At 43.8% G+C, this 143877-nt stretch overlaps 3 protein-coding genes and 1 pseudogene across 45 annotated transcripts in view; 2 read left to right on the forward strand and 2 right to left on the reverse strand.

Moving 5' to 3' along the window:
• Positions 1–2827: 2827 nt before the first annotated feature.
• CENPI (centromere protein I) lies at positions 2828–72082 on the reverse strand. 7 transcript variants are annotated; one of them, XR_007912123.2, is made up of 22 exons: positions 71680–72037; positions 69829–70101; positions 68568–68705; positions 62720–62838; positions 62333–62440; positions 57565–57613; positions 57225–57271; positions 54619–54708; positions 54160–54288; positions 53764–53931; positions 53488–53608; positions 51850–51941; positions 49971–50088; positions 49817–49881; positions 42798–42892; positions 35238–35373; positions 34242–34366; positions 31619–31667; positions 30934–31152; positions 14177–14305; positions 4765–4806; positions 3582–3735 (listed from the first exon to the last, which is right to left on the reverse strand). XR_007912123.2 is itself a non-coding variant. In XM_008273131.4 (21 exons), the coding sequence occupies exons 2-21, from the start codon at positions 70043–70045 to the stop codon at positions 3634–3636; spliced, it is 2229 nt and encodes a 742-aa protein (XP_008271353.3). In that variant the 5' UTR covers position 70046; positions 71970–72082; the 3' UTR covers positions 2828–3633. The 7 variants fall into 7 exon arrangements, 6 of the variants coding, with proteins under 6 accessions (XP_008271353.3, XP_008271350.3, XP_008271351.3 ...); XM_008273131.4 differs by lacking the exon at positions 14177–14305 and having other exon boundaries at positions 2828–3735; positions 69829–70046; positions 71970–72082; XM_008273128.4 differs by lacking the exon at positions 14177–14305 and having other exon boundaries at positions 2828–3735; positions 71970–72071.
• Positions 11229–11780, forward strand: LOC127484940 (large ribosomal subunit protein uL18 pseudogene; annotated as a pseudogene).
• Positions 72083–73836: 1754 nt separating the features above from the next.
• On the reverse strand, positions 73837–88128 carry TMEM35A (transmembrane protein 35A). Its single transcript, XM_002720372.5, has 2 exons — positions 87872–88128; positions 73837–75607 (listed from the first exon to the last, which is right to left on the reverse strand). Exons 1-2 carry the CDS (start codon positions 87989–87991, stop codon positions 75224–75226), a joined length of 504 nt encoding a protein of 167 aa, XP_002720418.1. The 5' UTR covers positions 87992–88128; the 3' UTR covers positions 73837–75223.
• A 24805-nt stretch (positions 88129–112933) lies between these two features.
• The window catches only part of TRMT2B (tRNA methyltransferase 2 homolog B), a 111645-nt gene continuing 80701 nt past the window's right edge, over positions 112934–143877 (forward strand). For 10 of the 37 annotated variants that reach the window (XR_011385531.1, XR_011385527.1, XR_011385528.1 and 7 more), the window contains exons 1-13: positions 112934–113088; positions 115597–115748; positions 118895–119164; positions 119827–119881; positions 121172–121303; positions 121939–122038; positions 123074–123144; positions 136255–136401; positions 138195–138289; positions 138653–138867; positions 139054–139281; positions 139832–139951; positions 140143–140242. Coding sequence is in view for 9 of the 37 variants with exons in the window: in XM_017349887.3 (XP_017205376.3) it covers positions 118899–119164; positions 119827–119881; positions 121172–121303; positions 121939–122038; positions 123074–123144; positions 136255–136401; positions 138195–138289; positions 138653–138867; positions 139054–139281; positions 139832–139951; positions 140143–140242 (1529 nt within the window). In the remaining 28 variants the exon portion in view is untranslated. Of the gene's footprint in view, positions 113089–115596; positions 115749–118620; positions 118744–118894; positions 119165–119826; positions 119882–121171; positions 121304–121938; positions 122039–123073; positions 123145–136254; positions 136402–138194; positions 138290–138652; positions 138868–139053; positions 139952–140142; positions 140243–143877 lie in introns of those variants that run through there. The other 27 variants (XR_011385543.1, XR_011385545.1, XR_011385544.1 and 24 more) reach the window with 17 other exon arrangements.

Genomic DNA, 143877 nt, shown 5'->3' on the forward strand with positions numbered 1-143877 from the left:
ATGTATGAGTATTTTAAGTTCTCCATTTCCCTGCCAACCCTTGTTACTGTCTTTTGTTTATTATACCATCCCAATGAGTGTGAAGTTGTGGCTTTTTTTAAAAAAAATTATTTCAGAGGCAGAAAGAGACAGAGAGTACTCCCTACTGGCTCACTTCCCAAATGGCTGCAATGACCTGGAACACAATCCAGCTATCCCACGTGGGTTGCAGGAACCCAATTATTTGAGCCATTACTGCTGCCTCCCACAATCTGCATTACCAAGAAACTGAAGTCAGGAGCGAGAGGTAGGTATCAAACTCAGGTACTCTGCCCATATCAGATACTGGTGACTTAAACCAGTCTTAACACTTAGCTAAATGCTGCTTTTGTGGTTTTCATTAGAATTTACATAATCATGACTGGTGTTTAGCATCTTCTCATGTTGTTATTAACCATTCACCTATCTTTCTGGGGAGAAATGTCTTTTTGGATCCTTGGCCCATTTACATTTTTTTTATTATTGAGCTGTAAGAGTTCTTATATATTCTGGATAAAAAATGATTATCAGATATATGATTCACATTTTCTCTCCTTCTGTGTTTTCACTGTCTCAATGGTCTTGTTTGAAAACAGAATTAAAAAAATGTGGGGGAGCAGTGCTGTGACATAGCAGGTAAAGCTGCCACCTGCAGTGCCGGCATCCTATATGGGCGCTGGTTCAAGTCCTGGCTGCTCCATTTCCAATCCAGCTCTCTGCTATGGCCTGGGAAAGCAGTAGAAAATGGCCCAAGTCCTTGGACCCCTGTACCCATGTGGGAGACCCAGAAGAAACTCCTGGCTTCAAATCAGCGCAGCTCTGGCCATTGCAGTCATTTAGGGAGTGAACCTGCACAATGGAAGACCTCTCTCTCTCTGCCTCTCTGTAAATCTGCCTTTCAAATAAATAAATAAATCTTTAAAGAAAAAAAGCTTTTTCATAAAGTTCATTTTCTCTTTTATTGTGTATGCCTTTGAGGCCATGGCTAAGAAATCAGTGTCTAATCCAAGACCATGAAAATTTACTCCTATGTTTACAAACAGTGATTTTATCCAATGTCATGGTTTTCCCTGATGACTCCCAATTTTTTTCCAGTCTCAAATTGTATCCTGAAATCCAGACTCAAATATTGCCTCCTCAGCATCTCCAACCTAATATGCACAAAACTCCAATTCCATACTCATCTGTGTTAGATTTCTGTTACAATGAAATATCAAAGAAGGTTTATTTCAGCTCCTGGTTTTGGAAGTTCACAAACCAAGACTGCGAGGCCCCACTGATTTGACATCTGATGTGGGCAGAGGAAGGCTCACATGGCAAATCAGGAAGCAGAGGGAGCAGCCAGGGCTAAGGCTTTTATTATCAACCTTCTCACGAGACCTTCTGAGGGTACACCCCCAATGACCTAAGGACCTCTAACTAGGCCCGCTTCCTGATCACCATAATAGGATTAAATTTTTACCCACTTGAGTACCATTAATTTATGAATTTGGGAATTAAACATCTGAGTAAGCTTGGAAGCCAAATCCTGTTCAAACCATAGCATCCTCCATTCCTATTCTTCCTCCTGTTTACCTCATCTAGGCATCTAAGAACTTAGCTTTTTAGGTAAAAAACATCTAGTAGTCATCCTTTATGCCTCTTTCCTATTCCTCACATTCAAGCTACCAGCAGATCCTAGCTTTTCTACCTTCAAAGCAGAGCCTGAATCCAATATCTAACCACCCCTCCTCATCTATCACACTACTGGCATGCTATAATAACCTAACTGGTCTCTGTGCTTGCCCCCTTAACTCTCTTCAGTTGAACCCTCACAGTGCAGTTAAGTCAAAGCATGTTGTCCCTCTTCTCCCTCTCTCTAATGGCTTTCCATTTACTTGTCCATGCCAGGCTACAAGGACTTTTCACAAATTAATTTCTGGCTTTCTCCCCTATTTCATTTCTCATAATTCTTCTCTATATTGAAACCTTACGAGCCCCTCTGCACTTTCTCAAACATGCCAAGCAAGTTAACATTTTAGGGCCTTTTCATTTGTCTTTACCTCTTCCTAGAATACTCTGCTGAAACAGTTACAAGGTTCCTATGCTTACTGCATTAGGGTCTCTGTCTACGTCACCTCCCCAAACAGGCCCTCCTTCACCACTCTAAAATATCTCTTTTCACATTCTGTCCCTATTCCTTGTTGAAATTATATATTTCCTGATATTATATTATATATGTCCTTATAATGTTATTGTCTATTTTTTCCACTGGGATTTAAACTCCATAAAAGTACTTTATATTGGTCATAACTGTACAACCAACCCACTGTGGAATACCTGCCACATAGAAGCAACTTAGTAAATATTTATCAAATCAATAAATGAATGAAGGATGAATGAGATTTTCTTGTTGGAATACTACCTAGTTAATAATTTTAGATTTTACTGGCGAAACAAAGAATCACAAGATGTGTGCTTAAAAGAAATTAAGCCTGGGGCCCGCGCCATGGCGCAGCAGGTTAATCCTCTGCCTGTGGCACCAGCATCCCATATGGGTGCCGGTTCTAGTCCCAGCTGCTCCTCTTCCAATCCAGCTCTCTGCTATGGCCTGGGAAAGCAGTAGAAGATGGCCCAAGTTCTTGCGCCCCTGCACCCGCCTGGGAGACCCGGAAGAAGCTCCTGGCTTCAGATCAGCGCGGCTCCAGCCATTGAGGCCATTTGGGGAGTGAACCAGCGGAAGGAAGATCTTTCTCTGTCTCCCCCTCTCACTGTCTGTAACTCTACCTGTCAAATAAATAAATTAAAAAAAAAAAGAAATTAAGCCTGATTTCTTTTAAATGATATGAACTTTATTAAAAGGGGGAGTTATTCAGTAGCACTGAAGCAGAATTTTATAGTTTCAGCAAGACTTCAGCTATTATGAAGCTTTTAAAAGGCTTCAGAATTACATCTGAAAGCAAAGTTGCAATTAATTTATTTAGGCCTGAACACTTGACGACTGCATATATATATATACACACACATATACACACAAAGTGGTGCAGTTTCATAAAATCAAATTGGTATAAACAGAAACGTCTTCCCTAGCCCACAGTCCTTCAGTCTTTCTTTTCTTACTAAATCACTACCAGTGAAGGCTCAGGAAGTCACCAACTACTAGGGCTCTTAGTAATACATGTTGTGCCCTGTTAACTTGGTCCTAGTGCTGTTGTTCACAACAAGAAAAATGGTGATAGCCCAGAGGTTTCAGAGAGGCAGCTGAGTATTTTGCATGTACATGTCTGTGGATTAACGGCCACTGTACATTACCCCTCTCTTCCATCAGTGGAGCTTATAGTACACAAAGATATGAAAAACCCGACTACCAAAGAGGTGTGTGTCTTTATGTATAATGTGATGGAAGGTGGAGCCTAAAAAGCTAAGTGCTGAAAAATAAGTTAGTGATACGAAGGCTCTCCTCCACAGAAAGAAGGCCAGTCCAGGTACTCGTGGATGATGGCAGTGTTAGTGAAGTGAATCTGGAAACTCAAGCTGAGCTACTTGGTCTCTCTAGCACTGAAGAAGTAATGTAGTTTGGCATGTTGTTTACATCAGCATCATTTAATATTGATCATTGTGGTTTGTGCTCTCCGATCAGGAGACAGAAGAACGACGAATACAACTTTCTATGAAAAGTTTCAAGCCTTGTAACTCCTCTGAAAATAAATAGTCCAAATACAAGTTCCATTTCTTTCCCTGCAAGCACAGAGAAAGGAAAATTATTTATCCAATAGTTGACCATACTTATTCTTTATAGTCTTTTTGTTCCTTAGGAAAAGTTCACAGCATCCTGGATGCACAGTTGCAAGAGTTAGTTCAGAAGGGTCAAGTTTATATTTGGAGTTCAGTCACCAAGTAATATTCAAACTACTAAGTACTCAATATCCCAGGACTAAATATTCCTTTTAATATACTGGCAAAAAAATTTCGCTGTTCAGGGGCCGGTGCTGTGGTGCAGTGGGTTAATCCTACACCTGTGGCGCCGGCATTCCATATGGGTGCTGGTTCTAGTCCTGGCTGTTCCACTTCCAATCTAGCTCTCTGCTATGGTCTGGAGAAGCAGTGGAAAATGGCCCAAGTCCTTGGGTCCCTGCACCTGTGTTGGAGACCCAGAAGAAGCTCCTGGCTTCCAGTCAGCTCAGTTCTGGCCGCTGCAATCATTTGGGGAGTGAACCAGCGGATGGATGAGCTTTCTCTCTGTCTCTCCCTCTCACTGTCTGTAACTTTACCTCTCAAATAAATATATAAAATCTTAAGAAAAAATTTAGCTGTTCAATTGAACAACATACTGTGAAATGGAAATGTGCTATCATTCCCACACTCCAACAATATCAATATCTAAAATATATAACAAAGGAGAAGAAATTATTATATTATCACTTATAATATGTGCATAGTAGGAGGTTGTATAATAATGAGACAATTGTGCGTGATTTCTTAAATTGGTCTCATTACTTCATATTCATGCTACTATAAAATCAGACAATGAATGGTCACAACAGCAAGAGTCAAACTATGAAGAGTTATATCCTAGAAAAGAAAGACGAGGGCATACGGCAATAAATTCACATAAAAGTCACTGGAATGAATTCAGGAGACAAACATCTCACTTTGACTTTGTGGAGGCAGCAGACTTCAGATTTGGGGAAAAGAAAACATATCAATTCTCTTGAACAAAATAAGCTATTTGAAATGCTTGATCATGAAGAAAGTAAATTTATTTACCTGAATAGAGCTCAAGTTTATGGTCTTTTCTTCTGGGGTTTCCTTTAAAAAAGAAGTACGGAGACATAGGTCACACATTTGGCTAGCGAAAATCCCCAGAAAATTAAGATGGTTCTTCAAAGTCTGATTCGTCTGCTAAGTTCTGCTCCTACCATCACTCTTAGATGCCTACTGCATAAACACCCATCATTACCCTCTACCTTTCTTTCCCCCTAGAAGCACAAATAGAGAGGAAATAAAATCACAGTGGATAAAAGCAGCAAGGCGCATTTAGCTAATCCATAGCCTTCTTTTTCTTCTTCTGTGCCTAGCCTCTGTAGGAGAGCTGGAGGATGTCAGAGAAGGCTTTTGCAGAGGACTCTGATCCTTGGATTGAGTCTTGAAGGATGAGGATGAAGTCTGGTGAGGCACACTGCATGCATGTATTAGATTTTATGAAACTCCAATTCTTTACTCACCTATTTCCTGGTTTATATCACCTGCAATGTTTCACTGAATCTAAAATCTTTCAATTCTATGAAACACCACTTTTCTAATATCATTAAAAGAAAATTCTGCCTATTAAACCATGTACAATGCGATGCCTTTTTAAAACTTAGAATTTATATTTTTAACAGTGCTAAGTTATGATTAGATAGGAGAAAGAAGCCTTGGTGTAGTACTGCACAACGGGTGACTACAGATAATAATGTACTGTATATTTCTCTTAAAAAAAAAAGCTAAAGGGTATTTTTGAATGTTTTTACCTCCAAGAAATGATAAATGTTTGAAGAGATAACTATGTTTACTTTGATCTGAACATTACACAGTATATGTATGTATCAAAACATCCCATGGCATTCCATAAATATGTACAATTCTACCCATCAGTTAAAAGAAAAAAATTTTTTAAAGATATGTTTATTTGAAAGTCAAAGTTACATAGAAAGAGAAGGGGAGAGGAGGAGAGGGGGAGAGAATGTCTTCCATGTGCTGGTTCACTGCCCAACTGGCCACAATGGCTAGAGTTGCACCAATCCAAAGCCAAAAGCCAGGAACTACTTCTTGGCTTGGGCCATCTTCTACTGCTTTCCCAGGCCACAGCAGAGAGCTGGATTGGAAGTGGAGCAGCTGGGACCCGAACTGGTACCCACATGGGATGCCAGCCCTACAGGCGGTGTCTTTACCTGCTACGCCACAGCACTGGCCCCAAAAGAAAATTTTTAAAAACAATTTTATAATGATTGAAAGAGTTGTTTTAGATAGAGTTTTAAAAAATTATTTATTTTCACTTTATTTGAAAGGCAGATAGACAGAGATCTCTCATCTGCTAGTTCACTCCCCAAATGCCTGCAACATCAGTCTAGGAGAGGCTGAAGCCAGGAGACCAAAACTCAATCCAGGTCTCCCATGTGGGTGGCAAGAACCCAAGTACTTGACCATCACCTGCTGCCTCCTAGAGTGTCTATCAGAAGAAAGCTGGAATAAGAGGCAAATCATGGGACTCAAATCCAGGCACCCTAATATGGGATACAGGCATCGAATGCCCACTCCGAGGTTTTAATCATGTCATTTTTATAAACTTAATAAAACAAAATAAATTGATGAAAGTATCTCTACAACTTCAAGTCTTCTGAATCATTTTTCTTTCCTTTTTAACATTTATTCATTTATTTGAAAGGCAGAGTCACAGAGAGGCAGAGGCAGAGAGAGTCTTCCATCTGCTGGTTCGCTCTCCAAATGCCCACAACAGCCAGAGCTGGGCTGACCCAAAGGCAGGAGCCAGGAGCCTCCTCCAGGTCTCCCACATGGGTACAGGGGCCCAAGGACTTGGGCCATCTTCCACGGCCTTTCCAGGCCATGGCAGAGAGCTGGATCGGAAGTGGAGCAGCCAGGTCTTGAACTGGTGCCCATATGGGATGCCAGTACTTCAGGCTGTGGCTTTACCTGCTATGCCACTGCACTGGCCCCTTCTTTTTTTGAGAGAGAGAGACAGATAGATCTCCCATCCACTGTTCCCTAAATGCCTTCAACAGACAAAGCTGTACCAGGCTGAAGCCATGAGCCAGGAATTCCATCCAAGTCTCTCATGTGGGTAGCAAAGGGCCCAAGGTAGGCCATCATCTGCTGCTTTCCCAGGTGCATTAGCAGGGAGCTGGATTGGAAGCAAAGCAGCCAGGACTTGAACCTGTACTCTGATATGGGATGCTTGGGTCTCAAGTGGCAGATTAACCTGTTACACCACAATACTATCCCCTAAATTATTTTTCTACTCAAGAGGGGATGTCTATGTTTATTCATGCCATATCATCTTCTGTATTTTAGAATTCTTGTGATGTAGCATTTCTTAATGAAAAGCTATGTCCCAAACTCACAAAGTTAACTACAGATGACCCTCCGTATCCGCAGGTTTCACACCCAGAGAATTAACCAACCATAGCTCACATACATATGAGAAAAAAAAATCCAAAAAGCAGAGGCAAAGGCAGGCATCTGGCCCAGCAGTTCAGCAGCCATTTGGGATTTGGAATGCCTTTATTGCAAATCAGGATGCCTGAGTTTCAGTCCCAGCTCTGTTCTCCACTCCAGATTCCTGCTAATTTATACCCTGGAGAGTAGAAGGTGATGACTCAAGTAGGTCTGGGCTACCCAGATGGGAGACGCCTGCATTGAGTTCCTGGCTCCAGGCTGGTCCAGCCTTAGCTCTTACTATTATTCCCTAAACAATACAGTATAAAAATTGTTTACATAACACAGATTACATTAGGTATTATAAATTATTTGGAGATGATTTGAAGTAGTCCCAATTCATGATGGTTCAATTTGTTTTTGTTTTTTACTTTACAATGAGTTTAATCAGGAAATTACTCTATCATAAGTCAAGGAACATCTATACAAGGGTCCTTCAAAAAGTTTGGGGGAATAAAAGGAATTAAATTAAATAAAGGAATTTATTTTGGTGCAGAAAATTTTTGAAATCTATTCATAGTTTTGTCACAGTATGCATTGTCCATGAGCTTTTTAAAGATCTCTTGTGTACACTGGGGAGTGAACCATAGGATGGAAGACCCCACCGCCTCTCCTCTCTCTGTGTAACTCTTTCAAATAAATAAATAATCTTTAAAAAAAGATCTCTTGTGTATAAGATATCCTATGCCATTTTATATTCATTATTTATCATCATTTTATTTGAAAAATAAAGAGCCAGACAAAGATATTCTATCCACTGTTCACTGTGCAATTGCTCACAACAGCTAGGGCAGGGCCAGGCCAATGCTAGGAGTCTAGAACTCATCTGGGTCTCCCACATGAGTGGCAGGAAACCAAGCAAGTACTTGAGCCATCATCTGCAGGAAGCTGGAACTGGAAGCAGAGCTACTACTCAAACCTACATACTCTGATATGAAATGCAGCACCTCAACCATTATACTGTGTCCACTGAGACCAGGAAACTTTTATGTAAGGATATTGAGAACCTGCAGATTTTGGTATGGGGTGGAGTAGGACATGGAACCAATCTCCTGTGAATACCAAAGGACAATTGTACTTTTGGCTCTGGTTTCAGGAAATGTCCACAATGTGTATGGTTCAATGCTTCTCTCCTCCCTTCTCCCAAATCATTTGTTTTTTGAGGGTTAAAAAAGTGCTCCAACAGTGTTGCTGGATTTTCCCCCCAAGCTGCTGACATTCATTTTGCAAAGTTTGGTTCCCAGCAATCTGCCTGTGAATGTTCAAACAGCAAATGAATTATATTATGATTACTACCTGGCTGACAATGATCAGAAAATACATCCTCAAGCAAGTAATACACTGCATGTTGATGAATTCCATGTTATATTTATTTCTCTAGCTCTAACCCCTCTCCTGAGCTTCAAGCCCCTAATTTCAAACTGTCTGTTTACAATTCTTCTTGCATGTCTAACAACTATCTCAAATTTAAGTGGGTCTAAACATAACTTGGTTCTCAATTTCTCCTCCCCGCCCCCCAAAACAAAATAACCTCTGGGGGGGGGAGTTTTCCTCACATTCCCATATTCCCATTTCGTTTTTTTTTTTTTTAAGATTTTATTTATTTATTTGAAAGTTAGAGTTACAGACAGTGAGAAGGAGAGACAGAGAGAAAGGTCTTCCATTCGCTGGTTCACTCCCCAATGGCCGCAACGGCCAGAGCTGTGCCGATCCGAAGCCAGGAGCCAGGAGCTTCTTCTGGTCTCCCACACGAGTGCAGTGGCCCAAGGACTTGGGTCATCTTCCACTGCTTTCCCAGGCCATAGCAGAGAGCTGGATCGGAAGAGGAGCAGCCGAGACTAGAACCGGTGCCCATATGGGATGCCAGCACTTTAGGTGGAGGATTAACCTTCTGTGCCACAGCGCCAACAACCCCCCCCCTTTATTTTTTTAAAGATTCTATTTATTTATTTGAAAGTTAGAGTTCCAGACAGTGAGGAGGAGAGACAGAGAAAGGAGCCCCACATTCCCATCTCCAGTCATCCTCAGTAAGTCCTGGCTATCCTACTTTTGCAGTATACCTCAACTCAGTTCTTTCCATCTATCTCCACCGCCTCCATCTATATACAAATCACTATCAACATTCCTTGCCTAGACTCCAACCATAGCCTCCTAATTGCAGTTCCTGTTTCCAGGCAGGTCTCTCCGTATAACCACATCCTCCACAAAGAAGCCAAAGTGATCTCTATTAAACATCAACTCAGACTATAATACAATCCTACTTAAAGTTCTCCAACTGCTTCCCACTGCACTCATTTTATTTTAAGATTTATTTATTTATTTATTTGAAACTTAGAGAGAGATCTTCTATCCACTGGTCCACTCCCTAGATGGCCACAATGGCTGGGGGAGGGCCAGGCTGAAGCCGGGAGCCAGGAACAACTTCTGGGTCTCCCACGTGGGTGGCAGAGGCCCAAGCACTTGGGCCATGCTCCACTGCTCTTCCCAGGCCATTAGTAGGGAGCCAGATCAAAAGTGGAGCAGCCAGGACTCAAACCACTGCCTATGTAAGGTTGATGGCTTTGCAGGTGGGGGCTTTACCCGCTATGCCACATGTTGCATCCTCTCCTACCCCACCACACTATACTCTTGAACAGACCTGTTGGATGGATTTCATTCCATTCATTTCATTCCATTCTCCTCCTTGTTCCTTAAGCACTAAGCCACCTTGTCTCGTTGTACTGTTGTGTTCTCCCTCCACCTGTTTCCAAACTGGTTCATTCTCACCTTTTAGATTTAGAAGAAATCTCAGATTTAATGTCACTTCTTCAAAGATGGCTACTTTCTCTACCCAGTAGTGACAACTACCTACTCTCACCCCACCCTGTTTACTATGTAGTATTTACAAAAATTTAAAATTATAATGTTTGTTTATTTATTTATTTTTGACAGGCAGAGTGGACAGTGAGAGAGAGAGACAGAGAGAAAGGTCTTCCTTTGCCGTTGGTTCACCCTCCAATGGCTGCCGTGGCTGCCGCACAGCACTGATCCGAAGCCAGAAGCCAGGTGCTTCTTCTGGTCTCCCATGGGGTGCAGGGCCCAAGCACCTGGGCCATCCTCCACTGTACTCCCTGGCCACAGCAGAGAGCTGGCCTGGAAGAGGGGCAACTGGGACAGAATCTGGTGCCCCGACCGGGACTAGAACCCGGGGTGCCAGCGCCACAAGGCGGAGGATTAGCCTATTGAGCCGCGGCACCGGCCTATAATGTTTATTTTATTAGGTATTCATTGTTTGCCCTCATTAGAATGTAAACTCTATTTGGGCAGAGATGGTATCTGTGCTCTTCAGCACTGTATTCTTAGTGCTGGGAGCATAAAGGGCACCAAATAAATATTTGTTGAATGAATAACCAAAGAAACAACTAGTGAATCAAAGGCAACATATGATAAGAAAACGTAAGATCAGCTTTCCCCCTGTAGTGCTGCTAGGCCTGCAGGTCTGTGTGGGGCCTGCAGGTCTGTGTGGCACCAGACGCCGATCTGTGTTCCACAGGATGGGGTTTGTTAAAGTTGTCAAGAACAAGGCCTCCTTTAAGAGATACCAAGTGAGCTTTAGAAGCTGACAAGAGGGTAAAACTGATTACTATGTTCAAAAATGCTTGGTGACTCAGGATAAAAATAAGTACCCAGGGGCCACTGCTGTGCTGCAGTGGGTTAACGCCCTGGCCTGAAGCGCCACCATCCCATATGGGTGCCAGTTCAAGTCCCAGCTGCTCCTCTTCCAATCCAGCTCTCTGCTGTGGCCTGGGAAAGCAGTAGAAGAAGGCCCAAGTCCTTGGGCCCCTGTACCCACGTGGGAGACCCGGAAGAATCTCTGGCTCCTGGCTTCAGATCAGCGCAGCTCCAGCTGTTGCAACCATTTAGGGAGTGAACCAGTGGATGGAAGACCTCTCTCTCTCTCTACCTCTCTCTGTGTAACTCTGTCTTTCAAATAAATAAAATAAATCTTTAAAAAAAAAAAAGTACCCAAATCCAGGATGATAGTTGCTATAATTCATAGGTGTCATTTGTCAGATCACTTATCCCCGTATAGAAAGGGATATAATAGTCTGCCCAGCTTATGCAAAAGAACTACCAAAACAAGGTATGAAAGTTGGCCTAACCAATTATGCTGCAGCATATTGCATTGGTCTGCTGCTGGCTCGCAGGCTTCTCAATAGGTTTGGCATAGACAAGCTCTATGAAGGCCAAGTGGAGGTGACTGGAGAGGAATACAATACGGAAAGCATGATGGTCAACCTGGTGCCTTCACCTGCTATTTCAATGTAGGCCTTGCCAAGACTACTACTGGCAATCAAGTGTTTGGAGTCCTGAGGAAGCTGTGGATGGAGGCCTGTCCATCCCTCATATACCAAATGATTCCTGGTCATGATTCTGAAAGAAAGGAGTTTAACGCAGTAGTACATCGGAAGCACTCCATGAGTCAGAACATTGCAGATTATATGAACTATCTAATGGAAGACGATGAAGCTGCCTACAAGAAACAATTCTCTTAATACATAAAGAATGGGGCTGGTGCTATGGCATAGCAAAGCCGCTGCCTGCAGTGTCGGCCTCCCATATGGGCACCTGTTCGAGTCCCGGCTGTTCCACTTCCAATCCAGCTCTCTGCTACACCTAGGAAAGCAATGGAAGATGCCCCAAGTCCTTGGGCCCCTGCACCCATGTGGGAGACCTGGAGGAAGTTCCTGGCTCCTGCCTTTGGATAGGCTCAACCCCGGCCATTGCAGCCAACTGGGGAGTGAACCAGCGGATGGAAAACCTCTCTCTCTCTGTCTCTCCTTCTCTCTATATATAACTCTTTCAAATAAATAAATAAATTTTAAGAACAATGTGACTCCAGACATGATGTGTAGGAAAGCTCATGCTGCTACACGAGAGAATCCAGCATCTGAGAAGCCTAAGACAAGAGTTAAAAAGAAGAAGTGGAACCGTCCGCAAATATCCCTTGCCCAGGAGAAAGATCAGGCAGCTCAAAAGAAAGCGAGGTTCCTTAGAGCTCAGAGGCAGGCTACTGAGAGCCAAACCAAACAATTTTCTATGAAGATTTTTCCAATAAAGACAATAATCTTATAGACCAAGCAGGTAAAAGAAGAAAACATGAGATCGACTGTCGCTCCCCCATTCGCGGAGGAACGACACAGGACCCTGCGCTGTTCTTTTGTCTGCTTGGCCCTTCCCGGGTTTGCTGCTGGTCCTTCCCGGGTTGGCTGTCGACCCCTCCACCTCCGTGGAGGGGCGGTACCCCCTGCCACTTTCCCCACTTCCGCGGAGGAGCGGCACACCACCGGCCAGCTCTCTCAGGGGCTGCTCAGGTGTTCCTTCAGATGTTCCTGGTGAATGTTGTCTCTCTCCTCCTTTATAGTCCTCTTCCACCAATCCCAACTCTGCTACCCACACGCCGAGCACGCGGCTCTCCTCCAATCAGGAGCAGGATCAGCTCCTGCAGCTTATCAGTCAAATTGGCGAGAGGCAGCTGTGTAGAAGTTTTACTCCTCCCTAGCACCATATTGTGGGAGAGCAGATGCATAGAATAAGTTTTAATTCCAGTAACTTAGTCTAGTCTCAGTTGCTCCCCACAATCGACCAAGTGGGATTTATCTCCGGGTTACAGGAATGGTTCAACATGTAAATCAATAAATGTAACACAACACATCAACAGAATGAGATAAAAATCATAGGGTCATCTCACCACATGTAGTAAAAGCAGTTGATAAAATACTAATATCCACACATGATAAAAATTATGAACAGCGGCCAGTACTGTGGCATAGTAGGTTAAGCCTCTGCCTATGGCACCAGAATCCCATATGGATGCCAGTTTGAGTCCCAGCTGCTCCACTTCCAATCAAGCTCCCTGCTAATGGCCTAGGAAAGCAGTAGAAAATGGCCCAAGTGCTTGGGCCCTTACACCCATGTGGGAAACCCAGAAGAAGCTCCTGGCTCCAGATCAGCCCAGCTCCAGCCGTTGTGGCCATTTGGGAAGTGAGCCAGCAGATGAAAGACCTATTTCTCTCTCTGTAACTCTGCCTCTCTCAAATAAATAAATCTTTAAAAAAAAAAAAAGTTGAACAGACTAAATAGAGAAGGAACATAGGAACATATCTCAACACAATAAAGGCTATATATGACAACCCCACAGTTAACATCAGATTGAACAGGGAAAAAATAAAACATTTCCACCAACATTTGGCACCAGACAAGCATATGTACTGCCACGACCCTTATTCAATATAGTTCTGGAATTTTTAGCCAATCATTAGGCAAGAGAAAGAAATCAAAAGCATACAAGTGGGAAACGAGGAAGTGAAATCATTCTGTTTGCAAATGACATATTCTACATACAGGAGTACCAAAAAAACTCCACAAAGAGACTATTAGAACTAATAAACAAGTTCAGCAAACTTGCAGGATACAAGATCAACACATAAAAATCATTAGAATTCTTACATACCAATAATGAATTTGTCGAGAAAGAAATTTTAAGCACAACTGCATTCACAATAGCTACAAAAAAATCAAATGCTTTGGGATAAATTCAACAAAGGATGTGAAAGACTTCTACAATGAAAAATTATAAAACACTAGGCAGAATTTCACCTTTGTAGACGCTGAGTAATTTTGCCGCGGCAATGCCAAGTGGAAGCCACAGCCATACCTCCAGCATGGCCCCTCCAGCCAGCCGGGCTCCTTAGAGGAAAGCTGCATCAAGGCCAGTGCCAGCAGCTCAGCCCCCAGCAGCCCCACCATCTGCAGTCGCTCGCCTGCTGCTGTACCCCGACAGCCAGGCCTGATGGCCCAGATGGCAGCCACTGCAGCTGGCGTGGCTGTGGGCTCTGCTGTTGGGCACACGCTGGGCCATGCCACCACTGGGGGTTTCAGTGGAGGGAGCAATGCTGAGCCCTCAAGGCCTGACATCACTTACCAGGAGCCCCAGAGAGCCCAGTTAGCACAGCAGCAGGAGTGTGGCCCTTTCTCCTATGAGATAAAGCAGTTTCTGGAGTGTGCCCAGAACCAGAATGATGTTAAGCTCTGTGAGGGTTTCAATGAAGTCCTGAGAGCAGAATTGCAAATGGGTTAGTTTAATCAAGAAGCTCAGGATGAAGCAGAAAATTGAATCGCATGACAAAGTTATTTTAGCATACACATGTAATCAGTAGTGACAGTATAAAGTGTAAAGCCACCAGGTTAACCTGTCATCAGCTTTGAAAAGCTTCCGTGGTCTAGCATTGCAATGGAAAAGGGCATCCTAACCGTGTGGAAATTCATTGAGATGGTATAGAATTTGGGGCTGGACAGATGTTTGGTCTCCTTGAACAAGCTGTTGTAATGTTATTGTTTATGAGTAGAATAAAGTTGGCAGGTGCCGCGGCTCATTAGGCTAATCCTCCACCTAGCGGCGCCGGCACACCGGGTTCTAGTCCCAGTCGGGGCGCCAGATTCTGTCCCGGTTGCCCCTCTTCCAGGCCAGCTCTCTGCTGTGGCCAGGGAGTGCAGTGGAGGATGGCCCAAGTGCTTGGGCCCTGCACCCCATGGGAGACCAGGAAAAGCACCTGGCTCCTGCCTTCGGATCAGCGCGGTGTGCCGGCCACAGCGTGCCAGCCGTGGCGCCACTGGAGGGTGAACCAACGGCAAAAGGAAGACCTTTCTCTCTGTCTCTCTCTCTCACTATCCACTCTGCCTGGTTAAAAAAAATGAGTAGAATAAAGTGATTTTCTTCCAAGAACAAAAAAAATACTAAGAAATGAACTGAAGACACACAAAAAATGTTAAGACCTCCAATATTAACAGATAAGAAAAACTAATACTGTCAAAGTGTCCACACTACTCAAAGCAATTTATAGATTCAATGCAATCCCTTATCAAAATACCAATGACATTGTTCACAGAACCAGAAAAAATAATACTAAAATTCACATGGAAACACCAAAGACCCCAAATAACAAAAGCAATCTTGAACAATAAGAACAAAGCTGGAGGCATCACTATACCAGATTTCAAGACACACTACAGGGCAATTGTAACCACAGAAATGGGCAAAGGATCTGAATAGACATTTTTCAAAAGAAGAAATACAAATGGCCAACACATGAAAAAATGTTCAGTATCATTAGCCATCAGTGAAATGCAAAAAAAAAATCACAATAAGGTATATCATCTTGCTTCACTTAGAATAGCTATTATCAAAAAGATAAAAAAATAACAAATGCTGGTAAGGTTGTGGAGAAAAGGGGACCCTAATACACTTTTGGTAGGATGCAAATTAGTACAGCCATTTTAGAAAACAGCATGGAGATTCCTCAAAAAACTAAAAATAGATATACATGACTCAGCCATCCCACTTCTGGGAATATATATAAAGGAATTAAATTAGCATAAAAAAGAGATACCAGCATACCCATACTCACTGCAGCACTATTCACAATAGCCAAGATGAGGGATCAAAATAGATGACAAATTAAAAAAGAAAAAGTGGCATGTATGTACAATTTTTAACAACGTATCTAAAAAATGAAATTCTGACATCTGCAACAAAATGGATAAAATTGAAGATAATTATGTTAAGTGAAATCAGCGAGACACAAAGACAAATTACTGGAGCAGGCATTTGATGTACTGGTTAAGACACTGGGATGTCCACATCCCATACTGGAGTGCAAGGGGGTTCCAGTCTTGGCTCCACCCCCAAATTCAGCTTCCTACTAATTCTCACTCTGGAAGGCTCCAGGTGATGGCTCAAATAGTTAGGTCCGTGATACCTACATGGGAGACTTGGATTGAGTTTCCAGCTCTTGGATTCAGCCTGACCCAGCCCTGGCTGTTATGGGCATTTGGGGAATGAATCAGCAGATGGGAAATTTCTCTGTACCTGTCTCTCTGCCTTTCAAATAAATTTTTTTAAAAAATTAAACGTTTTGCTTAGTGAAATAAGGCAGATAATAGAGTACAAAAAAAAAAGCCTTAATGTATATCAAGCTAAACTGATATCTTATGATTTGATTGTTATCTATAAGCCTTGTTTATATCCCTGCAGAACAGTGACCTATCTACATTTTACTCATAGATCTGTTTAGAGGAGCACTGAGCCTGTGATTATAAAGTTAAAATGATATTATCACAAAAAGTTAAAAAAAATTAAAAAGAAAGGGAGGAGGAAGGAAGAAGGGAGGGAGGAAACTGTCATTGTATTCTTGGAATCATATCTATGAAATTCATAAAATCTATTCCCTATGATATTAATAAGTAAAAATTGTAATTAAAAAAAATCCACAGGGCTAGCGCCGCAGCTCGCTAGGCTAATCCTCTGCCTGCGGCACTGGCACACTGGGTTCTAGTCCCAGTTGCTCCTCTTCCAGTCCAGCTCTCTGCTGTGGCCCAGGAGGGCAGTGGAGGATAGCCCAGGTCCTTGGGTCCTGCACCCGCATGGGAGACCAGGAGGAGGCACCTGGCTCCTGGCTTCGGATCGGCATGGTGCACCGGCTGCAGCGCACCAGCCGTAGTGGCCATTTGGGGGGTGAATCAACGGAAGGAAGACCTTTCTCTCTGTGTCTCTCTCTCTCTCACTGTCTAACTCTGCCTGTCAAAAAAATAAAAATAAAATTTTTTTTTTTTTTAATTTTTAAAAAAATCCACAAGGTCAGGTATTTGGTCCAGTGCTTAAGATAACATTTAGGATGCTCACATCCCATAAAGGAGTGCTTGAGTTAAGAGTTCTGGCTCTGCTTCTGATTCTAGCTTCCTGCTAATACACATCCTGGGAAGCAACAGTGATGGCTCAAGTACTTGGGTTCCTGCCACCTACTTGAGAGATTGGGATTGAGTTTAAAGGTCTTGGCTTCTGCCTGGCTCAGCTCCAGCTGTTGCAGGCATTTGAGGAATGAATCAGTGGATGAAAGACCTCAGTCTCCCTGCCTTTCAAATAAAAAAAAAAAAATTAAATGCTCATCACCCCTCAGTGATGAAGTTTAAAAATGAAATACAAATACCACATGCCTTCTCATACATGGCAGTTAAAAGTACACACATACATATAAACACACACATACTCAAACAGTCTATATGAATCTAATAGCAATTACCAGAGGCAGGGAAGGGTGGGAGGATTGGGGGAAGAGACTGGATGATGGTTAGCAAAATGTATTCGGGTTTAGGTAACGGGTTCTGGTGTCCAACAGAAGTATAACAGTCTGAGATAAAGAAAGGGGGAGGGCTAATTGCCTGGTGTGATTGGTTTATGCTGTGTAGATCTGTTGAGATACTGTACTATACACCACAAAATGTAAAGGTATTTCATTGTTATCTGAAATTTTTAAAAAATTAAAAATTTAAAAATAAACAGAAAACATAATAGGCTCTAGGGGCTGGTGTTGTGGCACAGTGGGTAAAGCTACTGCCTACAATGCTGGCATCTCATATGGGCACCAGTTTGTGTCCCTGCTGTTCCTCCTCCAATCCACCACCTTGCTAATGTCCTGGGAAAAGCACTGGAAGATGGCTCAAGTGTTTAGGCCCCTGAACCCACGTGGAAGGCCTGGAAGAAGCTCCTGGCTTCAGCCTCTCCCAGCCTTAGCCGTTGCAGCCATCTGGGGAGTGAAGCAGCGGATGGAAGATCTCTGTCTTTCCCTCTCCCTCCATAACTCTAACATTCAAATAAATCTTTAAAAAAAGTAGGCTTTATACATGTTCAAAATATTTCAACTAACTGAACTGAGCTCTTTAATACTAAGACGGACCAGAATAAATTTTGCTAAAATATCTCAAAAAGAGGCTGGCTATTTTGAAATACTTACAATGTAATAATTCAGTAAAGTAGAACTGCCAGAATTAAATCATACTACTATGGTATCACAGGTTATCAGTATCACTTCAAAGGTAGAGTACTTAGATAGTGATCAGTTAGTGAATATTCGGGGTTCAAAACGCATTCCTTTAAAGGAAGGAATAACATAATAAACTCTAGTATTTTCTGTACTATATGGAACCAATATCAATTACAAAAATGGCAGTTTCCTATTCTAGCTATAATACTCTATGCTGCTAGATATTGTTTGGTTTTTAAAGATTTACTTATTTATTTGAAAGGCAGAGTTACACAGAGGCAGAGGAATAGAGAGAGAGAAAAGTCTTCCATCCTCTGGTTCACTCCCAAATGCTGCAACAGCTGGAGCATATGCCTGGGAATATGGGCCAATCCGAAGCCAGGAGCCAGGGGCTTCTTCCGGGTCTCCCACGAGGGTGCAGGGGCCCAAGCACTTGGGGCATCTTTTATTGCTTTCCCAGGCCATAGCAGAGAGCTAGATCAGAAGTGGAGCAGCCTTCAGCCGGCGCTGCGGCTCAATAGGCTAATCCTCCCCTGCAGCACTGGCACCCCGGGTTCTATCCCGGTTGCCCCTCTTCCAGTCCAGCTCTCGCTGTGGCCCGGCAGGGCAGTGGAGGATGGCCCAAGTGCTTGGGCCCTGCACCCTAATGGGAGACCAGGGGAAGCACCTGGCTCCTGCCATCGGATCATTGCGGTGCGCCGGCCACAATGGCCATTGGAGGATGAACCAACGGTAAAGGAAGACCTTTCTCTCTGTCTCTCTCTCTCACTGTCCACTCTGCATGTAAAAAAAAAGAAAAAGAAAAAGAAGTGGAGCAGCCAGGACTCGAACCAGTACCTATATGGAATGTCAGCATGCAGGCAGTGACTTTACCAGCTATACCACAGCACCAGCCCCCGCTGTTAGATTTTATTTAACCTTCTAGAACCAACCTTCCTTAAACATTTTAAAAACCCCTTTCTGATTTAAAAGTATATAACAATTCCTGATCTTCTAAAACAAGTTTGCTTACCTATGTCCAAGCTGATATTTACTAGAGACTGAGTCTTAAAGCTATCTTTCTCTGAAAAAACAGAACTGATTTATGAAAATCAATTTTATTCTACTATGATTCATTACACACTTTTCCAACTAAAAATTGGAAAGATGTAACTGTGTCAACAAGAGTATGGAAAAATGGACACCCACTCATTGTTAGCAGGAATGTAAACTGGCAAACTTTTTAAAGCATTTTGATACTACTCAACAATATTAAAAAGGTAAGTCTTTTGAAAATAATTTGAGCAATTTTATATAACACATCTACACGTGAAATAATTTATGCAATTAAAGAACATTCATTATAGTATAATTTAAAAAGATTAGAAACAACTGAGAATTTTAATAATAAGGGTCTGCCTACCTGACATTAGATCTATACAATGGAATACTACACAAACACCAAAGCCCTATATGTACTAATAGGAAATAAAAGTCATGATATCAAGTCAAAAAATCAAGAGGCAATGGGATAGCAGTAGAAAACTGCACCCAGCATGGGAGACCTGGAAGAAGCTCCTGGCTCCTGGCTTTGGATTGGCAAAGCTCCAGCCATTGCGACCATCTGCAGAGTGAACCAGTGGATGGAAGACCTCTCTCTCTGTCGCTACCTCTCTCTGTAACTCTGTCTTTCAAATAAATAAAATAAATCTTAAAAAAAATCAAGAGCCAAAAAAGTGTGTTATAGCACATGGTGTTGAAAAAGATAATTTAGGGGCTGATGCTGTGGCACAACAGGTAGAGCCGCTGACTGGAGTGCCAGTATCCCAGAAGGACCAGGTTAAAGTCGCAGATGCTCCACTTCCAATCCAGCTTCCTGTTAATATGCCTGGGAAAGCAGCAGAAGACGGTCCAAGTCCCTGAGTCCCTGCATCCACGTGGGAGACCTGGAAGAAACTCCTGGCTCCTGGCTTTGGCCTGGCCCAATCCTGGCCATTACAGCCTTTTGGGGAGTGAACCAGCAGATGGAAGATATCTCACTCTGTCTCTCCTCTCTGTCTCTATAACTCTACCTCTCAAATAAATAATCTTTTTTTTTTAGAAAAAGATAATTTACACAGAAATATACAGCATGTTTGCAGGAGGATATTCAAGAAACTCCAAAGAATGGCTGCTTCTGGAGAGGGGAGCTAAGTAACTATTGGGAAAATATTTTAAAAACTACCAATATTTATCTCTATGAATTCACCTATTTTGCCTCCTGCAATGCTGGCATCAATATGGGTGCCAGTTTGTGCCCCAGCTGCTCTACTTCTGATCCAGCTCCCTTTAAGTCCACCTGGGAAAGCAGCAGAAGATGACCCAAGTGTTTGGGCCCCTGCCACCTATGTGGGAGATCTAGATGGAGTTCCTGGGTCTTAGCTTCAGCCTTTCCCAGCGCTGGCCACTTGTGGCCATGTATGGAGTGAATCAGTGGATGGAAGATCTCTATCTCCCCTTCCCTCCTTCCTTCCCACCCTCTCTACCCCTCTTCCCCTCTTCCTCTCTACCCCTCTTCTCCTCTTCCTCTCTCCCCATCTCCCCCTCTCCCCATCTCCCCCTCTCCCTCTCTCCCTCTTCTCCTCCCCCTCTCCCTTCTCTGTCTCTCTCGCTCTCTGTAACTCTTTCAAATAAATAATTTTTTTTTAAAAAACTGTCATAAAAGTATCCCTGAATGACATAAATTAATTTTAAAAACTGTATTGGGGCCGGCGCTGTGGCATACCGGGTGAAGCCGCTACCTGCAGTACCGGCATCCCATGTGGGTGCTGGTTCGAGACCCAGCTGCTCCACTTCCAATCCAGCTCTCTGCTATGGCCTGGGAGAGAGTAAAAGATGGCCCAAGTCCCCCTGCACCCGCGTGGGAGACCTGGAGGTAGCTCCTGGCTCCTGGCTTTGGATCGGCCCAGCTCCGGCTGTTGTAGCCATTTGGAGAGTGAACCAGCAGATGAAGACCCCTCTCTCTCTCTGCCTCTCCCTCTGTATAACTCTGACTTTCAAATATATAAATAAATCTTGTTTAAAAACTGTACTAATGTGCAATTTTTTGATTAATAAGTAAATAACAGCCATCATCATCTAAGCAGTTACTAAATGCCAAAGATACTGAGATCATATGCTTCATGAAATTTAGTCTTTACAACATTGCTTTCACAGGGAAGTAAGTGCTATAATTCCTATTCAACAGAAAAGGTAACCGAAACCCGAAGAGTTAGAGGAATTCGTTCAAGATCATAGTTACTCAGCAACAGAGCCAGGATTTGAACCAAGAGGTAACTTCCAACTTCTTAAATTTATTTTGATTTTTCAGTAATGGTAAGCTAGGCCATGTGTACCAACCCTTTCACTGAGGACAACTAAAAGAGGGTCATTTTTTTTAAATCTTAAGCATCAAAATGAACATAAGTTTTCCTTTAGAAAAAATATTTCAGTTAATAAAGGAGAAGGAATGATAAAATTTGAGGATGGCCATCAATGCCCTCTAACACAACAAGAGAGACAACGAGATAATTAAGTTCCTTCTGATGGAAATACTTAATGCTCTCTATGGAGCACTCCTGCCACACACAAAAAATTATAAAAGATCCTGAATCTGACTAAGCCCTTAGATCTAACTATCAATTTACAGGAAATAGCAGAGACAAGAAAATGATACCACGGGGATGCAAACAGTAAAATCTAGGTTGTGGAAAACTCTGCAAGACAAACAATTTGTAAATAAATCAATAAAATGGTAGAAGAAAAAAGGAGGATTAAGAAATTAAGATTCAAGAGACACATCTGATGACTGCAATGAATGGATCTCATTTAGATCCTGATCGAAACTGAAAAACAGTGATGAAACAACTGGGGAAATATGGACACTAGTATATTTCAAGATATTAAGGAATTGTAACTTTTTAAGGATTGATAATGATATTTTGATTAGTTAAAAAGTACCTACATGGAGTTTCACTACCAGGATGAAATGATGAAGTGCTCTGTGGAGCAGCAAAATGGGCAAAGTCACCAAAAACTATTTTTAAAAATCCAGCACTTTCAGTCTCTGGAAACTGTCCTAAGGGCATACAAGAAACGTCAAACAATTATTTAAGGTAGTGTACTAAAACTCAATTAGAACAGCACGTATCTGCGGCACCCGAACCGTGACCAGCTCCTTCCCAGTGAGTGTGGCCAAGACTTCAGGCCTCCCTTCCTTCACTCAGCCCTCACTCAGCACAGGTTTTATCCCAGCTGCAGCAGGCCAAGAATACTGGTGCCTTGACCACTTTTGCCGCAAGTCACTCATCATGCAGATTCCATGTTGGGAGAGGTAAGAGAATAGAAAAGTCACTACACTGCCTAGTGTCCAGTATAACAGTGGCTCAGAGATTTTCCTAGGGAGAGAAGCAGTCCATAAAAAGAGAGAGTTGCAAAGCTGTCCACAAAGGAACTGACTTATTTGAAACAGTGTGGAGGAAGTCCAAGCATAAGGGTATTTAACAATAACCTCCATAAGAGGAAAAAACTAAACTACAGTTAAGCGACCTCATTGAAAGAGAACTTGAAAAGAGACAACCAAGAGGAAGCCCTCTTAAGGACAGAACAAATTTAAGCTTGCTACCCCAGCATCACATACTGGAGCCAGGGTTCGATTCCCAGCAGTCTGTTTCAGATGTAGCTCCCTGCTAATGTGACTGGGAAGGCAGCAGAAGATGATGGCCCAAGCCCTTGGGCTCCTGCCACCCAGAGGAGAACCCAGAATGGAACCTACCACACCACAGCAACGGCCCTGGACAATAAACAAACCTTAAAAAAAAAAAAAAACACCTTCAGGTTGGCTTCAAAAACCACCTTTGTCTGAATTAATTAAATCAGACTATTTAGCAATTTATGCCCCAGGACACTGTCAAAAACAATACTGCAATTGGTCAGTAATTAGTGGACCTTAAAAAGGAGGACATAATTCCAACAAAGCAGACAATCTTAACAGACAGATTAAGAAAAGGCAGTTAAAGAAAACTATGTCCTAAAACTACTGTTATCCCAGGGTGATTGTACACAATGGGATGAAATTTTAAAAATCAACAACAAAAAAATGGAGATACTCATAAATACGTAGAAATTAAACAGTATACTCCTAAATAACCAATGGGTCAAAGGTTCAGCCAAAAAGAAAATGAGAAAATATTTTTAGATAAATTTATAGCTGTAAATGCCAACATTTAAAAAGGGACAAAATATTTTTAGATAAATTTATAGCTGTAAATGACAACATTTAAAAGGGACATCTCAATTCTATAATCCACTGCTTTGAGAAACTCTATAAAGGAGAGGGAACCAAACCTAAAGAAGAGAATAAAGATCAGAGAAGGAATACATGAAATAAATAATTTAAAAACAGTATTCTCACACTTCTTAATCTCAAAAGTTACTACAAAGTTATAATAACAAATAAAAGTGTGGTACTGGCATAAAGACAGACATACAGACTCATGGAATGAAGCAGCCCAAAAATGAACACTCATGTATACGGCCAAATGATCTTTTACCAAAGGATGCCAAGACCACTCAATAGGGAAAGGACAGTAACTGGTATTGGGAAAATTGGATATTCATATGCAAAAGAATGAAGTTGGACCCCTACTTCACAGCCCATATAAAAATTTACCCAAAATCAATTATAGACCTAAACCTAAGACTTAAGACTAAAATTCCTAGAAGACAACATAGGGGAAGTGCTTTGTGACATTGGATTTGGCAATGATTTCTTCGAGATGACATCAAGCATAAGAAACGAAAGAAAAAAATAGATAACTTGGACTTCATCAAATTTAAAACTTTAGTGTATGAAGACATTATGAGTACGGCCTCTCTATGTCTCTCCTTTAAGTGGAATCACACAGTGTTTGTCCTTTTGTTAATGGCTTACTGCAATAAGCATAATAGAACACCCTTTTCAAGGCTGAATGATATTCCATTGTAGGTATATACCACACTGTTTATCTGTTTATAGACATTTAGGATGCTTCTGACTTTTGGCTAATGTGAATAATGCTGCTGCGAACCTGGGTATACAATTACCTGTTCAAGTTTCCGCCCTCAATTCTTTTGGCTATCTATCCAGAAGGGGAATTGTTGGATCATGTGGTAATTCTGTTTTTGAGGAACCACCATCCTGTTTTCCCTAGCAGCTACACCAGGTCATACTCAGAACAGCAATGTACAAGGGTTCCAATTTTCACTACATCCTTGCTAGCACGTATTATTTTATGGGGATTTTTAAAAATAGTAACCATCCTAATGGATATGAGGTGGTATCTCTTTGTGGTTATGCAAAATGAAAAAAATTACTGTGGATGGATGGCAAGCTTGTAGTCTGACCTCCTATGGTCCAGGGAATCTTGGGCATAGAACTTGAATTTGGGTAGCTTCAGACAAAGAGCACACCCAGCTACCTATGAGAAGTAAATGAAAATCCTTTGTAGGATAGTATCATTTTAGTTTTTAAATTATTTCTACCAACTAATATTCCAGATGTTCAGCACATGGTCAAAGGCAACCAGGCACAAAAGAAATCTAAAAAGCACAGGAAAGTAGTAGCAGAAAAAGTAGGCAACAGAGACAAACACACAAAGACATCAGACATTGGAATCATCAAGACACTGGATGGGAAAAACAAAAACCAATAAAAACGGTTACCTACAGTAGATGAGAAGACTTGAAAGAAGCAAGGAACAAAGTGAGATTTTCAGAGTTTAGAACTGGAACTGGGGAGGGCACTTAGGCTAGTGGTTAAGATACCAGTTGGGATGCCCACACCCCGTATTGGAGCACCTCGGTTTGAGTCCTGGCTCTGCTCCCAATTCCAGCTCCCCACAAATGTGCTCCCTGGAGGTAGCAGGTGACAGTGCAAGTGGTTGGGTCATTGCCACCCACATGGGAGACCTACATTGAATTCCCAGACCTACAGTGAATTCCCAGCTCACAGCTTTGACCTGGGGCATTTGATCAAACCAGCAGATACAAGCTATTTCTGTCTAATAAAAAAAATTGGAATTATGTAAATGTTTTACATAGTTCAAGAATAAAATTATATCTAAAAAAAGCATCTGTAAAACATGAAAACAAACTAAAACAAATGTACCTAACTGTATATAAAATACAATATTTACATTGTTACAATATTTACACTGTACATTTGTAGTAGAATTTAGTACAGGAGCAGGAAGACCCAAAAATATTTTATATTTCATCTAGTCATCCCAAATTAGTAATATTAATTTGGAACAGGTTTGTATATACTTAGTGATAAAATAAGCAAGTTATTATAAAGGCAAGAGGAAAAACAAGAGGAAGGAATATCAGAAAATCACTAAGATCTAGCAGCCCTGAAATCCTTCTATATAGTTAAAAATGTAATATTTATTTAAATATTAAATCCATCAATATGTTTTTGAAGGGTTCCATATTGCTTTTTTCACTATCCAGTCCTTGCCTACATTTTAAAACCTCATCTCCTACCATGCTACAATCCAGTCTAGTATCTCTTTAAAAAAGAAAAAAAAAGATTTATTTATTTGAAAGATAGAGTTACAGATAGAGAGCAGGAGAGGCAAAGAGAAAGGTCTTCAATCCACTAGTTTACTCTCAAATGGCCAAAACGGCCGGAGCTGAGGTGATCTGAAGTCAGGAGCTTCTTCCTGGTCTCCCACATGGGTGCAGGGGCCCAAGCGTCTGGGCTATCTTCTTCTTTTTTTTTTTTTAAGATTTATTTATTTTACTTGAAAGTCAGAGTTACACAGAGAAAGGAGAGGCAGCGAGGCAGCGAGGCAGCGAGAGAGAGAGAGAGAGAGAAAGAGAAAGAGAGAGAGAGAAAGAGAGAGAGAGGTGTCTTCCATCCACTGGTTCATTCCCCAATTGGCCACAATGGCCGGAGCTGCACCAATCCGAAGCCAGGAGCCAGGAGCCAGGAGCTTCTTCTGGGTCTCCCATGCGGGAGCAGGGGCCCAAGGACTTGGGCCATCTTCTACTGCTTTCCCAGGCCATAGTAGAGAGCTGGATTGGAAGTGGAGCAGCCAGGTTTCGAACCAGCGCCCATATGGGATGCCAGCACTTCAGGCCAGGGCGTTAATCCGCTGCGCCACAATGCAGGCCCCTGGACCATCTTCTACTGCTTTCCCAGGCCACAGCAGAGAGCTGGATCAAAGAGGACTAGAACCGGTGCTCATATGGAATGCCAGTGCCGCAGGGGAAGAATTAACCTACTGAGCCACAGCACCGCCCTGTCTAGTATCTCTCGACCCTGTAGTATATCAGAACTATTACATGAGGGTACTTCAGAAAGTTCAAGGACGATAGACTTAAAAAGATAAACTTATTGTGGTGCAAAAACTTCTAAAATCCATACAAAGCTCTTCTCATATCATGCATTTTCCATGAACTTTTTGAAGTCCCCTCATATGTCAAGTGGCCCAAACCAAGCAGGCTCTAATCTAACATAAGCGTCAGCTAATCATGGCCCAAAGCCAGTCCTGTGCCTGTTTTTGCAAATAAACTTTTATTAAAATGCAACTATGCCTCTTTGTTTACACACCACCTATACTCATACTACAACAGCAAGGTTAAGTTGTCTTGGTAAAGATTACAGGTTCTGTAAAACCTAAAATATTTACAGCCTAGCCCTCCACAGGAAAATCTGCTGCCTTCGTTCTGACAATCGGCTCTGCATCTTTGTGCTTTTCTGTGAATTCTGCTTCTGTCTTGGCAAGTTCACCTGCATCCTTCAAAACTCTGATTAGCATCACTGCTACAAAGTTTGAACTTAGCAGCCCTTTATATTTTTTCATTTTCCGCTATACTTTCCCAATTACATTACTCATGCTTTATTCTAAGAAAACTGTTTAATGGCTGCCTCTCTGACTAGACTGTAAGCTCTATGAAGGTAATATTCACATATGTCTTGTTCACTACAGTGCCTAGTAGATGACATGCATGTTTTTTTTTTTAATTGTGTAGTACATTTTTTTAAAATTTATTTTATTTTTGACTTTTACTTAAAAGGCAGAGTTACAGGGAAGAGGAAGAGGAAGAGAGAGAGAGAGAGTCTTCCATCGCTGGTTTACTCCCCAAATGCCCACAACGGTCAGAGCTGGGCCGACCCAAAGCCAGGGGCTTCCTCTGGGCCTCCCACATGGGAGGAGGGGCCTGAGCACTTGGGCCATCTTCCACTGCCTTCCCAGACCACCAGCAGGGAGCTGGATCTGAAGTGGAGCAGCAGGGACTTGAACCAGTGTCCATATGGGATGCTGGTGCTGCAGGCAGAGGCTTAACCTACTATGCCACAACATCGGCCCCTATATGCATTTATTAAACATTGATCCAATGATTATTTTTCCACTCTACATATTTTTCTTCATTTTTAGATTTCTTTAGAATTGTTACATTTCTTTTTTTTTTTTTAATTTTTTGACAGGAAGAGTGGACAGTGAGAGAGAGAGAGACAGAGAGAAAGGTCTTCCTTTGCCATTGGTTCACCCTCCAATGGCCGCCGCGGCCGGCACGCTGCGGCCGGCGCACCGCACTGATCCGATGGCAGGAGCCAGGAGCCAGGTGCTTTTCCTGGTCTCCCATGGGGTGCAGGGCCCAAGCACCTGGGCCATCCTCCAATGCACTCCCTGGCCATAGCAGAGAGCTGGCCTGGAAGAGGGGCAACCGGGACAGAATCCGGTGCCCCAACCGGGACTAGAACCCGGTATGCCGGCGCCGCTAGGCAGAGGATTAGCCTAGTGAGCCGCGGCGCTGGCCGAGAATTGTTACATTTCTCAATATTCCAGGTATTTGTTTTTTTCAGGGTATTTGTAATCACACCCTGTTGTGCCATTCAAGCATTTAACACACACACTCTTTGAGGTTTTCTTCAAGACACTGATAATGCTGAAAACGACAGGGCTGAGGATAAAGTCTTAAAAGGATACTGCTCAAGGGCCAGCGCTGTGGCACAGCGGGTTACCGCCCTGGCCTGAAGCGCCAGCATCCCATATGGGTACCAGTTCTGGTCCTGGCTGCTCCTCTTCCTGTCCAGCTCTCTGCTATGACCTGGGAAGGCAGTAGATGTCCCAGGTCCTTGGGCCCTGTACCCACATGGGAGACCTGGAAGAAGCGCCTGGCTTCGGATCTGTACAGCTCTGGCTGTTGTGGCCAATTGGGGATTGAACCATCAGATGGAAGACTTTCTCTCTCTCTCTCTCTGCCTTTCCTTCTCTCTCTGTGTAACTCTGACTTTCAAATAAATAAATAAATCTTTAAAAAAAAAAAAAAGGATACCCCTCAGTGGCGCTGGTGTTGTGCCATAGCAGGTAAAGTCACTGCCTGTAGTGCTGGCATCCCACATGGCCACTGGTTTGAATCCCAGCTGCTCTACTTCTGATCCAGCTCTCTGCTATGCCCTGGGAAAGCAGTAGAAGATGGCCCAAGTCCCTGGGCCCCTGCACCTGTGTGGGAGACCCAGAAGAAGCTCCTGGCACCTGGCTTTGGATCAGTGCAGCTCCATTTCGGTGCAGCTCTAGCAGTTGAGGCCATCTAAGGAGTGAACCAGTGGATGGAAGACCTCGCTGTCTCTGCTTCTGCCTCTCTGTAACTCTGCCTTTCAAATAAATAAATAAATATCTTAAAAAAAAGGGCCGGCGCTGTGGCTTAATAGGCTAATCCTCCACCTTGCGGCGCCGGCACACCGGGTTCTAGTCCCGGTTGCCCCTCTTCCAGGCCAGCTCTCTGCTATGGCCAGGGAGTGCAGTGGAGGATGGCCCAGGTGCTTGGGCCCTGCACCCCATGGGAGACCAGGAAAAGCACCTGGCTCCTGGCTCCTGCCATCGGATCAGCGCGGTGCGCCAGCTGCAGCGGCGGCCATTGGAGGGTGAACCAACGGCAAAGGAAGACCTTTCTCTCTCTGTCTCTCTCTCACTGTCCACTCTGCCTGTCAAAAAGAAATAAATAAATAAATAAAAAAAAAAGAAGGATACCCCTCAGGCACTCCTATCCCAGGGCAGGTGTTGTGGCCCAGTAGATTAAGCTGCTTTTTACAACATTCGCATCCCATATGGAAGTGCTGGTTCCACTTCTGGCTGTTCCATTTCCAAACCAGCTCCCTGAAAATGCACCTGGGAAAGCAGCAAAAGATGGCCCAAGTACTTGGTCCTCTGCTACCCATGTGGGAGACCCGGTTGGAGTTATAGGCTTCTGGCTTCAGATCAGCCTGGCCCCAGCTGTTGTAGGCATTTGGAGAATCAATCAGCAGACAGAAGATATCTCTCACGTGTGCTCTTTCAAATAAATAAATGAACACATCTTAAAAAAAATAATCCCCTGGGGACTGATGTTGCGGTGCAGCGAGTTAATCTGCTGCCTGTGATACCAGCATCCCATGAGTACCAGGTTGTGCCCCAGTTATTCTACTTCCAATCCAGCTCCCTGCTAATGCACCTGAGAAAGCAGTGGAGGATGGTCCAAGTACTTGGGTCCCTGCACCCATGTGGGAGACCTGTATGGAGTTTTGGGCCTGGCCTGGCCCTGGCAGTTGTAGCCATTTGGGAGTGAATCAGTTGACAGAAGTGTGCAATTGCTCACATGCTCCCTCCCTTCTTCCCTCCTTCCCTCCCTCCCTCTCTCTCTCTCTCTCCACCCTCCTCTCTGTAACTCTACCTTTCAAATAAATAAATACAAATCTTAAAAAAAAAAAAGATTCCCCTTTTACCACTGCTGACCACCAGCATAGATATTCATTCATTCAATCAGCAATCTTTGGCTTGATTCTGATTTTAGTATTATTGAGGCTACATTTTCCATCTTGTCAAGAATTTTATGAGAGATTCTATTTTTTTGAAGCCTTTCCTTACATGGCCTCCTCCCTCCCAAGCAGAGGTGAACTAATCTCCCTTTCATTTTTCCAACAACTGCACATTTTCTCACTTCACCTCACTTTATTTTAGTAATTTATTTACAAGTCAATATCTGCTACAAGCCCAAGTTTTCTTAGAAGACACTTACTTAACTGAATCTCCAGAGCCAAGCAGAAACACCAATTTTAGTTAGCACTTAAAAAAAAATAATGGGGGGGCCCGGCGCTGTGGTGTAGCGGGTAAAGCTGCCGCCTGCAGCGCCAGCATTCCATACGGGCACCAGTTCAAGTCCTGGCTGCTCCACTTCCAATCCAGCTCTCTGCTATGGCCTGGGAAAGCAGAAGATGGCCCAAGTCCTTTGGCCCCTGCACCTGCATAAGAGACCCAGAAGAAGCTCCTGGCTCCTGGCTTTCGATCAGTACAGGTCCAGACATTGTGGACAATTGGAGAATGAACCAGCGGATGGAAGACCTCTCTCTCTGTGTTAACACTGACTTTCAAATAAATAAATAAATCTTTCCAAAAAAAATAATAATGGGTTGGCATTGTGGCATAGCAGGCTAAACCACTGACTGCAATGTGGGCATATGAACACTGTTTTGGATCCTGGCTGTTCCGCTTCCAATTCAGCTGCCTACTAATGAACCTGGGAAAGCAGTGGTAGATGGCTCAAGTACTTGGACCCCAGTCACCCTCATGGGAGACCTGGATGGAGTTCCAGGCTCTTGGTTTTTATCTCACTCAGTCTCAATCATTGCGGCCATGTAGGGAGTGAACCAGTGGATAGAAGATGGATACCTCCTCTCTGTCCCTCCACCCCCTTCTCGCACTTTAACTCTTTCAAATAAATAAATTTTAAAATGTAACTGAACATGTGTCTTGCAAATCCAACATAAATCTATGGCCTTTCTATTTTAGCTTTTACAGTATTATTATATAAAATCTAAAAATCTTTTAAATACCCTTACCTGTAGCAAGAAGGAAACAGCATAACCCAACAGAGAAGAGTGGTAGACTAAATTCAAACTCCTTTTATGCTCTTCTACTCCAAGTTTTTCAAGGGTTTCAGGGCTGAAACGTATTCCCTTCTTGAAGGGCTTGGATGTCCACAGACAACCAACCATGGTTGTCAAACAGCAGTTAAACTCCTTATAGGTCTTGCTGCTGAAACTTAGCTTTGATTTTGCCTGGTGGGAAAGAAACAAAACTGTCATTACCAACTATTCTCCCTTTCCTTCTTATTCTCAACATGTCATATATATAAATATTTAATTTTTAAATAACTGTGGCATGGTGGGTAAAGCCACTATATGCAGTGCCAGCATCCCATATGGGTGTTAGCTCAAGTCCCAGCTGCTCCACTTCCAATCCAGTTCCCTGCTAACAAGCCTGGAAAAGCAGCAGAGGATGACCCAAATGCTTGGGCCACTGAACCCAAGTTGGAGATCCGGATGAAGTTCCTGGCTTCAGCCTGGCCCAGCCCTGGCAATTGTAGCCATTTGGGGAGTGACTCAGTGGATGAAGATATTCATTCTGTCTCTCTCTCTGTGTGTGTGTATGTGTATGTGTATGTGTGTCTCCTTCTGTAACTCTTTCAAATAAATAAATCTTTAAAAAAAAAGGTAAATTAATTCAGAAATTTATCATTTTTACCTTTTGTATCAATTCATTTTTCTTTGCAGCAGTCAAATTTTTATGATACCTATAGAAAGAACAATAGGATGAAACATTTAACATGACTTAGAATGTAATACCTTTGAAATGTAAAATAATGTATATGTTAAATGTAATTATATGCAATTGTGCATATACACAAATACCCAGTTGTCTAATTAAGGTATTGATCCTTTTGTGGTACATTCTCCTCAACGAATAAAAAGCAATACAAGTTCCAAACTGAGTTGTACATTTAAGATGAACACAAGAGTACATGTAAATTATACCTCAACAAAAAACAATAAAAGAAGTGTTTTTAATATTTCACTATCAAAACATCAATGCGGGTAGGCATTCGCCTAGCAGAAAGTCTCTTGGGATAACAACATTTCATATCAGAGTACCTGAGTTCAAGTTTTGGCTCTACTCCCAATTCCAGCTTCCTCCTAATGTATACCTTGGGAGGTTGCAGGTGATGGCTCAAGTAGCTGGGTCTCTGTCACCCAGATGGGAGATCTGGACTGAGTTTCTGGTTGCCAGCTTTAGTCTGGCCCAATCCCTGCTGTTGCAAATATTTGGGAAGTGAACCAGCAGATGGGAATTTCATCTTTCTCTGGATGTCTCTCAAATAAATAAATAAATAATAGAGCCTCAAAAGCAGTCAGTCACTGAGAGAGAACATTTTCTTTTTATATATTTGCAAGGCAGATAGGTAGAGACAGATCTTCCATCTTGTGTTTCACTCTTCAAATGTCCACAATAGTCAGTACTGGGCTCAATCTGAATCTTCCCACATGGGTGTTAAGGACCCAAATTTACTTAACCCATCACCTGCTGCATTACTGCACATTACTAGGAAGCCAGAATTGGAAGCAGAGCTGCAATCTGCAATCTGAACCTGGGCACTCAAACAGGAGATGTAGCAAGGTGTCCCAACTGACATCTTAACTGCTATGTCCAATTCCTGCCCCAGGAATGCACTTTCTTAAGAAAGAACAAATGAAGAAATAGAAAGGATAAAGGAGAAATTTAGAAATGTAATTATTTTGGGGCCAGCGCTGTGGTGCAGAGGGTAAAGCCACTGTCTGCAGCGAAGGCATCCCATACAGGTGCCGGTTTGAGTCCCGGATGCTCCACTTCCCATCCAGCTCTCTGTTATGGCCTGGGATAGCAGTAGAAGATGGCCCAAGTCCTTGGGCCCCTACACCCGCATGGGAGCCCTGGAGGAAGCTCCTGGCTTCGGATCGGCGCAGCTCTAGCCACTGCGGCCATCTGAGGAGTGAACAAGCAGATGGAAGACCTTTCTCTCTCTCTGCCTCTCCTCCTTTCTTTGTGTAACTCTGACTTTCAAGTAAATAAATAAATCTTTAAAAAAAAATAAAAATAAAATAAGATACTAAAAGGGCATTTGTGAGTTTAAAAAAAAAGAAATGTAATTATTTTCTTGCCTGAGAACTATTTTTAAGTAGTTTTTAAATATTTTAACCTTGGCTGGCGCCGTGGCTCAATAGGCTAATCCTCTGCCTGTGGCGCTGGCACACCGGGTTCTAGTCCCAGTCGGGGCGCTGGATTTTGTCCCGGTTGCCCCTCTTCCAGGCCAGCTCTCTGCTGTGGCCCGGTAGTGCAGTGGAGGATGGCCCAAGTGCTTGGGCCCTGCACCCCATGGGAGGCCAGGAGAAGCACCTGGCTCCTGGCTTCGGATCAGCACGGTGCGCCGGCCGCAGCGGCCATTGGAGGGTGAACCACCAGCAAAGGAAGACCTTTCTCTCTGTCTCTCTCTCTCACTGTCCACTCTGCCTGTCAAAAAAAAAAAAAATTTTTAACCTTGACATAGTCTAACATGTTATGCCAAAAGGATCTATATTTATGGATTGAAAAGAGTAATGTCAGTTCATAAGTAAAAGAACTACAGGAGATCAGAAATAATACTTTAAAAGTTTCACATAATTAGAAATATTTCCTTTTATTTCCTACAAAACATTTTTATAAGAGAAGCATTTCTCAGCAAATGATTTTTTTAAGATTTATTTATTTATCTGAAAGAGTTAGAAAGAGAGAGAGAGATCTTCTATCTGCTGGTTTACTCCCCAGATGGCCTCAATGGCCAGGGCTAGGCCAGGCCAAAGCCAGGAGCTTCTTCCAGGTCTCCCATGTCAGTGGCAGGGGCCCCAAGGACTTGGGACTTCTACTGCTGCTTTCCCAGAATATCAGCAGGGAGCTGGATCAGAAATGGGGCAGCCAGAACATGAACTGGTGCCCATACGGGATGTTGGCATCACAGGCAACAGCTTTACCCACTATGCCACAACACCAACCCCAAGACTAACTTTTTTAAGAAACAGCAATTAGAATTAACAATGATGAGTGCAACAGCTCTATTGCTCAAAAGGTCATTAACTATATTTTTTAAGATTCCATGTCTCAAGCAGTGGAGGATTTAAACACGACCAACTAGCACAATCCCATACTGGAGTGTCATGCCCAAAAGAAAACCATGCTTCGTATTTCCACAGGCCCCCAAAAGAAAATGAAGAGGAATTTTTACCATATTATAGTTGAAGGATGAAGACAGAATTATGATATACTAATTAATAAAGTGTTTAAAAATAAAGCTTTGTACCTGTGCATAATATAACAGAGCTGGTTCAGGATACTGGCATCCAGGGTGAAGAGTGCAGAATAGAAGATTGCACGAGGAAACAACACCACCAATGGAAGGTTATAAATTAAATATATGTCACACGCCTTTGGGGAAAAATGACAGCATCAGTATGTGGATTCCTCCCCAGAACTCTGCAACCAAGTTCAGCCAAAGAATCATCAGTATAAAATAAGTAATAATATAACATTTCGTTTGGACCTGACCAACTCCTGTAAAATAAACTTCACCAAACATTAATCCTACCATACAGCATTATTTCTAGAAGACCAATAATAAAATCATTCTTTCTGGGGACTGGTATTGAGGTGATAGGGTAGAGGAAGGGAATATTCCTTTTGCCTTAAGTCCCGTAACTACTTATCATATCAGTTACCTGTCAACCTGTAAAACAACTGAATATTCTTCCAAACAAATACATCATACAAGAAAACCAGATATTAGTGAAAGGAGGAAGCCAGGAAAAGTGGGATATTAATGGGTACTTCATGGATAATAGTTTTGTAGTTCTGTACAGGTTAAATACTATAGAACACTAGAACAACAACAGAATCATAAAGGTATAATGTACCAAAAGGAATAATGTGATTGAAAGGCAGGAGTAGAGACCTGAAGAAACAAGAAGATACTTTTAGTTTTTGCCAGGAGTTGGGGATGTAAAACAGATAAAACAAAAAGTGACACCAGAAACAGATTTCTGTCTAGGGCCAGATTTATTCAGGTCAATATCTATTAAAGTGATACCTGGGCATAAAAAGCAGTGCATTTGTTTTCCATTTTGTTTGATGAAATCTGTTACTCAGGCAAGAATACAATCATTGACTTCAAAATGTAAGGTTATTTGAACTATGCAAATAAGATCATAGCCTACATTAATGTTTGCACATAAAATTTAAATAACATGCCTATGGACAGCCATCACAAAAATCAATATAGGGAAAATGAAATGTATACTACCGTCTCAAAGAAATCCAAAATAAAGTGCATCAAGAAAGTACTGTTGCTCTCCAAGCGCATGCCAATAGTGGACAGCCACCCTACATAGTGAACGAGTTTAAACACAGAGTTCATGGATTCACACAACGATGTGTCTCTGCAATAAGAAACCATAACATTCAGATCCAGAGGAGCAAAAATGCTCAAAACATCCAAGCTAAAACTGGATAATATATAAAATACTGGTAGGGATTTCAAAAACTATCAGTGCTCCAACATATAATTAAATTTTTTATAAAAAAAAAAAACCATAGTGATTAATCATAAAACTACACTTTGCCCTCTAGGGAACCATTAAGATCAATTCATAGAATATCTTCAGCAGCTAGACTCTACTAGTAAATATCAGACAAAAAAAAATGATTAACTCCAGACAGACATTAGATCATGTTATCAATGTCCACAGATCACAGTAGTCACCATAGCTTCTAGTAATTGCTATGCATTAAAATCTAACACTCCTCAATTAGGGAAATCTCTAAGTGAAAGATATATAAAAATACTAGAAAAACAAGTATTCTGGGGCTAGCATTTGACACAGGATAAGGTGCAGTAATCTCATATCAGAATACCTGGCTCTGCTTCTGATTCCAGCTTCCTACTAAAGTGCGCTCTAAGAGGCAATAGATGATGGCTCAAGTACTTGGGATCCTGCCACACACACGAGAGACACAGATCAAATTCGGGGTTCCTGGCAGTGGCCTGGCCCAGCCTCAGCCACTGCGGACATTTGAGGAGTAAATGAACAGAAAGAAAAAATCTCTCCCTGTGTGCCTTTCAAATAACAATAAATTTTAAAATTTTTAAATAGGTATTCCAGCAACAGTTAAGGGAGAAAAAAAGAGTGCATGATAAAGTGACATGGAAAACCCAGAATAAAATCTGAAAATGGACAAAATGATAAATTAGAAAAAGATAGACATAATTAATCCCTATCACATCACAGGTGGCTTAAAGGGATAAACATTAAAATGACTTTCAGGATAGTTTCCTGTAATGTTAGTTACAATGCAACACACGGATTGAAACTTAAAGTACACAATTCAAAACCCAATTCTGTCTGAACTCCTGAGCTAAAATACTGTTAAAAATATTTTTGGGGACTGGCACTGTGGCGTAGCGGGTAAGGCCGCCACCTGCAGTGCCGGCATCGCATGTGGGCACTGGTTCGGGTCCCAGCTAATCCAGTTCCAATCCAGATCTCTGCTATGGCCTGGGAAAGTAGTAGATGGCCCAATCCTTTGGCCCCTGCACCCATGTGGGAGACCCGGAAGAAGCTCCTGGCTCCTGGCTTCAGATCAGCACAGCTTTGTCTGTTGCAGTCATTTAGGGAGTGAACCAGCAAATGAAAGACCTCTCTCTCTCTCTCTCTCACCCTGGTTCTACCTCTCTCTGTAACTCTTTCAAATAAATAAAATAAATCTTTAAAAAATATATATATTTTGGGGGCCAATGTTGTGGTGTAGTGGCTTAAGTGGCCACCTACAACACTAACATCCCATATTGGAGCACTGGTTCTAGGCCCAGCTGCTCTGCTTCCAATCCAACTCCCTGCTAGTGCACCTAGAAAAGCAGAAGATGGACCAAGTGCTTGGGCCCCTGCCACCCACTTGGGAGACCTGGAAGAAGCTCCTGACTCCTGGCTTTGGATTGGCGCAGCTCTGGCCATTGCGGCCAACTGGGGAGTGAACCAGCGGATGGAAGACTTCTCTCTCTTTCTCTGCCTCTCCTTCTCTGTGTAACTCTGACTTTCAAGTAAATAAATAAATCTTTAAAAAAAATCTTTAAAAATAACTAAATCTATCTTGAAAATAAATTCACTGGAATTCAATTCAATCCTAGAACTGAATTAGACAAACACTTGGCATCTTTCATTCTTCTGGTGAAAACCAGATCTGGATATCTTACATTCTCCCCAAATCACCAAACCATACATATACATTAGTTCAATCCATGCATTCATCTTCTCACTCCTATCTTTCAATCCACTGTTAATTGGATTAGGAAAAGAACTACAAATGTATATTCACAGCTTTACCCTCCTGTTTCGTGTGGTTTTTTTTTTTTTTTTTTTTTTGACAGGCAGAGTGGACAGTGAAAGAGAGAGAGAGAGAAAAAGGTCTTCCTTTGCCATTGGTTCACCCTCCAATGGCCACCAGGGCCGGCGCACACCGCGCTTATCCGATGGCAGGAGCCAGGTGCTTCTCCTGGTCTCCCATGGGGTGCAGGGCCCAAGCACTTGGGCCATCCTCCACTGCACTCCCTGGCCACAGCAGAGAGCTGGCCTGGAAGAGGGGCAACCGGGACAGAATCCGGCGCCGCAACCGGGACTAGAACCCGGTGTGCCAGCACCGCAAGGCGGAGGATTAGCCTAGTGAGCCGCGGCGCCGGCCACCCTATTTGTAACAAGATTATGCACAAGGAGAAAGGAATTTACACACACACACACAGATTTACAGCTTGACAGATGGTGATGACTCTAACACCACCCAATCACTATGATGGTTCAGTGTAAGAGAAAGCAGGGAAGGATTAGGAGACCATTCACATGGGCAGGCACCCCTATAGTCAGCTGGCTAATTACAAAACTGTATCTTAACTATGATTTTTCTCAGTAACTTGCGAATGAGTCTAAAATCATTTGAAATAATGGTGATTGCTCAGAACAGCCTCTTTTGAAGTGCTTTCCACAGCACACTCTTGGCATTTTGAATGAAGTAACTCACAATTCGGGCATACCACCTACTCCCCACAATTTGCAGCACGTTTAGTGTCCCTAGCTCCTACCTCTAAATGATGATGGCACTCTTTTCCCAGTCACTGTGACAAGAAATGTCCCCTAGAGAAGCATTGCTGATGTGGTTTTCTACCCTTCTCTTCTTATGATTTGTAATTATTCATTCCCTTTTTGACAGTCATACGGCATATGCTCATATGATGGAAATATAGCCTTGTACCCATACCTCCAAAATAAACAGGATCATTGAAAACTTAAGAGCTATTCTATATATCAAATCTATACATGTCTATATATCAAAAATTAGTATGATAAGCAAAGTTATCTACATGTATGTCCATTTGTTGGCTGTTTAAGAATTTTAAGGGCTGGCACCATGGCGCAGGTTAATCCTCCGCCTGTGGCGCCGGCATCCCATATGGGCGCTGGTTCTAGTCCCGGCTGCCCCTCTTCCCATCCAGCTCTCTGCTGTGGCCTAGGAAAGCAGTAGAAGATGGCCCACGTGGGAGACCGGGAAGAAGAACCTGGCTCCTGGCTTCGGATTGGCGCAGCTCTGGCCATTGCAGCCATCTGGGGAGTGAACCAGTGGATGAAGACGTCTCTCTGTCTCTGCCTCTGTCTGTAACTCTACCTCTCAAATAAATAAATAAAATCTTAAAAAAAAGGAAAGGGCTGGCGCCACGGCTCAATAGGCTAATCCTCCACCTAGCGGCGCCGGCACACCGGGTTCTAGTCCCAGTCAGGGCGCCGGATTCTTTCCTGGTTGCCCCTCTTCCAGGCCAGCTCTCTGCTGTGGCCTGGGAAGGCAGTGGAGGATGGCCCAAGTGCTTGGGTCCTGCACCCCATGGGAGACCAGGAGAAGCACCTGGCTCCTGCCATCGGATCAGTGCGGTGCACCGGCTGCAGCGCACCAGCCGTGGCAGCCATTCGAGGGTGAACCAACGGCAAAAGGAAGACCTTTCTCTCTGTCTCTCTATCCACTCTGCCTGTCAAAAAAAAAAAAAAAAAAAAGGAAAGAATTTTAGAAGGATCAGCACAGTGACACAGCCATCCCATATGGGCGCTGGTTCCAGTCCCAGCTGCTCCATTTCCAATCCAACTCCCTGCTAATGCACCTGGGAAAGCAGCAATGGATGGCCCAAGTGCTTGGGCCCCTGCACCCAAATGGGAAACCTAAAAGAAGCTCCTGGCTTTGGCCTGACCCAGTTGCAGTCATTTCCACCTTTTGGGAAGTGAAGGAGTGTATGGAAGACCTCGTTCTCTCTCTCTCTCTCTCTGTTTCTACCTCTCTCTATAACTCTGCCTTTCAAATAAATAAAAAATAAAAAGCTTAGGAAAAAAGAAGAATTTTAGAAAGCAGAGCTCCTTTTTAAATGTTCTCCCTTAATTTATGATATTAATAAAGAAGAACCCCAGGATGTGGGGAAAGACAATACACACATTGTAAGCACCTATTTAAGGGGTGCCTCAGACTTTACATTGCAACTTGGCCAAAGATTATAAATGAAAACACATTATTCTTAACAGAATTTAGGTGGAAGAAGTTAAGCATTTAAGTAGAATTTCTTTACAATAGCACTTCGCCGCCAGCGCTGTGGCTCAATTGGTTAATCTTCTGCCTGTGGCGCCGGCATCCCATATGGGCACTGGTTATAGTCCCGGTTGCTCCTCTTCCAGTCCAGCTCTCTGCTGTGGCCCGGGAGGGCAGGGGAGGATGGCCCAAGTGCTTGGGCCCTGCACCCACATGGGATACCAGGAAGAAGCAGCTGGCTCCTGGCTTCGGATTGGCGCAGTGCCGGCCGTAGCGGCCATTTGGGGAGTGAACCAGCAGAAGGAAGACCTTTCTCTCTCTCTCTGTCTATAACTCTACCAGTCAAATAAATTAAAAAAAAAATAGCACTTCTCAAACTTCAGTGTGCACCAGAATTATTTAAGTATTACACACAGTTACTAGGCCTCACCTCCAGTGTTTCAATAGATTTAGGACAGAGCCTGATAATTTGCATCTCTAACAAGTTCTTTGGTGATACTGATGCTGCTGGCCTAAGGACTATACTTTAGTAGAGAAGCTCATCTTTACAACATATTTTCACTGCTCAGGAATGTTCCATCTTGTATGTGGTCATACAAGAAAACGTTATAATAATATGACAAATTGAAAACCATTTTCCAGGCTACCCTCAAGCAGTTTCTTTCTTCATTTTCCTGTCAACGTAGATCAATAAAGGGATAAGAACATGTAGAAAATTGAGTCTGGGCTACTCTTAAACTACCCACCAGCTGTTTACAAGCCGAAGCCAAGAGAAATTTGAACATGGGTTATACACTTGGAAATACAAAGAACTACTAATTTTTTTGGTATAATAGAACCATTTTTTTACATTTAAAATTGGTGTCTGAGCTTTGCTTAAAGTAATCCAAGGGGAAGGTAAAAGGGTGTGTGTTATAGATTTTAAAAAGGTCTAGCATGAGTTAATAACTGTTGAAGCTCAATGAATACATAGGGGTAACACTACACTTTTATTTCCTTTGATTATATTTGCAATTTTCTACAATATGAAGCTTTTTAAATGACAAAAATAACATAGTTAATAACAGAATACAGGAAATACCAAAGATTTTAGGGAGAACGAGTTAAATCAACCTGATTATGTGTTCCTTGAAATTCAGTCTTTTACTCACATTTCGAGCGTGAAGTTCACATTTAACAGAAATTCAGGCCATTTTATAAAATTCCAAAGTAGGGGCTGGCGTTGTGGTTCAGTGTGTTAAGCCAGGCTCCCATTTGAGTACCAGTTCAAGTCCTGGATGCTCCACTTCCCATCTTGCTCCCTGCTAATGTGCCTGGGAAGGCAACAGAAGATGGCCCAAATACTTGGGCCACTACCACTCACATGGGAGGCCTGGAGGGAGTTCCAGGCTTCTGGCTTCAGCCTGGCCCAGGCCCAGCCATTGCAGCCATTTAGGGAGTGAAGCAGTAGATGGAAGATCTCTCTCTCTCTCTCACTCTGTCTCTCCTTCTCTCTGTAAGTCTGCCCCTCAAATAAATGAGTGAATAAGTCCTTTATAAAAAAATTCCAAAGTCAAAATACATTAATACATATAGCCAAAATACATCACAAGAACATAAAAACAAAGTTGTACAGCAAAGATACCTTATAGATTTTCCTATCCATCATCAAAATTCACTTTTACATATATAAGAATACTTTTTGATTTTATTTATTTATTTGACAGGCAGAGTTACAGACAGTGAGAGAGAGACAGAGACAAAGGTTTTCCCTCTGCTGGTTCACTCCCCAAATGGAAAGCATTTTTAATAAATCCTCCGCTGCTTTCCCAGGCACATTAGCAGTGAGCTGGATAGGAAGTAGAGCAGCCAGGACTCGAACCAGTGACCACATGGGATGGCGACGCTGCAGGCCAGGGCTTTAACCCACTGAGCCACAGCGCCACCCCTTAAGAATACATTTTAAGTGAGTTAAAATGAAGGAAAGTCAAAGTTGCAAATTCTAACCTCAGCTCTCCAGTGTTTTTCTTTTTTTAATATCTAATTTATTTGAAAAGCAGAGATACAGAGAGGAGATAAAGAGAGAGAGAGAGATCTTCCATCTGCTGGTTCATTCCCCAAATGGCCACAATAGTCAGAACTGGGCCAGATCGAAGCCAGGAGCAAGGAGCTGCTTCTTTGTCTCCCACATGGGTGCAGGGGTCCCAAGTACTTGGGTCATCTTCCGTTGCTTTCCCAGGTGCATTAGCAGTGAGCTGGATTGGAAGTGGGGCAGCATGGACTTGAACCGGCGCCCATATGGGATATGGGTGCTGTAGGCAGAGGCTTAACCTTCTATGCCACAGTGGCAGCCTCATCGGTGTTTTTCTATATTAACTGTTTTTATGTTTTAAGATTTTATTTATTTGAGAAGTAGAGTTACAGAGAGAGGGAGAGACAGAGAGAAAGGTCTTCCATCTGCTGGTTCACTCCAAAAATGGCCGCAACAGTGGGAGCTGAGCTGATTCGAAGTTATGAGCCAGGAGCTGCTTCTGGGTCTCCCATGCAGGGGCTGGGGCCCAAGCACTTGAGCCATCTCCCTTTGCTTTCCCAGGCCATAAGCAGAGAGCTGGTTCAGAAGAGAAGCAGCCAGGACACGAACTGGCGCCCATATGGGATGCTGGCACCACAGGCAGAGGCTTAAGCTACTAAGCCACAGTGCTAGCCCCTCTGTGTTAACTCTTTTTTTTTTTTTTTTTGACAGGCAGAGTGGACAGTGAGAGAGAGAGAGAGAGACAGAGAGAAAGGTCTTCCTTTGCCGTTGGTTCACCCTCCAATGGCTGCCGCGGCCGGCGCGCTTGCGGCCGGCGCACCGCGCTGATCCGATGGCAGGAGCCAGGAGCCAGGTGCTTTTCCTGGTCTCCCATGGGGTGCAGGGCCCAAGCACCTGGGCCATCCTCCACTGCACTCCCTGGCCACAGCAGAGGGCTGGCCTGGAAGAGGGGCAACCGGGACAGAATCTGGCGCCCCAACCGGGACTAGAACCCGGTGTGCCAGCGCCGCTAGGCGGAGGATTAGCCTAGTGAGCCGCGGCGCCGGCTCTGTGTTAACTCTTGCAAGTCACATTGAAGATCAAGGTTTGCTTTCTGATTTACATTATAGAAATTTGGAGAATTAAAATTTCTTTCAGAATTCTGAGGAAATAACAAGTAGGTCTCATTAAACACTATTAAACTCCATATGCAAACATTTTATACAGATCGGCTGTTATGGGGGACATTACAAGAGAACTCACAGAGGACTGTCTGTCACAGGTTTCACATGGATGTCCTTAGAAAGCCACAACAACCAATTCTGCAGTAGCTCTTTCAGGCTCTCAATAATACTACACTGAGGGAGAAAAAACAAAAAACATGTATTATTAAGATGTTCAAGACAGTTATCCACTCCTACAACAGAAACAAATTAGAAATAAGGAAATAATTAAATAAGTTACAGTACCATAAACTAGGGTGTCACTGGAAAAATATTATGAAGGCTGTGAAAACATGAAATTGTTATGCAATGTTAATTTTGTATTGATTTTTAAATTTATGCCCATCACATTTGTAATTATATAGAAAATGATAAATCAATAAGACAAAATTTGAAAAATACTCCAAAACAAAAATAATAAAGTTACAGTGGATTTATGAGGCTTTTTCCATGCAAAATTTTTCAGCAAAAAAGATTTCATTACTGACAGGCTCAACAGATCATCCAGAAACCAAAAGCACTGAAATGTGAAAATAATGAATTTTTAAAATACTGGAGACTGGCATTGTAGTACAACAGGTAAAACCACCACCTGTGATGTTGGCATCCCTTATGGGTACCGATTCATGTCCCAGCTGCCCCACTCCCAATCTAGCTCCTTGTTAATGGCCTGAGGAAAGCAGGGGAAGATGGCTCAAGTCTTTGTGTCCCTGCTCCATGGGAGATCCAGATGAGGCTACTTGCTCCTGGCTTCAGCCTGGCCCAGCCCTGGCCTTTGCAGTCATTTGGGGAGTGAAATAGCAGATGGAAGACCTCTTGGTCTCTCCCTTCCTGTCTGCAACACTACTTTTCAAATAAATCTTTTTTAAAAATACTGTTCATTTATTGGACTAAGCTGAGTGATCAAGCCATATGATAAGAAGGCGATAATTAGTTACAATAGGTTTCAGAAATAATTGAGCTTTTAGCAAATTCTACTTCTCACATTCCTGTTATCCTCAGTCACCTCCTAAAATGTAAGCCCCTTAGGTCACCTGTCTTGTGTTCTATACCTCCCTGTGCCCCTTGTCCTCTTTCCTTGATCTCATCCTTCTCAAATCTCCCAACTGCAGTATCCAGAACCTCTTTTCCATGATAAACCACACCTACCTGGTCATATTCTATAAGGAATGCTTTCTCTGTCTCCTTACCCTAATGGTATCCTGGTCCTCTCCACCACACAACCACAAGAGTGTTTCCACTGAATATATTTCCATACCCCACTTCAATACTGGAGGTAAGCATTACCCTAGCTCTCCACTGCTAGTTGGGAATAGAATATAAGCCCTCTTGTTTGATAAAATAATCAGAAATGAATCCTACTTTAAGAAGGGAATCAGATTTAATTAAAAACATACAAAGAAATCAAATTCCAGAATAAACAATTCATAAGTTTTAAATTGCATGCCTTTCTGAGTGGTGTGATAACATTCTGAGTGTGAGTGGTGTGACGACATCCTGCACCTTCCTAGGACTTTATTCATTCCTTTGTCCAGTATATCCATGCTGCAAATTCTACCTGCCATTTAGTCATTTAGTAGCCACATTTGTTACCAGATGGATTGTTCTGGTGTCCCGGTGTCCACGTTCCAGTAACCCTTATTTCACTTAATAATGGCCCCAAAGTGCAAGAGTAAACAGTAATGCTAGAAATTTGGATATGTCAAAGAGAAGACATAGAGTGTTTCCTTAAGTGAGAAAGTGACAGTTCTTGACTTAATTTAAAACAAACAAACAAAAAAAACCTGTGTGCTGAGCTTGCTAAGATCTACTGTCAGTAAGATATTTTGAGAGGGACTAGCACTGTGGCATAGTAGGTTAAGTCTCTGCCTGCAGCACCAGCATCCTATATGGGCACCAGTTCAAGTCCTGGCTGCCCCACTTCTGATCCAGCTCCCTACTGATGGCCTGGGCAAGCAGTAAAAGATGGGTCAAGTGCTTGGGCCCCTGCACCTGCATGGAGACCAGAAGAAGCTCCTGGCCCCTGGCTTTGGATTGACCCAGCCCTAGGTGTTACAGCCATTTGGGGACTGAACCAGCAGATGGAAGACCTCTCTCTCTAGAACTCTGCCTCTCAAGTAAATAAGTAAATCTTAAAAAAAAAATGACCCCAAGTGCTTGGGCCCCTGCACCCACACAGGAGATCCAGAAGAAGCCCCTAGGCTCCTGGCTTCGGTTGGCCCAGCTCTGGCTGTTGAAGCAATTTGAGGAGTGAACCAACAGATGGAAGACCTCTCTCTCTCTCTCTCTCTCCTTCTATCTGTAACTCTGCCGTTCATAATAAATAAATAAATAAATAAGCAAATAAATAAATCTTTTTTTAAGAAAATATATTTTGAGAAAGACCACAAGTAACTTTTATTACAGTATATTGTTTAAATTATTCTATCATTAGCTAATGTTAATCTCTTACTGTGCCTAATTTATAAATTACATTTCATCATAGGTATAAAAAAAGCAGAGTTCAGTATTATCTGCAGTTTCAGGCTCCACTTAGAGTGTTGAAATGTATCCCTTGTGGATAAGTGACGGGCTACTGTAATGTCATCTGGATTTGTTAGGCTAAGATAAAAGACCCTCATTTCAGATTTCATTGTGACACATTCAGTTTTTCTCATGAGTTTGACTATCCCTTGGTTCTCTGAATACAACATAAAATCTATCTTCAACATTATTTCCAAACAATCATGTATAAAAACACTTTCTCCCTTGAAGACCATACTATCCAACTAAATTACCCTTTACTTTTCTTCTCAAACATCTGTCTTTCAGCTCACACATTCCTCATTCACCCACATTTACTGAGGACCTTAGCAACCTCTGCCTTTTGCCCTGCCATCAACACCTCCAAATGTCAGTGTCTATGAAGATGGTCCATCTGACACTTGAGCTTCACAGCTCTAAGACCTCAAATCAGATAACTCATTACCTTCACTTCACCTTAGTTATCTACTCCCACAGCCACACACTAAGTTCTGTCACAACCTGAATTGAACCACTACCAAGATCTACTTGCATCCCTTCCTTGTTCTAACTTCCTGTTCTTTGAGCTTTCTCATACCCTCAACTCCAACTACAGTTACTAGTACTCTTCAATGTCAAAGAGATTCAATTCCTTCATTAACCTCCACTTGCAGGCTTATCAGCCTTCTCCTGCCCTCTCTTCTCTATCTAGACTGGACCACACTACTGATCATCTTCCACTCTTTGCTCCATTCGCTCAACAAAATCCAAACTGATTTATCTTATAACTTGTTTTCTCTTCCCCCATATTTAAATAGAAGAAAAACACCCATCTATGTAGATTGGTGCCACTCCAAATTTATGAACTCCATTTTCAGCTGAGCCTTTAATGAAGCTCAATAATCTTTTCAGTTGTCTTCAACCAGCACTCTCTCCCTAAGCACCTAACACTCTACTGAAGCCTTCTACTTAATTCTATCTTGTATAACGTATGTCCTATTTTAAGCAATTCGACTTTTTTAGGAAAAAAAATTTCTTGCCCTTTCTTCCAACTGTTCTTTCTTTCTATCTATCTATCTATCTATCTATCTATCTATCTATCTCTACCTATCCCCATTTCCTTCCCTTAGTCTTAGGTAAGTGGCATCTCCTAAACCCTCACCATCCATACAAGCAAATCCTTCTACTTAGTCTTAATACAATACCCTCATTTTTCTTCCGGAATCTTATATCATCAATTATACCTCACCTTTCCTCTAATTCCAACCTTTCCATCTTTTCCAACTGGCTCCTTTCACTCTGTCTATAAACACTCAGTTTTCTCTCATTCCAGGGGTGGGGGAATTCCCTTGATTCAAAAACCTGTTATAGCTGTTTCTCTACCTCTTTTTTAGCCAAACTTCTAATCTTTTTAAATTTTAATTTATTTTCATTTTGAATGGCAGAGTGACAAGGTGACAAAGAGAGATCTTCAACCCCCTGGTTCACTCCCAAAATGATTGCAACAGCCAGGGCGGGGCCAGACCAGGCCAAAGCCAGGAATTAGGAACTCCATCTGGATCTCCCACATGGGTGGCTGGGACCCAAGTACTTAATTCATCAACTGCTGCCTCCCAGGATACACATTAACAGGAAGCTGGAATCAGAAGCAGAAATGAGATTCAAACCCAGATACTCCGATATGGGATGTGGGTGTACTAAGCAGCATCTTAAAACTGCTGCTCCAAATTTTCACTCCTAGACAAACTTTCTGAATGGTAATATATACTTACTGTCTTGATTTCTTCACTTTTCATTTACTCCTTAACTCTCTCAACAATTTGGCTTCTACCTCCACACTCCATTGAAACTACTCACAAAGGTACCTAAAACCTCCATCTTGCTAATTCCAAACTAAATTCTTTCATCCTTATCTTTCTGAACCATCCTGGGATAGTTGGTAACCTTAAGGCATTCGGATATGGCTGAAGAGCCCAGGAGACTATTTTAGGCATGGAAAGCCAAGACACCCTGGGGGAAAAAAAAAAAAAAGAAGACCTAAATGGAAGATCTCTGCGAGTGAGATCCCAGTGGAAAGAACGGGGCCAATCAAAGAAGGAGGTACCTTTCTCTGAAGGGAGGAGAGAACTTCCACTTTGACTACGACCCTGTCGGAATAAGATCGAAGTCGGCGAACTCAAAAGGCTTCCATAGCCTTGGCAACTCATGACTAAAGCCTAGGGAGATTACTGACGCCATAAACAAGAGTGTCAAATTGTTAAGTCAACAACAGGAGTCACTGTGTACTTACTTCTCATGTGGGATCTGTCCTTAATGTGTTGTCCAATGTGAAGTAATGCTATAACTAGTACTGAAACAGTACTTTACACTTTGTGTTTCTGTGTGGGTGCAAACTGATGAAATCTTTACTTAATATATACTGAATTGATCTTCTGTATATAAAGATAATTGAAAATGAATCTTGATGTGAATGGAATGGGAGAGGGAGTGGGAGATGGGAGGGGTACAGGTGGGAGGGAAATTATGGGGGGGGGAAGCCATTGAAATCCATTAACTGTACTTTGAAAATTTATATTTACTAAATAAAAAATTAAAAAAAACATTATTAATTAAATCCTTCTTCATATCCTGCGTTCCCTTTGTTTCCTCTACATTATTATCCTCCTGGTTCTTTTCATATTTCTGACAATTCCTTCCTAAGGTTCTTTTACATTCTCTCCCATTTCAGCCAGCCTGAGAAATAAATACTGAGTATCCCCCTGAGCACTATCCTTGGCTCACCATCTAGTTTCTCTTCTTCCTTCCTCCCTGTCAAATATAAATACATGTATTTATGTATAAATGTATATATGTACATTAGTTGAATCATAAGAAACTGCTAATCATCAACTATTTTTTACCTACAAAAATGGCAATTTCCTATGGCCCAACGAAATGTTTATAGATAAAAAACACTTTAAATTGGTGGAATAAGAGAACAAATACAGAAATAACACATGGCCGGCGCCACGGCTCACTAGGCTAATCCTCTGCCTTGTGGCGCCAGCACACCGGGTTCTAGTCCTGGTCGGGGCGCCGGATTCTGTCCCGGTTGCCCCTCTTCCAGGCCACCTCTCTGCTGTGGCCCGGAAAGGCAGTGAAGGATGGCCCAAGTACTTGGGCCCTGCACCCCATGGGAGACCAGGATAAGTACCTGGCTCCTGCCATCAGATCAGCGTGGTGTGCCGGCCACAGCGCGCCGGCCGCGGCGGCCATTGGAGGGTAAACCAACGGCAAAAGGAAGACCTTTCTCTCTGTCTCTCTCTCTCACTGTCCACTCTGTCAAAAAATAAAAAATAAAAAAAAAAGTCTTAAAAAAATAAGTCTTTAAAAAAAAAAAGAAATAACACAAAGGTTGAGAGAGAGTAACAAAAAAAAAACTACAAAATGAAGTCCCTGAAAATTTATTAGCTGGAAGAACTGGTATACTTTGTCATGTGAATAATGATACTGGTCAAGTAGCAGAGGTTCTAAGTATTACAAATAAATCTCAAATCCAAGTTAACATGATAATAAAGTGCCATTTAATTATGACACTAATCACCAGGAAAACTTCTTCTTCTGCAAATGTGGCCAATACTAAGTGATTTAAAGTGAAAAGATGTTGAGATGCCCATATCACATCTCAGAGCCCAGGCTAGAGTCCCAGCAGCTCCACTGTCGATCCAGCTCCCAGCTAATGTGCCTGGGCAAACAGCAGAAGATGGCCCAAGTACTTGTACTCCTGTCATTCATACGAGAAACCGAGATAGAGTTCCAGGTTCCTGGCTTTGGCCTGGACCAGCCTCAGCCGTTGTGGCCATTTGGGGAGTGAGCCAGTTGATGGAAAATATCTCTATCTCTGTCTCACCACCTTTCAATTCAATAAATCTTATTTTCAAAAGTGAAAAAAAGCTATAAAAGAAACATTACTTATATTGTCACTCTTTTGGAATAGGAAAAACCATTCTAGAAGAAATTCATTCAAGGAGAACTCCTGGAAGCCACAATGGTCTTTTTTTAATCAAGTAAGATTAGAACAATCAGATTTACAGAAAATAACTATACTATAAATATACAATACAGCAAGTTTTGTTTGCTGTGGTTACTACTGTATTCTCAAGTGTCAAAATATATATCTAGAACATAGCAGAAGCCTCAATAAATATTTTTGGAATGAATAAGCCTATCTACCAAAATATAAATCACAACAAAGTCTGCTTAAGTATTTTCTAGGTTGTTTTTATTAATACACATTTGCCTCTTATTCATTCACTTTGTCATCTGTAATTAAGTAGAAATAGTTCAGGAAAACTATATACAACAAAATCTTAAAGATGTACAATTCTAGGCACTAACTCTGAATTAAGCAATGGAGATCTCAAATCCCAGGTCCAAGAGAATCCTGGTAGAAAACTATTGCTGTCATGTTTGGGATTGTGTACCACTGGCAATAGATATTCTTCGCAATAAATTCAAGCAAGAAATTCAAGCAAGATGAGTTTTTGGTTTTTTTTGGTTTTTTTTGTTTTTTTTTACCTTGAAATAAATGGTTGATGTAAAGAAAAGGTGTGCCAAATGGTCAAAGAGAAGTGGTTTCATCTCTAGGAATTAAAAAAAGAAAAAGATTATTCAAAATCCTTTTGACTCATATTATGCTGAATTAATTCCTCCAAATCTTTATGACACATACCAGAAAAGTTATTAAAAGGGATCCAGCTCACAAGCTGAAGGACCTGCGACCGACAACAGAAGCCATCCCAGAGAGGAAGGCTTTTATACAGGAATGCTTCACAGGAATAAAATCCTTCCTGTAACACAAAGGAAACCTTACATGGAACTCACCAGTCATGATTACTCCAACAACCAATTTATTTTGTGCTATATTTGTTTCTAGATTTTTTTTGTCATCAATATAATAAAATCAAAATAAAATTAGGTATTAGACTTCCTCATAGAAAGGATGCAATGATTAATATTTGGATACATTACCATCATTATTAATATAGTTTTCAAACACAAAACTTTATCAGTTGGAAAGAAGATAAAGTTACATAATATTTTTAAAGATACATGAAATTTGTTATTTTGGAGTATATGCAGTAACTTGAATAGTTAATAAAATATTTACAATGCTAGATAATAGGGTTGGTATTTCATTACAAGCCACAGAATAAAACTAATCTCTAGGCAGCATCATCTAGAGAGGTCACAGTTCCTAAGTCACTTATGTTTCCACCAGAGTGAGGATCAAGGTCGTCCCTTTGTTCCTTTGTCAAACTGGGCCTTATGTAGTGGCATGGATCAGGACTCTATCCTAGATCTTCTTTTCATGGCATGAACTCTCTGGGAAGTCTTGCACATCAAAGCTAGAACCACCACCTTTACCATGAGGAGTCTTAAATTTATATCTCTAGTCCAAATCTCATTCCTGAACTACACAGGCTCATTATCTTACTACCTACCAAATACGACCTCATAGATGTCCCAAAGGCATCTCTTAAATCAAGTGTGTCTTTCGAAGTCTGCTCCTCCTGTATTCCTTTTCTTAGTAAATGGCATCCATCCTCCCAACAGGAAATCCAAAAGTCAACCAAGTTCCCTCCCTTTATGCTCACTACCATCATCCATATCCAACCTTTCAATTAAAGTATCTCACATCAAATCCTTAAGATTTACTAGACAATCATTTATGCATATGAGGTACCAAGCTGAACATCTGTACATGAAGAAACCTTAAACATGGTTTTTGCCTGCTGGAAGCTCATAACATGTAAAAAAAAAAAACACCTGAGGTTGAACATGCATGATAGAGGTAAGCAGAGGGAGCATGGGACCACATAAAACAAGGAGCTAACTCAGACTGGAATGACAAGTAAAGCCTTTGTGATGGTATTGATACCAGAGTCACAGCTTCAAGTCCAATCAGGGTTACCCAGGCCAACCAGAAGATATCAGACACTCAAAAATTGTTCACTATAAGAACATAAGTAGGGGCTGGCACTGTGACGCAGTAGGTGAAAGCCCCAGCCTGCAGTGCTGGCATCCCATATGAGTGCTGGGTTCAAGTCCCAGCAGCTCCACTTCCCATCCAGCTCTGTGCCAATGTGCCTGGGAAAGCAGCGGAGAATGACCCAAGTCCTTGGGCCCTTGCACCCACGTGGGAGTCCCGGAGAGGCTCAGTTCTGGCTGTTTCAGCCATTTTGGGGAGTGAATCAGTGGATGGAAGATATCTCTCTCTGTATCTCTGCCTCTCTCTGTAACTGTCTTTCAAATAAATAAAATAAATCAATAAAAAAAGAACATAAGTAGTGACCCTATGAGATTTTACTGTACTAGATAATTCAATGAATTGAATGCATTCAATTACATTTTCAGTTTATTCTCTTAAATTACAGAACTTTCCCTTTTATTTGCATGATTTTACATATTTAATTTTCAAATTCAACAGTGTAAAGATTAAAAAAAAAGTAAGTCCGACTTGTTTGTGTTTGTAAAGAGTTTCAAAGTGAACAAATATTTTTTTTTTTACAAAAGATATCAGGTATTAAAGAAAGGAAGTAGAATCTTACATGTAAGAAGGACTCTGCCCTGATGATCGTGTCCAGAAAGCTGGCAAACTCTTTTCCATTTTCATAATTATTCACTTTGTACCAAACGCATTCTAGAGCAGAAATTAAATATAAGCACTTTGTTATAAAGTATAAAATAGGGGTCAGTGTTGTGGCACAGCAGGTTAAGCTGCACCTGCAACACTGTCATCCCATATAGCAGCACCAGTTGGAATTCTGGTCATTCCTCTTCAATCCAGCTCCTGATAATGCAGCTGGGAAAGCAGTAGAAGATGGCCCAAGTACGTGGATCCCTGCCACTCATGTGGGAGACCCGGATGGAGTTCTCGGTTCCTGGCTTCCACCTGGCTCAGTCTCAGCTTTGTGCCATTTGGGGACTGAACCAGCAGATGACAGATCTCTTTTTCTCTCTCTCTCTCTCTCTCTGTCACTCTTTCAAATAAATGAATCTTTTTTGAAAACTAAAATATAAAACAAAAACAAAAACCATAAAGAAAATGGGGCCGGCATTGTGGCACAGCAGGTAAAGCTGCTGCCTGTGACACTTGCATTTTAGCTGGGCATTGGTTTGAGTCCCCACTGCTCCACTTCTGATCCAGCTCCCTGCTGTTGGCCTGGGAAAAGAAGTGGAAGATGGCCCAAGTGCTTAAACTCCTGCCATTCACATGAGAGAAGCTCCCGGCTTCAGCCTGGCCCAGCCCTGGTTGTTGCAGTCATCTGGGGAGTGAACCAGTGGATGAAGAATCAATCTCTCTTTCTCTCTCCTCCCTCCTCCCACTTGTGTGTGTGTGTCCCTTTCTGTATCTCAGACTTTTAAATAAAATAAATCTTTAAAATAAACACAAGATGTTTATAAACATAAAAATAAAAACCACAAGGGGCTGGAACCGTGGCACAGTAAGTTAATCTTCTGCCTATGGCACCAGCAACCCATATGAGTGCAGGTTCTAGTCCTGGCTGCTCCTCTTCCAATCCACTCTCTGCTGTGGCCTGGGAAAGCAGTAGAAGATGGCTCAAGACCTTGGGCCCCTGCGCCCACATGGGAAACCGGGAAGAATCTCCTGGCTCCTGGCTTTGGATCGGCGCAGCTCTGGCCATTGTGGCCATTTGGAGAGTGAACCAATGCACGGAAGACCTTTCTCTCTGTCTCTCCCTTTCCCTGTCTGTAACCCTACCTCTCAAATAAATAAATAAAATCTTTAAAATGAAATAAAATAATGAAATGCATGGGAATAAAGAGTCTTTAAAAAATAAAATAGGCCGGTGCCGCGGCTCAATAGGCTAATCCTCCGCCTTGCGGCGCCGGCACACCAGGTTCTAGTCCCGGTTGGGGCGCTGGATTCTGTCCTGGTTGCCCCTCTTCCAGGCCAGCTCTCTGCTGTGGCCAGGGAAGGCAGCGGAGGATGGCCCAAGTACTTGGTCCCTGCACCCCATGGGAGACCAGGAGAAGCACCTGGCTCCTGCCTTCGGATCAGCGCGGTACGCCGGCCAGGTACGCCGGCCGCGGCGGCCATTGGAGGGTGAACCAATGGCAAAGGAAGACCTTTCTCTCTGTCTCTCTCTCACTGTCCACTCTGCCTGTTAAAAAAAATAAATTAATTAATAAAATAAAATAAAAACAAAAACCATAATTCTTACCTTCTTGTAATGTTTGACTCAACCAGTGATAGAGTCTCAAAAGGACAGACTCATCTCGGATACAGTTAATATAGTGAAGAAGCAGAGAGTTGTTTAGCACTGAGCCCATCTGAGAAGGCAGCTGCAAAGAACAAACAAGTGGTCAAACAGTAACTATGAGTAAATGAAAAGTGGGTCAACAAAACAAGGACATCATCATATAGGAAACATATAATAAAAATAAAGGTCATGAAGATCAGCAGAAAATGCAAATGAGCACGTGGTCCAGTCACATACCTCTAAGCAATGGATGTTCTCTAAAAGTTGAGGGAACCTCTGAAGCTGTTCTAGTGGCAACGACCCACTGCTACTGAGATACTCAGAAAGATTCATCTCTTTTTTCCCACATTCTGTAGTGTGGCTACTGGAATTTAACACTGGTATAATGGAGTGAGAATTCCACTTCTAAAGGAGAAATATAAAACAATGTATCCATGGATGAAACAGACTACAAACTATAAACATAAAAACAGTTGTTATGGTGTTTCAATGAAAGGAGTCTAAATGTAGTTTAGAACCACGGACGATTAAAACATACTTAAATATCTACAGTCTCCCCCAATATCTGAATAGTTATTGTCGGGATTTAATACAATAAGGCCACAGAAGTCATTCGGGGCTTTAGATACTTACTCTTTTTAGAGGACGGATGTTAGCTGGACCTAACATCAGTTTTCGAGGTTCTGGACAAAGTCCTTGGTTTCTTTGCCTCACAGCAAGCAGAGCAGTCTTCCACAGATTCTCTGAGTTCTTAAAATAGATCTATACGTTTGGATGGGAAGTTCAAAAGAGTAGTTACTGGTAAGTTGCAGCAACATAGAATCTAGTACTCTGTAACTGAAGCATATTAAAATAAAATCTTTGGCACCCCTACAAATCCAATTAAAGATTTTTCTTTCTGATCAGGAATCAATTAAATGAATCAGATGGGATCAACACAAAGTGTCAATCCCTAAAACAACTTCCCCAAAACTGTGCCACATACTAGCTCTTAAAACAGAAGGCTATAATCACTTCAGTCCAAATCTGTAAATTAACTTTATCCAAAATACATATTTCAATCTCAATACTTCTCTGTCTTTAATATCTTACCTTCTTCCTTACAGGCAAAGAGACAGATATCAAAGTAGGAACAAAGAACTTATACACTGACAACAAAGCCTGAAGATGAGGCTGCATTCCCTGAAATAAAATAAAGAGTTTTCAATTTTCAATTTTGTGGCCAATAACAACTGAAGAAACAAATATCAAGAAGAAAAACAAATAATAAACTGAAACTAATATATATTCAGACTCTATTTTCACTATGAAATATAGTTAGAGAAGACCAAGGAGTACATATCCATATATTTAAATCAACCATCATAAAATAACTTTCGCCAACCTGTGATCTTCTCTTTTATGACCTTTTGCCCTGTATTAATTCTTACTTGTATTCTCTCTCTTCTTCACTTTCATTTTATCTTCTTTTCTGTCCATATCTGCTTTTTACTAGTCATACTTTTTATAAGAACTCAAGTTTACTCATCCTCAGTTTAGACACCAAGGAGGTAGGAACAAAAGGTGAGCCAAGAAAACAGATCAAAGGTAATATTAACATAATTATCACAATTCCCGGAATATTAAGTAGGACATCTCACAATTCGCATGCTGTAGTCAAGCACCTGGATATAACCAGAACAACTTAACCAAAACACTAAGTTCACAATGAAAAAGGTAATTATTGCAGCAGGCATTGTGGCACAGTGGGTTAAGCTGTGCCCACGACGTCAGCATCCCATACTAGGACAACAGTTCAAGTCCCAGCTGCTCTGCTTCTGATCCAGATCCCTATTAATACACCTGGGAAGACAGCAGAAGATGACCCAAGTGCTTAGGTCCCTGCCATCCATGTGGGAAACTAGGATGGAGGTCTTGGCTTCTGGCTTCAGCCTGGCCCAGATCAGGCTGCTGCAGCCATTTGGGGAATAAACCTGCAGACGGAAGATATTTCTCACTCTCTGTCACCCTGCCTTTCAAATAAATAGAAAAAATATTTTGTAGAAATAATGAAATCTTGTATTCAAAGTCTGGGTTTAAAATTTTTAGATAATCATCACCTAAGTCATTTTCATTTACTCCTGTTTTTTTTAAAAAAAAATTCTTTATTTGAAAGGCAGAATTACAGAGAGGCAGAGAGAGAGAGAGAGAGAGAGAGAGAGAGATCTTCCATCTGCTGGTTTACTCCCCAAATAGCTGCAACAGCCAGAGCTGGGCTGATCCAAAGCCAGGAGCCAGGAGCTTCTTCCAGGTCTCCCACGCAGGTGCAGGGGCCCAAAGACTTGGGCCATCTTCTATTACTTTCCCAGGCGCATTAGCAGGGAACTGGATCAGAAGTGGAGCAGTTAAGACTCGAACTGGTGCCCATAAGGGATGCTGGCACTGTAGGTGGTGGCTTTACACATGCCACCACAGCACTGGCCCCAATTAAGTCCTTTTATTTAACTTGAATATACAGTGTATTTCAATAACTACAAATCAGCACGCTCTTATATTATGGTAAGAATTTTCTGCTGAAAGGTTTTACTGTGAGCCTACGCTGTGGCATAGCGGGTAAAACCGCCGTCTGCAATGCAGGCATCCCATATGGGCACCAGTTCTAGTCCCAGCTGCTCTACTTGCAATCCAGCTCTCTGCTATGGCCTGGGAAAGCAGTGCAAGATGGCCAAGTCCTTGGACCCCTGCACCCATGCGGGAGACCCGGAAGAAGCTCCTGGCTCCTGGCTTCCGATCGGCCCAGCTCCAGCCATTGCAGCCAACTGGGAGGTGAACCAGCAGATGGAAGACCTCTCTCTCTCTGCCTCTCCTTCTCTCTCTGTATAACTCTATAACTTTCAAATAAATAAATAAATCTTTAAAAAAAAGTTTTACTGTAATATAAGATAACTTACAACTTTCTACAATTTCTATTAACATAAAATAAAATGCAATTTGGACCAAAAAAAGCACTACCATTACTATTCTCAGAGACTATGAAAAGATATGTTACCTACAAATCTAAATTATGAGGTTATAAAACAAGAACAATCATTGAATTGTTACTAGAAGAAATCTCCCATGGAGAAGCACAAATGTGTTATGTGTTTGTGTTTTGAATTCAATGTGAATGACTTTAGACAGACCATGATGGCTTCAGTTAGGCCTGGGCACTACTGTTTCAAACTGTTTTATACCCAAAGCTTCACAGACTCCTGTTATTTGGCAGGTACAGTAGAAATAACAACGCAAAAGAGTTGTAAGGACAAGAGATAAAGGTCAAAGAACATATGGAATTTTAAATATCCAGAAGAGAACATCTTGACATGCTTTTGTAGATCCCATTCACAAAAAACAACTATAAACTCACTTCTGACTTTGAAGTACTCCCTAACATTCCAGCCATCCCAACTCAGTTCCCTAACAAGTGTTTGCTGTTTGACATCTACATGCTGTTCTCTCTAGCAGCAATGCCTTGCTCCTTCTTTACTTACCTAAATCCTATTTATCCCTTAAATTTTCTTTCAACCATCACCACTCCTCCTTTGCTGCTTTTTTTACTTTGTTGACTGAGCTCTTCAGAATGTGAGTTCCTTTTAGATAATGACTCATTTGACTCTTTTTGTATCCCCAAAGCCTAGACCACAGAACAATGGCCAGTCTTTGGTCTTTTAGGTACTCACCATTTTTGCCTGAAGATCAAGCAGTTTTCTCACACGAAATGGCTTAACTACAAAAGGTGAAGAGAAAAGGTTTTATATATTTGATTCAGAATAAAGAGAAACCGGTAATACCTACCCAGCACGTAGCTCATGTAGTTTCTTCTGACAATACACCAAGAATAGAAATATCCTGTTCAGTTAAGTCATTAAGCCGATGCTTTTAGATAAAAATACTAAAAAGTAATTTCCACAAAATGAGGCCTGTCATAACTAACACTAATAGCTACTTTAACTTTATAAAGGCCAATACAGATGCTAATTATGCAGAGTGAATTAATACAACTGGAATGAAAATACTCACCATTCTCTTTTTTGGTAAGTAAATATAACAAATGGCAGACATAAGGGCACTGTTAAAATACAAAAAAAAAATTTGTAAAGAAATGACAATACATCTTGAACAAAACAGCAACACATTTTCTTCAAATGTCAATCTCACCTGGTAAGTAAAAAGGCTTAAGGACTTCCTTGAACAATAGTTTTATAAAACTTCTCTTTTCTGTACTACATAGTGGTTTTTTATAACTATAACAACAGTTTTAACTGGCACCCCATTAGGTAATTTTTTAAAAACAATATACTTATTTGAAAGGCAGAGTTACAAAGAAAGAGAGGGAGATAGACACACACAGCAGCAGGGGAGAGGGAGGGAATATCTTCTATCTGCTGGTTCACTTCTCAAATGGCAGCAATAGCCAAGGTTGGACAGGCCAAAGCCAGAAGCCTGGAACACCATCCAGGTATTCCGTGAGAGTTGCAGGGGCCCAATTACTTGAGTCATCTTCTATTGTCTTCCCAGGTGCATTAACTGGAAGCTGGATTACAAGCAGAGCAGCTAAGACTTTGAACTGGCACTCATATGGGATGCTGGCAACACAGGAGGCAGCTTAACCCATTACATCACAACACCAGCCAAAAGGTCATTTTCAGGTAATGTAAAAACACCACTGACAACTTGAAAAACAGTAAAGACTTACCCATGATCCTTCTACCTAATAAAGACATATACTCTGTTCATTATTAATCCATATTTATTAAGATACAAACTAATTTTCCACTTAAAAGGACATTCCATGTTTTTTAGTCTTCAAAGTTATTTTTCAATGATGCTTCATATTCCAGTGAGTAGACATACTGTAATTTGACTAACAGCTTAGTCCTTAGTTTTGCAAATAATAGGCACTCAGAAATTTGTTAATTAAAGTACAGGTGCTTAGCCTCACAGGGCACCTTTGTCCTGGCTCCAGCTCCTGACTCTAACTTCCTGCTAGAGGAGAAACTAAAGCCAACAAACAGGCAATAGACTCGAGATTTAAGACCAATCAGCTTTCAGAGCTCTTGCTGGCAACCACTATGCCAATACTACTATGAAGTACTGAAATTAGTAAGTACCTGGGGCAACTTTATGGCCCAGCAGTTAAGATTTTGCTAAGGACACTCACGTCTCACACTGGATTGCTTCAATCAACACCTGTTTCCGGCTTCTTGCTACTGCAGACTCTGGGAGGCAGGGGTAATGACTCAAGTGACCGCATTCCTGCCACCCCTTGCTAATTTTCTTCTCAGCTCCACGCTCGGACCCTGGCTCAATCCTGGCCATTGTGAGCACCTGGGGAGTGAACCAGCACATGGGAGCACTCTGTCTCTAATAAAGAAATAACTTTTTAAAAATGACTGAATGGTGGGTCTAGCGCTGTGGTGTAGTGGGCTAAGCCTCCGCCTGTGGCACCAAAATCTCATATGGGCACTGGTTCAAGACCTGGCTGCTCCACTTCCGATCCAGCTCTCTGCCATAGCCTGGGAAAGCAGCAGAAGATCGCCCAAGTCCTTGGGCCCCTGCACCCAAGTGAGAGACCTGGAAGAAGCTCCCGGCTACTGGATCCTGGCTTCAGATTGGCCAAGTTCCAGCCACTGCAGCCATTTGGAGAGTGAACCAGTGGATAGAAGACCTTTCTGCCTCTCAAGTAGATAAATAAATCTTTATTAAAAAAAGGGGGGGGCATAGGAGCTGGTGTTTTGGTGCAGTGAGCTAAGCTGCTACCTGCAACACCAGCATCCCATACCAGAGCTCAGGTTCAAGTCCTGCCTGCTCCACATCCAATCCAGCTTCTTGCTGTGCATCTGGGAAAGCAGTGGAAGATGGTCCAAGTACTTGGGCCCCTTCCTCCCATGTGGGAGACCTGGAAGAAGCTCCTGGCTCCTGGCTTTGGATCAGCCCAGCTCCAGCCACTGCAGCCACTTGAGGAGTGAACCAGTGGATGGAAGACCTTTCTCTCTGTCTCTCCCTCTCTCTGTAACTCTACTTCTCAAATAGTCTTTAAAACTCCAGCCAATTGGCCGGCGCCATGGCTCACTAGGCTAATCCTCTGCCTTGTGGCGCCAGCACACCGGGTTCTAGTCCCGGTCGGGGCGCCGCATTCTGTCCCGGTTGCCCCTCTTCCAGGCCAGCTCTGCTGTGGCCAGGGAGTGCAGTGGAGGATGGCCCAAGTGCTTGGGCCCTGTACCCCATGGGAGTCCAGGAGGAAGCACCTGGCTCCTGGCTTCAGATCAGCGCAGCACACCAGCCGTAGTGGCCATTTGGGGGGTGAACCAGTGGAAGGAAGACCTTTCTCTCTGTCTCTCTAACTCTGCCTGTCTTAAAAAAAAAAAAAAAGAAAGAAAAACATTTTCCAGATACCCAAGTTTGAATAACCATAGTTTGTATGTCATTCTTTCAAAAAAAAAAGAAAAAGAAAAGCAGCTTCACAACTCAAGCACACAAGTGCTTTTCCTCAGAATCACTGCACTTTAGTATGTAGAATGGCTTTGTTTGTACTTCCCATTTCATCACACAAATACTAAAGACATGTATCAAGGGTTGAGATTTAGTAAAGGTAATGGATTAATTTTTACTCTTTCACTTAGGACATTCTTAAATGAAATTAGCATTTTGAACTTTTTACTACAATAAAAAATACAACCACCACTGTTTGGTGCTATTGCCTTAATTTGTGCTGAAGTACCAGCAGTTTTATCCAACATACATTAGCACCATCAGTGCCAATGTTAACACAAAGAAAATAGCAAACAATATCTTAGTATTATTATGAAAATAATTGTGACCTTTTGACTTCCTAAAAGAGTGGCATAGAGCTGCAGGGGTCCATAGACTTCTAGTCTAGAGCTTCATCATATTATACGTGAATTATCTTGTCAGTCTCCTAGTCTTCCTGTCTAGCCTCTCTCCTAATCTATACTGTTTGGCACTACTAAATAGCATCCTAGCATCCTACAAAACTCCTTTCAACATATTTTGCCCAAAATTTCTAAATGAAGTTCAAATTCCGAAGCATCACATTGAAAGACTTCTACAATCAACCCCTCACCCAACTCTTTCAGCCTTAGTGCTTACCACCACCCAACACTAACTCCAATTAAGTTAGATCCATCTATTTAAGGTCTCCTCAGACTCATGTTACACCTCTCACACCTGTGCTTGAGATAGCCCCCTCACATAGATCATTTTCTCTCACCAAATCCCAAATCCTATTCAATACTGAAGGCTCGGCTCCAAGCCCACACACTTCAAGATGCTTTTTCTAATCACTCTGATTAACAGTGTTCTCTTCCTTCCTGGAAATACACCAGCAATTATTATTCACACACTATCACATACTGCCTTTGACAATTTAACTCTCAATGTATTATTCAACTTTATGTGCTTTAATTCTACAACTAGATTTTAAGTTCCTGGAGTACACAAACTCCGTGCTAAACTTTGAAGCTTCTACAGTGCCTAGTACAATGCAATGAGCATACAGAAATACCAATTAAAAAAAAAACATAATCAATGGGCAGGGGGAAGAAGTGGCATTATGGTAGAACAGGTTAGGCCACAGCTTGAAGTGCCTGCATCCCATATCATAGCACCAGTTCAAGTCTTGGCTGCTCTGCTTCTGTTCCAACTCCATGATAATGTGCCAGGGAAAGCAGCAGAAGATGGCCACAAGTACTTGGGCCCCTGCCACCCATGCAGGAGACCCAGCTGGAGTTCCTGGATCCAGCCTGGACCACCCCGAGCCATTGTGGCCATTTGAGGAGTGACCTAGAATGATTTCTCTATCTCCCCACTTCTGTCACTCTGCCTTTCAAATAAATAAATAAATCTTTTTTAAATGCAATCAGGGGCTGGCAATGTGGGGTAGCAGGTTAAGCCAATGCCTGCAATGCTGGCATGCCATACAGGTGCCAGTTCAATTCCCAGCTGGTCCACTTCTGATCCAGCTCCCTTATAATGAACCTTGGAAACAACAGAAGATGCCCCATGTCCTTGGGGCCCTGCACCTATGTGGGAGATCCGAAAGCAGCTCCTAGTTCCTGGCTTCAGCCTGGACCAGCCCCAGTCATTGCAGCCATTTGGGAACTAAACCAGTAAAGGGAAGATTTCTGTCTCTCCTTCTCTCTCTGTAACTCTTTCAAATAAATAATCTTTTTAAAAAAGATACAGTCAATGGATGATTTTCCCAAAGGCAAGAGGATCTCAGTTACATGAGTGATTCACACAGTCTGTGAACTACTGATGGTCCTTGAAAGTCTTCCAGGTGGACAGCAAATTGATTTCTTAGAGTTATTAATGTTTTTAATGGAGATGATTATGTTATTTAATCAAACCCAGTCCACTGGCAACTCAGGAGATGTAATCCTCTCCTCCTCATTAATTCTGATGAGGTTTCTGCAGTGTTAATCAAGAAAATGTAGAGTAAGTGACCCCAAGGACCCTGTTGAAGTGGTTTAAATGTGAAAAAATGGCAACCACTGCTCCAGATCAGCAAAGAGACTCCAAGGTGGAGTCAACTCTATCTGTAACATGTTTATGTCCTTAAGAGAAGATGTAAAGCAAATATAGTAAAAATTTTACATTACCTAATCTGAGAGATGAACACAAGGGTTTTTATTATATTCCTTATACTTGCCTATGTTAAAGTAAATAAGGAAAACACATTGTGTGGCACTTGGAAGCACTTATGGTATGTCAATATAAATGAATACACTATTTGACTGATGCTTGATGCTGTCCTATGTTTACTTACCAGCACATCATCTTGCAATGAAGCAAAAAAGAAGCCATAGAGCAAGTTAATTTGCTCCTTATGATCAATGAAGTCAAACATTGCAATCAGCCAACGATAAAAAAGTACCTATCCAGAGACAAAATGTTTATCTTTAGAGAAACAGAACTGGTACAGAAGAGCTTAATTCCCCCCTCAGGGCTGTTTTAGAAGCTTCTAGCACAAAGTAGGATAATAGATTTCTCAGTAAAAATTTCTGTTTGAACAGAGTCCTTGCATCAAGCTATATCGTTCCAAAACTACAGGCTTTGCACAAAAGGCCACTGCCATTACTCCATAAGTGGCTCTTCCTTGCCAGCCCTTAAGTGGTTCTGAAGGACTTATCATCAAAGTGTTTAAAAAGATTACCTTGGTGCTACCAGAACACTTGCCAACACAAAGCCAGGAGACTGCCTTAACCACAGAATCTTCTGATATTAGAGTTGCTGGAATCAGGCACTTCAAAATCCGTGTGTTTACCGCATTCCCTGGACAGTAGACAAACTCTAAATTAAAATACAGCTTATTGCCGGCGCCGCGGCTCACTAGGCTAATCCTCCGCCTTGCGGCGCCAGCACACCGGGTTCTAGTTTCGGTCAGGGTGCCGGATTCTGTCCTGGTTGCCCCTCTTCCAGGCCAGCTCTCTGCTGTGGCCAGGGAGTGCAGTGGAGGATGGCCCAAGTCCTTGGGCCCTGCACCCCATGGAAGACCAGGAGAAGCACCTGGCTCCTGCCATCGGATCAGCGTGGTGCGCCGGCCGCGCCGGCCATTGGAGGGTGAACCAATGGCAAAGGAAGACCTTTCTCTCTGTCTCTCTCACTGTCTACTCTGCCTGTCAAAAAAAAAAAGATTTATTTATTTATTTGAAATGCAGAGTTATAGAGAAGCAGAGGCAGAGAGAGAGAGAGAAAGAGGTCTTCCATCCTCTGGCTCACTCCCCAAATAGCTGCAACAGCCAGAGCTACACCAATCCAAAATCAGGAGCCTGCAGCTTCTTCTGGGACTGCCCTGCAGGTGCAGGGGCCCAAGGACTCAGGTCATCTTCCACTGTTTTTCCAGGCCAACGAAGAGAGCTGGATTGGAAGTGTGGATTGGACTCGAATTGGTGCCCATATGGGATACTGGGATATTGGCACTGCAGGCAGCAGCTTTACTTGCTACACCACAGCACTAGCCCTTCTCACTTTATGTTTAAGGCAATAAAAACCAACACCATAATATTCAGTATCTCCTATCATTACAAAGCATTGCTCAAGACAAAATTATATATTTAACTTCTAATATAAACTCTAGAGCAAATTATTTGATCCAAATATTTCTATTTTTCAAAGGGGAAATGAATATAGGGTTTCTTTTTCAGGTGATGAAAACGCTCAGGAAATAGATAGTGGTGATTATGGTACAACTCTGTGACTATGCCCCAAAACACTGCATTTTTAAAAAAACAATTTTTTTAAACTTTTTGACAGGCAGAGTTAGACAGTGAGAGAGAGATACAAAGAGAGAGTTACAGAAAGAGAGACAGAGAGAAAGGTCTTCCTTCCGTTGGTTCACTTCCCTAATGGCCACATGGCCGGTGTTGCACCGATCCAAAGCCAGGAGCCAGATGCTTCCTCCTGGTCTCCCATGCGGGTGCAGGGCCCAAGCACTTGGGCCATCCTCCACTGCCTTCCTGGGCCAGAGAGCTGGACTGGAAGAGGAGCAACCGAAACTAGCACCCAGCGCCCCAACTGGGACTAGAAACCAGGGTGCCGGCACCACAGGCGGAGGATTAGCCAAGTGAGCCATGGCGCCGGCCAAAAACGAATTTTATGGTATGTGAATTATATCTCAAAGTCTTTCAATCACAGTGAAACTTCAAAGAGTTTTTGTATTACTTTCTTAATAGCACAATAGATTCTGATTTAAAGATACTAATAGACACTGTGCATGAGCAGCTACATTTAATAATAAATATATTTGTATCCTCAACTCTCTCAAAAAGGACAGGATGGCAGCATGGAAGATATCCTTGGAATTAGCTGACATTAACAACATTCTACACTAGTCTAACCTTTCCATTTTGTTCTCTGGCCTCCACAGCATTCTCCCTTCTGGTAATTAAAGTAATGTTTCGGATACTGGCTTTCTATTTACCCTATACCAACTTCTGTGCATGAAAGCTTCAGGAATCATTACTGCACCAGCCTCTACCCCATTAATCTGTACAGAAGCAAGCAAGCAGTAATGGCAGGTAACGAATCACAATAAAGTCTCTACTTTCTAATCTAGGCTTTTTGTTTCTTTTTTCTCTCCCACTCCTATACACTAAACCCTTTCAGAGTTTAAAACAGTCTCACTGGGGTCAGCGTTGTGGTGTAAAGGTTAAGCCTCTGCCTGAGAAGCCAGCATCACATATGGGCAGCAATTCAAGGCCCGGCTGCTCCATTTCCAATCCAGCTCCCTGCTGGTGTGCCTAGGAAAACAGGGAAAGATGGTCCAAGTGCTTGGGCCCTACACCCATGTGGAAGACCTGGAAGAAGCTCCTAACTCCTGGTTTCAGCCTGGCCCAGCCCCGACCATGGCAGCCATTTGGGCAGTGAACCAGTGGACTGAAGGCCTCTCTTTCTCCTCCTCTCTCTGTAACTCTGCCTTGCAAGTAAATAAAAAATAAATCTTTGGGAAAAAAAAGTCTCACCACCAACACTTTACATATGTGCCAAATACAAAGGGACTATTCAATACTAACTCTATAGTAACTTCCTGGTGACTTTTTAAATAATTTCTTATTTTTTGAAGATTTATTTATTTGAAAGAGTTACAGAGAAGCAGAGGCAGAAAGAGAGAGAAAGAGGTCATCCATCCACTAATGGCCTGGGAAAGCAGCAGAGGATGGCCCAGGTCTCTGGGCCCCTGAACCCAGATGAGAGACTCAGACGAAGCTCCTGACTCCTGGTTTTTCCTGGCTCACCCAGAGCCAGAAGTTACAGCCATCTGGGGAGTAAAGCAATGGATGGAAGATCTCTCTCTCTCTCTCTGTCTCTCCTTTTCTCTCTCTGTAACCTTTCAAAAAACCCTTTTTTAAAATATTTATTTATTTGAAAGGCAGAGTAACAGACAGGCAGAGGCAGAGGCAGAGAGAGGTCTTCCATCCGTTGGTTTACTCCCCAGATGACCGCAATGGCCAGAGCTGTGCCGATCTGAAGCCAGGATCAGGAGCCTCTTCTGGGTCTCCTAGACAGGTGCAGGGGCCCAAGAACTTGGCCCATCCTCTATTGCTTTCCCAGGCCATAGTAGAGAGCTGGATCAGAAGGGAAGCAGCCAGGATTCAAACCAGTGTCCATATGGGATGCCGGCACTATAGGCAGCAGCTTTACCCACTACGCCACAACACCAGCCCCTCAAGTAAAATTTAAAAAAAAAAAAAAGATTTGAGTGACAAGTGGCTTAGAAGGTACAGGAAGCTGTATCTAAAGTATCCACATGGAGGGACCTGATGAGCAATAAGGTTTATCCGTCCCCACACAACTCTGGAAAGACTCACACTTGAAAGTGCAAGAAACTGGGCCAGCACCATGGCATAGTGTGTGAGGCCGCATCACAGCGCCGGCATCACATATGGGCACCAGTTCGAGTCCCAGCTGCTCCACTTCTAATCCAGCTCCCTGCTAATGCACCTGAGAAAGCAGTGGAAGATGGCCCAAGTCCTTGGGCCTCTGAACCCACAAGGGAGACCCAGATGAAGCTCCTGGCTCCTGGTTTTGGCCTTGCTCAGCCCCAGTTATCACAGCCATTTGGGGAGTGAAATAGAGGACAGAAGATCGCTCTCTCTCTGTCTCTCCTTTTCTCTCCATAATTCATTCAAATAAAAAAATAAATTTTACAAAATAAAGTGCAGGAAACTGTCAAAGACAGGGATAGGATAAGGCGCGTAGCAAAAATCAAGGCTTGGTTAAAAGTGTGGGCACAAAATTAGTAAATATCCTCAGCCCACCAAGAACTCCCACCTTCCTTTACCCAAAGACTGGAGATTTTTTTTTTCAGGAGAAAATGAACCCACAAAAGGTCTGAACTTAAGAGATACCAAGCGGGGCCTATGCTATGGCGTAGTAGGTAAAGCTGCCACATGCAGTGCTGGCATCCCATATGGTCACCAGTTTGAGACCCGGCTGCTCCACTTCCGATCCAGCTCTCTGCTATGGCCTGGGAAAGCAATGGAAGATGGCCCAAGTCCTTGGGCCCCTGCATCCATGTGGGAAACCCGGAAGAATCTCCTGGCTCCTGGATTTGGATTGGCACAGCTCTGGCCATTGTCGCCATTTGGGGAGTGAACCAGTGGATGGAAAACTTCTCTCTCTGCCTCTGCCTCTCTACAACTGCCTTTCAAATAAATAAATACGCCTTTAAAAAAAACAAAAACAAAAAAAAAAAAACCTGTGTGTTCTATAGATGTTTTAAGAGAAGGAAAGGGTAGAATTATCTTGTAGACATTGATCAGTTAAATAGATTCCTGGGATGACATTTAAATCGAACAATCTGGCCAGCACCATGGTTCACTTGGCTAATCCTCTGCCTGCGGCACCAGCACCCTGGGTTCTAGTCCTGGTTGGGGTGCCGGTTCTGTCCCGGTTGCTCCTCTTCCATTCCAGCTCTCTGCTGTGGCCCGGGAGGGCAGTGGAGGATGGCCCAAGTGCTTGCGTCCCTGCATCAGCATGGGAAACCAGGAGGTCTCCTGGCTTTGGATCAGTGCAGCGCCAGCCGTGGCGGCCATTAGGGGAGTGAGCCAATGGAAGGAAGACCTTTCTGTCTCTCTCTCACTTTCTATAACTCCCTCTCTGTCTCTCTCACTGCCTAACTCTGCCTGTCAACAACAACAACAAAACAAACAAACAAATAAATCAAACAATCTGAAAGCACCTCCAAGTACAAAAACTGATTCAACTTTCTGGGAGAAAAAAAGAGAATCAATAAGGAAAGAGTGGAGAAATTAAATAACAGAGTCACACAGTGGATTCGATTTATAATTTGTTGTTACTTTAAAACACACACACACACACATCCCTAAAAATATGATGCTTGGTATATAGGAAGGAATATAACATCCAAGGGCCAGGAAATACTTAGTACATAGAGCATCTAATTTTGATAGCAGTCTTAATTTTAAGTAGAAAAAAACAGTAGCAATGTGGTGCAGCATAAACACTGGAATGAAGACCTGATTTCCTCAGCTATGGGTCTGGTATTAAGTCTCTTAATCATTCTAAACCATTTTTCCTCACCTTTCTAATGTGGGTTTTAGGGTTTAAAATTTCTTTGCAGTATGAATTTAGATATGAGAAGATTTCAAGTAGAAAGGATACTGACCAGATATTATTTCTAAGAATTTCTCCCAATCTCCATCCATACCACCAATGAACTTAGAAAATGAAATAGACATTTGCACAAAAAGTATCTTGGCTGTTAAGGTCACAGACACCGTGACGGAGACAGCATAAACATAAACTTGTCATAAATAAACCTAAAGGCAATGAAGTAGACTAACAATCTCTTAAGGTGTCTTCCAGTAACACTATTCAAAGTATTTTCTATGCTTCTGCAGAAAAGTGTTAAAAATGGTTGTTGTGAGGCCGGCGCCGCGGCTCACTAGGCTAATCCTCCGCCTAGCGGCGCTGGCACACCTGGTTCTAGTCCCGGTCGGGGCGCCGGATTCTGTCCCGGTTGCCCCTCTTCCAGGCCAGCCCTCTGCTGTGGTCAGGGAGTGCAGTGGAGGATGGCCCAGGTGCTTGGGCCCTGCACCCCATGGGAGACCAGGAAAAGCACCTGGCTCCTGGCTCCTGCCATCGGATCAGCGCGGTGCGCCGGCCGCAGCGCGCCGGCCGCAGCGGCCATTGGAGGGTGAACCAATGGCAAAGGAAGACCTTTCTCTCTGTCCCTCTCTCTCACTGTCCACTCTGCCTGTCAAAAAAAAAAAAAATGGTTGTTGTGTATTTGGAGGCAAGAGTTTATGCATTTTATTTGTAAAGATACGTGATAACTGGTTATTTTCAGCATATGTGCACACAAAATTTTGGCTCATAAGGTAATCTAGACACACTAAAGCACATTTTATAACCTTACCAAATCAAATTTATCTTATGAAGAGAACAGTAAAAATAAAGAACTGCAACTGACTGCAATGAGTAAGTCTGAAAGGCAAAACGAATCGCAAACTGCTAATAAATGTACCCCCTCGACATACCAAATCTGCCACTGAGTGCCACATTTAATAGAATGTCAATTGTTTCTGGAGCTAATCCATTCTTCCAAGCCACATTCTCCACGGTTATCAAGTGCTTTTCCAAGATTTTATCTTTACTCCGTAAACTTCTAATGGGATCTGGAAAAAAGGAACAATATTAAATAGCAAGACCTTTAAAATTCTTTCAATCCTCAGCCTCAACAATTACAACTTGGGGGTCTTTAAAGGAATGACTTTATATAAAAAAAAACTTCCTAAAAACCCTTCAAATTCTTTTAAAATTCTGTAGTTTTTAAAAGGCTTATTTCCATCTACTTAAAAGGCTCAGCAACAGAGAAATAGATCTTCTACCCACTGGTTTACTCCCTACATGCCTGCAACAGCCAAGGCTGAGCCAGGCTGAAGCCAAGAGCCTGGAACTCCATCCGGATCTTTCATGTGGGTAGCAGGGGCTCAAGCAGTTAATCCATCAGCCGCTGCCTCCTAGGACGCACTAGCAAGAAACTGGATCAGAACAGGATCAGCTGGGATTCGAACCAGGCACTCTGATATGGGATGTGGGCATACTAAGGGGTGGCTTACCCACAGAATCACAACAGCTGCCCCAAAACTCTAGAAGATTTAACAGCAATAGTTATCTTCAGTGAAGAAAACAGTCATGCTTTAGTATCTCTGCTTTAAGCAATTAAAAGAATTGAACTTAAGACTATCATTTGTTTCGATGCTAGCTTCCCAAACTCTTGCTGTATATTATATTGGAATTGCCTATGAAGTTTATTTTTTTAAAGATTTATTTATTGACTTGAAAGTCAGTTACGCAGAGAGAGAAAGAGAAGCAGAGAGAGAGGGTCTTCCATCTGCTGGTTCACTCCCCAGTTGGCCACAACGGCCGGAGCTGTGCCGATCCGAAGACAGGAGCCTTCTCCAGGTCTCCGGGTTTCTGTTTTACTTTGCAGTGCCGGCATCCCATATGAGCGCAGATTCGAGCCCTGGCTGCTCCACTTAGGATCCGGCTCTCTGCTGTGGCCTGGGAAAGCAGCAGAAGATGGCCCAAGGCCTTGGGCCCCTGCACCTGCGTGGGAAGACCCAGAGGAAGCTCCTAGCTCCTGGCTTCAGATTGGCTCAGCTCTGGTCATTGCGGCCATTTGGGGAGTAAACCAGTGGATGAAGACCTCTCTCTCTAACTCTCTTTCAAATAAATAAAATAAATATTTAAAATAAATAAATCAATAAATAAGTGAATGAAACAATGTGCCTTTACCTTTCTCAAAGTACTCCATTGCTATCTGCAGCACGTCTCCATCTTGATCATCAGCATGTTCATCATCTTGCATTGGGTTGTTTTCTTTCGAGTCACTTGGTTTCTGTTTTACTTCGCAGGCTGAGAGATTGGTCTGGTAACTACTGCTACCTTGTGACGGTCTGTTTTGTGCCTGATAGTTCTTACCTGTCTTTTGAGGCATCATTACTGCATGCATTCTATTCAGAAACAAGTGTCAAGTTACCATTCATCAGCCAAACAGTACCTTTTTCCCTACAAAGACAAGGACCACATCAGCCCATAGTCTCACATTTAGTAGACAGTACCTAGAGTGTAACAGGCACACGACAAAGAAGTTGACAATAATCCAGAAAACAAAACCTATAGGTTAACTTTCTCAGAAAGCCCTTTACCTAAATAGAAACAATCCACCCAAGTAAAATTCATCAGCTGAACTGGTCTTCTTGTGGGAAAGAAGTAGTAAGAGTACAGGTAACATAGAAATTTCTCTCTTAAAACAGCTATATCAGCCGGCGCCGCGGCTCACTAGGCTAATCCTTCGCCTGTGGCACCGGCGCCGGCACCCTGGGTTCTAATCCTGCTTAGGGCACCGGTTCTGTCCCGGTTGCCCCTCTTCCAGTCCAGCTCTCTGCTGTGGCCCGGGAAGGCCATGGAGGATGGCCCAAGTGCTTGGGCCCTGCACCCGCATTGGAGACCAGGAGGAAGCACCTGGCTCCTGGCTTCGGATCCCCCGCAGCGCATGGGCCGTTGCAGCCATTTGGGGGGTAAACCAGCGGAAGGAAGACCTTTCTCTCTGTCTCTCTCACTGTCTAACTCTGCCTGTCAAAATAAATAAATAAAAAAACAGCTATATCACATAAGCAAGTCCAAAACAAACCCATCTCACAAACTCAATTTTTTCCACTCCCATTAAATCTCTCCATCACACTGAATTTGCTTTTAGTCTTTAGGCTCCCCACTTAGTTCTAAGTTCAAACAGCATCGTTGAGAAGCCAAACTGTTGGTCAGACTAAGTATAACAGAAACATTCCCCATTTATTAATTCATATATTCAGTAAATAATTACTGAATGTCATCTATGTGCCAAGCACAATTCCAGTTACCTGGGATAAAATAATAAATCAGTCAAGGTCCCTGCTGTCATGAAAGTTAGTGGGGGAAGGAGATGCTGACAGTCAATAAATAAGTAAATAATAATGAATACAAAGTGATGTGACAGAGATGGGGTGGGGGTGCAAAGCCTCTATGACCTGATCTTTCAGCTGAGATTTGAACGTCATGAAGGAACCAGCCACGTGAAGATCTAGTGCAAGAGGATTACACGGTGGGAAGGGAAAGACATGCCAAGACTCCCAAGCAAGAAAAAGTTCTGTGTGTCAACGAAACAGCAGCGACAGCAGGGTGGGGGAGTGGTCAGGGAGCGGAGCACCACCATCTGAGCTGTGTTGGAAGACCATGGTTAGTTGCACTGCGGTGACTAGAATTGAGGGGTTAGCTGCACTGTGGAAACTAGAAATGGGGGTCAAGGAGTGGCAAGAGCGCGCTTAAAAGCCTCTTGTAAGTCCGGAAGAGGGATGGCTGTGGTCTCCCCGGGGTCTAAGGTGTGTAGCGCGGTAGAGGTGAAAATTATTGGATTCCTTTGTTTTGGAGGGAGAGCGTACTAAACACAATGAAAGAACTGGATGTGGGGGAAAGAAAAGAGAAGAACTAAGAAATGACTTGTTAGTTCTGGGCCTCACGGGGGGAAAACTAAGGGAATGGTCAGAACAACTCAATCCCACCTCCCCAGAAGCGACAAGGCCAGAGCAGGAGAGTAGTATGTATGCTCACCCCCAAGGGAGGCCCCGGGTTCTGAGTTGTTTCCTAGAGTCCAGGAAACAAGGGCGAAGGAGCAGCTTCTGACCTCATCCACTGAACCCGCCGCCCAGCGCTTTCCAACGACCCCTTCGGCACCCGGCAGAGCAAAACTGCCAACGACTGACCCACTGAGCCGATTCCCGGGCTAGGAGAAAACCCAGCCGCAGCCACACTGTTCAGGATAGTCTCGCCTTCAGAAGTCAGGCGACCCGCTTCGTGCCCAGGCGCCCCATTTGGCGCGGTTCTTTTTAAAATTACTTCACCTAATATGTTCCGCCGCCCCACAGCCTCCGGAGCCCGAACACCGCCGCCCACATTCAAAGGCGCAGGCCCCGCCCTGCGCATGCGCCTCCGCAACGACCCAGGTGACGACTGGGCGGAGCGGCGCCCTCTGCTGAAGCCTGATTGGTTCGAGTACAGCTCTATGGCGGGAGGTGGCGCGCGCGCGCCGACGCTGACGCAGACCCAATTAGAGAATAGTTTGCTCCGCCTAACCAGACTGGGACGCGCGACGAGTGGGCCGTTGCTGCTGGAGTCAGCTGATTGGCTGTCGTTCTCCCTGTTCTAATAATGTTGGCATTCGTCATTTTGCGTAGAACAGGACTAGTATCAAGATTCTTGAATTTAATATGATCAATTAGAGTGATCGTTTTGCCCAGATTGACCCCAAGTGTCGGGACTTTGTAGGAAAATGTCTCCATGCAGAGATTTAAGTTAAAGTCGTTTGCCTTCTGTGAAGCCCGAGAGTTGGTAGGAAAGAACTGGATCCGCTTTCGTTTAACCGAGAATGGGTGCGGAAAATCTCCAAGGTTCCTTGAAACGTGTGTCCCCTGCCAGATGTTGTGCCATGTTGCAAGTAGTCGGCTGTCAACGAGAAATATTCCTAACTTTGAGGTCTCAATGACCTTAAAAAAAAAAAAAAAACTGGCTAAAAACAGCAACAGGGGCTTTGTCTGAGATCTGAGCTTAGTCCCTAGTTTAACCCTCTTACTAATGAGAGGAAAAGAAATTTAACGTTTCTCATTGACTCGTTGAGGCTAAAACAAGATTATAAACTTTAGGCAAAACTGTAGGAAGAAACTACCATCTTAGCAACAGATGAATTAAATTGATGTGTTTGGGAAAGAATACAACAGAAATGACTACTTACCACATTTATGTTTTTCATAGTAGTTTCTCCAGCTCTTACTTAATCATGCATAAAAATTGAGACTGTTCTATTTTTTTCTATGCTAACTTCTCTAGTAAAACTAAAAATTTCTCAAGTCATTCTTTATGCTTTTAATCATTTCGTAGACTCAAAGAAATATGAGTCGGAACAGATTTTAAGACCTCAGCAACCTGATTTTTTTTTTTAATTTTTTTTTTTATTTTTTGACAGGCAGAGTGGACAGTGAGAGAAAGAGACAGAGAGAAAGGTCTTCCTTTGCCGTTGGTTCACCCTCCAATGGCCGCCGCGGCCGGCGCGCTGCGGCCGGCGCACCGCGCTGATCCGATGGCAGGAGCCAGGAGCCAGGTGCTTTTCCTGGTCTCCCATGGGGTGCAGGGCCCAAGCACTTGGGCCATCCTCCACTGCACTCCCTGGCCATAGCAGAGAGCTGGCCTGGAAGAGGGGCAACCGGGACAGAATCCGGCGCCCTGACCGGGACTAGAACCCGGAGTGCCGGCGCCACTAGGCGGAGGATTAGCCTAGTGAGCCGCGGCGCCGGCCAGCAACCTGATTTTTGTACGATGAGGCCGGAGTGTTGAGTGGTGAAATACCTTGCCCGACATGACAAGTCTGTGACACTGCAATTTGCACCACAAATTTAAGTGAGAGACCGGGATTCACCTTTATTTCACATACCTTCAATTTTTTCCGAAATAATGTTTTCTACTTTCCTTTGGCATCACCTAATCTAGTAGAATTTCCCAAACCTAGAAATTGTACTGTGATCCTAATTCTACGACATTTTGCCTTATGTGCAAAAATCACAAAAGTGCGGGAGAACTTAATTGCGATTAGAAAGTTGACAACCTCAGCAGTGCATTTATTAAAGGATTATATTCCCCCTTCTTTTACTTCTCCCTCATCCGAAGCCCTTGATGTGAACCTTTCTTTCCAGATTTTGCTATTTCCAGACAAGTTCCTCCAAATTTCAAAAATTTTTATTTTGAAAGAATGAATGAAATAAGACACAGAGGTATCAATTACCAAGAACAATGACACTGAAGAAAATACAATAAGTACTCTCCCCACACACAACCCCCCCACCCTTTCCCCATCCCCATGACACAATAATGTTAAAACCATCAAAGCACATCTAACAAGGAGAAACAGCAGTATGTAGTGAAGAAAGCAAATGTCCATACTGCTCAATCCAACTAACCCGGATCAAACGTCCTTCCCCCAGCTGAACTCCACCCACCCGAATGATTAGAGGTGTAGAGGAGACAAACCTGGGGTGTTAGACTCTGCTTCCACCAGCAATACAGGTAGTGAGTCTGTTAGGCAGAGAAACACTGGATACAGTTCCTCCACCGAATTTCGAATGATTTCACAGAACAGCTAGAGTTGGAGATTCACAGATTTCTAACGGGACCAATCCCTGCCCGCGTCAGCCACGCCAGCGGAGCAGCTGCCGAGTCCTCGTTAGCTGCTGGGAATAGTGGGAGTGAGGCAGCTTTGGGCTTAAGAAGCTCATAAAAGGCTGTCTGCTAACAAGCTTAATTTCAAATTGTTAGTAAGGGGCGGAGTCGGTTGGGCTGGGACAGGGCCGGGTGAAACATCCCCTAGTTCTTCGTGAAACATCCCCTAGTTCTTCGTAGAAGAATTAGACTGTTTCAACTGCAGGTCCTCCTTGTTGTAAGGAAACTCAATATGGACTATTTAAAATTTAAACAACGGTGGAAGTAGAGGCTAATTAATTTTACATATTAACTTAGCGTTTCACATGGAAGGAACTCTTTGCCTAAAGTGATGAAGTGAAGTGTTCAGCTCAATTTAGGCAGGGATTGCCCCCAGCTGTGGGAACGGGTCACTTGTTTTATACCGAAGGAAGTGGGATTCTCTTCATAGGGGGTTTATTTTATGCTGCCTTTGCTGAAATCAAGGTATACAGGGAAAGATAGCTGTGCAGGATTAGTTCAAGATAAGAGCCCTCTCCACCCGTGAGTGCGCACACATGCGCGCGCGCACACACACACTAATGAAGCACATTTTCCCCACACATAATCTCACAGTCACATGCGTGCTGGAGTCCATCTCACAAAGACACTTCAATAGTAGCCGTATACATGTACATGCAGCAAGATGGGAGTTGCCCCAGAGTGATTAAAGGTGGCGCACAAATGTCAATGTGGGGAGATCGTTTTAGGGGACAGATGTACACAAGCCAATAGGGACATTAACTTGCAGATTATATTTTTTCCCTTTGCCCCAGGATAAATCAATCAAATGAAAAACACACACTGACATCTTCCTGGGTGTCACAAGAGGCAACTGCCTGCAAGGTCCACATTTTGCACTTCCGCTTTCCTATGACACCTTCACTTTGCCCTGAGGGGCCTTCTCATATAAGGAAGGTTGCTCCTCTGCATTCCCGGGCAGAGGCTTCTTCTCAGAAGACCGCTCTTCCGGCTTGCGGGCAATCAGCAGGCGGCAGGTGAGCAGGATTCCGAACACCAGAGCGTGGGCGTAGCGTTTGAGGGGATCGCCGACCAGCTGGTGAAAGAAGAGCACAGCCAACACGAGCAAGAGCAGGAAGAAGTTGGCCACATCTTTGGGACGGCCAGGCACAAGGGTCATGACGATGCCACAGGCCACCTCGAGGGCACCAATGCTTTTTCGGAGCAGAATGGAGTTGATCCCCATTTTCTTCAGCAGAGGGAGGGCTCGGACATAGCTCTTGTAAGCACGCTTCTAGAGTGGGAATATCATAAGGAAACCACTTGGTTAACCATGATTTTCACCTTGGAATGAAGAAAACACAAGCAGGGTCCCCCTTCCCTACCATTCCCCTTTCCATATATGCCAGCCAAGGAAAGGTGCGCCATTTCTCACTTTGGACCCTAAACCAAATCCTAGTACTTAAGGTAAGCAAAAAGCAAGTAATCTGGGATTCCCATGATTTAAACCTCAGTAGCAGCACTGCTATGGGCTGAATGCTTGTGTTCCCCCCCCAAATTCATATGTTGCAATCCTCAACCACAGGGTGGTGGCGCTAGCCGGTGAGGCTTTGAGGAAGTTATTAGATCATGAGGATGGAGCCCTCATAAATAGGGTCCATGCCCAGGGAGGGGCGTCTGTTTGCCACGTTGCACCATGTAAAGACAGGGAAGTCAGTGTGTATAAGGAGTGGGTCTTCGTAGACACAGGAGGTGTTATCACCTCGGTCTTGGACTTCTTCGCCTCCACAACTGTGAGCAATCCGTTTTTGTTGCTTATAAGCTACCGACTTTATCATATTTTGTTATAGGACTCTGAATGGATCAAGACAAGCACAAAGGGCGATAAGGCAGAGAAAGTGGCTTTATAATTTAAAAATTCTGATTGTAAATCATAAACAACATGAAAAACCTAAAAAAGAAAATTCACTTGGTCCACAAAAACCACTATGTGTCAGCTGCATCCACATTTTCTAGTCTCTGCCTTTGTCCAAAGCCAGATGTATATGAATACAAAGCAAAATGAAACCAGGCAAGTCACAGTATGGTAAGGCCTAACTAATTTGGATTTCCCTAATTTGCAATCTGTGATGTTTCAGAAAAGAACTGAGCTAGAGTTTACATTTGTGGAATCAATAAAATGAAAAAATAAATCTTTATAAAAACAGTTCTCAGTCTAGTGGAGGTAAATAAATACAAAAATAATAGAAAAATAAAACTATGCAAATATTATTTCCTGCTATATCTATAAAATATACTCAGAGAAACTCATTCTCATGTTCATGAAAAAAAAATCCCCAAGCCTTGTCAAGATACTACTGTGGTTAGCCTAGTTTAATTTCATTAGTTTGAATTCAACAAATATTTACTGAACACCTACTATGGATTATGTATTAGAGATGAAGACACCAATAAGACAGGGTCAAAAAGCTCTCAGTGGGCATGGCGTCATGGCACGATGGATTAAGTCACTTATGATGCCTGCTTCCCATATTGGAGTGCCAATTCCAGTCTCAGCTACTCTGCTTCTGATCCAGCTCCGTGCTAATACTTCTAGGAAGCAGTGAATGATGGCCCAAGTACTTGAGTCTCTGTCACCCACGTGGGAGACTCGGATGGAGTTGCTGGCTCCTGACTCCTGGCCCAGCTCAGGCTATTGTAGCCATTTGGGGAAGTGAACCAGTGGATGGAAGACCTCTCCCCCTGATCTTTCAAATAAATAAACAAATAAATCTTTAAAAAAAAAAAAGCAGTTCTCAGTCTAGTGGAGGTAAATAAATACAAAAATAATATTATAAAGCAGCATGGTCAGTAGTGTATAATATATGCCTATACACAGTCCAAAAGGAGACATTCTAAGACAGAAGAAGGAGTCACTTGGTTATAGAACAAAGTAACCGAACTGGTGATCTTAGAGTAATAGATCATTCATGTTTTCACTATTCGGATTTACCTGATCCTCATTTTGGAGCAAACTGATGAGATTTTGTCAAGTGTCTTATTGGGTTGGCCTGCTGCTTTGTTTTCTTTAAGAATACATTCATTCATTCAATATTTATTAACTGCCTCCTTAATATTTATTAACTGCTAGGCACTGTACTAACTACTCCAGATACAGTTATCAATTATCAAAAGCCCTGCCCTCCTGAAGCTTGAAGTTTATAAGGGGAAGAGTGGACATGTAACTATATCAGTCAGTAAACTATTACACATTCTGCATAAAATTATGTAGTGAGTATAGAGGTGACACACCAGAGGAAGCAGTCAAGTCTCCCTATAGTGACAAAAAATCGGGAGTAGAATCTTAAAAGAAAATCAAGTGTTTACAATGTCAATAAAGGAAGGGCATTTCAGGCAGAGGAATCTGGATGAGCAAAGGCCCTAATATGCTGCAAACACTGGTTCAGTCAAGGGAAAGAGGGGACCTGAGATATGAGACAGCTGTTATCGCCTGAGACAGGGGCGATAGATATTAATCAGATCATGGAGAATTATATCTGTTTTGCTGTGGAGCCTTGGACTTTGTCCCATAAGCCAGGGGCAGCAATACAATCATTTGCTTTAAAGGAAGGTCCCTCTGAAAATAGTGTGGATGATAGATTGGGAAAGCTACACCTGCAGACAAGGACATCAGGTGAGATACCTGGACTGGCATAATAACAGTGAGGATGCAGGGAAGTGTCTAGAGTCAAAAACACTTTGAAAGCGAAATCAGCAGAACTTAGCTCTTTTGTCCTAGTTGGGAACATGGCCACATGATCACTGTGGGTGGTCTGGCTGCAGGTGCTCTCTTATGTATTAACCTCCCAGAGTTAATGGACCTATATATTTTTTTCAGTGTTCTAGAAAAGATTTGCCCAATAAAAGACTTAATGAAAAAAATCAACAGAATATGCTGTTTTCTTGGGTGTGGATACTGAATGAAAGGGAAGAGTCAAGAAGATTCTTAGGTCTCTGACTTGGGTGCCTGGGTAGACATGTGTTACCATTCTCTAAATATGAGAGCCTGTTGGGAGGAACAGGTGGGGGGGGCGGGGGTTGGAAGGCAAGGAACAGGAAGGAATGAGGAACTGGTCAGGGAAGCCAAAGAGGAGTTTTAAGAAGAGAAAAATCGGGGCCAGCATTGTGGTGCAGCAGGTTAAGTTGCCACCTGTGATGCTGGCATCACATATGAGCACCAGTTTAAGTCCTGGTTGCTCTGCTTCCAATGCAGCTCCCTGTTAATGTGCCTGGGAAGGCAGCAGAAGATGACCCTAGTGCTTGGGCCCCTGCCACCAACAGAAGAGACCCAGATGGAGCTCCTAGTCCAGCCTTGGCCTTTGTGGCCATTTGGGGAGTGAACCAGCGGATGAAAAAAAAAAAAAAACCTTTTTCTCTGTCATGCTGCCTTTCAGATAAATAAAACAAACCTTTAAAAAGAAGATATTAGTCAAAAGTGCCAGATTCAAGTTAAGTACAGCTTGCCCTCCATAACTATGAGGATTAGTTCCATGACCTGCCTCCCTTCTCTCTCTCTCTCCCCCCTCTTTCTCTCTCTCTCTCACTCTCTCTCTCCCTCTCTCTCTCTCTCACACACACACATACACACACATGGATGTTCAATTTCCTTAATAAAATAGCATAGTAGTTGCACATAACCTACACACATCATCGTGTATACTTTAGATCATCTCTAGATGATTATAATACCTAACATAATGTAAATTCTATGTAATTAGCTTTTATACTTTGCAGGAGTGGGGAGCCTTTCTCCTGCCAAAGGCCATTTGGAAATTTATCACATCATGTGCAGGCTATACAATGATATATATATATATATGTGTGTGTGTGTGTGTGTGTGTGTATATGCTATATGCTATAGATGCATTGAATTTCAAGTCCCACCTGTGGTTGCCTTAACAGGGCCAGGCCAAATAATTTTGAGCTGTAACATTCCCCATCCCTGGCTTAGGGAATAATGACATGAAAAAAAATTCTGCATATGTTCAGTACAGATGATCTTGCCACCGAATATTTCCCATCCGCAGTTGGCTGAATCAATGGATGTGGAATCCTCAGATGGGGAGGGCTGTCCGTACTGCACCATTGTATACAAAGGACTTGAGTGTGTGTGGATTTTGGTATCTGAGAGGGATCCTGGAACCAATCCCCCACTGATACTAAGGAAAGATTGAACTACAAAAATCAGGCAGAAAGTCAACTAGGTTTGGAACAAATGTTAAGTCTCTAACTTCTGAACAAGTGAATATACCTCTATTTAATGGATTTATTTTTTTGAGTGGCACAAGAAAATCCTCAATGAGGATTGCGAGAAGGTTGATGGTTGGGGCCAGCATTGTGGTATAGTAGGTTATGTATCCACCTACGGCGCCAGCATCCCGTATGGGCGCCTGTTGGAGTCCCGGCTGCTCCACTACCAATTCAACTCTCTGCTGATGGCCTGGAAAAGCAGAAGATGGTCCAGGTGTTTGGGCCTGTTTGGGTCCAGGTGTTGCAGCCATTTGGGGAGTGAACCAGCAGATGGAAGATCTCTCTCTCTCTCTCTGCCTCTCCCTCTCTTGTCTGTAACTCTGCCCCTCAAGTAAATAAATAAAACTTAAAAAAAAAGTTGATGGTTTAGTGAAAAAGCACGGTTTGGATCCAAATACAGTTGGCTTCAAATCCCTGTTCTGCCACTATTTAGTGTCCAGGAACAAATTATTTGCCTTCTCTGAGCCTCATTTTCCTGAGCACAGCTAAAACTAAGGTGAAGTGAATGAGGCTACTTGCCTTGGAGGCAGCATTTAAAAGGGCACCAATTAATCCCAGTAAATAATATCCATGATGAGGAAAATATCAAACATTTTACAAGTCAGACTCTCACTTGCACTTTATGACTCTGTCTCACCTCTCCCTCAGCCTCATCCTGTCAGAGATTGTCATTATTTAAAAGACCATCTCACCCTAGGTAACACAAAGTACTAGTTGTTCTTCCTCCTTCTCCTCATCTAGGTTAAATCATCAATTTTTGAGGGGGAGATTCAGCGAGCAGTTGACCAGTAGGCAGCATTGAAATGCTGGGCTGAAGCGAGCCAGACCCATGTGGAGTAGAGCTGAGCTGTGAATTTAGGGCACGAGGTGGTGATGAGAAGCCTGCCCTATCCCTCTCACTATTAGCCTAGACACATGCTGCCTGCCTACTCCTTCCAGCTCTGCACTCTGCAGATGGTAGCTGGCAGAGATTTGGGAAAGAAATCCATACGTAAGAGGCTTCCTTAACACTTAATGACCCTTTTTAATTAGTAGCACAAAGTTTCTCAAGAAGCAATTCCTAAGTGTAAGCTTCTGCCTTAACACACACAGGAGGAAAGATGAGCTTCTATCAGCCAGTTCGGAGCCAAGACTTCCAGATGCTGGCTGAGTTGGCTTCTGGAAATTCTCCTCTTCTGGCTACAACTAACCACTCTTCAGTCAAAATTAGATTTTTATCTATACTACAGGGGAATCAGTAGCCTGAGTCCAAATTCCGTGTCTTTAAATCAAATTCCTATGCCTTTGGCAATCTTTTTTTCTCTCTACTTGGTGTAACTCCATACCACTTTTTCAGTTGTTTAATCTCTTAAACTACAGCTGTGGATGTTGTTATGCACCTGTTGCCTCTTCCATTCCTCCTTCTCTCTAGAGGAAACTGCACGTGGATAAGCCATTTCATCAAATCTTTAATTGAAAGCTGAGTAGACACAGATAGGATCTATTCTCCAGGACTCCAGACAGGGAATGTTTAGTTTGTTGCAGATGGGGCTAAGCTCGGTTGGCTCTTGACATTAGCAGAAGCTCTTTATTCTTTCTCCTGTGGAGCAGGGTAGAGACATCTAAAGAATTCTACTATTGCCAGCCTCGTCATTATGCTTGGTCCAGAGCCACCTCAATTCTAACAATAGAAGGGTCACATGCTTTAAGTCTATACTAACTAGGTCTCTAAAGACCTTAATTGTACTGATAGTAAGAATAAAGAGAGTTAATAGATTCACTTTGTTGGGTCTGTTTTCTTTCCATTGCAATGACCCAGACCCTGACACCATAGTTTTGTAGTGGAAGGAAGCAAGAAAGGACTTAGTCAAATGTTTCAAATCCCTTCAGTCAAAGGCAATCATCCAGCAATATCTATAGATCAGAAGTCTTTTTAAAAAGAGTTATTTGTTTGAAAGGCAGAGCATCAGGGGAGAAAGAGACAGAGACAGAGCTCTTCTGTCCTCTGGTTCATTCTCCCAGTGGCCACAACAGCCAGCGCTGGGCCACGCTGAGGGGAGCCAGAAACTTCACCTGGATCTCCCACCTGGGTGGCAGGAGCCCAAACACTTGGATCATCCTCCATTGTCCTCCCAGGTGCATGAGCAGGAAACTGGATCAAAAGTGGAACAGGGGACTCACCTGCACTCAGATGTTAACCTGCTAGGCCACAACACTGGCTCCTGTACCAGAATTTTTAAGAGAACCTAAATTCCAATTTTAGTTTCACCCCTAAATTGCTTGGAGAAAATTTCTAAGCATTTTATTTCCTCAATTTCCATTTGGTAAAATAGATGAGCATTTTGGAGATTTAGTCAAAAAATAGAGCTTCGCAATATCAACAGAGAGCCCCCCACATGCATATGCACACGTTTTATCATTAATACGCCACACAACTAGAAACTCATATGTTTTCAAGTCACAGTAATTATTTAATGCTAATAGCAATGAATCAAGCAGGTCCATTCTTGTGGTATGAAGACATATGATTCAGACCTGAGTCAAAAGCATATGGGGCCTTTCTTTAGTCATACCTACCCTCCCTCCTCTTTTTTTTTGCCTTTTTGTCATTTATTCTTCATAACACCCAAGGTCCATGATCTCATATTAATGACATTAAACTTAAGCAGCTCAAGACTGTCAAATAATATTCATCTTTCATTACGATTAATAATCGACCCGAGCCAGTTAATAGGACAAAATGAGAACAGAGAGCAAGTGGTTTGGTCCACTTCACTTCACGTATGCCAATTAGGTAAAAGGAAAAATGATGGGGCCAGTGCTGTGGCACAGTGGGTTAAAGCCATGACCTGCAGCACCGGCATCCCATATGGGCGCTGGTTCGTGTCCCAGCTGCTCCACTTCCGATCCAGCTCTCTGCTATGGCCTGGGAAAGCAGTAGAGGTTGGCCCAAGTCCTTGGGCCGCTGTGCCTGTGTGGGAGACCCAGAGGAGGCTCCTGGCTCCTGGCTTCGGATCAGCTCAGCTCTGGCTCTTGTGGTCATTTGGGGAGTAAACCAGCGGATGAAAGACCTCTCTCTCTGGCTCTACCTTTCTCTATAATTCTGACTTTCAAATAAATAAATCTTAAAAAAAAAAAAAAGAAAAAATGATTGGGCTAACATACCATGTAATTCCACTTATATAGAGTCCCAAAACAGGTAAAACTAACTCACATTGGTAGAAGTCAAGATAGTAATTACCCTTGGGGAGAGCTAGTAACTGGAAGGGGCCCTGAGGGGAACCTCTGGGCAGGTGGCCATGTGCTGTTTCTTGATGTGGGGTGCTGGTTACATGGGAGAATTCTGAAACATCCTTGAGTTGTACACTTATATGGATCTTACATAAGGCCACATCATACTTCAGTAAAACGTATAGGGATAGGCCAGCCAAAGAGGGCATTGATGGAAATATATTTCATCTAGATGGCCCTAGTGCCTGGGCCCCTGCACCTGCGTGGGAGACCCTGAGGAAGCTCCTGGCTCCAGGCTTCAGATTGGCACAGCTCCAGCCATTGCAGGGATTTGGGAAGTGAACCTTTGGATGGAAGACCTCTCCCTCTGTTTTTCCCTCTCTCTGTAACTCTACCTCTCAAATAAATAAGCAACATCTTAAATATATATATATATATATATTTCATCTAAAAGTCTCAGCCTGGTTGCTTGTCGCATACACCATAAAGGCTACAGGAGTGCTGCAAAATGTACTGACTCATGTATGATTTCCCAAAATTTCTGTAGGGGAAAATAAAAGCCACATGTGAATCATAGATTAGTGTTAAGTGCAATAAAAAGCCCATCACATGTTTAATTGCCGAATATGCGTATGAATGCTAAATACCTTTTAGGCAATTCTGCTTTTCACTGTCATACACTGTCCACCTAAAGGGGAAGCTGGCTGGCAAAGCAGGTCTTTCCACCTTCCCCATATTACATCTTAGGTCACTCTGAAGCCTCTCAGGGCTCCAAGCTCCTTGACCCAAGCTTCAACGTGTAGTTTAGTTTAGTTCCTAATGGCTTGCTGCGTGAACTAAGCCACGTCACTTTGTATCGCAGGATCTCCAGTTCCCCTGTAAGGGACTAAACATCCTGTACCACTCCAGAGAGCAGTCTATGCCTCAGTGAATTACTACCTTATTACCTAGTTGGAAAGCAATTGATGTTAGTGATTGGAAGCATAAAAGATTGCCCATGCACATTAAGTAAACTGCCCAAACAAGTTAGAAGTGTTTCCCCCAGGGTTTACACAAACAGGAGGGCATTTAACCACAGATAAGCTAATCAATCAGATCAAGGAATCTACTATGAGGGGATGAAAGATCCAAGACTTGTCCCATTGTCCCCACAGCCCAAATCCTTTGGCTTCAATGTGACACGATTTTAGTATTTTCATACCATTCTACGTGTGGCTCCCTGTGCTTACGGGACAGAAACACTGCTACATAAAGCACAATACCAAATTGAAAGCAAGTCAAACATTCATATGTACCCAGTCACTGCTTAGCAGCACTTATAAGTGCTGTCTCTCAGTTTCAAATGAGCTAATGAAGGCATTTAGTCGCGGGACTGGCTGGTCATGCTGAATTCATGTGGGATTTAGAGTACTCTATAATGCTACTTGCTAAATCTGGAGGAGGTATGGGACAACGCATGCCAAACAGGCTGTTCAGAAATGCATCTGAAGTTCTGCATGGGGCCTACTGTGCCTTACCCAGTAGCAGGAGTGGATTTTTCAATATGAGTTCATTGTATAAAGGCCTATTCAGCAGGGCACGTGAAAATAGCATCTTATTCTTCCATCTAAATACTGAGCTCAATCCCTTAAACTGACCATTCAAATGAGTTAGGAAACCACTGCATAAAATACATTCAGTTATCATTATCACCTCACCTAGGGCATTTCTTAAACGTCTACTATAACAAACGCTGCACCAGACACTTTCCTATGCAATCTCACTTAATATTTACAACCTTCCGAGGTAGGTTTTATTATCCCCATTTTATGAATAAGGAAACTGAGACACCAAGAGTGTCTACACTTGAATCCAAGCCTGTATGACTCCAAAGCCTGCATTGTTTCCACTAAACTTTCCTGGATTCTCCAGCTGAGACAGAAGAAGAGTTCATAGTTAATTTGTCTGTTTGGTTTTTGAGCAGTGATTGTCCATGGAAGAGATAACACCTAAACATAGCACTAATGGTTTTAAAATAAAAAATTAACTTAAAAGCCAAAAAGAAAATCCTGTAGCATGTAAATTTATAGAATTAGTTTTGAAGTGAAACAAACTTCAAAAATAAGGATGGGGTAATTGAACTGATGCAAAAAAGGAGGAAGAATGTGCCAGATACTTTCAAGAATCAGTTGTAGGTTCTGGCATTAAAAAAAAAAAAAAAAACTCAAGAGTTTTGACCATTACTGATCCCCCTACTGGGAATATCAAGTCATAGTCTTAGCTTCTAACATCTGCTCCGTTAACAGCCTACCCTAAAACCTTGGATAAGTAATTAAACTTGATCTGCTTCAGTTTACCCATCAGGAAAAAAAATAAAATGAAGTTACCATGCAGAGATGTTTTAAAGAACAAATAATCTTAAAACAACAACAACAATGCCTTGAGATCTTATAAGAAATACCACTGCAATCAACCTATGACCAACACCATCAATGCAGAGGAATCACTCCTATATGGAACATAGAAAATTCCACAGAATCATTCTATTTGATGTAGGGTTGGGGTTCTGAGGAACTGTGGCCCCTTTCTAAGAAGCAGGTAATGGCCCCTGAACTGCATAATCAAGAGCTAACCAGAAAAATCTGAAAGGTGGTGACCAGCCAAGGCAATGCTACAATGACTCATTCATTCACCCATCCCGAAAATACATTGAGTACCTCTTTTGTACTAGAACTAAATGTCCCCTCCCCTTTCCTATGGTTCAAATATATAAAGCTGGGCTAAGCCTAAGCACTACGCAGTAGGCCCTGTCTATGCCAGAGAGCCCTCTGCTAGCCTGTGCTCTGATGCTCAGTGCAGGAGGAGACCCTGGAAAAGGGCAGTGTGAAAATCCTCTTCAAGCTTCACACCACCACCGTGATGTCTACCTGCCAATGTAGTCTTTCCATTCCCTCCAGAAGCCCCTGAGCAGAGACGCACTGGAGTGTGCATAGACACACATGCACACACGTATACACACAATGGCTCTATACTGCTGTCTCAGATTATACCTGTTTAAATATGTTCTTGTGTATAGTATGAAATCTTAGTATTTGTTTCTTCTGCCTTTCACTGGGCTGCAAGAAACAGCTCCACTCCCTAGGAAGAAACCTACTGTAAACCCATTTGTGGCTGGTCCTTCTCGGGAGCTCCTGCCAAGCTGGCAGGAAGCTTCCCCGTGACTCCATCTTAGTTGGATTGCCTGCAGAGCCTAACACTGTACATAAGGTGCAGCCCGGGCGGGGGGGGGGAGGGGGGACTAAGGCAGCTGAGCAAGAGTTAGGAGGACAGGGAGTATACGGAAGAAGGGTGCTACACCCCATACGCTTAAAAATACCTATAGTGCACACACACAAACACATAAACATAGCTACATACGAAAAGTAAAGCCAGAGCATAGTCACGTATTTACACTCTGACACCAAACTACGATAGCCAAGACAAAACCATAGTGGCATTTCCCTTTCACCCTGTCCCTCTGCCCCAACCTCTTCAAGCCCTTTGGTGGCTTCTGCCACTCCACCCCACCCCTCCCCTCCTCAATGCAGCCTGCCTTAGATAACTCATTTTGACCTGATTTCACTCCCATCTGGTCCGACACTCTGGGAGGAGGGAAGGGGAGAAAGAGGAGCATATTGGGATTTGCCACTGGGGCTAGACCTAAACCCCAGGAGTCGCAGCCCCCCTCCCCCACCCTAGGGCGAGCCTGTGATGAGAAAGGAATGGCAAGCTCTGGCTCAAACCCTGAGACAGAAGCCAGGGCTGCCTGCAAACATTTTCTGAGCATCTATAATTTGCCGGACTCCATCCATTTGCAGCTCACGTTGAGGGGCCCTGGAAAGCTCTGCAGTGGGTTCCAGGAGAGCTATTAATTCCTTCAACATGTGAGGCTATTTCTCTCTGCCTCGGCCCTAACAGAGTCCCTCTTGTCTCTTGTCTCTCACCCTTTCTGTTCCTGCCCTCAGCTCCTTTCCTTCTTGACCTTGAGAGCACAGCAATGTGCCTCACCCCCCACCCCCCGGCACACACCCATTACTGGTAGTCTGGCAAAAGCTTAGAAGCAGGTGCCCTTCAACTGGGGTGGGGAAAGGAAGAGGCAAAGTGACAGGGAGAGAGGTGAGAGACCGAAAGTGCTGGAAACATCCCTTGCCATCTCTAGTACTCCATAGCATAAGAGCAAGTCCTCAGATCGACCAACTGGGGAAAGCAGTCTCCACCCCCCACCACCCCGGGTTGCAGAGGCGATGTTTGGCCAGTCACCTTCCGTGATTCTGATTCTGCAGAGGGGGAAAGCCTGCAGGGAACCTGGCCCTGGGCAGGCACAGGAGTCAAGGTGGTGATCGTGGACTGCTTTGCAGGAGAGAAAAAGCAGACTTTGCAGATTTAGTAGATTAGCCTACACACAAAACAAAATAAAACAAAACAGCCAGTTCTCCCTTGGGAGAAGGGCAAGAAGCAGAAGCTCAGTGACCTTTATCTGGGCCAAAACGGCTTTGTCTCCAGGATCCAGATAGCCACTCTGGGAGCTGGAGGGATACCTCGCCAGCCCCTACAAATTGCTTCTTCAAGTAGTCCATTCTCCCCGGCTCCATCCGTATTTCCCCTTTGTTCTTCCCTAAAATAAATCAACTCTCCAGCTTGCTAAACTCTTAGCTCCAGGGAGAGGCGTCAGGCTGGCAGACTGGTGGCCCAGACTTTGGGTGTGTGCTGGAAGGAGGGGAAGGCTCCTGCCAGTGACAGGTGCTGCGCAGGTCTCAGCCTCCTGGTTTACTTGGGGTTGGTGGGGGGGTGGCTCACTGGGCAGCCCCTCCCCCAACTGGCATCCAGCGGCCACACCAGAACAGTTGCTGCCAGCATAGCCCACAAATAAAACCGCTCTAGTCCAGCTGCTGCTTCGGAGCTGCAAAGTTGTTGGGGAGGAGGGAGGGTCCGGGGTGGGGGTGGGGATTGAGGGACTGGGAGCGGGGACTGAGAAAGAAGGGGGAGAGGTCCTCACAACCCCGTCCGGGTGCGCGCCTCATCACCCGTTGGCTTCACTTACCATCTCACTGTAGGCATCCTTGCTGAGCCTGGGGGTCAACTTGATAGTGCCCATGAAAACAAAGAAGAGTCCCAGGGCCACTGAGAGGGCCACGATAGTTACGGTTCTGGGGGATGCCATGGGGTCACCAAGGCAGGTCCCAACTAATCCTGCTTTGCGCAGCCGGTCAGTCTAGAGTGCAGGCAGCTAGCACAGGCACAGCTAAAGGGACGCTGCGGAGGCAGCAGGCAGCTAGAATGACAAAGGGAGAGGAGGGAGCTCGAGAGAAAAATTGAGAGATCGAGATTCAACCGCTCTCACTATAACAATCGCTGGGTCCTAATGCCCTACGCTCGCTCTGCACAGGCCAAAAAAACTGGAAGTTACACGAAGCCCCAAATTGAGGCGGAAACTTGGACTCTTCAAAGAGGAGCAGGTAGCTTAGGCTTCGAGTTCTGTCACCGAGCGGCCCCAGCCACGAGCAGTCGGGAAAGACAGCCTTTCTGCCACTTCTCACCACCACGGGCACTTTGCATCTCCTCCTCCCCACCTAGCTTGTAGTTATCCACTCCCTTTTCTCCACCTCTCCTTTCCTTTTCAAACCCTTAGTCCATGGAGAATTGTTGGTTTCGGAAGGAAGTCGGTGCCACTCAAGGGTAAAACTGCAAAGTTGCCAACTTGACTGCTGCCGAAACATGCTTTATCTTCCTCTGGCTGCAAAGCCTGCAGTGGCTCCCATTGCCCAGTGGTTAACTCCAGAGGTTTTAATTCGGCATTCAAGGCCCTCTATATTTTTGACTCCTGCTGCTTTGGGTGGATGGATCTTTCAATAGCTCTCACTGCTACTCACAGGCCCCAAGTAACCTGAGCCTTCCCTACCTCTCCCACCCCTTCCTGGCTCCTCAATGATACCTCCTCCATAAATGCTTTCCTGGCCTATGCCCAACTGGATATGACTTCTCTCTTCCAATTTTCTATAACAACAACCAAGATTTATTGAATGTTTACTAGGTGTTAGGCACTGCCCTAATTTGAATCTTTAAAAGCAACACGGTGAGCTAGGTATGAGTCACCATTTTATGGCTGGGAACACTGAGACCCAAGGAATTAAGTCACTTGCTGGACAGTTAAGTACAGCTAGTAAGTGGAGATCCAGGATTCAAATCCAGAAAGTTATTTCTGGAGCCCAGGCTCTCCATCATGGCTCTGCTGCCTTTCCTATAATATGTTGTACAATTAGCCCTGCACTTACCACTGATTTGATACTGCTTAGCACTGTAATTACACACAGACATGACAACATCCAGTGTTGTCAGTCCCAGGAGGTTCAGGGTTTGAATCCCAGATCTGCCATCAGATCTGCCACTGGCTGTGTGAACTTCGGTAAGTCACTTACCTTATCCGCACCTCCATTTCCACGTTTATAAGATGTGGAAGAGAAGTGTGCCTCAAAGCTTGGTTGGAAGAATTTCATGTATGTAAATCACCTAGTACAATGTCTAGCTTACAATAATAACTTTTTTAAAAAAAGATTTATTTTATTTGTTTGTAAGACAGAGTTACAGAGAGAGGTAGAGATAGAGAGGTCTTCAATCCGCTGGTTCACTGCCCAAATGGCCACAGTGGCCAGAGCTGTGCTGATCCAAAGCCAGGAGCCAGGAGCTTCCATGTGGGTACAGGGGTCCAAGGACCTGGACCATCTTCCACTGCTATCCCAGGCTATAGCAGAGAGCTGGATCAGAAGGGGAGTAGCCAGGACTCGAACCAGCACCCATATAGGATGCCGGCGCTTCAGGTCAGGACTTTAACCCGCTGCGCCACAGCGCCAGCCCCACAATAATAACTTAATGGGTGTGATTCTCTCCACTCTATAATTAGATCAGATTATAAGTATTCAAAAGAATAGGCACCACTTCTGTATATGCCCCATTGTCCTAATTTAAAACAATGCCTTTTCAGCACCAGATCCTAATAAATCTTTGTGGGGAGGAGAGATAAATTTAAATGCAAATGCCTCTGGGAGTGGCAACGCTAAGATTCAGCAATCATTTGTGTCCTATGATGGAAGAAATCAGACTCTTTTCCGATTATGATTCAACCTACAAATTACTGAGTGCACATGCATACAAGTGAATTAAGCACCATAGGAATACACAGACAAAGGAGGCACAACCCCTACTCCCACTGGACTCCTTGTTGTAGACAGAGGGATTAGTTAGAGAGGAGAGAATTTTTTTTTTCATATACATAAAAGACTGGAAAAAACACCAAAATAGGAAATGTTTATCTTCACAATTTGCTTTCCAAATGCCCTACATTGATTATGGAAGTACAATTAGTACTTTAGGGAAGCCTATTCACATAGTTAAGCAACCAGTCATTATATATAATTTTTTTCCTTTCAAATTGTGTGATGAGACTGACAAATATTCTTTATAAAAATGTGTAAAAGACTAAATAATATAAGGGCAGAACAACTCATGGTCCCACAATAAAGAGATGCTCATATTTTTATTGGTCAATCTTGTAATTGACCTTTTTCTTAACTGCCTCTCTATGAGCAAAATATATACATTCGTTTTCCAAAATTTCATCTGACTATATATTCAGTTTTACACCTTGTTTTTTCACTTGTTAGTACCTTTCCTGTCATTAGACTGTCTTCAAAAACCACAATCATTGTATAATACTTTAGTGTCATTCAAATGTACTATATTTCATTTATTTTCCTATTGCTAGACATTGGTGTTGTTTCCATGGTTTTTGCTTCTACAAATAAAGATGTGATGCACATTCTCACATATAGTCTTTGCCTGAATGCCTGGATTTTTCTTTAGAATAAATTCCTGTAAGTTAAATGATTCAAAGTTATGACATTTTCATACAGACATGCATATTTATTTATAAATACATAATCATATATTTTAGTAATAGCTAACACTTATCACAGAGAGGACACTAGACACTAAGTTAGATGATTTGCATGTATTGTAAGATTAGTCCCATTAATTCTTTCCATCTTGTGCTTGAGGAAACCAAGCATGTAGTAGAGCAACTCCTTGAATGCAGAGCAGGACCAACATCTGCTGTCTGCTGCGGTATTGAACTTAAACCTGCGTTATTTCTCAGTTTGCTGCTGCTTCTCCTTTAGTTCATTTAAAAGATATGAATTTTTACAGATTTATTTATTTATTTGAAAGTAAAAGCAACAGACAGGGAAAGACAAAGCTCTTCCATCCCTTGGTTCACTCCCCAAATAGCCACAATAGTTGAGATTGGGCCAGGCTGAAGCTAAGAACCTGGAACTCTGGGACTGAAACCTGCACTTTGATATGAGATGCTGGCATCCCAACTGGCAGCTTAACATGCTGCCCCACAATGCTGGCCCCAAGACAAGACTGTCTAAAAGACTTGATACACATAATCAAAGTCCTTTCCAGAGAGAAAATTTGCCCTCCCAACAGTAGTATAGGAAAGTGTGGGCATCACCACATCAGATTGGCATTAAGAATTTCAATGTGTTTTTCACCTTCAATTTCTTTCAATTAAAAGTTTGTCTTTAATTGATAATTAGTGAGTTAGAACATTTTTTCAGGGTCTGGAGTTCTGGCATAGCAGGTGAAGCCACGACCTGCAGTGCCAGCATCCCATATGGGCACTGGTTCAAGTCCCAGCTGTTCCAGATCCAGCTCTCTGATATGGCCTGGGAAAGCAGTAAAAGATGGCCCAAGTCCTTAGGCCCCTGCACCCACATGGGAGAACTGGAAGAAACTCCAGGGGCCGGTGCCGTGGCTCACTTGGTTAATCCTCCACCTGTGGCGCCGGCATCCCATATGGGCACCGGGTTCTAGTCCTGGTTGTTCCTCTTCCATTCCAGCTCTCTGCTATGGCCCGGGAAGGCAGTGGAGGATGGCCCAAGTGCTTGGGCCCTGCACCCGCATGGAAGACCAGGAGGAAGCACCTGGCTCCTGGCTTCGGCTCGACGCAGCACCGGCCGTAGCGGCCATTTGGGGGGTGAACCAACAGAGGGAAGACCTTTCTCTCGGTCTTTCTCTCTCACTGTCTGTAACTCTACCTGTCAAAAAAATAAATAAAAAACTTAAAAAAAAAAAACACTCCAGTCTCCTGGCTTCAAATCAGCACAGCTGCAGCCATTTGAAGCCATCTGGGGAGTGAACCAGCGGATGGGAGACCTCTCTCTCTCTCTCTCTCTCTCTCTCTGCCTCTCTGTAACTCTGCTTTCAAATAAATAAATAAATCTTTTAATAAAAGGACATTTTCCCATACATTTATCAGTCATATGTGTATCATGTGTTTATTTCCTTTTTCCATTTTTATTTTGAGTATTTGCTGTTTTGGATTGATTTATGAGACCCCTTTATAGCATACTGACATTAATAATTTGTTTTAAATATCTCTTCCTGTTTGTGTTTACCAGTATATTTGAAAGAGTCAAATCTGATAATACTTTTATGAGTTTCCCATTGCTTTTATGCTTGAAAACTCTCCGAGTCCCAAGTACAAATATTTGCTTATACTTTTTTTTTAAGATTTATTTTATTTATTTGAAAGACAGAGTTATGGAGAGAGGTAGAGACAGAAAGAGAGAGATTTTCCATCCGCTGGTTCACTCATAATTGGCTGCAATGGCCGAAGCTGCGCTGATCTGAAGCCAGGATCCAAGAGCTTCCTCAGGGTCTCCCACGTGAGTGCAGGGGCCCAAGGACTTGGGCCATCTTCTACTGCTTTCCCAGGCCATAGCAGAGAGCTGGATCAGAAGTGGAGCAGCCAGGACTAGAACCAGCGCCTATATGGGATGCTGGCGCTTCAGGCCAGGGCTTTAACCCGCTGCGCCACAGTGCCGGCCCCGCCTATACTTTCATAAGGCAACTTCATGCTTTCTTTTTTCACGTTTAATATTGTTGATTAATTCTATCTGCATTGGCTGTGACACTTCCTTTATTGTATATCAGGTTCCAATCCTTTTACTAGGCCAGTTCCAAAGCTTTTTGTTCTGTTCCATTTATTCGCTTGTTGATTCTTATAACAGTACTACAATGTTTTATACTCATATATTAGAATTTACATATACATTTCAATATCCTATAAGCCAACTTTCCCACCATTATTATTCTTTTCCAAGAATTCCCTTGCCATTCTACTCTATTTATTCTTTTTGATGAACTTTAGAATCACTTGCTAGCAGCACCTGGAGTCAGGAGGCAGAGCTGGGCATCAAACCCAAGCACTTGGATGTGACTTTTGGTGTCCCAAGCAGTATCTTAATTGCTTAATCAAACATCCACCCCTTTTGCCCACTTTCAAATAGGATATTTGTTTTTCTGTTATTAAGTAGTTTGAAGTCCTTGTGTATTTTGGATATTAACCTCTTATCTGAAGTGTTATTTGCAAATATTTCTCTCAGTCTGTGGATTATCTCTTCCCTTTATTGTTTTCTTTGCCCTACAGACTTTTTTTGCACAAAAATATTTATTTGGGGCTGGTGCTGTGGCGAAGCAGGTAAAACTGCTGCCTGCAATGCCAGCATCCTATATGGGCACCAGTTTGAGTCCTGGCTGTTCCACTTCTGATCCAGCTCTCTGCTATGGCCTGGGAAAGCAGTAAAAGATGGCCCAAGTGCTTGGGCCCCTGCACCTGCGTGGGAGACCTGGAAGAAGTTCCTGGCTCCTGGCTTTGGATTAGTCCAGCTCCAGCCATTGCAGCCATTGGGGGAGTGAAGCAGCAGATGGAAGATCTCTCTTTCTCTGCCTCTGCCTCTCTGTAACTCTGCCTTTTAAATAAATAAATACATAAATAAATAAATAATTTTTTTAATTTGTTTGAAAGACAGAGAAAGAGAGAGAGAGAGGGATCAATCTTCCATCTGCTGGTTCACTCCCCAAATGGCCACAACAGCTGAGGCTGGGCCACATCAAAGCCAGGAGCCAGGACCTCCATCCAGTCTCTCATGTGGGTGGCAGGGGTCCAAGTATTTGGGCCATCTTCTGCTGCTTTCCTAGGCACATTATCAGGGAGCTGGATCAGAAGCAGAGGCAGGACTTGAATCAGCACTCCAATATGGGATGCCAGAATTGCAGGTGGTGCTTTAACATGCTGCACCACAATGTCGACCCCTCTACAAAAGTTTTTTTTGGTTTAATGCAGTCCTATTTGTCTATTTTAGCTTTTGTTGCCCGTGCTTTTGAGATCATAGCAAAAATTCATTGTCCACACCAATGTCAAGAGGCTTGCTGCCTATGTCTTCTTCCATTAGTTTTTAAGTTTCCAGCCATATGCTTAGCTCTTTAACCCATTTTTAGTTGATTCTTGTTTAAGGGGCAAGATAATGGTCTGTTTGCATTCTTCTGTATGTAGATATCCCAGTTTCCCCAGCATCATCCTTTGAAGCGACTGTTCTTTCCCCGCTGTGTTTTCTTGGCACCTTTATCAAAAATCAACTGACCTTGTGTGTGTGTGTGTTTATTTCTGGGCTCTTTATCCTATTCCATTGGTCAATGTGTCTGTTTTTATGCCTGCACCATGCTATTTTGATTACTCTAGATTTATATTATATTTTGAAATCCAGTAATGTGATGCCTCTGAATTTTTTCTTTGTTCTTGTTGTTAAGATTATTTTGGCAACTCAGGGTCTTTCATGATTACATATGAATTTTAGAGTTTTTTTTCTATTTTTATGAAGAATAACATTGGAATTTTGATAGGGATTACCTTGAATCTGTAACTCAATTTGGGTAGTATGGACTAAATGTCCTTGTTTCTTTCTTACATTTTTTTTTTTTTGCATATAATGCCTGTTCATTTTTAAAGGGTTATCCCTAGATATTTTATACTATTTTTTGTTATCAGTAATGTATTTTGGGGCCAATACTGTGGCATAGTGGATAAAGCCACAGCTTGCAATGCCAGTATCCCATATGGGCACCAGTTTGAGACCTGACTGCTCCTCTTCCCATGCAGCTCTCTGCTATGGCCTGGGAAAGCAGTAGAAGATGACTCAAGTCCTTGGGTCCCTGCACCCACGTGGGAGACCCGGAGGAAGCTCCTGGCTCCTGGCTTCAGATCGGCGCAGCTCTGACCGTTGCAGCTATCTGGGAGTGAACCAACGGATGGAAGCTCGCTCTCTCGCTCTCTCTCTCTCTCTGCCTCTGCCTTTCTGTAACTCTGACTTTCAAATAAATAAATAAATCTTTAAAAAATACTAATGTATTTCCCCCACTATATGTTCTAACTTATAGAAAAAAACCTGTTGATTGCTATTGCTATTCAGTCACTTTTCTGAGCTCTTTTCTGAACTCTCCTTACATTTATGAAGGTTCAATTGATTCCACTGGGTGTTCTCTGGATACACATCCAAACCAACTGCAAATAATGATTATTTTTGTCTCCCTTCCGATAACTATAGCTTATTTCTTTTTCACATCTTAGTGTATTTTCTACAGGCCAGCTCTTAACATTTGGCTGGCCTGGGACAAGAGTGCAAATGGAGGACCACATGTCAAGGAACTATGAATCCAGAGCACAAAGAGAAGCGAGAAAGCCCAGGCTGGTTCCTACTGGGAAGCAATCCTTGTTATGGAAGAGTCTATTGTCACTGACAGAGGAAGGATTTGACAGGTTAATTTGACTTTTCTCTTACTAAGCACTTCTGCTGCTCAAATTCTCCCTGCAGTCTCAAGCAGTGTCTGACATCAATGGCAGCATAGCTCATAAACCTTCATGGCATTTGGATGCATTTGCCTTTGGTTTCAAGTGCATGCGGCAAGAGAAAGAAAGTATTCCCCTTAAATTTGAATGATGTTCATCATGACAGTGGAGTTTATGTGTTGTGGGTTTATGTGTTTTGTGTATGTGTTGTGGGTTTATGTGTTGTGCTATGCCAACACTGTGCACTGGATACCAAGGGACACAAGTGTCCGTGCTTCTTTAATAAATTTAATTTTGAGTATTTATAATAAATCACCTTAAAGGATGAGCCCTAGGGCAGAAACCCCTTTTGTCCAGTTCTAAGGATGGTACTATCAATGGCAGCAGCCTCACTTTGTCCTTCACTCCGTGAGTCTGCTTTTAGTTAACAGAAATTTATTGCAGGCTTACCATGTGTCAAGTGCCACTCTAAGTGTTTTACATGTTATTTCATTCATTCCTTACAGCATCCTTAAACAATAAGAACTATTATAGTTATATTTTTTAAAGATTATTTTATTTAATTGAAACTCAGAGTTACAGAGAGGGGAAGAGATCTTCCATCTATTGGTTCACTCCCTAAAGAGCTGCAAAGGCCAAGGCTGGGCCAGGCCAAAGCCAGGAGTGAGGAAGTCCATCTGAGTCTCCCATGTGGGTGGCAGGGATGCAAGCAGTCAAGCCCCTTTCCACTGCTTTCCTTGGCACATTAGCACAGAGCTGGATGAGTGCAACAGCTGAGACTTGAACTGGTATTCATATAAGATGCCAGAGTCACAGGCAGTGGCTCAACCCACTATGCCACAACCAATTATTGGCTTTTGACTGATTGAGTAACTTGCTCAAAGTCACGTACCTCTGTGTTTTTGAACTAGGATTTGAAAGCAGTTTGGTCTTAAACCAAAAGTCCATTTATTAACCACTCATTTTCATTTCATCAGTTGTCGTAATGTTGAGCATTGGTTTGAGACGAAAATTCTTTATTTTTATTTGGCTCTGGAGGTCAAATAGAACACTGGACTTTTTACTTCAACTTGAAACTGAGCTGCAGTCTGCTACCTGGTTCCCACTAAGAGGCAACCCTCTGTGCTGTATTTCAGGGCCTGAGGAATTCTGCTCTGTTCCATTTTGTTCCTTATATACTAATGCTTGCACTTTTATAGATTTTTGTTTTAACTGTACAGGTCTCTGGGTGGTGACTGCACTAAGGGTCATAAACTTACACATCTGTAGGAGATGAAGAATTGATATAAATGTGTAAAGCCAGTGAGGCATTAGGGAATGGATAACTAAGTTTTTTGGGTTGTCATCTCCGAATACTCTGGAAATTCTGGGGAGACCACCAGTTAGAGCACAGACCATTGTGAACTCTTCCTATGGTTCCCCAAGTGTGGTCTGAGAACCCCAAGTGGTCTGCTGTTTTTTCCAAGTTCTTCATGAACTGGTCTCTTAGAGTATCAGTGTCGCATTATCTCCAGTTTGCTTTTACTCAGTGTTGTATCCAAAGCAGCATCATTTTCCCTATTTGTTATGAGAGAGGTTCGTTGTGACATGTACTAAGCAGATGTTCCAGAGCCTTTTGCCATGTCGCAGTGGTCCCAGTCGAATGACCAAGAAATCCATCGCAGAGTGGGTGCAACACTGACACTTCTCGTAGGTCTTGGACTCATAATCTGCTCTGTAGGCTGAAAGAAGATGCCTTAATTTTATCACTCGCTACCATCTAGGGAGTAATCACTCTGTGTTAGGCATCGTAAGATAATAGTTCATTGCAAAACCAACCCATTTGGGCCTCATAATAGCCTGTGATACAAGTCTAGTGGGCTTTGTTAATTATACTCATTTTTATAGATGGGGAAATTGAGACTCCAAAAGGTAAGGTCATTTGTCCAATGTCAACTTCTCATAAGTAGCAGAATTAGAAATATAGTCTGTACAACAGCAGATCCTATTTTCTTGATCAAAATTGTTTTTTAATCTTGGCTGACATTAGCATCACCTGGAAATTTGTTTTTAATGCATATTTCTGGGCCCCTCCTACAGATTCTGATTTGATAGTTTTGGGCGTGGGGTCTCTGGCACTGGTGTTTACGAAAAGCTTCCTAAGTGATTTCCAACCAGCAGCCACACTAGTGAGCACCGCTCTATGCCTCGTTGCCTAAAAACTCAGTGACCTCAGCTGGATCTCAGGGAAACACAAGGCACAAGGTGGAAAAATTGAAGTGAAAAGACAAACAAGGTTCTGGTAGGGTGAGTGTTATGTTCGACCTGCACTGCTCTCTGTCTACTGTAGGCAATATCTGTTCTTTATAAGGTAGGTGTGAACAGCAGCTCTGGGGAGAACTCGCTCGGTAATGGCTCTTTCCTCAGCTTCAGAGGATAGTGCTAATCGAGACCCTCCACAGGATCAGGCTGAACGTGTCGCTTATATCAAAACCCAAACTGACAGGTAGCTATATGTGGCACATCCTGCTCTTCGATGTTAACTCTTTGGCTTACTTCCAAAAGAGAACTCAGACCATACTGTATATGTATCAGCTTTTGGTAGCAGTCAGAAGCAGCTTAGAAACCGAGCCTAACCCAAAATCTGTCTGGCTCCTAACAGAATCCTTGTGTTCCATGAGCACAGACCATGCAATGTGTTCTCCCCCAGCATGGCCTTTCCAGCCAGTGATCAGGTCTTCCTGGAAAGACAGAGACAGATCAGGGCAGCCCCTAGGATTCCTGAGCATGGAGCCCTGAGCACATCGCCAGCCCTGTTGTGCACAAGTTTCTTCCTAGCTTCGTTACAGCCCTAGACTCTCTGCCCCTGGTAGGAGGCACTGGAGTATAAAGTAGAGGTCTTGGAGTGTGACCCTTGGCCCAGCAACATCAGCATCATCTGGGAACTTGTTAGAAATGCAAAATCTTGGGGCTGGCACTGTGGCCCAGCGGGTTAAAGCCCCAGCCCGCAGCGCTGGCATCCCAGTTCAAGTCCTGGCTGCTCCACTTCTGAACCAGCTCTCTGCTATGGCCTGGGAAAGCAGTGGAAGATGGCCCAAGTCCTTGGGCCCCTGCACCTGCCTGGGAGACCCAGAAGAAGCTCCTGGCTCCTGGCTTTGGATCAGCTCACCTCTGGCCATTGCGGTCATCTGGGGAGTGAACCAGTGAAATGGAAGATCTCTCTCTCTGGCCCTACTTCTCTTGTAACTCCTCTGTATTTCAAATAAATAAAATAATTATTTCAAAAAATAAAAAAGAAATGAAAAAATTTCAGGCCTACTGACTTTTATTATTATTATTATATTTTTATATATTATAATATATTATATTATTATATTATATTTTTTATTATTATTATTATTATAGGCCCAGGAAAGTGTATTCTAACAAACCCTCCAGGGGCTGGCGCTGTGGCATAGTAGGTTAAGCCTTCACCTGCAGTGCCGGCATCCCATATGGAGCCAGTTCAAGTCCCAGCTGCTCCACTTTCAATGCAGCTCTCTGCTATTACCTGGGAAAACAGTGGAAGGTGGCCCAAATGCTTGGGTCCCTACACCCACATGGGAGACACAGAAGAAACTCCTGGCTCCTGGCTTCGACCCAGTCCCAGCTGATGGGGCCATTTGGGTAGTGAACCAGCAGACAATCTCTCTCTCTCTCTCCCTCCCTCCCTCCCTCCCTTTCAACCTTTCAAATAAATAAATAAATGAATCTTTTTAAAAAAAACCTTCAAGATAATTCTGATGCACACTAAAGCTTAGGTATCAAGCTTTATTTTTTTTTAAGATTTATTTATTTATTACAAAGTCAGAGTTAGAGAGAGAGAGAGAGAGAGAGAGAGAGAGAGAGAGAGAAAGTCTTCCATTCGATGGTTCACTCCCCAACTGGCTGCAACAGCCGGAGCTGCACCAATCCAAAGCCAGGATTCAGGAGCTTCTTCAAGTCCCTTACGTGGGTGCAGGAGTCCAAGGATTTAGGCCATCTTCTACTGCCATCCCAGGCCATAGCAGAGAGCTAGATCGGAAGTGGAGCAGCTGGGTCTCAAACCAGCGCCCATATGGGATACCTGTGCTTCAGGCCTGGGTGTTAACCCGCTGTGCCAGAGCACTGGCCCCAGGGTTCAAACTTCAAAAGATTAAAAGTGGAGACAGGGGCATCAGATGGCTGAATTCAGGTTTCCTTTCCATCACTCATTGTGTGACCCTCGGCCAGTCATTTATCCCTAAGTCTCAGCTACCTCATCAAGAAGATACAACTACTGATTTTCTCATCTGTAAAATAGATACCTACATGGAATCACTTAGCACAGTGTGAGACACAAAGTAGAGAAACAATAAATCTTATAACTTACAATAATCATTACGGGGCCAGCACTGTGGCATAGTAGGTGGGTAAAGCTGCCTGCAGTGCTGGCATATATGGGTGCCGGTTCCAGTCCCAGCTGCTCCATTTCCGATCCAGCTCTCTGCTATGGCCTGGGAAAGCAATGGAAGATGGCCCAAGTCTTTGGGTCCCTGCACACAGTGGGAGACCCGAAAGAAGCTCCTGGCTCCTGGCTTTGGATCGGCGCAGCTCCAGCTGTTGTGGTCAGTTGGGGAGTGAATCAGAAGATGGAAGACCTCTCTCTCTCTCTCTCTCTCTGCCTCTCCTTCTCTTTGTGTAACTCTGTCTTTCAAATAAATAAATAAAAATAAATAAAAAAAAATACTACTTTAGGGGCTGGCGCTGTGGCGCAGTGGGTTAACGCCTTGGCCTGAAGCGCTGGCAGCCCATATGGATGCTGGTTTGAGTCCCGGCTGCTCCTCTTCTGATCCAGCTCTCTGCTATGGCCTGGGAATGCGGTAGAAGATGGCCCCAGTCCTTGGACCCCTGCACCCACGTGGGAGACCTGGAGGAAGCTCCTGCCTCCTGGCTTTGGATTGGTGTAGCTCTGGCTATTGCGGCCAGTTAGGGCATGAACCATTGGATGGAAGACTTTCTCTCTCTCTCTCTCTCTCTCTCTCTCTCTCTCTGCCTCTCCTCTCTCTGTGTAACTCTGACTTTCAAGGAAATAAATAAATCTTTAAAAATATTACTTTAAAAAATAATCATTACGCTGGCGCCGCGGCTCAGTAGGCTAATCCTCCGCCTTGCGGCGCCGGCACACCGGGTTCTAGTCCCGGTTGGGGCAGCGGATTCTGTCCCGGTTGCCCCTCTTCCAGGCCAGCTCTCTGCTGTGGCCAGGGAGTGCAGTGAAGGATGGCCCAAGTCCTTGGGCCCTGCACCCCATGGGAGACCAGGAGAAGCACCTGGCTCCTGCCTGCGGATAGGCGCGGTGCGCCAGGCGCAGCGTGCCAGCCATGGCGGCCATTGGAGGGTGAACCAACGGCAAAAGGAAGACCTTTCTCTCTGTCTCTCTCTCTCTCACTGTCCACTCTGCCTGTAAAAAAAAATCATTATAAGTGTTGTTCTGGATAAAATTACTTTCATTTGCAACTTTATTTCCTCTGGAAAAAGTCCAAATAGCACATTAAAAAAAAGATTCATTTATTTGAAAGGCAGAGTTACAGGGAGAAAGAGAGATGGGAGGGAGAGAGAATTTTCCATCTGCTGGTTTATTCCCTAAATGCCCAGAACAGCCAGGGCTGGTCCAGGCTGAAGCCAAGAGCCAGGAGAGGATAGCAGTCATGGCCTCTGGGTGGTTGTAGAATTTGTTCTCATGGTGCTGAGCTCCAGGTATGAGGCTGAGGTTTGTTGTACTGAGAGTGTTCCAGTGTGGAGTAGAACATGAGATAGATATCCCTACATTATTTCCCTTCACCTAGCTCTGAGGGATGAGCCATCAGTGCTAGAATGCTATTAACAATGAATTGCAAATTGCAGCAGTATAAAAAGCAAAGGGTTGAGACCTTCTTAAGTGAGCAAATGAGTGTTAGCACCAGCCATGTAAATGCAAGGTAGTAAATATCTGTGTTGCCCTAGAAACCAGAAGTATAAAGGTATCTAGGTAGTTTGGTGACAGTTTCCAGGGTAATTCTTCCCACATACAACAAAACAGCGCTCGTATTTTGTTAACCCTTTCTGTACTTGCCCCCGGACCTTAACTCTAGATTCCATTATCTCCTTTCTCTCCCAAAAAACTCTTCTCTGACTTTATTTCTTTAAGTGACAGTGCCATTCTTCTAAGTACCACCATCAAAAATCACATACTCATCAGTGAACTGAAGGGTCCCCAAACAGTGTGTACCTCCAAACTGAAGGGATACAGTTTAGGAAAAAAATGGACACATAAATCAGGAAATGATAGACTCTTCAATTGAACATTTTTTAAAAAGAAGGCTCATAGTGGATGAAACTAGCCATCTATGACTCTCCCCAGAAGTGACTTAGTAAGTATAATTTGTGTTTATAGTGCAGATGAGATTAAGATGCTTCCCAATATCTCACCTGGGAGCTACCAACCCAGAATGTAATTCATGTAAGATGAGCTGTTACCTTGGCAACTGTGCCATGTAATGAGGATAGGAGACAGGTAATATTGTAATGACAGAAGATTCTGGTAACTAGTTAGAGATGATGGAGAAAAAAACATTGGAGAGTTGGTGTTTATGCGTCACTTTTTAAGTAACAGGAACGCTGATCTGGTAGCCCTGTTATAAATAACCCAGCCAATGAGCTCCCTCAAAACCATTCAGTTCCTTTTGTTCAAATTTTGAGTGACATTCTGATTGCTAGTTTGGTTTTCCAGGTATATTAATAGCTGGTAGGTATGACAGCAGATAGTAGATAAGAATATTCCTATTACTACAAACTTATTCCACTCGCTGGTATTGGGCTTGTGAGACATTCTCCTACAGATCTGCCTAGTTACTCTCTCAGGTCTGATCCCTTCCGTGTGCAGTGACAAAAATGAGTTCTCACTTTCAGAATCTGAACTACGGGGCCTTCACCAAGATCTATCCATTCATTTATTTTCTTTGAGATTTCACTTTTTCCCCTTATCAACATAATACATATCTATTGTAGAAAAATTGGGAGGCACAGAAATGGGGGAAAAGCCAGCAAAGGAATCCTCCCCAAGTCTGCCATCCTGGGGCAATCACTATAAACATCCAGTCTTCATTCTACTGCATTTTTTCACACGTTTAAGATCATACTGAGTGTACACATTTTTATTTTGCCCTTTCCACTTAAGGTTGCCTTTGACACATTTTTTTAAAAGAATTATTTATTTATTCGAAAGGTAGAGTGACAGAGAGGAAGAGACAGAGAATGACCTTCCTTCTGCTGGTTCACTCTTCAAATACCCTCAACAGCCAGGGTCCCAGCAGGCCGAAGCCAGGACCCAGATGGTTTGCAGGGGCCCAAGGACTTGGGCCATCCTCCACTGCCTTCCTAGGAGCATTAGCAGGGAGCTGGATTGGAAACAGAGCAGCCGGGACTCAAAACCGGAGCTCTGATGTGGGCTGGCAATATTGTTGCAGTTCTGGTGCCGGCATTCCAGGTGCAGTGGCAGGGGGAATCTGCAGCTCCAGTCGCTTGGGTCTGTGTCTCATCCTGGACAGATGTGGCAGATTCTTCTTTCCGCTGGATCCTTCAGGAACAACACAGCTCCTGTGCTGCAGCTCTCTGTGTTCCGGCCTCTTGTTGGATCCCAGCTTCTCTTCTCTACTTGGATCATCAGACGGTGTCACAGTCTTCTGGGTTACAGCTTCTCTTCTCTGCTGGGTTCTTTGTCTTGAGAGCATGAAGAGTAAGGCACCCGGATAAGGAAAGAGTGAGGAAAGCAAAGGACATTTACGCAAAGCAAAGAAAGCTCTCTGGCAGCCAGGAGGGCCTGCCCTGCCCCTACAAGCTGCCTGACCTGAGCTGCTGCTCAAGACTGCCTGGTTTGGACTTTTATGCATTATTAAAGAGGAAGTTTCACCTGATTGACTGAGGTATATGCTAATGAGGTATCCCACGTGAACCAATCAGGGGACTGACATCGGAGTAGGCTGTTTTGCACAGAAGTTCATATAGTGCTTACTCAGGTCCCTTTGACAGATACAACATCTGAAGATTATATTATATATGCTTCTCCCTTGTCCCCTTCCCTCAGGGCTCCTGGAGGGTTACCTGGTGTATATTGTTTCCTTTCCTCGACAGGGGCCCTGGAGTCCTTAACAGTGTTACAAGCAGCAATTTAACCCACTGTGTCACAAGGTCAGCCCTTCGACGTATATTTCTATGTTATAAACTTTTCAAAGACACGATTTATTTATTTATTTGAAAGTCAGAGTTGCACAGAGAGAGAAGGAGAGGCAGAGAGAGAGAGACGTCTTCCATCCGCTGGTTCACTCCTCAGTTGGCCGCAACAGCCACAGCTGCACCGATATGAAGCCGGAGCCAGGAGCTTCCTTCTGGTCTCCCAGGTGGGTGCAGGGGCTCGAGGACTTGGGTCATCTTCTACTGCTTTCCCAGGCCATAGCAGAGAGCTGGATCAGACATGGAGCAGCTTGGACTTGAACCGGCGCCCATATGGGATGCCAGCACTCTAGTTGGTGGCTTTACCCGCTATACCACAGCGCCGGTCCCAAAGAGACACAATTTTAAGTAAATTTCTTTGAAATATAACAAACATACCTGAAAGTGCACATCTCAAAAGAGTACAGCTCAATACATCTCCATACATTTTCACAAAATAGATATACCTATATAAATAGCACTCACATGAAAAAATGGAATATCACTAGCACTCCCAGAAGCGTCTTTGGGCCCCCTGCCAACCACTACCCCAACCTAAACATAAAGCTATAGTAGCTTCTTTTCAAAACAGATTTATTTACTTATTTGAAAGGTAGAGGGAGTGAGCCAGAGAGCGATTTTCATCCTCTGGTTCACTCCTCAAATGGCAGGGAGCTTGGCCAGGCTGAAGCTGGGATCCTAGAACTCCATCCAGGTGGCAGGGACCCAACACTTGGGCCAACTTCTGTTGCCTTCCTAGGTGCATTAGCAGGGAGCTGGAACAGAGTGGAGCAGCTGGGACTGGAACTGGCACTCATATGGGATACTGGTGTCACAAGCAGTGGCTTAACATGCTGTGCCACAAGGCCAGCCCCTATATTGACTTCTAACACCATATCATGAATGTAACTTTTAGTGGCTCTGCATCCAGCTATAGAGAAACCATATTTTATGTAACTATTCTACATTTTTTAAAAAATATTTATTTATTTGAAAGTCAGAGTTACAGAGAGAGAGAGAGAGTCTTCCATCCAATGGTTCACTCCCCAATTGGCCCGAGCTGTGCCAATCCGAAGCCAGGAGCCAGGAGCTTCTTCCGGGTCTCCCACGTGGGTGCAGGGGCCCAAGGACTTGGGCCATCTTCCACTGCTTTCCCAGGCCATAGCAGAAAGCTGGATTGGAAGAGGAGCAGCCAGGCACCCATATGGGATGCCCGTGCTTCAGGCCAGGGCGTAAACCCGCTGCACCACAGCGCTGGCCCCTCCACTTTTTTTTTTTTTTTTAACTTGACTCAGTTGTTTAATTTGTCAGTTTCCTCACTCTGACAAAAAGTCCGGGAAGGCAAGGATTTCTGTTTGGTTCACTGAGTAATCCCCAGAGCAGGTAATCCCCAGACCTTGCAGGTCTCAGTGAAAGTTCTTTGAATGAATGAATGAATGAATGAACTCAGAAGAAAACAACTCAGAGATGGTAACAAGCAACACCCTCCCTTGGGCCACTAATATGGCAAGGAAACTAGAACCAATAAAAGTGTTGCATACACAAGATGATGTCAATGGTCATGGTAAGAATAATGAGGAAAAAGTGACCCCAATCTCTGTTTATTAATTAACTACTCTCCATAAGAATCCCCACCCTTTTTAACTGGTACAGACTTGAAGATGGTGCTGTGGCGTAGCCAGTAAAGCCACCGCCTGCAGTGCCAGCATATGGGAGCCAGTTCGAGTCCTGGCTGCTCCACTTCCTATGCAGCTCTCTGCTATGGCCTGGCAAAGCAGTAGAAGGTAGCCCAAGTCTTTGGGCCCCTGCACCCACCACGTGGAAGACCCAGAGGAAGCTCCTGGCTTTGGATCTGCCCAGTTCCGGCCATTGCGACCATTTGGGGAGTGAACCAGCAGATGGAAGATCTCTCTTTGCCTCTGACTCTCTGTAACTCTGCCTTTCAAATAAATAAATAAACCTTTTTTTAAAAAAAAAAAAAGAAATGGATTTAATAATAATAATAAAAAAACCTGGTACAGACTTTATAACAAATGCTCCCATGTTGTGAGGGCTCTATGTGAGATGTTGTAGTAAATGCAGCAAAGTTTTAACTGATTCATTTTTCATAAGGACCAACTCCCAAAATGCCAAGCCTGCTCCCAACTCAGGGCTCTGCACCTACCTTCCGTCTTTCTGGAAGGTTCTTTCTCTCCCTTATCCATGGGACTTGCTGCTTCCCATCCCTCAGCATCCACCAACCAATGCTGCTTTCTCATTCTACTGGAGTTTTGGTAAAATGTATCAGCTGATGGCATATTTTATCATTTGTTTGACTCCCCTACTAAAATGTAAGGCTCATGGGATAGGCCTTTTGTCTGTCTTAGAACAGTGCCTGGGGCCGGCGCCGCGGCTCACTAGGCTAATCCTCCGCCTAGCGGCGCCGGCACACCGGGTTCTAGTCCCGGTCGGGGCGCCGGATTCTGTCCCTGTTGCCCCTCTTCCAGGCCAGCTCTCTGCTGTGGCCAGGGAGTGCAGTGGAGGATGGCCCAGGTGCTTGGGCCCTGCACCCCATGGGAGACCAGGAAAAGCACCTGGCTCCTGGCTCCTGCCATCGGATCAGCGCGGTGCGCCGGTCACAGCGCGCCGGCCACGGTGGCCATTGGAGGGTGAACCAACGGCAAAAGGAAGACCTTTCTCTCTCTCTCTCTCTCTCTCTCTCTCTCTCACTGTCCACTCTGCCTGTCAAAAAAAAAAAAAAAAAAAAAAAAAAAAGAACAGTGCCTGGAATACAACAGGTGCTCAATAAGTGTGACACTTAGGTATTGTGATGCTCATTTTATGAAGGAGGCACACAGAGATTAAGTCACTGTGTTGCACACATGGCCAGTGGCAAAGGCGAGATCTTAGTACACGCCCAGTAAGAGCGATTATTAGAACTACTAACCGCTTACTCTGTGACGGTCTTTGAGCTAAGTGCTTTAGTCTGAGTCATCATCCCCCTCAATTCCTGGGCAAACCTGCACTGTAGCGCCCAGTGTCATGCAGAGCAGGAAACCGAGTCAGCCCAGGGCAGAACTCCCACGGCTGACATGCTCTGCTCTCTGCAGGCTTCCTGAGGCCTTGACCCGGGCCTTTGTCTGAGTAGGCGTCTCTCATCTCAGACTCTGAGCTCATCCAATGGGGTGGGGTTGGAGTCGGGATCGGGATCCCACAGGTCTGCCACCACCTCAGGGTGCGGAAACTCCAAGAGCCTGTTCTTTACTTTTCTAATGCTGCACCTTGAAGATACTTTAGAAAACAAACCAAAAACTACAGGGGCGGCCTTGTGGCTTAGCAGCTTCAGCAGCTGCTTTGCTTGTGAGGTGGGCATCCCAATAGGAACTCAAGTTCAAGCTCCACCTGTGATCCAGTTCCCTGCTAATGGCTTGGGAAAGCAGAGGAAGATGGTTCAAGTGCTTGAGCCCCTGCACCCACAGACCTAGAAGAAGCTCTTGGCTCCTGCCTTCAGACTGGGCCAGCCCTGGCCTTTGTGTCCATTTGATCCAGCGGATGGAAGATTCATTCTCTGTCTCTGTCTCTGTCTCTCTGCCTTTCAAATAAGTAACTCTTTTAATAAAAACCATGAGAGTCTTTGGAAATGTATCTTCATCCACATCTCTATTTACTTAGAATAGAGTTCTCAAGGTGGAATTTCTGGGAGGAATGTTATAAGATTGTTAAAGGCTATGGACTCTAATTGCATTCTAGGAAAGTTCTACAATTTGCAATCCTCATGGCAGTGTATGAGTTTCTGCCTCACTGCTCCTGGTGTCCTTTGAGGAATATCAGTTCATTTTCAATACTCACCAATTTGACAGGTTAAATATTATGTAGTTGATATACTTTGGATGTTCAATTTTATTAGTGAAGTAGAACCGGGCACTTTATTGAGCAATTGTATCTCTTTTAATGTGAGTTATCTCTCCATAACTTTGTTTCTGTCAGAGTCATGGCGTTCTTATAAGTTTATATGAGCTCCTTATATAATAAAATACGTGCATACATTTTCCATTTGTTGTCTTGATTTAATTTTGTCAATTATATTTTTGTCATATTAAAGTTCTTTTAAAAAATATTTATTTTAAAGGGAGAGCAGCAGAGAGGGAGAAAGAGATTGTGAGAGACACAGAGAGAGACAGAGAGAGAGAGGGAGAGAGAGAGATCTTCCATCTGCTGGTTTACTCCTCAAACGCCAGCAACAGTCAGATGTAGGACAGCTTGAAGCCAGCAGCCAGTAATTCCATCCGGGTTTCCCACGTGGATGGCAAAAGCCCAAATACTTGAGGCATCAGCTGATGCCTTACCAGTTGCATTAGCAGGAAGCTGGACTGGAAGCAGAGAAGCCGGGACTTGCACTTGTACTCTGATATGGGATGCAATGGTTTAATCCTCTGAGCCACAGATCCTGCCCCATATAGAAGTTTTAAGGTTTATATAGTAAAATCTGCACCCTTGATTGTCTTATTCTATTGCTTTTAAATTTAGAAAGTTCTATGCATCCATTTTTCAGGTGTGTAATCATCTGTATTTTGTTAACGAGCTGATTTGTTTGCGCTTCACTGAACTCATCTGGAATTTCAGGGTGCATGATAGTGGGGCTCCAGTGTTAACTGGCATCACCTAGAATGCTTGTTACGAACCCAGATTCCCAAACCCCTCTCCCTTGAGATTTTGACTCAGCTCTTGCAGGGTGGGATGCGAGAATCCACATTTATTACACCCACCCGGGCTATGGTTATGTTATGTTGCAGATGGGCCCTGACCGTATTTTGAGAAATTCTTGCAGTCTACAGTACAGACACTCTCAGTACAGACACTTCTCACCCCCATCTGAATGACTGCAGCACGTCGCCCTCAACATCCAGGTGCCTATACTGTAAAATCCATCCTACACACAGCTGCTGGAGTTCTCTCTAAGAAACATCTTCACGAACATCTGTTCCTCATCTTCTGGGACCTATCTATCTAAACCACGAGATGGCCAATGGCACTGGCTTCACTCTCCCACCTGGCCACGCCAGCCTCTTCACAGGCCCTGTGCCCATATCACTCATTTTCTGTTTGCCAGCTGCAGTACTCACCTCCTCTCAGATTATGCATATCCTGTGCAATCAACGCACTTCTCACGTTCTCCTTCTTCCCTACCTACCAAGATGATAGCTGCTCTCCTAGAACTGGTGGGTATTCTCACAATGTGAGTCTCATCTTCCCACCAAGTCACATATGCTTCCAGGCTATGGTCTGTGCAGTCATCCCTCCTAGCTTCTAGCACAGTCCTAGGTGCGAGGAATGAGCACTGGAGAATCTCTTTAATGGACCCACACCAGCCCTAATTTGCCAAAGATTTGTAATACATGTTATTTCTGAGAGCGAATGCTCTAGCCTCCCCCATAGCTTTTCTTTGCACCAAAGGGAGAATGGTTGACAAATTTCTAGAGGTTTCACTTTGTTGTGATTTGGCTTGTTGATAACAAAGTTAAGCGAAAGGTTATCTCGGTTCCACCTCTGATTTAATATAACTGCATTGCTTATCACCTACGACACGTCCATTTATTGACTTTTCCGTTGAAGAGTCTAACCTTTTCTATAGTATGGGATATTTCTTTCCCGTCTTACAAATGCAATGATCTCTCTTTGAAAGAAGCACATGCTTTATCAGATTAAATAAATATAAAGGGGTTAATGGCTAAGTAATTAGGTTATAGCTTCCTTAATCTTTTTTCTCTCTTTAGCCCTCGGGGTTCTGCCTCCTGGAATGACAGACCTGCTTTAAATGAGTTTGCTTGGATGCTCGGAATGGGTGGAGGTGAAGGTGAAGGTGAGGGAGGAAATGCCCTTTCCATTTCAATAAACAAGGTGGAATTCTGTTTAACTCATCAAATATTTGTTCAGTTCCCACAGGGAACCTGGCTCTGTGCTAGGTCCATCAGAGAAAGTGGAGATGGAATTTGAAAAAGGAACAGAAGGGGGGCGGGGCCCGGCGCCATGGCTCACTTGGCTAATCCTCCACCTGCAGCGCCGGCATCCCATATGGGCACCGGGTTCTAGTCTTGGCTGCTCCTCTTCCAGTCCAGCTCTTTGCTGTGGCCTGGGAGGGCAGTGGAGGATGGCCCAAGTGCGTGGGCCCTGCACCCGCATGGGAGACCAGGAGGAAGCACCTGGCTCCTGGCTTCAGATTGGCACTGCGCCGGCCGTGGCGGCCATTTGGTGGGTGAACCAACGGAAGGAAGGACCTTTCTCTCTCTCTCTCTCTCTCTCTCTCTCTCTCTCTCTCACTGTCTAACTCTATCTGTCAAATAAAAAAAAAAGAAAGGCCTTAGCATGGGGGTTATTATCATTAAAAACAAAAAAGGAACAGAAGGGAAGGAGGAGAAAGGGAGAGAGGAGAGAAGAAAGGAGTAGAGCTGTCTAGTTACACAAGGGGATGATAAGAGGAGGAGAAAAGACAGCTGAAGGTGCTTTCTCTGACCTCACCTTGCTTGATGGTGCTGTGTGGACCTACATGTCTGAAACAGCGGTTTGAGCCCAGATTTTGCTTAAGAGCCATTAAAGCAGTTCAGATGGTTGCAATTTGAGTTAATTCTAAATTAATTCCCAAGTTTAGAACGGGAAGTAAAAGATCTGTGTTTTAAAAAACAAGGTATATATATATACACATATATATATACACACACATATATATGTATGTGAGTGTGCATGCATACAGTATATCAAATTATCTTTCAATTGTTATAGCTAACATTTATTGTGTCCTGTTCTAAGCGCTTCACATTAAATTTGTTTAATTTTCATCACAACACTAAGAGGTGGGTACAACTATTATGAATTTTTTCAGATGAGGCAACTGAGGCACTGAGCAGTTAAATAAGTTATTCAAGCGCACACAGCTTGCAAGTGGCAGATGTGGGTTTTGAGTCTTGGTCTGGCTGACCCATTGTTTGCTGTTGGCTGTACTCACTAGGGAGAATGCATTGCCTTGCACATAGTAGGCATGTTATCCTTTTAGTAAATAAATAAATGAAATGTTAACAACAAAGTGCTTCCTATTTAAACTCAAATACTATTAAGCATAAAAATTAAATGTCAATTCAAATGGCCAATAGACACGAAAAAATGCTCAGGATCACTAGCTATCAGGGCAATGCAAATCAAAACCACAATGAGGTTTCACCTCATCCCAGTTAGAATGGCTTTCATACAGAAATCAACAAACAACAAACTACTGCAAGGATGTGGGGAAAAAGGTAGCGTAGTCCACTGTTGGTGGAAATGTAAACCGGTGCAGCCACTGTGGAAGACAGTGTGAAGATATCTCAGAAACCTGAATATAGACCTACCATATGACCCAGCCATCCCACTCCTGGGAGTTTACCCAAAAGAAGTGAAATAAGCATACGAAAGTTATTTGTACCCCCAAGTTTATAGCAGCTCAATTCACAAATAGCTAAGATGGGAATCAACCTAGGTGTCCAACAACTGATGACTGGATAAAGAAATTATGAGAGCCTGTGCTGTGGTGTGGTGGGTGAAGCTGCCTCCTGCAGTGCTGATATCCCATACAGGTGTCAGTTCGAGTCCTGGCTGCACCACTTCTGATCCAGCTCTCTGCTAAGGCCTGAGAAAGCAGTAGAAGATAGATCAAGTCCTTGGGCCCCGGTACCCACATGGGAGACCTGGAAGAAGCTCCAGGCTCCTAGTTTCTGACTGGCCCAGCTCTGGCTGTTGCGGCCATTTGGGGAGTGAATGAGTAGATGGAAGACCTATCTCCCTCTCTCTCTCTGCTTCTGCCTCTCTCTAACTCTGCCTTTCAAATAACTAAGTATATCTTTTAAAAAAAGAAATTATGGTGCATATACACTATGGAATACTACACAGTGGGTAAAAAAAATGAAATCCTTTTTTTTTTCTACAAAATGGATGCAACTGGAAACCATACTTAGTGAAATAAGCCAATCCCCAAAAGACAGATATTATTTGTTTTCCTTGATCTGGCGTAACTAAAAGAGTCTCTAAAATGTAATGTATTGAAGTGAAATGGACATTTTGAGACTTGATGATTCTTTACAGCCCTTGTCTCTACCGATGAGGAACAGTGTTTTTTTCTTCATACTATTTGCTAAACTCTTTACTTAGTGTAAGGTTAACCTTATGAGTATAAAGTAAACTGAAAATAGATCTTTGTAAAAATTAAAAAGTGGGAATGGGAAAGGAAGGATGAAGAAGTGTTGGAGCACGGATGGGAGGGAGGGTAGGGTGGGAAGTATCACTATATTTCTAAATCTGTATATAGGAAATACATGAAATTTGTATAACTGAAACAAAATTAAAAAAAAGAAATTTGGAAATCAACAAATTCAGTAAATATTGCAATATATAACAAAATACAGGCATATGAATGTAAAATGGTTATTAATAAAAGCTTACAATAAAATCAAATGTCACTGAATGTAGGTTCATTTTACTGTACATTTTGTTCTATCAAAGCAACAAGATTTTACAGCACACACATGTTCTATTACTCATTTGGCTGGGCTAGTGATCCCCAAAATGAGAGAAATCATCAAATGCTGTCCAAGAGCTGGTGAATGAACTAACATATCAGCTCTCTTTCTGAGTTCTGTAGTTGAAGAAAAAAAACCATTCTTTCCCCGATGATTTAAGACTTAATTGCTTTGAGTGCAATCCACTTAAGAAACCAGGTTTACGTTGTCTTAATAGCAAAATACTTTTCTGACACAATATAAAAGAGAGAGGGAATGAATGCCTGAAAAACTCTGTGGCCCACAATAAGGCTCACTTTTCCCAAAAAGATGGGCTTCAGGAAAACACCTCGCCCCTCATCTCCCCATTCGTTTTGCATGTGATGCCTGCAACTCCATCTACCATTAGAAAGTCATTCTTTGGGTTGAAAGCCATAAAGTGCAAGCATCTCTGGAGTGGGTAACACTGTTAACTGGAATGCTAATTTCTTGATGTTTTTTCCGAGGTTTATCTACATCCGCCAGTGGGACAGGAAGAAATGAGCAGGCGATGATGGGCAGGGTAGAGGGGAGCAGGGCGAATTTGGAGAACAGGGGTGGCGGACAATAAAGCTCCGGTTGTTTCTGCCGCAGGTCTAGAGAAGGGCCCCAGGAAAGTAGAGGAGGGGGCTGCGGGGGAGGAGTGGAGAGGCCCGGGTCGCGGCCCCGCCCACGCGGGGAGGAGTCTCACGTCCCGCGCCGGGCGTCCCAGGCCCGCGGCGCGCGCTGCAGCGGAGGCGTCCCGCGCACCAGGAAGTGACTCTTACCTCGCTGCAGCTTTGTAAGAGGATTTATTGGTTACCACGGGAGGTAAGGCGAGGGGGTGGGGTGGTAAATAGCCCGGAAAACGCGATTTCACCCTTGCTGTACAGAAAAGTGCTTACTGCACCAAACTGCCGGCAAGGCGGGGAATTGAGAACACTGGCGGCGCTGGGGGACGCGGCCATGTGGTGGCTGCGCAAGGTCACGATCAGCGGAGAGGCCAACGTAACTCCTGGGTCCCCCCCCCCCCCCCATTCCCCTGGCCCTGCAGCCTAATCCAGTTCAGTAGCAAGCTTTCCTAGCGTCTCCTCTTTGTTAACTCTTCCTACAGGCACTTTGGGCCGAAGCTGCCCGCAGAAAGGAGGAGGGGGAAGGATCTGAGTGCACGTGGACTGCAGGCGGGCGCCGCAGTTCATGCTGCTGGTTTGGCAAGGAAGGGTGAGCGGAGGGCAAGCAGGACTCTTGTGGGCAGATGACGTTTGGCTCCAGCGGATCCTTGGCCCTGCGCGCACCAGAACTGCCATGTAGCCTCTTGGATTTGGAGCTGCGTCTATCCATGGAAGCCCTGCACAATTACTCTGCCTTCCTATCTGGCTACTCCGGACACCCAGGCTGGAGTGGAGTTGTCACACAAACACACACTGTTTTGTTTCCTTATTTTCCGCCTAAGAAAAACGCCACCAGCGTTTATTAAAACAGGAAAAACTATAAAAGGAAAACAGTGCTTTCTTTAAATAGATGCCCCTGCTAATATTAAGAAACAAACGAAATCACTTTGACTGATATTACTGTGCTACCTTGAAAAATAGATTTCACCACAGAAATTAACTACATAACGATGAAAAACTCTATAGTAGGAATGATGGCTGATGCATGACCCTGGGAAATCCGAGAGTCCTATTTTAGACCACATTTGAAGAAGACTAGCCGGACAAGGACAGTGCTTTGGAGGTGCCACACATGAACCACGGCCCTGGTGGCAGTCACCAGTGAGAGCCCCCCTAACACTGACTCTCATGGGGTTGGGATAGCTGTTTCCACATTCTTCAGCTCTTCTGTCCTTTAGTGAGCTGTCAGATGGGTTAATGGACCTTCATGGTGGTAGGAGTGATAATTTAGGGTGTGAAATGCTTGTCTTTAGCAAGGCCAAAAGTGCCTACCTGACCACTCCTTGGAAGCTTCACAGTTCATTGTGAAAACAAGTTAGCTGTCCCACCCTTCTGGATGGCTTTTTCTTTGTTTTATGAGCTAGCTGCAGGGCATGTAAGATTGCAAATCAGGTCTTTTGATAGATATTTGGTCCCTACCTTGTAATAGAATGTCAAGCTGTTAAGTTTTTTTCTTCCCCAAAATTGGGCATAAAAACCCCACTACCTGCAGCCCCTTTGGGTTTTTCCTCTCTTGCAGCCCCCCTCCCTGCCACTCTGGCTGGAGGTCTGTGACTCTAATAAATCTTGCTTTTAAACCCTCTCTGCTTGTCTGCTTGGAAATTCTTCCATGTGAGACAAAGAACCGGGGTAATTCTTTTCTCTGCCACCATAACACTTTCTATGCTACCCCATTAAAAGAGCCTGATGTTCCCTTCACCTTCCTGCTTCCCTGAAATCTGGGATTCAAGGTCATTGGCCTCCTCAGCCCCACCAGGTCATTCTTTCATCTTTTTTTTTTTTTTTGACAGGCAGAGTGGACAGTGAGAGAGAGAGACAGAGAGAAAGGTCTTCCTTTACCGTTGGTTCACCCTCCAATGGCTGCCGCGGCCTGCGCGCTGCGGCCTGTGCACCGTGTTGATCCGATGGCAGGAGCCAGGTACTTCTCCTGGTCTCCCATGGGATGCAGGGCCCAAGGACCTGGGCCATCCTCCACTGCACTCCCTGGCCACAGCAGAGAGCTGGCCTGGAAGAGGGGCAACCGGGACAGAATCCGGCGCCCCGACCGGGACCGGGACTAGAACCCGGTGTGCCAGCGCCGCAAGGTGGAGGATTAGCCTAATGAGCTGTGGCGCCGGCTCTTTCATTTTTGTCACCTGCTTCCCTCATGTCCTCTCTCTGGCTTTTGTTCTCCTTCATATCAAAATACATAAATATCTCTTATCCTACAAATATGGGCCATCACAGGTCATACACTTTTGATAGTTTAATTAGGTTTACTTATTTATTTATTTTTTTTACAGATTTATTTATTTGAAAGGCAGAGTTAACAGACAAAGTGAGACAGAGACAGAGGCAAAGAGATCTATCCACTGGTTCACTCCCCAGATGGCTGCAATGGCTAGATTGGGCCAAGCCAAAGCCAGGCACTGGGACCTGAACTGGTATTCATATGGGATGCTGGTGTCACAGGTGGCAGGTTTACCTGCAGTGCCACAGTGCTGGCCCCTGCTTTTGATAGTTTTACCAGATGGTTGAGGGGCTGGTAGTGACCTGACCACATCATAGTCTGGCAGGCACACATGCAGAGAGGAGAGGTTTGGTGTGCGTGTGTTGCTTTTAGAAGTTCCCGTGTAATTGTGCTTCTTGTAACAACCCTTGCATGCATTATATCTTACTAATTTTGCAGGTTGGAGACTGAGGCACAAAGAAGCCAAGTGACACGCTTTCAAGAAGAGCCCAAGGAGGGGTAGAGCCCAAGGAGGGGTAGTGACACACATTGAGCAGTCCTGAGCATTTCATGTATATGAGCTCATTTAATTCTCACCACAAACTTGAAAGGTAGGTGTTATCAGCCCTATTCTTATGGATAGAGACCCTGGGATTCAAAGTGATTAAGTAATGAAGTAGAGTTGGGATTAGAGCATAGTTCTAAGGCCCCATATTCTTTCTTTCTTTTTAAGATTTATTTATTTTATTATAGAGAGAGGGAGACAGAGAGGCATCTATCTGCTGGCTCATTTCCCAGATAGCCACAGTGACCAGCACTGGGCCAGGCCTAAGCTAGGAGCCTGGAGCATCATCTGGGCCTCCATATGGGTGGCGCCCAAGCACTTGGTCCATCTTCCACTGCTTTTTCCAGGCCATTAGCACGGAACTAGATTGGAAGTGCAGCAGCCAAGATCCAAACCAGTGCCCCAATGGTATGCTGGTGTCACATCCCACATGGGATGCCACCTGCTAGGCTACAACATTGGCCCCAAGGCCTGTGTTCTTTTTTCTTTTCTTTTTTTTTTTAAGTTTTATTTTATTTTATTTTATTAGAAAGAGTTACAGAGAGAGGTAGAGACAGAGAGAGAGGTCTTCCATCCGCTGGTTCACTTCCCAGATGGCCGTAACGGCTGGAGCTGCGCAGATCCGAAACCAGGAGCCAGGAGCTTCTTCCGGGTCTCCCATGTGGGTGCAGGGGCTCAAGGACTTGGGCCATCTTCTACTGCTTTCCCAGGCCATAGCAGAGAGCTGGATTGGAAGAGGAGCAACTGGGACTAGAACCAGCGCCCATATGGGATGCCAACCCTTCAGGCCAGGGCTTTAACCCGCTGCACCACAGCACCAGCCCCAAGGCCTGTGTTCTTAACCATGACAACTTGTTGCCTTTTGTAGGGAGTTTGGGTGGGGAGTACTATCATTAACATTTGGATTCTGGGCCAGCTTAATCTTCTGTTAGAAATCTGGAATTCCCCTCCCTCCTGAAAATGATTACAGGCTATATCAGTTGCTCCCTTTAGTAGTTTGCAATCATATAGAATGGTATGTAAGCTGCATATTACAGCACCCAAGTCAGCATCCTCTCAATTACTCATTGATCATAGCATACTAAGTTAGTAATAAGAGGGAGCTCTGGAGGAATCTTTGTTAATAAATCCGTTGCATACACTGGACTTTAATATAGTGAGTTAAAGTGTGACTTAGTGTTGGGATGAACTCCAAGGGAGAGGTCAGTGACAGAAAGGTAATTTCACAGCCGATCAGAAGGATGTCAAGCCAAGTCCTGGGTACTTTAAAATGCGCTTACACAACAGTAGACAGGACACAATAAGCAACAAAACAGGATCCCGTGTTGGAGGAAGAGGGATTCCTTCCTGTTTGCAAAGTGGAGCCCTCCCCTGTATTCTCAGAGTCACCCATTTTAACTCTTCCAGCTTTGGTCTCAGAGTTACTCCCACTGTCGCCTCTTCTAGCTCCTCTCCTTTGATATTGTCACCCCAGATGCTGTTTTGAAATGCATCATGACAGTCATTGTTAACCTTGAAGAGCTTTGCAAATATCATCTCAGATCTGCTAAGGACTTTCTGTTAATTATCTTTATTTAACTCTTAGAACCATTATATGAGGTAGGTTCTATTACTGCCTGCATTATCCAGCTAAAACAAAAACAAGACTAAGGTCAATGGAAATGATTCTTGCTACCTTGCTCCTAAGTGGTGGAGCCAATGGGCTGCCAGGCCCAATCTGTCTACTTAAGGTCTGTGCTCCTACAATCCCAAAGCCTTCACTGTCCCCACTGTCTGCCGCTGCCCATTGCCTTTAGCCCCAGACTTCCTGGGATGTACAGCCTTTTCATCCAGTGTTGCTCTCGACCTCCTCAGCCCTACACTCTCTTTGTTTTCCTCCCGAGTCATCAGCATCTCTTTCTGCTCTCCAAATATTACCTTTCCCTAGCTTTAGTCATTGGCCTTTTGCTCTTCTCTGTACTCAAAGCTCTCTTTTGATCCTTTTTTTAAAAAAAGATTTATTTACTTGAAAGTCAGAGTTACAGAGAGGCAGAGGCAGAGAGAGAGAGAGAGAGAGGTCTTCCATCTGATGGTTCACTCTCCAGTTGGCCACAATGGACAGAGCTGGGCTGATCTGAAGCCAGGAGCCAGGAGCTTCTTCCAAATCTCCCATGCGGGTGCAGGGGTCCATGGATTGGGCCATCCTTTACTGCTTTCCCAGGCCGCAGCAGAGAGCTGGGTTGGAAGTGGAGCAGCTGAGTCTCGAACCGGCTCCCATATGGGATGCTGGCACTGAAGGCAGTGGCTTTACCCGCTTTGCCACAGCGCCGGCCCCTCTTTTGATCTTAGAGCTTGTACTGGACCAGAGTCTCCAGCATTGACTTCTCTCTTGACTTGTCTTGCTGCTTCTGTGCTTCTTAGTAGGTTTCCCTTTGGATATTTCCCTATCGGATCAAACCCAGCACATCTCACATGTGAGCCTACTTTTTCTTTACCACCATATGTCCTCTTTATTTCTCTACATAAAGCCAATGAAGTGAATAAAGTACAATAAAGTCAATATTTTATTCAGGTATTAACATTCCTCCAAGTCTCATCATGTTGCCTTAACTTTTCAACCTTATTGTCTCTGTTCCCTGAAATGAATGAGTGTTTTAGCCAGGCCAGTCTACCTCCTGTGCTCCAAACATCTAATTCACCTCCCTTGCCTTTCTTTGGTACTCCTGGCAGGGAGAGCCTGGCTGGGGAGCCTGCCCTGAGTGCTCATCAGGAACCAGGCATATTGCATTATTTACTAATGTCTTTTCTGTGTTGGCATTTGATCTCCTCAATTGGATTGTAACCTTTGTAACCCCTCTGGTTTCCAGTGTGGCTTGGCGTCTTGCACATAGGAAATGCTTACTACATACTGTTTGGTTGGTTGGTTGTTGTTTTGGCAGGTAGAATAGGGGGAAGAGATTGGCCACAGACATGTATGCAGAGAATTGAACTGTTTGCTGGAGGACCAAGACTATGTTTTCCTCTTCTCTTTCCTGTGGGAGCCTAACAGTACCTTGTGCACGGTAATTCAACAGGTTCTGCTTTTTTACTGAGTGTCTCACCTGCGCCAGTGCTGAATTAGGTGTTGGGGTTGCTTAAGGGTTCGTAAGTGGGTGAAGGGATTTGGGAGTTGTGCCTCCATTTCCCAACTTGTATATGTCTGCCTTTCACCAGGTAGATGTCCGTGTGTCTTTGGATGGCAGGTATCAGGAGAAGAGTCCTGGTACACAGCCCCAGGTGCTTCCTCTCCGGGGTGGCTCCCTTCTCCAAACAACTGCTGCTTCCCTGGGGTGCCAGACAGCTTCCAGGTTGGTCACGACTCTTTCTGGACACAGCATGTCAGGGAAATTTCGTCCATGTGATAGCCAAGAACTGTCAAAGGGGACAGAAACATCAGAAGAAGCCAAGCCGTCTTGGACCACCAGAGAGTTCCTGGCAGGAAAGGTGAGGCCCAGTCCGGATCTGTGGATCTGGTGGAATTCCGTATTCCTAATGTAACTAACATGGCACTGCAAGTGAGGATACCCAGCACAGACTTCAGGGCATCTGCAGAAGTCATGTGAGTGGCAGTGCTCTAGGGTTGCACAAAATATTCTTGTCTTTGAGCATGTTTTTCTCAGAACGGTGATGCTAGAGTGGGACTCTGTTTCTCTAAACAGTCCAGGGTATGTGTGCTGAAAACCAGCGCCCCAGAATGATATTAGATGGATTAGAAATCAAGAGTCCCATTGCAGCCATACAAACACAAATAGACCTCATTTTATGCAACAAATGCATCTTCTAAATCAAATTATATTTTAAAGGCATTAGGGAGGTGAGCTATTTAAAGGAACCCAACAGTGAAGCCTTTTGTAATATGATTAATTATCACCTGATAAATCTGAATTTTTCTTATATGAGGTTTGCCCATCTGTTCTGCTTTGTTAAGTAGACAGCACCAAAATGGGCTCCTCTCCCAGACTCCTTCTCCCTAGAGGCTCGTGAGTTAAGTCTTCTGAATGCTAAGTAAAACACTAGAGAAAATGGTAGCAGGAAGTACATAGGCATAGTGGGTGCTCGAGACATGTTTATATGATTAACGAAGTGCCTGAATTATTTGATTCAAGGCTGGCTGATGTTGTAACGCCACTCTGGAGGCTGAGCTATGAAGAGCAGCTCAAGGTAGGCGCCCAGCTTGAGTCTTTACCTTTCCTCTCCAGCAAAACAGCATTAAACTGGGAGAAAGCTTGACTGGACGATTCTCCCAGGCCTGAAACTATAGCCCAGTGACTGGAATTGGAACTTCAGGCTGCTCATATTTTCCAGACTCTAGATGCTTAGATCCAAATGCCTATTTTGTTCCTGGCTATTTTGCCACTCTTTACAGCTCTGTGTGGAAGTGGTGGTGCTCATGCTGTGGCATATACAGCTGCAGTTTCCAGCAACAGTAGCCACTAGCCACATGTGGCTATTTAAATTTAAATACAGTCAATCCTACTCTAATGCCTATTTTGAGAGTGGAAATTTGTTTCAATGGATTGAAATATTAGGGAACAATTTGAGCATAATACAGATTTCACATTCGCTTAGTAGTGATTTTAGAGTGAGACACACTCCTCTGAATGTGGTGTTAGAGCTTTCTGTCCAACTCATATAACCCTCCTTTACTACTTCACCTTTAACTCTAAGCTGCAGCCCTTCTGACAAACACAAGCACACTTTAGGTTTAGGGTAAACTGCTATCCTTATCATAGTACTCATATTTCTTAACCATTTGCTGTGTAAAAAATGATGCTACTGTGTTTATTAGGTTCTTATCTTTTTGTGGGTGTCACTGAAAAGTTTTGGAATGTTATGTGCCTAACCCCATTTTTTCCCATGAGCCCTGGGATGTTTTTGTGTGTGTGCAATTTTGCATTACCTTTAGATGCTTCGGTTTTACAGGCCATATGATCCCTATCCCAACTACTCAACTCTGCCACTGTGGTGCCAACACAACCACAGACAACATACAAACAAGGGAGCCCAGAATATATAAGAATACTTATGTCACATTATAGCAGAATTGACTCTATACATTAGTTAAATAAGACTAAGAGTTCCATTCTTCAGCCTCACCAGCTGCATTTCAAGTGCCCAGCAGCTTGTATACAGTAGTGGCTACTGTATACATAGAACACAGTGCAAACATAGACTGTTTCCATTATAGAAAGCTCTACTAGTCAGCACTGGCAAATACCTTGAACGTTTAGTCTGAACAGTTCAATAAAATGATAAGCTTATGCCAGAGCTTTCTCTTGGCCTTTCTCCAATACCTTATTAGGTTTGTCTCAGTTCCATTATTCTGGGTTCCTTATCTGCTGAGAACGTGGCCCAAGAATCTGTGCAATATCCTTCTTTTGTCCCATTTGTTTCCCTTTCTTTGCTGTGAGATCACAAAAGTCTTGTTTCCTTGCTTATATTCTTTTGCAGGTGAAATTTGAAGCTCAGAAAAAAATTTTACAGAGACTGGAGTCTTACCTTCAGATGCTCCAAAGAGTCAAGGTCACAGCAGCTGCAACATCCAAGGAGCTGTGTTGTCTTCTCCATCCTATTATACCTTCTGTAAGTCTCCATCGTCCCATTCCTTACCCACCAAGCCCTCTTCATGGCTCATAAAATCAGCCGCTATCTGCTAAGCACTTGCTGGGTATTGAGCTCTGTGCTAAGTGATTCTTATGCACCATTTTTCTTCATTTTACTGTTTACAATAACTCTGAGGAGTTGGTACTGCCATTTTACAAATGAAGACATAGAGGCTCAGAGAGATTAAGTAATTTGCCAGGACACACACATCTTGGAAATGCCAGAGTAGAGATTCACACTGAGGACTATGTGATACAAGGCACAGTTTATCAACCACGATGCTACTACCTGAGCTGGGCTCCCTTGCTTATATGTTGTCTGTGGTTGTGTTTGCACCATAGTGGCAGAGTTGAGTAGTTGGGATAGGGACCATATGGTCTGTAAAACCGAAAATATGTATGCTCTGGGCCTTGCCACAAATTTGCTGACTCCTTTTTGATAAGATTAGAACCCCTTTCTGCTGTGGAGTGTCTTGCTTGGCCACAGACTTTCACATATGTCATACCTTCCAGGTAAGCAGCATGTATTCTTATCCTGTTTTTGCTCTTTTGTTTTCCTCCTTTGTTTCATTTGACCCCCCTCTTGTCCCCTTCCTTTCCTTTTGCCCTTTCCAGCCTGTCATCAATGGCTACCGAAATAAGTCCACCTTCTCTGTGAACCGAGGTCCAGACGGCAATCCCAAGACTGTGGGGTACTACCTGGGAACTTGGAGAGGTCAGTAGAAGGCTATGATCCGTAGAAATAGCAAACCAAGGACTGAGAGGGAAGGGAAGAGCACAGAGAACAGTGTCAGTAGGAGTAGAAAATATAGTGGCCTTAAAGAAGGAGGTTGAATTGGAAGTCTTTGCTGCAGAACGTGATCCCAAGGTTCATTGTAGATACATTCTGGTGGGTAGTCATTATAACACAGTGACAGAAATCATATGATCCCTTGCTCTTTCTTCTTCAATAAGCCATATAGCTGATAACCTAGCAAGCACTTCATAAGTGTTACCATTGTTGCAGCGGCTGTATCATCATCATCGTCGTCGTCATCACCGGCGGCAGCGGCGGCGTCAGTTTATGCTAGTTTCCATACTGGGAGCAGTCTCCTCGTTGTTAGAGTTGCCTTTTCTATCACATATCCCCATATCCCTGAAAGACAGAGTTTTCTGTGATAAATCTGCCTTAAAGGAATTGATAGGGGAAGTGTATTTGGGTGAGGGAAATCTTAGTGGCCTATTTCTGAGACTTAACTCTGGTATCCATTCCCAAATTCCATTCCTGGACTTCCTATTTGCCCATTTTCAATAAACCCACCGTTTTTTGTATTAGTCACACTATTTAATATCCATATGCTTTAAACTACAGTTCATTAGGAGGCACTTGGTTTTTTTTCCCCCACTGTGCGCTGAATTAAATGAAGATGACGTCAGTGTTGTATTATTCAGTAGCCAGAAAAACAAAACCCATTACATTTTATTTTTCCTCTTAAAATGTGAACAGAAAGCAGATGTCGTCATATGGCACATTTGTGGTATGAAAGAAAATAGTGAGGACGAGCTCCATTAAGAATTCACTGCTTAATGGCTAGACCAGGAAACAATTAGGTTTTCCCTGAAAAATGGCCATGTGCTAGAATTAAGTACTTTGCTTCCTCCTATCCACAATACGCCTCTTCGAAGGAGGGAACTGGAGTTGGCAGACATTTTCTCCTAAATAATCTTTTTCAGAGAAAAGCCCATCAGTTAATTCTTTTATTTCCCACAGATGGGAACGTGGTCTGTGTGCAGTCCAGCCATCTGAAAAACATCCCTGAGAAGCACAATCAAGTGGCTCAGGTAAAAAGGGACAAGGGTATTATGAAATGACGTGGGGCATTGTCGCCTATTACAGCAGCAACCGTGACATTTCAGTATCAGAGCCACTGCCAGTGCTAGAGGGTAGGTGAGATTCTGAGTGTATGCGGCTCAGTGTGGAGAGATGACTGCTGGCGTTTCATTTCACGAAGGCTGAGAAGGAAGGGAGAGGACTACGTCCATTACTGTTAAGTTCAAGCTGTAGCCAGTGTCAGGTCCTGAGATAATTGGAAGGCGAGTGTCTTCGGCAGAACAGAATAGAGAAATATCATGAGATGTGGGAGTGACAGTGAGTTATCTGCATCCTGAAGTGGTTTTGATGTTCTCCTGGTTCAAAGGCTCAGTATGTCTTGAGTGCCTACTATGTGTCAGGTGCTGTGCTGGGGCAACAGTAGTGACTCAGCATGTCAGCAGACATCATGCCTGTCCTTTTGGAACTGAAAAGAAAAAAGGCCAAAGCCATGTTTAGTGGGGACTGAACAGAAATACCAACCGATTCTTCTCTCTTCATTCTTTATTGGAAAGGGAGAATGATGGGGGACCAGGCCTAGGTCTGGGCTAGGCTGAAGCCAGGAGCCTGGAACTCCATCTGGGTCTCACATGGATGGCAGGGGCCCAAGTACTTGGGTCATCTTCTGTTGTTTTCCCAGGTGCATCAGCAGGGAGCTGGATCACAAGCAGAGCAGGGGGACTTGAACTAGTGCTCATATGGGATGCCAGCATTGCAAGCAGCAGCTTAACCTGCTGCGCCACAACATAGATCCCTCTGTGTGTTAATTCTGAGGTGCACCTGCCCTCCTAATGATTCAGCACTTCGATGCTGCCTTCTGATAAAATACATCTTACCCTCCAGGATTCTGTTAGTAGAACACAGCTGGGAATAAGATCATTTTCTAGAAGTCTTCCACGGACCTTCTCAACTACTTTCTCCCTTTCCCTATAGTGACTATTCTTATTTTTAACTAAAAATTGGTTATTTGTGAGGTGGAGAGACAGCAAGCTCCCATCTGCTGGTTCACTCCCCAGATGCCTCCTTTGGCTGGAAGTGGGCCAGGCCGAAGCTGGGAGCTGGTACCTCAACTCAGTCCAGGTTTCCCATGTTGGTGACAGGCATCCACTTACTTGAGCCATTACCACTCTCTCCCAGGGTTCACATTAGCAGGAAGCTGGAGTCTGGAGCCAGAAGTGGGACTCAAATCCAGACCCTCTGATGTGGGATGCAGGTACCTTAACGGCTAGACCGGACACCTGCTTCTATAGTAACTATTTTTTTTTTTGACAGGCAGAGTGGACAGTGAGAGAGAGACAGAGAGAAAGGTCTTCCTTTGCCGTAGGTTCACCCTCCCATGGCCGCCGCGGCTGGCACACGGTGGCCGGCGGATCACGCTAATCCAAAGGCAGGAGCCAGGTGCTTCTCCTGGTCTCCCATGGGGTGCAGGACCCAAGGACATGGGCCATCCTCCACTGCACTCCCTGGCCACAGCAGAGAGCTGGCCTGGAAGAGGGGCAACCGGGACAGAATCCGGCGCCCCGACCGGGACTAGAACCTGGTGTGCAGGCACCGCAAGGCAGAGGATTAGCCTAGTGAGCCGCGGCGCCGGCCTAGTAACTATTGTAAATGATGAGAACTCCCTTAACTGCACCTCTTAACCATGTACACATTTTGCTGAAATTTCTCGTTGTCCTCTTCTGTATCAGTGAAGGAGGTATAGGTCCTCCCTGTTTGGATTCTTGTCCTACTGCCCAGGATCCTTGATGTTTACTAAATAACCTCTTTGTCCTATTTTTGCTTTTAACCTCTATTGGCCCTTTTCTTTCAGTTTGTGAGTATATGAAATAGCTCTCATTTTTAAGGACATATGATTCTTTTTTTTTCTTAAAGATTTATTTTATTTATTTGAAAGAGTTACAGAGAGAGATAGAGCCAGAGAGGGTGGGGGTGGGGGGTGTCTTCCATGCCACTGGTTCATTCCCCGAATGACTGCAACAGCCAGAGGTGACCTGATCCGAAGCCAGGAGCCAGGAACTTCTTTCAGGTCTCCCATGCGGGTGCAGGGGCCCAAGGACTTGGGGCATCCTCCACTGCTTTCCCAGGCCATAACAGAGAGCTGGATTGGAAGAGGAGCTGCAGGGACTCGAACCATTGCCCATATGGGATGCAGGCCAAGGCTTTAACCCGCTGTGCCACAGCGCCAGCCCTGGACATATGATTCTTGCTTCTGTTCCCAATGCTCCAAAGTCATCAGTGACCTTCATCTTTCCAAATTCAGTTGGAACTTCCTGTTCCTAGCTTATTTAACTTTTCTCTGCTTTTGCCACTTCTAATTATTCTTTTTGCTCCTGATCCACTGCTGCTGTTTGGTTTCTGTGATACCATCCTCTGATGGTTTTCTTCTCTTTTTTAAAAGCAGATTATTTATTTGAAAGATGGAGTTGCAGAGAGAGAGAGAGAAAGAGAGAGAGAGACAGGAAGACAGAGATAGAGATTGATTCCATCTTCTGGTTTACTCCCCAAATGGCCGCAATGCTTGGGACTGGGCCAGGCCAAAGCCAGGAGCCAGGAGCTTCCTTCTGGTCTCCCACATGGGTGTAGGGTCCCCAGCACTCGGGGCATCTTCCACTCCTTCCCAGGGAAGGCTGCTCCATTAGCAGGGAGCTGGATCAGAAATGAAGCAGCCAGGAATTGAACTGGTGCTCATTTGGGGTCTTGATGTTGCAGGCAGTGACTCAATGCCCTGAGCACAGCACTGGCCTTGGTTTTCTAATGTCTTAATGGTCACTTTGCCGTCTTTGTCCTGGGATCTGTCTCTTCCTTTCCCCAGTATAAATGTGTCCCCCAGTAAGTACTCCCTCCTTCTGAATATACTCATGGGAGACTACTCAACATTAACTGATGGCTTGAAGGGCTGCTTGTACATTGACGATTCCTAAAGTTAAATTAGGGCTCTTCAATAACTCTATGTATGGATTTTAAAGTATTTTGACAGCAAAACAAGCTTACTTTTCACTCCCTTTTCCATGAACTTTTTGAAGTTCCCTGTTATTTACATTCTGGCTTTAGAAAGTGCATTTGCAAAAGGCTTCTACTGTCCTCCAGTGTCATGCAGTGCTCTTGACATCATCCTTGTCTCAGGCCAGGGCTCGTCAGCCTCTGCACTAATGACGTTTTGGGTCAGATAATTTTATGATTTATTTATTTACTTGCGATCCCTGTTCGCTGTGCTGCGTTTCTCCCCATTGCTGTGTCCTGTTGTAGCAGTCATCACACCGTATTGCATTGCTGCGTAGTGCTTCCCATACCAGGCTGCGGCGGCAGCTGCTCTGTGGTATGTAACGTTGGAGTCTAGCACTCCAGAGGCTCACCATGTGGTGGGCGCTCATCAGATGTTCGGTGAATGAATACCTCTTTGTCATGTTTACCTGCTTTCCTGCTTCTGTTGAGCAAATTTCTACCCTCCCTATTGATCCATATTCTTCTGCCCTGAAAAATGTGTGCTGCATCTGAAATTCAATCTACGAGGTACTCGAAGGCCAGATGCCCATTATGATAATAATAAAAATAGTACCTTACATGTATGTGACACTGGGCTGTTCTCAGTGTTTTTATACCCTCATGTTCCATTCCTGTTACCAGTACTGATGTTCCATTCTATTAAGGTGACAGAATAACCTCAGTCTATTTGAGGTTTAAATATCTACTTCTGGGTCTTGAGGCAAAATGTGAATTTCGTGGTAGCTAGCAGCCAGAGCACCAAGACCTAAGAAGCAGTTTTTAAATGATATAGTATTTATTTCTTATTAAAAACCATAGTTTTCTTTTTTTTTCAAAGATTTATTTTTTTTTATTTGAAAGTCAGAATTACACAGAGAGAGGAGAGGCAGAGAGAGAGAAGTCTTCCATCCGATGGTTCACTCCCCAATTGGCCACAACGGCCGGAGCTGCGCCGATCCAAAGCCAGGAGCCAGGAGCTTCTTCCGGGTCTCCCACGTGGGTGCAGGGGCCCAAGGACTTGGGACATCTTTCACTGCTTTCCCAGGCCATAGCAGAGAGCTGGGTTGAAAGAGGAGCAGCTGGGATTAGAACCGGTGCCCATATGGGACGCCAGCACTTCAGGCCAGGGCGTTAACCCACTGTGCCACAGCGCCAGCCCCAAAAACCATAGTTTTCAACATCAGATAGGGCTGATGGGTTAAGCTGCATGGGTCCCATATCCGGTGCTGATTCAATTCCTTGCTACTTTGCCTCTGATCCAGCTCCCTGCTAATGTGCCTGGGATGCAACAGATGATTGTTCCATTGCTTGAGTCCTTGCCATCCATGTGCAGGATCTCAGTGGAGTTCCTGGCTTCAGCCTGGCCCAGTCTGGCTGTTGTAGGCATTTGAGAAGTGAACCAGTAGTGGAAGATCTCTCTCCCTCTCTCTCTCACTTTGCCTTTAGAATAAAAAGAAAGAGAAACCTTGCTTTAACTGCAGGTATCTGCCTGTGGCATTCTTTCTTTTTTTTTTTTTAAATATTTATTTATTTATTTGAAAGGCAGAGCTACAGAGAGGCAGAGGCGGAGAGAGAGAGAGAGAGAAAGAAAGAAAGAGAGGTCTTCCATCCGTTGGTTCACTCCCCAGATGGCTGCGACGGCCGGAGCTGTGCCCATCCAAAGCCAGGAGCCAGAAGCTTCCTCCAGGTCTCTCAAGTGGGTGCAAGGGCCCGAGGACTTGGGCCATCTTCTACTGCTTTCTCAGGCAATAACAGAGAGCTAGATTGGAAGTGGAGCAGCCAGGACTCAAACCAGTGCCCATATGGGATGCCAGCACTGCAAGCGGTGGCTTTACCCCCTGTGCCATAGCGCCTGCCCCAGCATTATTGTGGGGAGCAACTCGGACTAGACTAAGTTACTGGAATTAAGACTTATTCTATGCATCTGCTCTCCCACAATATGGCGCTGAGAAGGGAGAAACAGCTTCTACGCAGCTGCCTCCAGTTCAACCAGTAAACTGTAGGACCTGCTCCTGATTGGAGGAGAGCAGCGTACTCGGCGTGTGGGTAGCAGAGTTGGGATTGGTGGAAGAGGACTATAAAGGAGGAGAGAGACAACATGCACCAGGAACATCTATCTGAAGGAACACCTGTGCAGCCCCCGAGAGAGCCGGCCGGCGGTGTGCCGCTCCCCCGCGGAAGTGGGGAAAGTGGCAGGGGGAACCGCCCTTCCACGGAGGTGGAAGGGATGGTAGCCAACCCGGGAAGAACCAGCAGCAAACCCGGGGAGGGCCGAGCAGACGAAAGAACAGCGCAGGGTCCTGTGTCGTTCCTCCACGAAGACGGGGAGCGACATAATGGTGCCGTGACTCGGATAGGAAGCCCAGGCAGGGTCTAGTGTCGCTCCTCCACGAAGACGGGGAGCGACAATTATTTCTTAAAAAATAAAAAAGTTGGCCAGCGCCACAGCTCACTAGGCTAATCCTCCGCCTGCGGCGCTGGCTCCCCGGGTTCTAGTCCTGGTCGGGGCGCCAGATTCTGTCCCGGTTGCTCCTCTTTCAGTCCAGCTCTCTGCTGTGGCCCAGGAGTGCAGTGGAGGATAGCCGAGAGACCATGGGAGACCAGGAGAAGTACCTGGCTCCTGGCTTCGGATCAGCGCGGTGTGCTGGCCGCAGTGCGCTGGCCGCAGAGGCTACTGCGGGGTGAACCAATGGAAAAGGAAGACCTTTCTCTCTGTCTTTCTCTCTCACTATCCACTCTGCCTGTCCAAAAAAAAAAAAAAAAAAAAAGTCAAAAAATCAAAGTTGAATAGTACTAAAAGGTTAAGAAAGAAATGTTATGTAACTCTTAAGTCTTGCTCCTCAGACCACAAACACCAGCATTTTTTAAAGCTATGGCTGCAGGTGTTTCATGTTTTAAATAGTACATTATTCTGCCTTGTCATATTTGCCATATTATTTGTTGACTTCCAGTTATGACATGTAAGAATTGGTCTTTGTTATTTTGTCTCCCCCAGCCTATCTTTCCTCTGAATATCTTTCTTGTAGTTTTTGCTTAAATTACTTATTGTTTCTGTTATTATCATGGATACTCACTGCTGAACCAAGTAGGCATACCTTTATTTTTTGTTTCCTTTTATATTATGGAAGGTTATCTGCATGTGTAAGTGGACAATGGTGGAATAAGCCCCATGTATTTATTACTCAGCTGAACTATCAACACATAGCCAATATTACTTTACCCGTCCTCTCACCTACTTTCCATCCATCCCCTATGCATTAGTTGGAGGCAATTTCTGTTCTGATTGGTTTGCATTATTACCGCATTTTCCGCATTTGCTTAGTTTTCTATGAACCAGTTGCTGTAAAACCTCTGTCAAGCATTCACCAGTTTTCTCCATATGTTCCAAAGCTTCCTTTCCAGTTTTTCTTTGAAGACCTTTTTCCTGGAGCCCACCAACCTAGGCCCATTGGGCCTTCGGCATGGCTGTCATCCTGGAATGACTTTTGCTGCTTTCCCATCTCTTTTCCCCTGTTCTTTAGATCCCCTGTAATCTTTAGTTTTTAAGTTTACACCCTCATTTGGCTAAAGCACAACCTCTATTAGTAAGTGTATCTGGTGGGTAAATTTGTAGAGCCTTTGCCTGTCTCCAGAAGCCTATGCTGACCTAGGAATGATGCAGTTTAAAGTTCTGGGTTGAAAATAATTTGCCTTTATAAATTTGAAGACACAGTCTCTTGGCTGGCGCTGTGGCTCACTTGGCTAATCCTCTGCCTGGGGTGCTGGCACCACGGGTTCTAGTCCCGGTTGGGGCACTGGATTCTGTCCCGGTTGCTCCTCTTCCAGTCTAGCTCTCTGCTGTGACCCAGGAAGGCAGTGGAGGATGGCCCAGGTCCTTGGGCCCTACACACACATGGGAGACCAGGAGGAAGCACCTGGCTCCTGGCTCCGGATCGGCACAGTGCCGGCCGTAGCAGCCATTTGGAGGGTGAACCAACGGCAAAGGAAGACCTTTCTCTCTGTCTCTCTCTTACTAACTCTGCCTGTCAAAAAAAAAAAAGAAAGAAAAAGACACAGTCTCATTGTCATCAGGCTACCAGTGTTGTGTAAGTGTAACTTCTACTTTAAGTCCTTTTTGTAGATAATCCACTCCTCCCTTGGTTTCCCCTCTAGAAGCTTTTAAGGAACCTGTCTTTATCATTGGAGCTTCATGACCACGTGGGCCTTTTTCTTTTTCTCATCCATTGTGGTGGACACTTTCCAGGCCTTGCCCAGCTGGAAACTAATACTTTCAGATGTGGGAAATTGTTCTCTATGATTTCTTTGATTACCCTCCCCTCTCGTTTTCTGTGCTCTGTCTGTGCCTCCTATTTGGATTTTGGACTCCATGGATTGCTGTTGTAATCTTCTACTCATTCGTTTCTGCTATTTCCTTCTCTTTGCCTTGTTTTCCTTTTTGTGAATTACTTTTGAAATATACCAATGTTTTTATTATTTTTCCCACTTTTAATTTTTAACATCCTTGAGACCAGTGCTGTGGCATAGCGGGTAAAGTCGCCACCTGCAGCGCCGACATCCCATATGGGCGCCGGTTTGAGTCCCAGTTGTTCCACTTCTGATCCAGGTCTCTGCTATGGCCTGGGAAAGCAGTGGAAGATGGCCCAAGTCCTTGGGCCCCTGCACCCATGTGGGAGACGCGGAAGAAGCTCCTGGCTCCTGGCTTCACACTGATGCACGTCTGGCCATTGTGGCTATCTGGGGAGTGAACCAATGGATGGAAGACCTCTCTCTCTCTCTCTCTCTCTCTCTCTCTCTCTGCCTCTCTGCCTCTCTGTAATTCTGCCTTTCAAATAAATAAAATAAACCTTTACAAAATTTTTTTAACATCCTTTCCTTATTTTCTGATTTTTCCTTTTGCATTTTACCCTGCTCTCTTTTCGTAAACTAACATCTAGCCATCTACCTATTTTTCCATAAATCAACTCCTCTGCCCATACTTTGGCTTGTCTGTTCCCTTTGGGATTTATTTTTCCTGTTTAGCTGTTTGGGGCGTTGTGTTTCCTACTGGACACTTTAATCAAATAGCTGGTGATAGTTGGCTGGCTGTTCATACTCACGAATAAGACCTTAAAAAACTGATTCACAGTTCAACTTGAGTGCATTTGCCTATTCTCAGACCCATTATTGGTGATTGTGGGGGCTTCCTCATATCTCTGTCTCAGAGTATTTTTTTTGGACCATTCATTTTTTTCCAGAGGTTCATCTTCAGCTCTACTGCCTGGCTGCCGGATTTCTAGAATCCGGTATAGACAGGGGGACAGGGTTATCATCATTAAGAACAAAAATTTCTATGGAATCTTTCTCCTTCCAGCTCTCCTTCATGACTACCACCATGCTTGGTATCTCTCTTTTTTTTTTTTTAAGGAAGATTTATTTATTTATTTGGAAGGCAGTCTTATAGAGAGGCAGAGAGAGGTCTTCCATCCGCTGGTTCACTCACTAGATGCCTGCAATGGCCAGAGTTGTACTTATGGGAAGCCAGGAGCCAGGAGCTTCTTCCCAGTCTCCCATGCGGGTGCAAGGGCCCAAGGACTTGGCCCAACTTCTGCTTTCCCAGGCCATAGCAGAGAACTGGATTGAAAGTGTAGCAGCTGGGACTTGAACCAGTGCCCGTATGGGATGCCGGCACTGCATGTGGCGGCTTTACCTGCTATTCCACAGCACAGGCCCCACTTGGTATCTCTTTAAGTTCAGACCTTTTGCGGGTTCATTTTCTCCTGAGAAAAGAATCTCCAGTTTTGGGTAGAGGGAGGTGGGAGTTCCTGGTGGGATGAGGATGTTTGCTAATTTTGTGTCCATGCTTTTAACCAAGCTTTGATTTTAGCTACATGCCTTATCCCATCTCTGTCTTTGACAGTTTCTTCCACTTTATTTTTTTAGATTTATTTACTTATTTGAAAGGCAGAGTTACAAAGAGACGAGAGAGAGAGAGCGAGCGAACTTTTATTCTGAATGAAATGAGGAGCCACTGGAGGTTTTGATGGGGGAATGTCGTGACATGATTTAGGGTTTTAGCAGGATCACTTTGGTTATTGGGTTGGGAATAGATTATTGAGGAGGGTTGTTGGAAGCGGGGAGACAGGTTTGGAGACTGTTGAAGTGTTCTTGGTGAGAGTTGATATAGACCAGTAGTAGCAATAGATGTATGTATAGTTGATGCATTAAATGAGAGGTGGAAGAGAAAGAGGTTTGACAAAATGGCTCCAAGTGTTTGAGTGGAGCAAGTGGAATGACTGGGAGAGCAGATTTAGGCAACTGGATGGGGGCAGTGGGAAGGGATTAGGAGTTCAGTTTTGGACATACTGCATTTGTGACATCTGAATAGATGTGGTAACTACAGAGTTGGATATATATTAGTCTGGAGTTCAAGAGCGAAATCCAGGTGGTGTTAGTGTGTCGAGGCTATTGAAAATAGTGAGGTCGGAAAGACTGAGTCCTAGGTGCTCCCATTTTCAGAGGTCTAGGAGAAGAGGAGGAAGCAGTGTAGAAGACTGACCTCCATGAGGCTGGAGGAAAGCCAGGGAAGTGAGCTGTTCCTGGGAGCCATATGAAGAAAGTGAACCGAGGAGGAGGGGCTCTCCAGCTGTGCCCAGTGTAGCATGGTCATAGGACTTCATAGTAAGGAGGTTCCTGGTGAGGTTAATGTGAGCTCTTTTGGTGGAGCACTGGAGACCTGATTCAGGTGGGGATATCGAAGGAGAAGAGTGGGAGGCCGTAGACTTACATAATTCTTGTGAGGAGTTTTGCTGCAAAGTGGAATAGAGAAATGGAGCAGTCACTTGTGGAGAAGGTGGGATTGAGAGGGTTTCTTTCTGGTTTTTGTCTTGAAAAGGGAGAGTATAAGCATGCTTCTATATTAATGGCAATGATCCAGTAGTGAGAGGAAAATGATGATACAGGAGAAAGAGAAGGAATGATTGGTAGAAAAATGAGTTTAAATAAGCTTATACCTTTTAGGAGGATTTAAAAATAATAATAATAAAATATGTGGGCCGGCGTCACGGCTCAATAGGCTAATCCTCTGCCTGTGGCACCGGCACACCAGGTTCTAGTCCTGGTCGGGGCACTGGATTCTGTCCCAGTTGCCCCTCTTCCAGGCCAGCTCTCTGCTGTGGCCAGGGAATGCAGTGGAGGATGGCCCAAGTCCTTGGGCCCTGCACCCGCATGGGAGACCAGGAGAAGCACCTGGCTCCTGGCTTCAGATCAGCGCAGGGCGCCAGCTGTAGCGGCCATTGTGGGGTGAACCAACGGAAAAGGAAGACCTTTCTCTCTGTCTCTCTCTCTCACTGTCCACTCTGCCCGTCAAAAAAAAAAATAAAAATAAATAAAATATGTGTAACTATTTGAAAGGCCGAGAGACAGAGAGCTTCCAGTCCACTGGTTCACTCCCCAAATGCCTCCAATGGCTGGCTGAGGCTGGAATTGGGAGTGTCCAACTACTTGAGCCATCACTGCTGCCTCCCAGGGACTGAAGCTGGAGTCAAGAGCTGGAGCCAGAGGTGGGCATCGAACCAAAGCACTCCAGTGTGGACCACAGATGTCCTAACTGCTAGATTAAGCACCTGCCCCTCACTTTAGTAGGATTCTTAGGAGGAATGTTCTGTTGTTTTTATCAGAAGATCCCTTCAATCGTAATACTTAGGGATTCTTTTATAAGAATAGGAATTGCAGTCTCCCATTTTACACTGAAGAGCCAAGGTCCAAGGTCATCAAATGGAAAAGCTATATTTCATGTTTATTTCCCCATTATCTCCCAGGTCTGGCTCAGTTTTTCAATTACCATCCGTCCAGGACCTCTGTGACATTTGAATCTTCTAAAAAGTATTCCTTTCTAACCAGCCAGTAAATGACAGTCGAATCAGTTCTTCCTTAAGTCACCAACATCAAAATATGAAAAAATACACTCAGTACAGTTAAGCATATCTTATATTGTTTTTATGAGGGATTCATAAAGTGCAGAGAAAATTCATATGATGAAAGACTTATGCATAGATATCAAAATGTTTTTGTACAAAGATAAATTTATCTTTAAGATTTTAATTTTTATTAAAAGTTATTTTTAGTTATTTGAAAGACACAGAGAGAGAGAGAGAGAGACAAAGGTCTCCCATTTACTGGTTCTCTCCCCAAATGCCCACATCACCCTAGGGCTGGGCCAGGCCCAAGCCAGAAGCCATGCACTCAATCTGGGTCTCCCTAGTGGGTGGCAGGGACCCGAGTACTTGAGCCATTACCACTGCCTTCCAGGGTGCACATTAGTAGGAAGCTGGAGTGGAGAGCAGAGCAGGGACTTGAACCCAGGATCTTTGACATGGGATGTGGGCATCTCAAGTAAGGAGTCAATCACTTTGTCAAACAACTGCCCAAACATAGGTTTAATTCCATTTTCCATAAATCTTTAAAATACCCTCATATAAGAAGTTATATAGTAAAAATGATCAATTACAGCTCTGATAGATTTTACGCTCTCAGGTAGCACTGGTTTTCTGTGTTATTTCCCCTTCACTGCCTGATTCAGGGTTTCTTGAGAACATGGTGAACCTGGAACGCTTGCATTATGGAAACCAAAGGAACTAGTAAATCAGCCACTGTGCCTGGCTTTTGTTTGAAAACTGTGTCTTTAAGAATTTTTGAGATCAGGGCCGGCGCTGTGGCTCAGTGGGTTAACGCCCTGGCCTGAAGTGCTGGCATCCCATATGGGCGCTGGTTCAAGACCTGGCTGCTCCACTTCCAATCCAGCTCTCTGCTATGGCCTGGGAAAGCAGTAGAAGATGGCCCAAGCCCTTGGGCCCCTGCACCATGTGGGAGACCCGGAAGAATCTCCTGGCTCGTGGCTTCGGATCAGTGCAGCTCCGGCCGTTGCGGCCATCTGGGGCGTGAACCATTGGGTGGAGGACCTCTCCTTTCTCTCTCTCTCTCTCTCTCTCTCTCTCTCTGCCTCTCCTTCTCTGTGTAACTCTGACTTTCAAATAAATAAATAAATCTTAAAAAAAAAGAATTTCTGAGATCACAACAACTAAGTCAAGATTGCATTTGATTCATGTTCACTAGGAGAGAATGACAGATCTGACTATAGTGCTGTTAGCCCCTGGTATGTGACGAAATAGAGATATGGGAGCAGTTAAGATTTCACGTCTGATATCCACATCCAGTATCAGAGAGCCTGGCTTTGAGTCCTGACTCCACTCCCAATACCAGCTTCTTGCTAATGTACATTCTGAGAGGATGTAGCTGATGGCTCAATACTTGAGTCCCTGCCAGCCACGTGGGAGACCTGGACTAAGTTCGTGGCTCTTAACTTTGGCCTGGTACAGCCACAACTGTTGTAGTCATTTGGGGAGTGAACCAGAAGATAGGAGATTTCCTTCTCTGTTTCCCTCAAATAAATAAAAAATTTTCAAAAATTATAACTGATGGAAGAAGCTCCAGGCTCCTGCCTGGTCCAGCTCCGGCTGTTGTGGCTATTTGGGGAGTGAATCAGCATATAGAAGACCTCTCTTTTTCTCTCTCTGTTTCTCTGTCTCTGTAACTCTGCCTTTCAAATAAAATAAATCTCTAAGTTTTATTGTTATCTTAAATCTTAACAATTTATTTATTTATTTGAGAGGCAGAGTTAGAGAGGCAGAAAGAGAGATATCTTCCATCTGCTAGTTCATTCTCCAAATGGCTGCAGGGGCTGGAGCTGGGGCGATCTGAAGCCAGGAGCCAGGAGCTTCTTCCAGATCTCCCACATGGGTACAGGGGCCCAAGCACTTGGGCCATCTTCTACTGCTTTCCCAGGCCATTAGCAGAGAGCTGGATTGGATGTGGGGTAGCCAGGACTCAAACCAGTGCCCATATGGGATGCGGGCACCACAGGTGGAGGCTGAACCTTCTATGCCACAGCACTGGCCCCCTTAGTCACTTTCTTTAAAGGTCCTGTCTCTACAGTCATATTGTAAGGTATTGGGGATTAGCATATTACGTTGGGGGGGCACTTTATAGCCTCAGATACCTGGCATACATCATCAGTTATGTCACTTGTTAGTTTTTCCTGTGTAACAGTACTGTTTTCTTCCTAGTACTACGAAGTATTTCTCCGACAGTCTCCCCTGGAGCCCTGCCTTCTGTTTCACGAAGGTGGACACTGGCGTGAGCTCACGGTCCGCACTAATCACCAAGGGCACACGATGGCCATCGTCACCTTCCATCCCCAGGAATTAAGTCAGGTGACAGTGCTGCTGTTTGTTTTTGAAGGTTTCAGGGCAGAGAGCAGAAGCTACACATCCACCGCAGATTTGTGTTGGTGGGCAGAAGGATTGGGCATGAGGCAAGGATACTATTTAAAGCTACTGCTGGCAGAACCAGACTGCAAGGATGTGGCTAGATTAGCACGTTAATTATGCCGTGAAGACTCCCAAGTGTTTTCACAAGAATTTTGCCCAATGTACTAGGTGTGCTCCTGAATCCAAAAGCTAATTCAGTAGCGACTAGAACTTCAGAATTTTGTAACCCAAATAATAGTTTGCACTTGTAATACATTTAGAGTTCTCACATGCTCCTGTGTTTAAACATTCCTGGACTTAGGTGTTCAGCTCCCCCAAAACTGAAGAGGCAGGAGGGGAGGTCCTGTCACTATAATTTTATAGAAAAACCCAAAGTTATAGGGCCAGTACATAACAAAGCTAGGATTTGAACCCAGGTCCTTTGATGCCTGATGTTTTTAACTCTATAGCTTCAACATGATTGACTACAATATATGCTTGTATCATGCTAATGCTTAGGTTCTCCATAAGAGTTTTTAAAATGTTCTGAACTCAAAAAACAAACAAAGGATTCAGTTACATGCTCAGTGCTGTCAGTGCCCCCTTTTTTGTTTCCCCTAGCACTTGTGTCTTCTGAGCTGGTGTTTGGGTAGGTGGTTGGGATGTCTGAAGTCGAGTAGGATGAAGGGAAATGAAAGGTTCTTGCCTCTTCCTGATGGGACAGAGGCTTAGTTCAGCTCCTTGTTTGCAATAGGTGTAACTCAGTTTCCTTTGAGAAATACACACACACACACACACACACACACACACACACATATATATATAACTATATATAAAGGCTCAAAGGAGAGAAAGCGCCAATTCTATTGTGTGAGATTTTTCAAAAGCCGCTAAACAAAATGCTGCTTCTACTGAGATGTGAAAAATCAGCATGTAGTTCTTTTTTGTCCTACAGAATGATGCTTTAGATTGTGTTAAGATTTATTTATCTGAAAGGCAGAGTGATAAAGAGAGACAGAGTGAGAGAACGGTAGAGAGATTTTCTCATCTGCTGGTTCACTCCCTAAAAGGCCACAACAGCTGGAGCTGGGCCAGGCCGAAGCCAGGAGTCAAGAACTCCATCTGGGTCTCCCACGTGGTTGTTAGTGGCCCAAGTATTCAGGTCATCTTCTGCTGTTTTCCCAGGTGCATTAGCAGGGAGCTGGATCAGAAGCAGAGCATGAGGGTCTCAAAACAGCATTCCCATGTGAGATGCTGGTGTTGCAAGCAGGGCTTAAACTGCGGTGCCACAACACCAGCCCCATAAGTGTTATCTATGATAGGATTTAAAAAATGTGGCTTCTGGGGCTGATGCTGTGGTGTAGTGAGTTAAAGCCCCAGCCTGCAGCGCCAGCATCCCACATCGGTGCCAATTTGAGACCCGGCTGCTCCACTTCCTATCCAGCTCTCTGCTGTGGCCTGGGAAAGCAGTAGAATATGGCCCAAGTCCTTCGGCCCCTGCACCCACATGGGAGACCCAGAAGAAGCTCCTGGCTCCTGGCTCCTGGCTTCGGATCAGTTCAGCTCTGGCCGTTGTGGTCATTTGGGGAGTGAACCAGCAGATAGAAGACCTCTCTGGCTCTACCTCTCTTTGTATCTCTGTCTTTCACATAAATAAAAATAATTGTTAAAAAATGAAAAATATGGCTTATTGCATAACTTGGTGGGGACATTTGTCAGAGATAAGTCTTTGACTCCTGGTTTTGTGGTCTGGGCAGGAGGAGCTCTGTGTTCAGAAGGAGGCTATCAAGGAATTTTTCCTCCGAGGCCCTGGAGCAGTCTGTGACTTGACCTCACTTTACTTCCAAGAAAGGTAAACCGGGAGCAGCTAAACAGCAAGTGGGAGCGCCATGGCTTGCTGTCATCTGAGTTTGTGTATTACTAATGCAAGATCTGGGCTAAGAGTTCCTGGGCCTCACACAGCCCCGCCGGGCTCGGATCCCAGGCCAAGATGTGGAGGTGTGTCCGCATGTACTTCCATCTCCTGGCAGGCAGACTCCTGCAGAGCTCACAGGGCCCTGGCAAGGCGGCTGTGTCTCCTCATTGAGTTGTTGGGGCCTCCCCTTCCGCCAGCCATGGGAGGTAGAATTGTCTGCCATTCCAAGATGCTTTCCTCTTTTAGTCTTTGTTGTTGTTGTTTTTATTATTTGCTTCTTCCTTTTTTATTCTTTCCTAGCACCATGACCCGTTGCAGCCATCAGCAGTCCCCCTACCAGCTGCTATTTGGGGAGCCTTACATCTTTGAAGGTCTCCTGGGCTTGAAGATCCGCATTTCTCCTGATGCCTTTTTCCAAGTCAACACTGCTGGTGCAGAGATGCTGTATCAGACCGTGGGGGAGCTGAGCGGAGTGAACGCTAACACCATCCTTCTTGACATCTGCTGTGGAACTGGCAAGCGGCAGCCCGGAGCAGAATGTGCATGCTGCTCAGCCTCCAGCACTCACCTCCTAGTACCCAGGGCCCTTGCAGCTTGCAGGGGTTTTGGGGGAGGGGGCGGGTGGTGGTAGTGGTGCATGCATGGCCTTACTGGTTTAAAATCCTAAAATACCCTCTTCTCATTCTTTCTTACTTCCCCAGGCGCGATTGGCCTGTCTCTGGCTCAGCACGCTTCCCAGGTCCTTGGGATTGAGTTGGTGGAGCAGGCAGTAGAGGATGCCAGGTGGACGGCTGCTTTCAATGGTACACAGCTGAGAGTGTGGGGAGACGTGAAGATGCAGTTGTTTCCGTGCTATAGAAAGTGTTCTGTGGAGAAGATGCCTACCGGAGCCCCAACCTGCATGACGTCAGGGAGCTGGTTCCAGAGTGGTCAGAGTTGGGTCCTGATGATTTTGTGGGAAGGATCCCACTATCTAATCATTCTTTTTTCTCTTCAGAGGAAGATCCCAAGGGAAGGAAACAAGTGTAGCTGATGGGAAAGGCAGAGACAGAGCTTGGCATAGAACAGAAGAGCCATCTTGACTTTAGACTGGCGAGGTGTCATAGTATAATACAATTGGTTTCTTACCTATATTTTCAGCAACAAAACCCTTTCTTGAAACCCAAGGATGCCAGACTGCAGTATAGAAAATGGATTGTCTGGCCCCCTCTACCCCACTTGCAGGCTGCATGAGGATCACTTGAATAAAAGTCAAGGTTGTCATCTTGGTATACATCCATGCCTTGTGAGTTGTTGAGTTGAAAGGCTTCCTGAGATGTCCCGGAGGGAAAAGTGTTGATTTTGTCATAACTGGTATAAGAATGCTAGATGTAAAGGGGAGGTGGCAGAGCTGTGGCTCTTGTACATTTCCATAAAGCTGAAGTTCTCCCCCTACTACTGCTGTCCTTGAGTGATGTCATACGGGCCTCTTTTCTGCAGGCATCACCAACTGTGAGTTTCACGCCGGTCGAGCTGAGAAGATTTTGCCGTGGCTGCTCAAGTCAAAGGAAGGCGTGCAGCCAGTTGTTGCTGTGGTGAACCCACCCCGTGCTGGGCTGCGTACGTCCTCCAGCTTGGGTTCCTCGTTCCCCTACCGTGCTAAGCGGGCTCCCAGTAGGCCAGCCCTGAACCTGCTTTTCCATAACCAAGCAATCCTAGATGCTAGCTAGTTGGGATTTTATGATAGTGGGGACCATTATAGTTTAAGTATATTGCTAGTGCTTAATATTGATAGGTGTTTCTTCCTTTAGATCACCGAGTGGTCCAAGCCATTCGAAACTGCAGGGCCATCCGCACACTAGTTTTTGTTTCCTGCAAGCTCCATGGGGAGACCACAAGGAATATCACTGAGTGAGTCTTGACTTCTTTTTAAGGTTATTTTTCTGGTTATGGAGGGTAATCCATGCTAATTGTGTCCGATATGCAAAATGTAGAGAAATGTGAAGAAAAAGAAACAAAATTGTACTATTTTCCGGAGTCAATTATGGAGGTGGACAATTGGCACAGTGCTTAAGATGCCACTTGGCACACACATTCCATGTTAGAGTGTCTGCGTTTGAGTCCGAGCTCTGCTTCGCATTCCAGCTTCATGCTTCCATACACCCTGGGAGACAGCAGGTGGTGGCTCATGTACTTTGCACCCTGACATTCGTGTGAGAGACCCAGATTCAGTTCCAGGTGCCTGGCTTTGGCCTGGCCCCAGTCCTGGCTATTATGGGCATTTGGGGAGTGAACCAGAGGATGGGAAATCTGTGTCTGCCTCTCTGTCTCTCTCTTTCTGCCTTAGAAATAAAATGAAAATAAATAAAAATTTTAAAAGGAAGAGTCAGTTATAGGCCTGTGTGTAAAGTGACACAAGTTAGGTACTTGCTTTGGATTCAGAATTTAGGAGGATGCCAAAAATTTCAAGATAAAATTTTAAGCAATATTTTCAGAAAGCAAAATTAAATTAATTATAAGCAAACCATTTTTTATTTTAAAAAATGATTTATTCATTTATGTGAAAGAGTTACAGAAAGAGAAATCTGCCACCCACTGGTTCACTCCCTAAATGGCCTTAACAGCTTGGACTGGGCCATGCTGAAATCAGCAGCCAGGAACTCCATCGAGGTCTCCCATGTGGGTGCAGGGGCCCAAGGATATAGGCCATCCTCCACTGCTTTCCCAGGTGCATTAGCAGGGAGCTGGATCAGAAGCAGAGCAGCTGCGACTTGAATAGGTTGCCCAAGTGGGATGCTGGTGTTGCGGGCGGCAGTTTAACCCATTGTGCCACAACACCAGCTACAACAAAACATTTAAAAAAATTTTAAAGATGATCTGTTTGCGTACTTGATATATTTTGCTTCATTGCCTTAGCCTAATCCTGGATTTGGTTCCAATAAAACTTTATTTATAAAAGCAGACAGCTGTACTGTAAGCTATAGTTTTCCAATTTGATATGCTAAAATGTTGCATCAAAATATTACTTGATTATTGAGATTTATTGGTACCTATTAAGTTTCTTACTCAATACAAGTGCCTCTCATTTTACTCTAGATCTGGCCCTGGTCAGCTATTTTGACTTTTTTGTTATCTTTCTTCCTTCCTTTTCCCCCTTTCTCTAACAGGAGCAATATAATTTCTTTGTAACAGTCAGACAATATAGGCAAGTATACAGTATAGATGCTATACATATATATATACACACATATACATATATATGTATATATACACATATATACACACATATACATATATATGTATATATACATATATATATGACAAACAATACATTATTGTTAATTTAAAAAAGAAGTAAATTACTTGAGCTTTCGAAAGTCAATGAATGGGGCCAGCACTGTGGTGCAGTGAGTTAAACTGCTGGTTGTAGTGCTGGCATCTCATAGAGGCGCCAGTTCAAGTCCCAGCTGCTCCGCTTCCAATCCAGTTCCCTGCTAATGCACGTGGAAGATGGCCCAAGTGCCTGGGGCCCTGTAAACACATGGGAGACCCAGAAGAAGCTCCTAGTTCCTGGTTCCTGGCTTTGACCTGGCGCAGCTCTAGCCATTGCGGCCATTTGGGGAGTGGGCCATCAGATGGAAGACCTCTTTCCCTCACTCTCCCTGTAATTCCACCTTTCAAATAAAATATTAGTAATAAAAAAGTCAGTGAGCATGAGAAAGAACAATAAATCTAAAGGAAATTGAAGAAATAAATAAAGGCCACAAAAATTAGTTAGTGAATTACAAAAACAAAAAAGTACAGACTTGACAAGTAAACAAAAATGTGTTATTTGGGGGCTGTCACTGTGGCATAGTGGGTAAAGCTGCTGCCAACAGTACCAATATCTCACATGGGTACCCGTTCGAGTCTCAGCTGTTCTACTTCCAGTCCAGCTCTCTGCTGTGGCCTGGGAAAGCAGTAGAAGATGGCCCAAGTCCTTGGGCTCCTGCACCCACATAGGAGATCTGGAAGAGGCTCCTGGCTCCTGGCTTTGGATCAGTGCAGCTCCGGCCATTGCAACCATCTGGGGCGTGAACCAGCGAATGGAAGACCTCTCTCTCTCTTTCTCTCTCTCTGCCTTTGACTCTCTGTAACTCTGCCTTTTAAATAAATACATAAATCTTTAAAAAAAATATATTATTGGAATAAAAGAATTAAATAGACAAATAAACCTAATCGACAATACAAAGTGGTAAAAAACAAATATAAAATGTCATACATGAGAAAAGGAGTATAACTATAGATATGAAGAATCTTTTTTTAAGATTTTATTTATTTTTATTTGAGAGAGGGAGACACAGAAAGGTCTTCCATCTGCTAGTTCACTCCCCAAATGGCAACGATGGCCAGAGCTGAGCACAATCTTAAGCCAGGAGCCAGGAGCTTCCTCCAGGTCTCCCACGCGGTTGCAGGGACCCAAGCACTTGGGCCACCTTTTACTGCTTTCCCAGGCCATAGCAGAGAGCTGGATTGGAAGTGGAGCAGCTGGGACTCGAACCGGTGCCCATATGGGATGCCGACACTGCAGGGGGCAGCTTTACCTGCTATGCCACAGCGCCAGCCCTGTATCATTTATTTTTAATAACTGTTTGACACTGTTTTTGAATATACTATAAAGGTGGCATCTCAAATCTGTGGGGAAAAGTTGGAAAATCAATAAATGGTCATGGACTACTGGGTAGCCATGGTGAAAAGAAAAAGTTGGGTCCATTATCTCACCCTGTAAACTAGGATAAATTAGAAATGGCTCAAAGATTTAAATATATAAAAGGGAATCTATAAATGCACCCTAGAAAAGCAAAGAATTTCTTTATAATCTTAGAGTGCTGAAGCCCTTTTAGCTGTGAACATTTAGAAGCCATATAATAAAGGAATTGTTGAATTTGTGACTATATAAAAATAACTGTTCCCTTCATTACACTATGTACAGAAATGAACTATAAAACTCATAGAAGAAAATGTAGGAGATTTTAAATCTTTATGATTGTGGATTAGACAAAGCTTCTTAGATATGACATCAAAAGCCTAACACCTCCCCAAAATTATCAAAATTTTCTTAAAAAGATGTTGTGTTGCAGATATACTACTTAGAAGTAAAAAGACAACCCACAGAGTAAGAGAAAATATTTACACACCATTAATAAGGGACTGATATCCAAAACTAGATGCAAAAGACCTTATGTTATATAATCTAATTTATTGGAAATATCTAGAAAAGGCAAATCTATAGAAATAGGAACTAGCTTTGTAGTTATCTAGGGCTGGGAAGAAATAGAGTGTACTGTTCATGGGTACGTGGTATCTTCTTGGGCTAATGAAAGTGTTCCAAAACTGATTGTTGTGATAGTTGTACAATTTTCTGAATATGGTAACAACCACTGAACTATATAAACAGGTGAGCTGTATAGTACGTGGATTATATCTGAACAAAAATGTTGACAAAATCACTTAATTGTGCATGTTGAAAAGGATCCTAAGCAAAGACAGGTGACAACAAATTGGGG

The sequence above is a fragment of the Oryctolagus cuniculus genome, chromosome X (genome assembly GCF_964237555.1).
Source record: "Oryctolagus cuniculus chromosome X, mOryCun1.1, whole genome shotgun sequence".
NCBI lineage: Eukaryota > Metazoa > Chordata > Mammalia > Lagomorpha > Leporidae > Oryctolagus > Oryctolagus cuniculus.

Coding starts and splice junctions, on each gene's coding strand:
- CENPI (XM_008273131.4), bottom strand. CDS start 70,045: ATGCATGCAGTAATGATGCCTCAAAAGACAGGTAAGAACTATCAGGCA. Junction 53,932..54,159: donor ACATCCGTCCTCTAAAAAGA/GTAAGTATCTAA, acceptor TTTCTCCTTTAG/AAGTGGAATTCTCACTCCAT. Junction 3,736..4,764: donor TAAACTTGAGCTCTATTCAG/GTAAATAAATTT, acceptor CTGTGCTTGCAG/GGAAAGAAATGGAACTTGTA.
- TMEM35A (XM_002720372.5), bottom strand. CDS start 87,991: ATGGCATCCCCCAGAACCGTAACTATCGTGGCCCTCTCAGTGGCCCTG. Junction 75,608..87,871: donor AGGATGCCTACAGTGAGATG/GTAAGTGAAGCC, acceptor TTCCCACTCTAG/AAGCGTGCTTACAAGAGCTA.